This window comes from Talpa europaea (assembly GCF_964194135.1).
Source record: "Talpa europaea genome assembly, chromosome: 12".
NCBI classification, from domain to species: Eukaryota; Metazoa; Chordata; class Mammalia; order Eulipotyphla; family Talpidae; genus Talpa; species Talpa europaea.
In genome coordinates, this window is record NC_140079.1 from 70,416,988 (window position 1) to 70,538,883 (window position 121,896).

A 121,896-nucleotide genomic window follows, 5' to 3' on the forward strand; every position below is an offset into this window, starting at 1 on the left:
GCTTTGTATAGTTTGTATAGTATAGTTTGAAATCTGGGAGAGTGGTGCCTCCATTTCCTTCTTCTTTTTTTTTTTCAGGAGAGTTTTGGCTATTCAGGGTTTTTGGTGGCTCCATATGAATTTCATCAATATTTGTTCAATTTCTTCAAAGAATGACATTGAAATTTTTATTGGAATAGCATTGAATCTGTAGATTGCTTTTGGTAGGAGGGCCATTTTGATAATGTTAATTCTTCCAATCCATGAGCAGGGGATGTCTTTCCATTTCTTTGTGTCTTCTTCTATTTCTTTTAACAGTGTTTTATAGTTTTCTTTGTATAGGTCCTTTACTTCTTTTGTTAGGTTTATTCCCAGGTATTTGATTTTTTGTTTCAATAATAAAAGGGATGGTTTTCTTGATTTCTTCTTCTTCAGATTTATTTTTTGTGTATAGGAAAGCTACTGATTTTTGTGTGTTGATTTTGTATCCTGCCACTTTACTAAACTGATTGATTAGTTGAATTAGTTTTTCTGTGGGGTTTTTGGGGTTCTCTATGTATATTATCATATCATCTGCAAATAGTGATAGTTTGACTTCTTCCTTGCCTATTTGGATTCCTTGTATGTCTTTCTCTTGTCTTATTGCTCTGGCTAGGACTTCCAGTATTATATTGAAAAGCAGTGCTAAGAGTGGACATCCTTGTCTTGTTCCAGATCTTAATGGAAATGCTTTCAGCTTTTCACCATTGAGAGTAATATTGGCTATGGGCTTGTCATATATGGCCTTTATGATGTTGAAGAATATTCCTTGTATCCCAAGAATTTCAAGGGCCTTTATCATAAATGGGTGTTGTACTTTGTCAAAAGCTTTCTCGGCATCTATTGATATTATCATATGGTTTTTATATTTCTTTTTGTTGATGTGTTGGATTACATTGATTGATTTTTGGATGTTGAACCATCCTTGTGTCCCTGGGATAAATCCTGCTTCTCCATGGTAAATTATCTTATGGATACATTGTTGGATTCTGATAGCTAAAATTTTGAGGATTTTTACATCAGTGTTCATTAGAGAGATTGGCCTATAGTTTTCTTTTTTTGTGTTGTCCTTGGTCAGTTTTGGTATTAGTGTAATGTTGGCTTCCTCTGACTTCTTAAACAAACTCCTTCCATTTCTAGACAGAAGACCCCCCTGAGTTCCTTGGAATACAGTCGATGAGTCTGCTCTGTCTGTGGTCACACCAAGCTGTCCAGTATAACTCCTCTGCATCGACTGAGTCACTGACCTATCACCTCCAGCGTCTTCCTCTAAGACAAGAACCAAAACCTCAAAAAATGAGGCGGGTAGGAGGGGAGGTCTACATCTAATAAACGGGAATGAATAGGTCTACTTCACACGGGCAAGTTCATGTCTGCTTGTTTGTTTAACCCGGATGGGTTGCTTAACCCAGATGGGTTAAGCATCAGGGGCTAAGCATCTTGTCCAACATCACAGAGAAGCCTGGGTCCAGGCAATGAAGAGAGAAGGTCGGTCTCTTATTGATGACTCTGGTAGTTGTCATGACAAACACACCTACTAACATTTTCAGTTAAACCAATATTGCTAGAATGTCCTTTTTTTTTTAAAGATTTATTTATTCATGCATACAAGAACTGGGGTGCAGGCCAGATATCGGAAGGGTGAGAGGATTCACCAGAGACAGAATGGGGAACAGAACAGGCACACTGACTGAAATATACTGCTGAGGGGAATAGCGGGCAAGACAGGAGAGGTCTACTGCGCCATGTGGGTATCTCCATGGCCGCCTGGGATTGAACCCACACTGCAGCGGCAGCAGACAGCTGCACAGCGCTGTGCTCAACCAATGGTAGGAGTAAGATAGACATGAAAGAGATACTTCAGGAATTTTTCTAAATGAAATGTGATGAGCTGTGACTATTGAATGAAATCACCAACTATTCCCAGAAATTCCAGGGCTCTACCGAGGAAACAATCTTTCCTTCCTCTTTATCCTGACAAGCACCCTGGGAAAGGCTAAGTGGGTGCTCACATTCCTCCTTGGTCAATTTCCTTTTGCATTAATCTAAAGAACTTGGGGCAAAGATGAGCTCACACTGCCCCCTCCTGGCCCACCGCCTTAACAAGAAGTCCTCCCTCAGATTCCCAGATACTTTTGTTCCCACTCCTATAAAAAAAGAAAAACAACAGAATGCCCCCACAAAAGTCAAATGTCTTTATTTTATATAAAAAAAATTTGTACAGTTTTAGTTCCTATGTTTAAGAAAAAAAAATCCCTAAAATTGCCATCATGTTTAGATCCACTGCAAACTGTAAAAACAAGCTTTTTATATATTAAAAAAAAATTTACATTTTACAATTTTCTACATGCATGCACAAGGTCTCAGCTCTGTAATCAAAAAAAGGAAAGAAAAGAAAAGAAAAAAAAATCTAGATTCAACAGTGGAAAATTCTACATTTACAATCTCACTTTGAAGGAAGTCAGAGAGCCCCCTTCCTTTCCCTTTCGCACACAGAAGAACAAATTGCAACAATCACACACCAGGACCAATCCAACAGCAGATTCTGCCCTGTGAGGAAGGCAGAGGAAAGAGAAGACAGACAGACAGACAGACAGATACCATGGAGGGCCAGGGAGCTCATCCAGGCCCAGCGGAAGAGGAGAGGAACACAAACTGGAGAACAGAGGTCTCAGGTGAGAATGTCCCAGGGATCCCAACATCTTATCACAGGTATTGCATCAGTTTGCCACAGGAATACCAAGGGAGTAGTGGGAATGAAAAATTAGGGGCTGAAATGTAAGGAGATGGGAAGAAAAGATAAAAGACAGAGGAAAACATACAAGAATAAAGAGACGGCACAAGGGTAGTATAGGAGGAAGGCTGGGATTGGGGACAGGTTGGGTACAGCAGGGTAGCGAGGTAGGTGAGGGATGGTGCATGTGTGCTCAAGTGTGGGGAGAGGACGAGGTCCACGGCAATGAATGGAGGTCCGGGAGGTATGATGGGGACGAGCTAGGCCCCATTAGTCACAGGAAAAAGAGCACTGGAGAGACAGCCATGGCACCCCCATGATGATTGGGGGGGACACTCCCCAGGAACGGGAAAACCCAGCACTTGATAGGTCATTGCAGGGCAACCGCTTAGAGGGACTGAATCAGCACACCCCACGGCAGTTCACAGCATGAAGACACTTCCCCAATGGGGAAGCAACAGACAAACACAGCCACACACTTGACAACGCATCCTGACATTGTTAAAAATAATAATAATAATAATAATCAAAGAAGACAAAGATACCACAGTTCTGACGCAAAGGACCAAAATGCTACCATTCTCAGTCACAGCCCTTAGTGCTTAGAGAGTTGGGGGAAAAGTTTCTTTTTGTCTTAGGGAAAAGGAATGAAAAAATCACAGTGATTAAAAACATGGCAGGTTCTTAAAATAAACACTCCCAGCCCCCAGCCAGGGCAGCAACTAAGATCCCCCCACTTGGCCTTTCCCCACCAGAGTACAGCCATCGGACCACACTCCTGCCCACAAGGTGATGACCCCAGTCACCATCCAGGCCCTTTTCCAGGATAGTGAGGTATTTAGAAATGAGACCCAGAAGGGAGGCCTCTGAAACCAGACGAAAAGAAACTTCCCAGAACCCCCAGGACAGGACATACTGACTCAGGTCGATCCCCACACCCACAGTCTCAGGCCAAAACCAAACCCCACAACCTGCCTAAGTCAGCCCACAACCCACCCCTATGGAGGATACAGTGAGGACCATTGAAGGGCACTATTAAGTGGTGGGGGACAGATGTGTTGTTTCAGAAAGGCCAGTGGGAGTAAACTCCATCATTGGCACCATCTTTCCCAGAGCCACCACACAAAGAGAAAGCCTCCCACTGAGAAAAGATGGGGTCTTATTCTGGGGGCCTGCCTCATGGCTAGAGCCAGTAAGGCTTCCAGGGAAAGACGGGCATGTAAGTTATGTAGTGGCCTGGCCTGGGTCACACGGCATCCCCGGGGTCCCAGCTGAGGGTGCATGGGAGCTTCCGAGTTCTAGCCCCCTCTACTAACACTACATAATTTAAAGGTGTCTGATTTAAAGGCTCAGATTTACACTGAAATTATGTAGTTGAGGGTCAGCAAATTTTGCTCAAAATGAGACTGAAACGCTCAATAATTCTGATTGGGTGCAAAGACTGTGGACACTAAATGGGGTGAGGGGCTACGTACCCACAGAAGGCAACAATGCTGGTCCCTCACCCAATACAGAGGGAGCCCAGAGCCAGAGAACTGGGCAGGGAGAGAAGAGTGGGGACCCTGGCAGGCCCAGGAAAAGAGACCCCTGAGGCAATGTGGACTTAAGGCAGGGGTTGAGGGGAGCAGTGGCTCCCTCTCCACAAAAGAGACTAGGCAACAGGTCTCTGGAGCTGAAAAAGAGACAACAGGACTGGGGGTTTGTGAAGGAAAGAAATTTCTTGTCTAAGACCAGGAGGTGGTGGGGGTCTATGCCGGAGGACCCACACCATCCTCCCCTGGGAAGGGAACCTGCCCCTCCAAGGTGATAGCTGGTGTGCAAGCAGATTCAGAGGGTCAGCAACTGATGGTCACAGGGTGTCTCCTGCCCGTCCCCGAGGGGTGGCCTAGGTGCTATCTCCCAGAGCCCAGGGGAACTGTCACAGAGGGTTCCCGCCCCGGTCTGCCTGTGTTGCATGTGATCATGCAAATCAGAAATGGAAGGTGAGATTCTGGGGTGAAGGACAGGGTCTCCCTTGCTCTGAAAGTGTGGATGGGTGGGCAGAAGGTGGCAAGGGCTCTAACAGTTGGAAACAAAACAATCCTGGTGGAGCACCCTAATCCAAGGGCTGTGGGAGGTCACAGGTTGTCTTCGCCCCAAAAACTCAGGGTTTGCCAAGGGTGGGTCAGTGGGCAGGAGGGCAGATGCCCTGCCATCTGGAGGCCACAGGGAGCTAGATGGTGGCACCTGGGCTCTCAGAGTCAATTCTGCACCCACAGAAAAACAGTTTTGGGGCTGCTGGAGAGAGCTGCTATGAGAACCTAGGGTGGAGAGGGGGTCCAGGAGGGCCCTGTGCCTGTTGGAAGAGACTGTCACCAGGGAAGGAGGGAGAGGCACTGGTCCCTGCAGGGCCTGGGACGACATCAGAGAGAAAAAGAGGAAGGGGACTTCCCTGCAGACAGCAGGGGGGTGTCCAGGTTCATAGAGGGTAACAATGGGGGGAGGGGAGGGAGGGGAGGAGTAAAGGTAGGGGATCTAATTCAAGTAAAAAAAAAAAAAAAAAAAACCCCAGGAGCAAGAGGAGGAGAGTGGAAGGAGGTCCGGCCCCTCCACTCCCCTCCCCCGCTCCCAGGAGCCCACCCCACACACACCCCGCCCCAGGCCCCTGGGAACCACATGGTCACACAGAGGTCTCCGACTGCAGCCTCATGACAAACTTGTGCGACTTGGGATCCACAAATTCCTCGGAGAGTTTGAAGAATGGAACTTTCTTGGTGCTGACCACCAGGCTGAAGTCCTGGCGTTTTAAGAGGAAAACGATGCCATCCTTAAGCCCATTGGTCACCGGCTCCTCGCTCACCAGTGTCCACTGCTTGGCCAGCCAGCGCTCCTTGTGATACTGGATGGTGGGCCCCGCTGCCAGGTACCGCTCCAGGAAGGCCTGGGGAGGGAAGGGCTTCATGAGAACCCACCTACCACCAGGCTCTCTTTCTTCCCTGGGGCACAACTTCCAAAGACCACCAACTACCACAGCCCATTCCCTGCACACCCCCTCAGCAAGCCCGAGCAGGAAGGGACCTGGATCAATGGCTTCAGACCCTTATTCCTACAGGAAAAAGGCAGGACCCACAAAAGAGCTGTGGTTGGTAGAATTGGGACTGGAACTTGCCTCTCCTGACCCCTCTCTCGGCTCCTCCCTGTACCATCTTGACTGCAGCAAGCCCTCAAGGGGATCCACACCAGCAGAACACCAGTGGTGTCAAGGTCACAATGCAACACCTTTAGTCACCTGTTCACCCCGGGTGGCTCAAAGGAAGTAATTTGAGTAAGTGAGCATGAGAGCTGAGGGGTGGGTAACCACATAGAGCAAAGAACATTGGGGTGATGGGGTTGGGCATGGGGAAAAGGTAGAACTTTGGGTGTGGAAAATCCAGAGCCCTTATAGGTCTCAGCCTTTCCTAAGAGAGTCAGGAAGCTCCCCCTTCTTCCCACCACCTAGGAACTTGCCCCCATACAGAGATGAGTGGGTTGGGTGGGGGCATAAGAAAGCAGTGTGAGGAGGGGAGGTGGAGAAGGAGTAGAAATGGGAACAGAGGAAGGCGTGGGGGGAGGGCCCACCTTGGGTGTCATGTCATGCGTGATGCAGAACTCAAGGTGCTGCAGTATGCTCTCCATGGTGTGGTAAGGCTGCTGCTTGGTGGTCCGAAGGTACTTCTGCATGGCCCGGGCCATGGACGCGAAGATGGCCTGGGCTGCCTCCCGGGGGTCCATTACCTCTCTGGGGTTCTTCTGCTCCTCTTCCTGCAGCCGCTTAATGTGAGTGAAGGCCTCCTCCACAGCTACCACAAGCCTGGAAATAGCAGGGGTGTGGACCAGATGCCACCTCTCACCTACCCCCAGCTCCACCTCCCACACCTGAGCCAGATCAGGCCTTGTGCTCTCCCAAAACAATACACACTCACTGGATCCCAGGCTGAGTTACAGTGGCTGTGTGCAGTGTGTGTGTGTGAGTGTGCGTGCATGGGGACAGGGAACTGCTGGGGAGCTCAGTGAGCCCAGTCAGAGAGTATGAAGTCAGTACTGACACCAGAAGGGTAGTGAGGAACTGTGTTATGGGCAAAGCCCACTGCATCAGGCTTTTGGAAAGTGTCTTAAACATAACTTAAATATAAGTTATCAGGGGAAAAATTAATAGATGGCAGATATCTATTCACACAATGGCACAGGCAACATTCTACAACATGGGGGGTAAGGGAGAGGCAAGTAAAGAATTTGTTGCAAATCAAGAAAAAAAAAAAAGCAAGAACAATCTAGAGCAAATGGGCAAAGGAGGTGAACACACAATTCCCAAAGCCAAAAAGGCTGTGACTTACATGAAGTCATCACCTGTTGGTAATTAAAGACTTAAGATGTCAATAAGATACAACTTATCCGTCAAAATGGAAGAAATGAGGAAGATGACAATAATCCAGGCACTGGTTGGGATGCTGGGACTGTGGGGTGGAAACGCACCCTACGGACAACACTGGTGAATCCCATAGTCACAGTTTAAGGAGATGCAAGTGAAAGGAGCTGCTTTACACCGAAGACACGGACACACACAAACCAACCAAAATTGCACAAGGAAATGGAACCCACTGAAGTGAGCATAATACATGGGGTGGAATGAGGTGTCTCGGGGAGAAGGAATAGAATGAATGACTGTGAAGAGTCCTGGAATGGCCAGAGCCGAAAGCTGTGAAAACTCAATTTCTGCACTTGAAATTGAGAAGCAAAAAAAGCGCAACAGGGCTGGAGGAAGCAGGGCCTCTGCCAAGCATCCGGATCCCGAGACCCGGCAACTGCACATTGCCCTGGGTGGGATTCTGGCAGTGCGTGTGTGGGCCTGCACACAGCTACAGCTTCTCTGCTGTCCTTTTGCTTCCCTGAGTCTCTCAGTAAAGTTCCTTTTGAAAAGACAGATCCTTTTGTCTCAAGGGAACCAAGAAAGAAGTTTCCTCCGAGTTACAACCCAGGTGATAGCAAAGGACCCTGAGGTCCCCAAACAGTGGTGGCAGCATGGAGTTCCGAAGGCCCCAGTCAGGACAGAAGGTGAAGGGTGCATGGACACCTCCTTCCACAGGACCATTTCTGAAAGTACTGCAAACATGCTGGAAGGTCAGAGGGCGAGGCTGGTGACTTCAGATCTACTTTAAGGACTAAGGATGGGATAAGGTTCCTTCCTGGTGACATGGGGGAAGAAGGGCAGAGTCTCAGGGCCTCAGATCTTCCCCTGGGGGAACCTTTACAGTCTAGGTGGTCCTCAGAGAAAGACTCTTCAGGCATAACTTATCACAGAGTAACATGAACACAAGGGGCGAGGACAGCATTTGAGAATTTACCAAGATGTGGGCACTAGGACCTCAATGTTGCAGGTAAAAATGTACCCTCTGCAGATCAGGCTGCACAATCTAGCAGCAAGAAATTAGTCCACAGGAGGCTCCCATCCTTCTGCTGATCCCCACCCCACTGAGCAAGGCAGAATTCAAAGACCCCATCCTCCTCCATCACGTTCCCATCACCTGATAATTCATCAACTTCGGTGCATTTTGCAGATATAATTAAGCGCAGACACAGCTGACTTCAAAATAAGAAGACTGATTACCCTGGGGACTAATCTCGTGACATATACCCTTTAAAAAAGCTTTCTCTGGCGGCGGGTAGAAGTCAGAGAGGGACCTGCTCCTCGGGCCTCGAGGAAAAGGCAAACAGCTGTGCTGTGAATGGCCTATGGGAAAAGGTAAGGAACTGCTTCTGCCAACCACACTCAGACAAGTGTCACCCTAATTTCAGTCTGTGAGACCTGCGCAGAGGTCCAGCTGACCCTCACTGACCCAAAGAACAGAGAGAGAATCCAAGTGTGTTGCTTTACAGCCTGAGCTGTAAAGCACCCCCATCATCACGCCCTACACTTGGAGCAGCTACAGGAGCCCCGCTATTATCCTCCCCAGCTCATCCACACTGACAGCATCCACTGCCCAGGCACCCCTTGGCTCCCAGGCACCCACCTGGCCCTCCGCTTGCGCACCCGCCGCTCATGCTCAGCCTCCTCATAGTAGTACTCGTTGTGGCTGTTATCCCGCCTCCGGGCAGCAGCTGCAATCACCGCCCGGGACTGGCCTGTGGAGTTGTTGGTGCTGTTCTCTGCACGGGAGCAGGAGAGAGAGATGGTCACTCTGGAGCCTGGCATCACTAGCCATCCAGGAGATCTGAACACAGCAGGCTGGTTGTCAGAGGAGGCCACACCCACCACCCACAGTCCCACCCATTCCCCCCTCTCCTGGCCACCTCCGGAAGAGGCCCCCCTAGGAAAGCAACTAGACGGCACTGGAGGACAGGGTCCTGCATGTGTTCCTCCCAGAGCAGGAGGTTCTGGAACTCAGTGAGCTGAGGTCTTAGGATCAGGGCTGATGGGCGGAAGCAGAGAAGCCAGAGTGGGGAAGGGACACACCATAGCATAAGGGGACAGCAAGGAGAATCAGCAGCTAAGGTCAGCCACCTGGAGTCCAGAAATGACAGAACAGAGGGCTGGACATGGCCGGGGAAAGGAGAAAGCCAGGGAAGGTAAGACTCAGGGAGGAGGAACTTGGATTCCTGCTGGGGAGAAACCAGGAGGGTGCAGGAGCAGGGCCGCTCACCCTCTCCGAGGGAATACACCTTGAAGCCAGACACTTTCTTGGCCAGGACGGACTTGGGCAGGTTGAGGAGGGCAGGGTTGTAGACAGGGAAGTCATGGTAATACTTCTCCAGGATCCACACTGCCACGCGCTGGATGCTGTGGGGGAGACGCAGGAGGGGGAGGGGAAGAAGGAACGGACAAGGGGTATGGGGGAGGGACACATCAGGGCAGGTTGGCAGGGCAGGAAAGGACACAGGACAGGGACATGCTGCTTCCGAGAAGCCTGGCTCAGGGCCTGAGGTCTACTTACCAGGCTCCCAAGCCTCTCCCTGGGTTGGCCCCCAGTCCCTCCCTGCATGCCAAAGCCCAGGGGAGAAAGGGCATAGGGTCCCCCCAGGGTCTCACCCACTCTAGCACTCCCCCAAGATTCCCTACAGGGCCTGGAGGTGCCACTGACACTTGGGGTGGCCTGGGATCTCTTGCCCACAGTTTTGGGGGGAAGAGGTGCTAAAGAATCTTCATTTCCTTCTCCTCTGGAGGTCCCTCCTCTGGTTGGCCCATTTTAGGGACCCCTAAATGGGACTGTGCCTCCAAGAATGAGCTAGAAAAGCCTCTGTTCCTGCCCACATATCTCTCTTCCCTGGCCCTTCCCTCCCTAGGAGCCCTGATCTCAACTGTCTGCTCATCTGCTCACCACCAATCCTAACTTCCACCCCACAGTACTCAGGAACCCTGCCAGGCATCCCATCAAGCAGCTAACACTGCTGAACTGAGCACTCACTACTTTTACCCAGGCCCCCAAGTCCCCAGCTCCACCCCCTGCACTGCAGGCCCCTGCCCCTTCCCCTCTTCCATCCTCCCATACCCCTACCCCTAGCCTTCCTGCAGCACTCCCACCCCTTTCCTACTCCAGTTCAGCAACACCAGAACCACCCCACCATCCCGTCCCTCCCTGACCCCGCCCCCCAGCACCCCACCCAGCCCCTCCCTGACCCTGACCCTCCACCGGGCCCTCAGTGCCCACACCTGAGGTGGCCCACATTGTAGAAGCGGCTGGCACCGTCGGTGGAGCGCACGACCTTGAGCGTGAACTGAGGCTGCAGCTGGCGCAGCTCCAGCAGGACAACGGCCAGGTAGTGCACGAAGAGCAGCGCGTCCACCAGCGACACGGCAAACTGCACGACGCCCTGGTAGCTGCGCTCGCGCGCGTCCAGGATACGCACGCCATAGAAGAGCCAGTAGGACACCACGAGCAGGAAGACCAGCACCATGAGCAGCGCGCGCAGCACGAAGACGCGGGGCAACGCGGCCTTGGGCCGGCGGAAGAACAGCGCCCAGCTGCCCAGCAGCAGAATGAGGAGCTTGAAGGCCACAGAGATAAAGAGGCCCTCGCAGGCCGTGCCACAGGGCTCCAGCTCCTCTCGCCACAGCAGCGGGGGCAGCAGCAGGAAGGCCAGTGGAGTGAGGAAGGACAGCAGCGCCAGCGTGGCGCCCGCCGCCACGCCCAGGTGGCGGGAGCAGTCCAGCGGCACGCTGTCCTCCATGTCCTTGGCGATGCGCGTGAGGTCATCGTGGGAGATGCTGTGCTCAGAGGTGCCTGTTACTACCGTGGTGGTCTCCCCCCAGTTGTCATCCTGCAGCCAGGGGTCAGTGTGGGGAGGGGGAGGGGAGGGGACAGGAGGCGGGAGGAGACAGGAAAGCATGGGGAGAAGAGAGGTTTCAGCAGAGTGTTTACTGGCTTCACCCTGCCCCCAGCCTGGCCGCTGCTGGGTGGGAGCTTCACACTGGCCAGGAGAGGGGAGAATACACAGGCACTGATGATCTTCAGCACAGGAACACAAGACAGATGTCCCCCAAGCTGCCCAGGCCTTGGTTGGGACTGAGGTCAGACTTGCTGGGCAAAGCAGGCTTCCAGGGACTGTGGGACCCAAGCTGACCCCTGGATTAGACAGGGCCTCTGTGTGAAGAAATTGGACAGATAACTGGTTCTCAGCCCCAGCTACACATTTTACAACAAAACCAGTGCCCAAAATCCACCCAAGAGGTATCAACCTTTTTATAAAAAGCTCCCTGGATCACTGGACTACGTGATCACTAAGGCCAGGGTACTCAAAATGTAATCAGTATGGACATCCTCTGGGAGCCTGTTGGAAATGCAGACTCTCAGGCCCCAACCCCCACTCCCTGAACCAGAATTTGCATTAAACTCAACCCCAGGGATTGCTTAAACATGGAATGCTAAGCACTGTCCTAAGCTCCTCCCAGCTTTCTTGATGTTTCCTGATTTCAGCAGAAGCCAGAGGGGGAGTCCCTAGGGAGGAATGGCATGAACTGAGGGCCCAAAGGGGAGTCCCCCAGGTTCTGATTAAGGATGTGACCTAACAAAACAGCGTACTGGAGGACAGCAGGGGGAGCCCAGGGGAGGCTGAGTATGGGGCAGGGGACATGGTTTAGATGCAGAGCAACATCGCATCTCTGGTCTGCCAGCCACTCTGATGGGCATCTGAACGCCTGCAGCACAGGAGCTGCCTGCCCATTCCTGAAGGCAAGGAGTGGACAAGCAGTGGCCCCCAATGCCCTGCTGAGTGAGGTCCTCAAATTTTCCTTCCAGAAAGGCTGGGGGCCATCCCACAGATGGGGCCAAGACCACCAGTGGCCGTCAGAGCTATGGCCTTCCTGCCCAGGACAGCCTGGAGGGGGTTTAGGTTGCAGAACTGAGTCATGGGGTGGGGACTCAGGAGACAGCCTGGCAGGACAGTGATTAGGGGGGCTGAGGAATCTCCCCAGTCAAGGACAGGAGAACAATTCATCTGAAGACAGAACATGGACGTGCTGACCACTTTCTGCTCGAGGAACTGGGTCTTCTCTCTTCCTGGTGTCACCACAGAGACAAGAGCCATCCTGTCTAGGACCTGGGGTTCCTTCCCCACTACGGGGGAACTGACTACACCTCAGGGCCGTGTGAAGAACTCAGGGAAACCAGGACTAGGAAGAAAGGAGGAAGAACCTTCCCTCCGGCACGGCTCTGCCCCCATCACCCAGGAATGCCCGAAGTCAGCCACAGAGAGTTCTTCTGAGGTAAAAGAAGCTGGAGTCTCCAGCCCTTAAGATGCTCCCAAGAAGATAAAACAGGTGGAATGAGACATGGGCAACCGGAGTCTTCCCCACCCCAACCCTGTGTTCTGACTTCTTTCTCCTTGTCCTGAAGAACCCCTCCAGATCCCCAGCACACCCCTAGCCTCACTTCCCCTCCCTTTGTTGTCCTCTCCTCCCTCACCTTCTCTCTGTAAGATCAGGTGATGCTATTCCACAAGCAGACACCAGTGTCCATGCTGAAGGCCGGAGGGAAAGTCAGGGTGACCACACCCCAGGCCCACCCACTGCCTCCCACTCCAGATTCCCTGAGGAACCAGGAGATTCTCATCACACACCCAGGACCCTCTACCTCTCTAGAGGTAAAGAAGGAAGAGGCTGCTGCTTCCAGAAGGATCTCAATGGAAATTCCTCAAATTCAACTGCAATAAGGCCCGACCTCAGGACACCAAGCAGAGGAAGCAGGACACAAGAACCCTCCCAGACTGGTCTGTCTGAAAAGCCCACATTGCCAGGATACCCCGTCTTTAAGGAGCCCCCAACTCCCTCCCCTAGGAACAGTCTGGAAATGGGGTCTGGCCCACACACACCCCTGAGGCTCACCCGCTCATCCCCTCGCGTGGACTCGTTGTCCAGCAGGGGCTCTCCTGGAGCCTGGATTGTCACCGACTTGTCCCCGCGGCTTCCATCTCGGCTCTTAGAGCGGTGTCGGTCCCTGCGGTCCCTGGAGGAGGAGGCGAGGGAACAGGCACAGAGTGACCACCCACCCACCCACATCCACCTCACAAGCCCCAGAGCCCTCCCTTAGCCACCTGTGTCACCCCCCTACTCAGCCCACCTGTGCTTTCGGGAGCTGCGGGAGTGGCCCGACTTGTAGGAATAGCCCGAGTACTGGGACTCGGTGTCCATGGCGTCTGAACGCCGAGCCTTGTAGCGCTCCAGGGCCACAGTCTGGGGCCTTTTGGGGGGCCCCACAGCCACCTCCTTCAGCACTGGCTTCTTCAGGCCAAGGGGGACCTTCAGGAAATCCACTGTCACCCTGAGGGACTCTATTTTGCTGGAAGAGTGGGCTTGTCTCAGAGAAAATCAAGCGACGATCCTAAGGAGGAGAAACAGTGGGTTAGGGTAACTGGAACTAATGTGGGCAGAAGGGCAGAAGAAGGCCTCCCCTGAACAGGTGTACCCAGTCTCCACCTAATAATATTCCACCCAGGCTCCTGCTCTGTGCAACAGGCCCAGTTCTTCCAGTCCTGCACCCCCCAGTTATGCCAAGAGCTCACGGGTGGGAAAAGACAATTGTAAAGGCCACCCAGAATGACCCAACCCTGGAGCCCTAGAAAGAGAACCAGAGCAGCCAGGAAAACTCAAACTCAAGAAGCCAGGTCCAACCAGGCTGACCGCTCGACCAGCAGACACCCTAGAGGGCAGAAAACAGCTGGCTCTGTCCAGAGGCTGCCGGGCCTCTCCTCCCTCTACTTACTTGCCCCTTCTCACAGTTTCTGGGACACCCGCAAGGCTGCCCACACGTCTGCACCATCTCGTACATCACACACACCCCATAGTTCCTGTCAGGGCCTACTCCCCTCAATGCTCTATGTACGTGAGTGTGAGGGTGCGTGTGAGCTGTATGAGTATGTGAGCAGGTGGGACTGTGAGTGAAAATGTGTATATGGGTGTGGTATGAGTGTGTGCATTTGACTGTGTGTGCGCATGGGTTATGCATGTGAATGTGTGTGCACGGGTCTGAGTGGGTGTGTGTGAATGGATATGCGAGTATATATGGGTGGATGTGTACATGAGTGTGTGGAGTGTGTGTGCACAAGCACACCAGGGGCAGGGATGAGGAAGAGACACTGGTCAGGGGAGAACCCAGACACTTGGCGGTAACATCAAGGTGGTGAGTTTCCAGCTGGTCCGGTGGCAAGGAGCCACCTCTTTCTTCCAGTTCACCTTCGAATCCTGCAGAGGAGGATGACTCTCCTCCCCTCTTCTCCAACTCTCACCCAAATCCTGCTCAGTCCTCAGAGGTCCCCACTCTCACAGATGCCCCTACCTCTCTTGCACCCAATGTCCTCACCCCCCTCTGATCCACTCCACCGTAACCCTCCCCAGACCTGAGTGCTCTTTCCTGTCACCACTTGCTGCTCAGTCCTGTGAACCATGGGCTCTGCTCAGCTGGTACCCGGAGATGAGACAGACCACAAGTTACACGCCCAGCAGTAAACACGAAGAGATAACCGAGGGGTAGAACAGATGACTGCAACAGCCATGGGGGGAGTGGGAGATCTGTTTTCATTTGAGAAGTTCTACAAAGTCCTAGAAAACAAGCTATAGCCCCAAGGATGGAGAGTGGGAATGAAGTAGCAGAGCACAGGGGAAAACCCAGGGCACATGTCCACAGGGGAAAGCCAAGGGCAGCAGAGAGCCCAGTGTGGCTCTGGAACAACTAAGGCCAGGGACACCTGCGTTGGCCAGGAGGAGACAGGGCAGTAGGAGGCAACGCTGAGAGGCGCAGGGGGCCGGTCACTGTAAGTCCCGTGGGCCAGAGAACAAGCTGGGGTTTATTCTAAGGACAATGGGAAGGTTTTAGCTCTGTAAGAATGAGTGGGGCAGGCACGAGCGGACAGTTACCGAGGTGGGCGACACAGGCATGCTGGAGATAGACAGTGGTAGGGCCAACAGCACTCCTGAGCACTGGGCGGGAGGCAGGGCATGTCAAGAGCAAGAGAAGAGCTGGCAGAGTCCTTAGTAAGGAGGGAAGACTGGGAAGGAAGCAAGATGGGGGAGCATACGGTTCCACCTAGGTACACAGCCAGCAGGCGGCAGGTGTCAGGAGTTGGACTCGGAAGAGAATACAAGGTCATAGGAATGAACGGGGCCACCTAAGGAGAGTGTTAAATAAGGGCCCTTGAGAGCTCTCATATAGGACCATGACCTAAGGGAAAGGAGCAGACAGAGAGGAGCTGGTAGGGGTCTCGTGGCACTGAGAACTCTGTCTCCAGATGGGGTACAATCAGCCAGGTCAGGGGTGCTGAGAGGTCAATTACTTCAAGAACTAAGTTCTTGGTTTTGCTTTGTGTAGCTGTTAACTTTCCCCCAACTAATTCCCCATTAGCAACTTGAGAATAAGAACTATTTCTGACACATGTTGTGTCTACCACCCTTCCGGGCCACCAGCCAGTCACTGATAGCAGGGAAGTGAATATGGCTCTCTCACTCTCCGAAGAAGAGTAAATTAGTGCTCAATCCCTGTACTCACCCCCCACAGAGCTGCCTGAAGGCCCCACATGGCCCAGTGGCATCTGTTAGCACCTCTGTAAAAGGGCAAGTATGTGGCAGTCACCCTCAGGGGACAGACAGGATACCTTGACCCCACCCTACCTTTCTGGAAACCTTTGCCACAGCAGAACCCCTGTCATCCTGTCTGCGAAATATGCACCTCACCTGCATCTCTCAGCTGTGCTCCAGCCTGCTCTCCCCAGCTGTGCTCCAGCCTGCTCTCCCCAGCTGTGCTCCTACGACTACATGTCACCAGCAGAGAGGCTATGGACAGCCTGGGGCACAGATAAATGAAGGGTAATGTCTGACATCACTGGGCCTAGACAGACACCCCAGAACCTGGACTCTCCATCCCACAGCATCACCCTGAGTCACGTCTTCAGAGCCACAAGAAGCCCGGGATCTGCACAAAGGATCTGGGTTCAAAAAGCATGACCAACTCTCCCACTGCCTACCCGTGAGGCCATGGGCAACTGACTTGACTTCTCTGTGCTTTGCAGCCAGATAGGCTCATGGGTAAAATAGGGAAGGGGGGAATTGATACATACTCCCTGGGGTTGCTATGAGGACCATGGGAGTGAAAGAAGGGCTTTTATAAGCTGCTCAGCTAGTAATTAATTAGCAACTGATACACTCTGGCCCCAGATCACTCACACTTCAATCCCCAGACACTTCTGAGACTTGAGAAAGAGGTGGTATAAATAAATCCTGCTGCTTGTGCAACTAAATAAAGAAGCCACAGGCGTGTGCATGCACACACACACACACACACACACACACACCCCTCTGAACCACCACCTCAAATGCACCCAAAGGGGAAGCTGACGCCATCGTGTTTGCCCTGAAGAGGAATTTCAAACCAAACAAGGTGCTGGCCCTCCCAGCCCTCAGTTCCAGCTGCTCAGCCTAGAGCCCCCACCTTCCCCACAGGGAAGACGCATTTAAGCCCTGATGTCCTGGACTGCTCCTCCCACCAAGCCCACTCAGAGTGCCCAAAAGCACCACAAGGTGCTCCTCCCCTCCCAAAGAGAGGGCACAAAAAATGAACCTTATTTCCCAGGCCCTGATTGCTGTGCTTCCAAGTACCCCAGGCACTGAATCCAATCACCTGCAAGGCTGGGGGAGGGGTGAGAGGTGAGCTAAGATAAGGGCAGCCATTCCCCTTGTTCATGGGTCTTGGGGTGGGAATTTGGAGGGTTCCCGGGTGGGCAGCATTCCCAGGGAACATCGGGGGAGGGGACCTCTGGATGAGAGCAACAAGTAGAAACAGGGAGAGAAGTCAGACTCGGTGCAGGGCAGGGGTGCCCTGGTTTTGGGGGTGGGAGGCTGTAAAAGGGACTGTGTCCAGTTACTCTTCACCTTGCCCCCACCCCCAAACACAGACACACTCACTGGGTCCCTGCTTAAACCAACCGTGGATTATCTGGGGTTAAAAGAAGGCAGGAGGAGAGAGGGAGGGAGAGAGGCCAGCACAAAAAGGAGCCCTTCTCCCCTCAAAGGCCTTTCAGAAATAAAATTAATGGAATGTGTCTCAGTATCATCCCAAGGGGACTGGGGGGAGGGCTGGGGGGATGTGGGGGCTTTTGTCCCGGCTGCCCAGCTTCTCCCACATTGATCACCATGGCAACCAAAGCCCCCCGTTGCCTAGGTGATGGCAGCCAGGTCCTGGAACCCATACCCAGCATCCAAAGCGAGGAGGTTATGGAGGTTGGGGGGTTAGGGACAGAGCAGGAGAGAATGGGGCTTCTCCTCTGGCGGCCCCAGCTTTTGTCTGAGCTCTGGGATCGGGTTTCTTTAGGAAACAATCAGAGGCCTCTGGAAAAAACACACTCAGAACCTGGCAACAGGCAGAGGGGCAAGGCCTGGGGTAGGAGTGGGGAGAGGGAGCTTTGGGAGGGGGAGCTGGGAGCTGGCGAACTAAGCTGGACCCTTCCCACAGCCCCGCTAAGAGGAACTCAGGTGGACGCTAAGAGGAACTCAGGTGGACGGACCCGGAGCGAGCACAGACATGGGCAGTGAGATCACAACCATGGCAGGCAGCTCTAACCGCTGCCTCCTCCTCCTCCTGTTCCAGCTAAGCCCACCCTGCTGCCTGGTCCTTGGCCCTGCAGGGCTGGGGCAGGGAAGGGAACCAAGCAGAGATGCACTGTGGGAGCCAGGGGGACTGGTCAGAGAAGAGGTGGGAGGGGAGAGAGCATAAATGGGCACTAAAAGGGCACCTATTGTTCCTCACCTCTGAAGGACAGGACCACAGGAGGCACCAGATTCTAGAAAGAACTTACTACGGGAGAGGGGAAGGGATGGGAAGACGGGCAAGAAGATAAGCTTCCCTCTGCCAGAAGCAGATCTCAGGAAACACCGTTTTTCAACAAATGGCCTTCCTCTCCTCAGTTCGGGATAAGGGAAGGTGGTCCTGCCTGGACACAGAGGAAGAGGCACAATGGCCTCCGCAGTGCCCTCCTGAAAAGGTCTCTGATTCCCACAGAAAGACTTGGTGCAGCCACACGTGCCAAGCCCCTCTTCCTCGCCACCGCCCGGATGAGGTGGTGAGCATCACCCACCACTGCTCTGATTCCAGAACATCAGTGGATGTACCATGTGCTAGGGGCACAGGAGCCCTGCTCCCAGCCCAGTGTCCCAGAAGCACAGGTCTGCTCACCGGACTGCTGTGAGGCAGGGAGGGGCCTCTTCAAAGTCTTTGGTCCTCCTCTCTGCCACCCTGCTCCCAGTGCCCTGGATAATCCAGGCCACCCTGTCAGACACCAGGGGAAGCATCCAGTGCAGAGAGTGCAGAAGCCATTATAGCACCTATGGCTGTCAGGGGGTGCCAGGGTCCCTGACTGTATCCACACCCACCTCTCCCCTGCCAGGAGGAAACGGCACTGCTCCACTCAGTTCTCAGCAGGCTCCAGACAGCGGGAAGGAGCCTTCAAGTGTGACCCCAATGTTATAGGTAAAAGGTGGGGCCCAGAGAAAGTCTGTGGCTCACCACTACAACTTACTGACACCATGACCTGGAGCCAGATCCCCCTGGAATGGCCTAAAGAAACAATAGCGAGATGGCAGAGAATTCACTGACTCCTGCTCTCTCCCTCCTCTTACCAGTGACAAGGGCAGAGACTAGATAGCCCTGAGCCTTGACAGTCAAGACCCACAATCCCTTTTGCTTAGGAGGCTGGTCTCTCTCCCTGCCATCCACAGATCTAACGAGGGATTTTTGAGGTCACCCATTTATTCTCAGTGGGCCTCCGGCATGGATAAGACACCCATCCCAAGGCTCCACGCCTGCTGTTTCCAACCACAAAAAGGCACAAAGATTGATGACACAGAATGGGCCAGGACCAGCCCCAGGCCCCAGACCAAAACTGAGGGCATTCCTATGCCCTGAAAAAGGCCTTGAGGCCCATGGGTGACCATGCCATTCAGGGGGCTGGAGAGCAGCTTGGTCTCAACGAGTGGAGGGATAGGAAGGAGCCCGCCAGGGAGCCCAGGAGCTGGCGCCAAGCACCCCACCCGCACCCGGTTAACCAGGCCTCTCCCAGGACAGCCCAGACGTGAGCTCACCATCCTCAGCCCCAGGGCAGGGGCAAAGTCCTTCTCCTCCATGGGCCAATGCAGGGGAGAGATGCAGGCTCCCGCTCCCAGTGCAGCGGCTCCTCACCAGACCCCCGGGCAAGGGGCACCTCGGGGGCGGCCAAGTCCTGGGCTCCCCGCCAGGATACCTGAGCTCACATTCTAGCCGAAAAGGAGGTGGGGAGCCACAGCCAAGTCCCTCTCCACCTACTTCCTTCATTTCCCTCCATCTGAGGCAGGCGTGAGACTGGGTACCCTCTAAATCCACACACAGGGACACCCACATGCATACCCCCTTTGAAACCTGGAAAGGCTCCTGCCGCCCCACCCAGCTCCACCCACCCTGGCCTGGCAGGTTCTGTAAAGACCTGCTCTGCTTCCCCTCTGGCACCCTCACCTCTACCCTGCTCTCAGAAAGCCCCTGCCCAGGCCCCTACCACACACGCACACAGAGACACACACAAAGAGACACACACACACTACACACACCTCAGCACCTAATTCCATAGCCTCTACCAAAGCCATTCCCAGTTAGTCTGGGAGGAACGCTGGGAGGGGGCAGCAGAAGGGTGAGTAATCCCCTTGGCATGAGTCCCGGGTGGGGGCCAGGGGGGAGGCAGGATGCTAGGCTGATGAGAGGCAACTGAAGCCTCTAGAAGCCTGGATGCCCTGTTTCATTTCCACCAACAGAAGGACCCAAATTCCCACCCACCAGGTTCTTCCTCCCTCCTCTGCGGTGTGGGACTGGCCCCTACCTGCCCACCAGGTAAGCTGTGGAAGTGCCAAGAAAGAAACAGGCCCCTGGAGTTGCCCTCAGAGAAAACAGCAGAAAGTGGACATGGGAGATGCGGAAGCTGCTCTGTCCACAGCAAACCCTCCCGCCCCCACCCGGGCCTGCACACTCCAGCCCTTCACAGCCTGAATCTGAGGTAGCCCCAACTGTGCCTGATATCACAGCCCACCAGCAGCCCTCCGCCTCTGCTGGAAGGAGGCAGGAACAGCTACAGAAGGGGGTGCACACCTCAGGTGTACAGGGGATGTGGGGTCCCAGCACAGAGGCTGTTTTATGGGAAAACAGGGTGTGGGGGCTATGGATGGGAGGCACAGGGTGATTGGGGTATGGTGGCAAGCCAGGGCTCCCCATTCTGCAAACCTCTTCCACTTCAACCCCAGGCTCAGTCTGGCAAATTAGCCTGGTCTTATCAAAGGAAACCAAACCAGCGGAAGCCCAAGGATCACCCAAGACCCACCGTCTGGACAAACCCACCACTGAAGTGTCCATTCTTTTCTAGGAGGCTCCAAGCCTACCACCCCACCCCCGCAACTCCCACCTCCATTCCTGGAATAAAGGGACAAAATAAGTGTTCTGTTCACACTCTATTGTTTTGAAGTTACTGCCTTCACACCTCAGGCGCAGCACCTGCTCCTGCACACCCCCACCAGTACTTGCCCTAAAAAGCTAGAGCCCCTGCCCCAGATCACATGCAAACATGCACTCCATTCCCTGGCAGGAGGTTGGGGGCCAGGAGGTCTGGTGAAAGTGGGAGTCTGCAGGATATTGTCAGGAGGATGCTAGAAAATTCAAGACGAGGGCCAGGCATCTCCTGATCTCAAAGACCCCATGGGCTACAGTGCCCCATGTGTGCAGAGGCCCAGCAGAAGGTAGAGGCCAGCCCAGAACAGATTCTGCCAGGTGGCCCTGCCCCGAGATTGTGACTTCTCTACCCCTCAGATTGACATCTGGACGCAAGTCTATTTTTGGGGATCTAGGGGAATAAGCTAAAGGTTAAAGGCAAAAATGAGTAAAATTAGAACTCATTGAAAAGAGAGAGAGGTGGAGAGGGAGCACTCCGAGAAGCAGAAGAGCACAGTCCCGCACCGCCTTAGAAGCTACCTTATCTTGGATGGGACGCCCATCCTCCCTAACCTCAGTTAACGTAGTGGGAATGATAGTGACTACTTGGGATGCTTAAGTTTTCAACAAAATAATGTAAACACAGTCTCACAGTAGGCCACTAGTTCAATAGGCCAGATAGTCTATAAAACAGTAGCTTCCAACCTCTTTTACCTTTAGAGGGTGTACAGCCCTCCCCTGCACTGCCCGTTCCCTCCACTTCCTATTCCCCTAGCCTCACTATGGGAAGATCCCATCCAGAATAAGCTGAAATCACCTTGGGGCACACTGTCGACTCCAGCCCCCAGGTGGCGAAGGCCCCTCCTTAACTTAGATCACACCCCAAAAGGGAACCCCACCACCACCCCCACCCACTCTTTCCTCGGTCCTCAGGGCTCCCAGAGCCCCCAGCTTCTCTCCTCCCTGCCAACACACACACTGACGGTGAGGAAGGGTGGGGCCCCATCACCGCCACCTCTCCTGGAGGCACTAAGCCCAGCCAGTTGTTTTGGAGGTGGTAGGGCCCCCAAGCCCCACCCCAGCCCCTAGCTTCTTCCTACTCTCCCCTCTCTCGGCCCCACCCTGATTCCCGGGATATCCTCAACTCTGCTGATTCCAGGTCTGCTTCTCTCAAGTCTGTTCCCAGCTGTCACATCTGTAATTACCAGTCTTGCCAGGGGCATCAGACCAGCTCACAACACCTCATTTCCAAGGGGCCCCCCACCCCATACAAAGGCCTTTGCCTCCTATTCTGTGCTGGTCAGGGTGGATGAAAAGGAGATCCCCTGGCCACCTCGTTTCTCCCCAGATCACAACAGATGAGGTGACAGGGTGCCCAAGTGAGATCACCAGGAGAAAAGGTGGGAGGAGAGAAGGCAAGGTCAAGGGTACTGGGTGTGAGTAGGATTTACTCCCAGGCCTTCCCTTCACCTCTGCTACCAACATGTCTTCATGAAGAAGCTCACGAACCAGCATAGGGTGTGAGGTCAATTCGGAGAGGGGAACTGGTGCCAAGTAAGATAGGAAAATGGGCCCCCATAGGGAGAGGGCAGTTCATACCCAGGAAGGAGGAGAAAAGAGCAAGTTATAAACTGCCCCATCCCTACCACCCTCACCAGACTTCCTTTTATAGGGAAGGAAGTAGAAGGCGAATCCCACTTCACTCTTCGAGAGCCAATAGTACCCACTGGCGTGTGGCTCACACACACCCAACCCTACCCGCTCACAGCAACCTCTTCTGTTCCCTCCCTGTCCCCTAACTCATCCTTTAACTCCAACCAAGCCCAAGCCAACACTGGAATATGATGTAGCCAAGAAAAGGAATTAAGTTCTGATGCATGCTACAACATGGATGAGATCATGCTGAGTGAGGGAAGCCAGACACGAAAGGTTTAATTCCATTGTTATGAAATATCCAGGTAAATCCATAGAGACAGAACACAAAAGAGAGGGTGTCGGTAGATGGGGGTAAGTTGGGGAAGTGAAGAGCAACTGCTTAATGGATGAAGGTTTGTTTCCTTTTGGGATGGTAACAATGTTTTTAGCTAGAGATAGTGGTTGCACAACACTTTGAATATACTAATGTCATAGTTCACTTTCCAATAGCTGATTTTCTGTTATATGAATTTCATCTCAATTTTTTTAATTCAGCTTTTTTCCCTGACATCTATCAGGGTCAAGTACTCCACCCCGCGCTCCAGTACCTCCGGAACACATCACCACAGAGCACCCACGGATTCATGGACTGACGCGTCCATACACGTCTCCCCATGAGTCGACTGATTCCCCCTCCATCCCGGTGCATCCCCCAGAGCAGGGCATGTGGGAGGCAGCACCCGATGTGGTCTGTCAGAAAAAGGGTGGAACCAAAGCCCACCTCTCCTCCCGGCCCCAACCCTCCCCCACAAGCCATCAATCAGAACCAGAACCACACCAGCCAGCACTTACCGAGGGCCGCCCGTGCCAGGCACCGTGTGAAGTGCCCTGTGTATTACTTCATTTAATTCTCATAAATCCAAGAGCAGGGCCTATCATTAACTCCAATTTACAGGTGAGGCTTCAAAAAGTTATCTATTTTGTCTGAGGTCAAAGAACTAGGAAGTGGCAGAACCAGAATTAAGAGCAAGCTGAAATCCCAGGAAGGCGTCATGGGGGCAGCTGGGGTTCCTTGGGAAGAACCCAGTCCCGAGCTGGAGGACAGCTGAGGAAAAGGATGGAAGAACTTGCCCGACACCACACCACTAAAAAGTATTGATTCCAACCACCTCTGTCTGACTCTTTCCTCCGGTCTCCCAGTGCGAGGAGCCGCTAAAGAGGCAATGAGCAAAGGATAAGACTAGAGTCCCTAAAACCCAGAGAGGAGGAGGGAAGCCCCAGATGTTGTCCTGTTACCCCCTCCAAAGCTTCCATCAGTCAACTTTACACCCCCCTAACCAGAAGGATCTCTTGGAAACCAGACAAGCAGATAGAAATCTGTTCTGCTCTCAGTCTAGGAACAGGCCTTCCCAAGAGCTAGAAGGAGCACATCAGTGAGCCTGGCCTGGAAGAATTCGAGAAGGCAGAAGGTAGGGCTTGGGCAATGGCGGGAGAGGGGGGAACAACCATGAGGCCAGGGGTTCCAGTCTGGAAGTACTTTCAAGATGGCACACTCTCATTGTCCGACCACATCCCTCCTTCCTGGAAGAGCACCCCGCAAGTACAATGCAGTGAGAACACACAGAGCCAACAGGCACCCCAGAAGGCTAAGAACAGCATCCTAGATGCTATGCCTCCCTACCCTAGCCTCCACCCTCAGGCAGGTGCCAAGTTTGGGGGAATTGTGCATTTTTTAAAAATATTTATTTATTTATACAAGAGCTGGGGTATAGGCCAGAGGCGCGAAAGGGTGAGAGGATTCACCAGAGACAGAGCGGGGAGCAGAAGTAGCAGACAGATCAAAGGCACTGCTGAGGGGAGCAGCGGGCAAGACAGGAGAGGTCCACCACGCCATGTGGGAATCTCCCTGGCTGGCCGGGAATCGAGCCCATGCTGCAGAGGCTGCAGACAGCTTCTTAGCTCTGCACTCAACCTGCTGCACCACTGGGGAGGCCCCCCCTTTTTTTTTTAAGAAAAAGGTTTTTTCTATGCTGCCCCTACTTCTAGGGGCCACTTTTTCTAAATCTCACTTCCTTTATCCCAGGACTTTAGGAAAGGTGGGGAACCTTGTGGGCTAAAGAGGGAACATTCCAACTGAACAGCGCATGCATGAAGGTCTCTAACATTCCAATTCCAATGAAGCCCCAAGAGGGCAAGGGGAGGTCACAGCCTCAGCTCCTCAAACTTGGTGTCTGGACCCAACCTCGCAGCAAGAGGGAAATGGCTGAGAGAACGATGAGGAGCATGCACTTGAAGGAGCTCACCCCAGAAGAGAAAGCAAGGGAGAGGCGAGGGGAGAAGGTAGATGCTTCCTCCGGGGAGAGTCATCTACCTCCTGGATGGCTTCCTGTGTCTCCATGGTGGTGAGGAGTATAGCTTCAAAGGTGCCCACGCTTCCCTAGCTAGGGTGTCCGCCCTCTTTGGAGCACAGTCCTTGTTCCTCACACTCTGGCCAGGCCCAGGCCCCCATCCCAATCCAACACACTTGCAGAAACTCCTAAGGCAACACGCTCCTGTCATCCCGAGTTCCCATACCACCTTCTCTACCCAGGTCGTTCTGTCCCAGGCACGGTCCTTCCTCGGGCCTCCATCCCAGACTCCAGACACCTCAGAACTGTAGGATCCTGCACAGGGTTGGTGGACTCCGAAGCAGTCAGACCCAAGAGAACTCTGCCTGTGGGACTGAACTTGGGCCTAACCAAGCACTGGAATCCAACTAGATGTTGTGTTGGAGTGGGAGTAAGAGGCTCTTACTGTTCCCTGACTCCTCTATGACCGCCAACAGAACCCCTCTCCCAGGCCCCACCACACACCCCCTTTTCTAGAAAAACCCATCTCCCAAACAGACACTTCATAAGATGGCCCACTCACCCCCCCATAGGTCTTAAGGCTCCAACCTAGAGGCCCCAGGCAGGGACACCCAAGGAACCTCAGAATCCTCCAGACAGCTCTCTCTCTCTTGGACTTGCAGCCAGGAAAACCTGCCTGCAGAGGCAAGAAGTAGCACCCCCAACACATACTCAGAAATACACACACCCTAGGGCAGGCACACACACTGGCACCCACTCACCAACTTGGTTATACTCAAGAGAACAGAGATTCACCCACACCCTTCCCAGTCTGTAGGTGCACTCACCTATGCAGGTAGGCTCCATTCTGCTGGTATATGCAGCCCTGCTCAGAACCTGTATATCCCTTTCCTAGAAACCCTCCCCCATACACAGACACACACCCCTTCCCTCGTGTACATATAAACACACAGCAAACACACCGCAGATACATAGTCAGTGGCTCCTACACCCTCAGGCTGAGAAAAACACCGACACCACCAAGCCCAGGGCCCACCTGCAGGAACACAGCACATCAAGGTGCACACGCACAAAAACAAAGACTCATACACACTGGCCCCCCGCCACCCTTTCCAAACTCACCGGTGCATGGCCACGGCCTCCTCCTCCCCCCACTCAGGTAAACACGAGTGGAGGTGGGGTTGGTCCCCTGACCGTGCCCTGCCTGCCGGTCCAGGCCTTGGGCTCACACCCCCTGCTCTCCAGGCCTGCACCCCAGATCCACATCACACCCCAACGCATACCTGCCTGTCCCTCCCCACGTCTCAAGGGGCGCACCCCTGAACCTTCGTCTCCAATTCCTCCAGACCCTGGCCCTCCCGCTGCCCTCCCACCCACACCCGGGCCTCAGCTCCCTGGCTCCCCCGGGATCAGCAGGGCCCCCGCCGGCCGGGGCCCAGGAAAGTCCCCGGCTCTCCAGGCCCGGCTCCGCCCCCTCCCCAAAGTCGGGAGGGCGCCCCGCTGTGCCCGGGACGCACCGGAAGGGGGCTGCCCAGACCCCCCAGCCCCAGCCGCCTCCCAGCTCACCCGGCCCAGCGCCCCCAGCTCTGCATGACCTCCCCCCTTGCGGATTTCTCTTTCCGAAAACTTGGCCCGCGCCCCCGACCCATACTCACCGCCGCTGCGGGTGCGGGTCGGCCGCGCCTTTGTATCCCACCCGCCGCTCGGAACTCGCGCCCGGCCCGCAGCGCGCCCGGACAGGGGGTTGGGGTGCGCGCCCCTCTCCGTCCCACACGCTACCTTTCCCCCTTGAGGCCCCGGGGGCGGGGGGCCGGGCGGGGGCGCTCAGGCTCCCATGGCGGGACCGAGGACCGGGAATCAGGCACCGGGAACCAGACCCGGGCCGGCGGGGGAGGGGCGGAGGAGGGGCGCGCGGGGCGGGGCAACCTCGCGGGCGCCGCCCCCGGCTGTGCCTGCAGCCCCGCCCCCGCCGCGGCCATTGTCTGCTCCGCTCCCCCTCGAGACGCCCCCTGCCTGCCCCCCCAGAGGCCGGCAGCCCTGGCCGCTCCCCGCCTCGAAGCCTGCCTGCGACCCCCCAGCTTCTCGCTCCGGCCCCGACATCCCCCACCCTCCGCCTCGCCCCGCCGCCCCCAGCCCCCACTCTTTCCTTACCCTCCACCCCGACCCCTGGCCTCTCGGGGCGACGCCTGCTGCACCCCAGCGGCCCACCGCCCCAGTCTCTCCACCCGCCGGCCCCCAGCCTCTCCCCGCCGCGCCCGCGGCGCCCCAACCTTCCCACACGCCTCCCTCCCTCCCCCATGCCGGTTACTCCCAGGCCCTGGGAATCTACGGGCTGCGACCCCAGTCCCGCCCTCAGCCCCCCGGGAGCTGCTTCCCCCGACCCCCCCCCCCCCCGCCCCGAGGGAGTCCGAGGCCCCAGACCCGGGACGGCCGAGCTCAGTTCTTGGAGGCCACAGACCCGGCTACACAAAATCCTATGGAATCCGGGACGGGGGAAGATTGATTTCCCCCCTAGGGCTGCGAGAAGAGAGTCAGCCCTGATTTTAATTAGTGGCATGAGACGCCCCCCCCCCCCCCCGGCTTTCCCTGCATACGGGGACTTCCCTGACACCCTCGCCCCACGTCCCCCTCCCTCCCAAATAATTTAATTACTCGGTGCTGGAGCTGCTACGGCGGCAGCCGCGTCAGCCTGGGGCGCTCCTCATTAGCACCTTTTCCTCCCCCCTGGTTTGGGCGTTGGGATTAATTACAAAGGGAGCTGCCCTGGGGAGGGGGAGGGGAGGGCAGGCGGGAGTCTGAATGGCTGGAAGAGGGGCGCTTCTCCCGGGAAACCTCCCACAGGAAAAATTTATTGACCTGTCGGGTCCCTACCCCAGCAGTCCCCAGGGAGTTAGGATCCCTTGGGTTTGTGTGCACTGTAAGGGATTGTAGGGTATCACAGAGTATCTTCTGTAGTTAGGGATGTCTCCCGTAGAGCAGCTGGGGTTCATGAAGGACCACAGACTGAACCCACAGGGAGCGACCCCACCAGCCATCTTCCCGAAGTCGGCGTTTCCTTGAAGTCGTGTTACAGCTGTGCGCCCCGCTTTTACCTGGAGAATAATACTTGAAAGGCGCCTCCTCACACTTCCCAGGCAGGGCCAGGTCTTCCACGGGCTCCAGCTTACACCTCTGGCTCCTCTCACCCAGCACTGCCTTTCAGAAGTCCCAGGGAAGGAGACACCCCTCTCTCTGCTCCTCACCTGTTTAGGGGTGTTTGTGCCTCCCTGATGAGGGTTTTTTCCCCCCTAAACCCTAATGTCATTCCTTTTGGTTGTCAATTCTAACCTGTGCAAAAAGGAGAACAGAGTCATCTTTATCAACAGTGTGATCATTACAAGTTGGAGAACCTTAAGAAAGTTTTCCCCTCTCCTTTACTGGACCTCTACCTCTCCTCATCCTCCTTCCCCCTTATGTGTCAGGAGTGAGTCTGTGGGGAGGGGGAAGGGTTGTTTGCAGGAAACGTGCAGAATCAGGGCCTCCCTGGTGGCGCAAAGAGTTAAGCACAGCACTGTGAAGCTATCCGCAGCCTCTGCAGCACAAGTTCAATCCCCAGCTGGCCAGGGAGATACCCACATGGCGCAGCAGACCTCTCCTGTCTTGCCTACTGCTCCCCTCAGTAGAGAATTTCAGTAGATTTGCCTGTTCTGCTCCCCACTTCTCTGGTGAATCCTCTCACCCCTTGCACCTCTGGCCTGTACCCCTGTTCTTGTATGCATGACTAAATCTTTTTTAAAAATGCAGCATCATCCAGGTCGCCAAATTCCTGAGCATCTGGCCCTCATATTTGTGGTGCCTCTTGTATGCCAGACACAGGGCCACACTGGGGTCCTGGCAGTGACTACAACCAGGGGTATGAAGGACAACTGGCAGGGGAATGGGGAGGAAGGGTGGGTTTAGGGTACTCACCCCAATGCTTGGCAGCAAGTGTATGATTGGACACAGTGTTCAATCTGCTGTGGCCCCAGCTGGTCTTCCATCAGGCCTAGTGTGAACTGTCCACAGGATACGCTCCTGTTTCATGGGCTTCAAAGGGCCCAAAGAATAGGCAACACAACTTCTGATGCCAGAATTACAAATAATTCTGTAGACTGACCGTGCATGAAGTTCAAAACCTAAGTCAGGCCATCCACAAATGAGGCTTCAAGTTTAATAGATATCAGGCATTTGCTGGAACAAGCTTGGCCCCTCTTCTCTGAGAATTATATTGGAGATGGGCCTCCCTGGTGGCACAAGGGGTTAGGCACCGTACTAAGAAGCAATCCACAACCTCTGCAGCATGAGTTCGATCTCTGGCAGGCCGGGGAGAAACCCACATGGCGAGGCAGACCTCTCCTGTCTTGCCCACTGCTCCCCTCAGCAGTGTATTTTGGTTGTCTATCTGTTCTTCCCCCCACTCTGTTTCCGGTGGGTCCTCTCACCCCCCACATCTCTGGCCTGTACCCCAGATCTTGTATACATAAATAAATAAATCTTTTAAAAAAATTAGATTGGAGGCTTTCAATGGTATATGTGTAAGGAAAACACTGGATTAGAGGTGAGGTCCAACATTAAATGACCCATGCAGTAATTCTCTGGGCTGCCTTCCACCCTTTCCCCTAGAACAGAAGCCCACCCAGACCTCACACATCCTTTACACACAGAGTGAGGAAATGGAGACCTGAAGGACCCAAGGGCCTAACCTGACTCTTTCAGAGATAGGAGGGCAGTGGGGTGACCTCCATGTTGAATTTTCTCAAGGGAGCCAAGCTACAGAGACAGAGAGCTCTCAGGAGCCTGGTGGACAGTAACGTGGGACAGACTGAACTTCAATCGCGTGGCACCTAGCTTTGAAGATGTGGGTATGTTTCTTAATTTCTTTAAGCCTCAATTCTTGTTCTATAAAACAGGGTTTATAAAGTACAGAAGGAGGGGCCTCCCTGGTGGCACAGTGGTTAAGAACACAGCGCTATCAAGCTATTGCAGCCACTGCAGCATGAATCCAATCCCCGACTGCTGGCCAGGGAGCAACCCACATGGTGCAGCAGACCTCTTTTGTCTCGCCCTCTGCTCCTCTCAGCAGTGTATTTAAGTAGTTCTGCCTGTTTTGCGCCCCACTCTCTCTAGTGAATCCTCTTGCCCCCCACACCTCTGGTCAGCACCCCAGTTCTTGTGTGCATAAATAAATGAAATTTTTTTTAAATGAGTAAAAATTTGAAAAAATAAAGTACAGAAGGAACACCCACCGCATACCCATAGTGGCTCCTGCCATTTGCCAGTCAAATGCTCCTTCTCTGTCATGTGCCTCGGGGATTCCTGATACTTCCAGAAAACTTGCTTAAGGATTGGGGCTCCTAGCCAAAAGCCAGGCTCTCCATAAAAGCCCTTTCAACTCAGGAACAGACAGACCAGAGGCCTTTCAGGAGCCTTGGAAGGCTGAATCTTTGGGCAAGATGCAGAGTTCAAGAAGCAGCAGTGAATGCTCCAAAGGGAGTAGGGAAGCACCTGTTTCCCACATACATAACTCTTCCCTAGGATGGCCATCTATAGTTTCCCATGTGAGTGACAAGCAATTTCAGCCACCTCTCAGTATAGGTGACCCCAGGCCCCACATTCTGGGCCTGAAGTGCTATCTTCATGCAGCTCTGCTGTAAAACTGGGCCAGTTGCATCTCCCAGAATAACTCCCCACCCACACTTTCCTATTATCAAGAGCTACTCTCAAGGTTTACAAAAGTATTTCCAGACCTGGTCTATACTTTAAGACAACTGGATTTTTTCTCCCACTTTTAGTGATAAGGAAATAGAATAGAAAATAAAAACCATAACTAGTTAAAAACTCTACCAAATCATAGGGTCATGCAAGGTGTCTCTTGCCCATAGGCTCCCAACGTCTTTGAGATCAAGGACTGAGCCTCATTCATTTCTACATTAATGGTACATAAAAGTTACCAAGTTCATATTCCCTCCCCCCCCCATACATCTGACTTCCTTGTCTGTCTTTCATTCCTCACCTATCCCCAGCCTTTACCACTCCCTACGTGTCTAACCTTTATCAAATGTGAGCTTCCTCGGGTCCCATCCCATTATCACCCATCTAAAAAGCTACCTACAATTAAACCCATGATTCTCAACCTTGACTGCAGATTTTAATCACCTGGGAAGCTTTGAAAACATACCAATGTCCCAGACCCATCCCAGACTAATTAAACCAGAAACTTCTGAGGTGTGGCCCAGATATTGGCCTTTTTATTTTAGTGTAGAATCAGTGATTCCAACGTGAAAGTCACTGGATGAACGCCTCACCTCCTGTGCCCAGGACCACTCCCTCCTTCCACTCTCCCCATAGTCTCCTGGATCTAGCTCCACCTCTTCTCTCACCTTTGCCTGAGCAGACTTAAGATAAAATATCTCCTCTCAGGCCTGCCTTCACTCCAGCCCTGTTTTTCCTTTCCTCTCCCTTCAGCCTTCTCAAAAGAATGGATTCCTCATTCCTGTCCTCCTTTTGTCCTTTCAGCTCTCTACTCCCCAGAACTAGCCCGATGTCTTCCCTCCTTCTGGTTTCAAATATTGGTATTCCAGAAATCAGCCTTTGGCCCTTTACTCTTCACCAGGTGCTCTCCCACAGCAGAAAGTCACTGTCATTCTCTCCTGTGGCTTCAGTCATGTTCACCTACATAATGCTCCAAATCCTAATGCTCCAAATCCAGATCTCTCCCTGGGTATCAAACTCACATTCCCAGCTTCCTCCTGGACTTGCTACTTAGCTTTTCTCTGGGTTCTCTAAATGTGATAGATTTCTTTATTTTTTTTCTTTTTAAAGATTTTTTTTTTAAGATTTATTTATTTATACAAGCACTGGGTACAGTCAGAAGTGCAGGAGGGTGAGAGAATTCACCAAAGCCAGAGCGGGGAGCAGAGCAGGCAGAAGGACCGAAGTACACTGCTGAGGGGAGCAGCGGGCAGCAGGAGAGGTCTGCACGCCATGTGGGACCCTCCTCCCGGTGGCTGGGGAGCAGCCGGGGATCGAACCTGCGCTGCAGAGGCTGCGGGCAGCTTCGCAACCCAGCGCTCAACTGCTGCGCCATCGGGGAGGCCCAAGATTTATTTATTTTTGTGTAGAAGAGCTGGTGTGTAGCCCAGAGGTGTGGGAGGTGAGAGGATTCACCAGAGACAGAGTGGGGAGCAGAACAGGCAGACTCACTGAAATACACTGCTGAGGGGAGGAGTCACCAGGGATGGAACTCAGTCCACAGCAGTGATAGCTGATAGCGATATAGAGCTGAGACTTAACCCCTAGGCCACCAGAGAGGTCCCTAAATGGAATAGATTTCAAGGGAACGTGCTATCTTCGCTCCAACCCCCTCTCATTGGTTTATTCAGACCTTTTTCATTTCCAAACTTGTATCATTCCCTTCCAATCTCATTTCTTGTAGCCAATGTAATTTTTCTGATAGGGGAGTCAGACTGTCCCACCCTTTCCAAAAACAGCCCAATGGCTCCCCACTGTCTGTAAGAGGAAGTCAAAACTTGTCAGTGCTCTGTGTAAGGACCCGGGGCCCCTGACTCACTCCTGCTCCAGCCTCCTACCCGGTTGTTCCCTGTGTCTTCAAAGTCCAAACATTCAACACACCTATTGAAGCCACACCTATCTCATTGCCTGCTTGGCACTCCATTGCTGCCTCCATCTTCATTTGGTGTTTCCCTGCCTGAAATGCCATCCCCAGCTGCTCTGCTTGGAAAGTTCTACTCATCCTTAAAAACTCAGGGCCTCCCTAGTGGTGTAGTGGTTAAGTCCTTTTGCTATCCCTGCTGAGACCTGAGTTTGATCCTGGGCCAGGGAGCTATCCACATCAGCAAACCTCTCCTGCCTTGCCCTCTGCTCCCCTCAGCCTTGTATTTCAGTGAGTCTGCCTGTTCTGCTCCCCACTCTGTCTCTGGTGAATCCTCTCACCTCCCACACCTCTGGCCTAAACCCCAGTTCTTCTATAAATAAATAAACAAACAAATAAATATTTAAAGAAAAAAAAAAAACAAACTCAGATGCGATCTCCTCTCTGACTCCTCCCCAAACTTTCCCAGCAAAATCAGATGTGCTCCCAGAATGCTGCATTTTTAACATTATGTGGTAATTTCTTATTTTTTTTAAAGATTTATTTATTTATTCATACAAGCACTGGGTACAGTCGGAAGCGCGGGAGGGTGAGAGAACCCACCAGAGCCAGAGTGGAGAACAGAACAGGCAGATCGACGAAATACACTGCCGAGAGGAGCAGCGGGTGCAGCAGGAGAGGTCTGCAGGCCATGTGGGACCCCCACCTGCCGCCAGAGATTGAACCCGCGCTGCAGCCGAGCGCTCAACCACTGTGCCACCAGGGGAGGCCTGGTAATTTCTTATTTTATGTATCTGTCTGCCCAGCTCACCTGTGGGCTTCTGAAGCAGAAGAAACTATGTTTTATATATATTTCCACACCCAGAATAAAAGCCTTCAGTCATAGAGTGTTTGGGGGTATGTTTTCTTCAATGTATTTAATGGTTTCAGGTATTACACTAAGTCTTTCATCCATTTTGAGTTCATTTTTGTGCATGGTGTGAGTTAGTGGTCTAGTTTCATTCTTTTGCATGTGGCAGTCTAATATTCCCAACACCATTTATTAAAGAGAATTTCCTTGTTCCTCTATATATTCTTCTTTCCTTTGCCATAAATTAGCTTCCATATGTGTATGGGTTTATTTCTGGATTCTCAATTCTATTCCATTGGTCTACCTGTCTGTTTTTGTCCCAGCACATGCTATTTTAATTATTATGGCTTTATAGAATAATTTGGAGTCTGAAAGTGTAATGCCACCATTTTCCCCCTTTTTTGTCTGTATAGCTTTGGCTATTTGTGGTCTTTTGTGGTTCCATATGACTTTCAGTAATGTTTGTTCCATTTCATTCTTGAAGAATGCTGTTGAATTTTTTATTGGGATTTTATAAAATCTGTAAATTGCTTTGGGTAGGATGGCCATTTTGTTTAAAGATTTATTTTTATTTATTTATGCTGACAAGAACTGAGGTGTAGGCTAGAGGTGTATGGAGGGGTGAGAGGATTCACCAGAGACAGAGTAGGGAGCAGAACAGTTGGATCTACTGAAATACACATCTGAGGGGAGCAGTGAGTGGAGACAGGAGAGGTCTGCTGTGCCATGTGGGTTAGCTCCCTGGCTGGGTTTTGACTGGCCAGGCATTAAACTCATGCTGCAGTGGCTGCGGATAGCTTGATAGTGCTGAGACTTTAACCCCTGCGCTACTAAGGAGGCCCTCATTTCCTTTTTTTGGTGTGATTGTAAATAGGATGATTTTCTTAATTCTTCCTCTTCCAATTCATTGTTTGCATATAGGAAGGCAATTGATTTTTGTGTATTGACTTTGTAACCTTCCACTTTGCTGATCTGGTTTATTGTTTTAATTAGCTTTTCTGTGGTGTTTTTAAGGTTCTCTATGTATATTATTATGTCATCAGCAAATAATGATAGCTTTACTTCTTTCCTAATTTGGATTCCTTTTATGTCTTTCTCTTGCCTTATTGCTCTAACTACGACTTCCAATACTATGTTGAATAGTAGTGGTGAGACTGGACATCCTTACTTTGTACCAGATCTTAGTGGAAAGTTTTTCCACTAGGGAAAAACTTAAAAGAGGCACAGTGGAGCCGGCAGTTTTTCTCCATTGAGAATGATGCTAGGTTGTGTTTGTCATACATGGCTTTTATTATGTTAAGATATGATCCATTTATCACAAGTTTTCCAAGGTTTTCATTATAAATGGATGTTGAATCTTATTAAATGCTTTCTTGGCATCTATTGCTGTGATCATATGATTTTTATCTTTTTTTTTTATTGATGTGGTGGTAATTCACCACACTGATTGATTTTTGGATGTTGAACCATCCTTGTGTCCCTAGTATAAATCCCTCTTGGTCGTGATATATAATCCTTTTACTGCATCATTGGATTCGATTTGCTAAGATTTTGTTGAAGATTTTTTTCATCTGTATTCATTAAAGAGATCAGTCTTAGTTTTCTTTTTTGGTATTATCTTTGTTTGGTTTTGGTGTTAGCATGATGTTGGCCTCCTAAAATGTGTATCGAAGTATATATATATATTTTTTTTTAAAGATTTATTTATTTATTTACACAAGCATTGGGTACAGTCAGAAGCATGGGAGGGTGAGAGAATTCACCAGAGCCAGAGTGGGGAACAGAACAGGCAGACTGATGAAGTACACTGCTGAGGGGAGCAGCGGGTGGCATGAGAGGTCTGCGAACCATGTGGGACCCTCGCCCGGCGGCCGGGGATCGAACCGGCGCTGCAGAGGCTGCGGGCAGCTTCGCAACCCAGTGCTCAACCGCTGCACCACCGGGGAGGCCCAATTAGAAGTATATTTTAATTTTTTCATGTAATGTTGTAAAACACCAATGCTGATTCACATGTAAACTCTTCTCTGACATTGACAATTCAACAGATTGGAGATTCCAGAGGAACTGTTTTCATCAGTCTATGGAGCATACTGTGTTAGTATTTCAAAAGTTTATTCCAGCCCATTCCTTCTTTTATACTCTAAAATATCTTCATTATGTTATTTGATGAGCTCGAGCCACAGGAAGGTGGTGGCACCCAAGGTCATATTGTGTGGTTGGGGCCTGCACATAGCACTATGACCGTGCCTGGGTAGCAGAAGAGCTTTGGAGCCTGGGTGGGGCCTTGAGCCAGGAGCAGCAGTGAAATCACACTGATGGTGCCATCTTGCCCTGCCGGTTCCACTGTGCCTCTTTTAGCATTTCATGTTTTCTGGCAATCTGTGTGTTCTTTGGCTATACATAACGCACTCCAGTACCTACCTCCATTGCCACATAGCATATTGTTCCCTGCTGTGGATTCTTACGTGATCTTCCTTCGCTGAACGTCTGTGTCCAAATTTTCCTCTTCTCCTAGGGACAGCAACATTGGTTTAAGGACCCACTCTACTCCAACGTGGACTTTCTCCTCTAGCCTACTACATTTCTTTCTTAATTTTCAAGGTTTATTTTTTTTCTGTAACTTTTTGTTTGAGGTAACTTTGGTTTGCAATACTGTATATGGTTTAGAGAAATAGGTTCACACCTCTGTAGATGTATGTTACCAAAACACCCATAATCTCTACCATGTCCTTTGTCCCCAACCCTATTCCCCCCTCTGGCAGCCTCATTTGTGCAGTCATTTCTAGGGTTTGTTTTGGATTAGTTTTGTCTGTTCCTTTGATTTGTTTATATTCCATATATAAGTGAAACCAGGGGCCTCCCCGGTGGCGCAGCGGTTGAGCGCTGGGTTGCGAAGCTGCCCGCTGCCTCTGCAGTACCAGTTCGATCCCCAGCTGCAACCCGGCCACCAGAGGAAGGTCCCACATGGTGCGCAGACCTCTCCTGCCGCCCACTGCTCCCCTCAGCAGTGTACTTCAGTCCTTCTGCCTGCTCTGCTCCCTACTCTGGCTCTGGTGAATTCTCTCACCCTCCCACGCTTCTGACTGTACCCAGTGCTTGTATAAATAGATAAATAAATAAATCTTTTAAAATAAATAAATAAATATAAGTGAAACCATCCATTATGTCTTTCTCCTCTGATTCATTTCACTTAGCCTCATCCCCTCCAGTTCCATCCATGTTGTTGCAAATGACAATATTTCATCTTTTTTATTACTGAATAGTATTCCATTGTGTATATATACCACATCTTCTTTATCCACTCATCTGTCATTGGGTACAGAGCTTATTTTCATATGTTGGCTATTGTTAGCCTACCACATTTAATAAATCATCAGTTCCTGTGGAATCTATCATTTGTAGTTTCTCTAAATCTGTCCTCTCTTCTCCAAGTCACTGCCACTGCTTAAATACAGGCTCTTATCTTTTCTCAGCTGACCCTGAAACACGGTTCCTGGAAAAGACCCTACCTTTTCTTAAAAAAAGATTTATTTATGCATACAAGAACTGGGGTACAGGCCAGGGGTGAGGGGGGGTGAGAGGATTCACCAGAGACAGGGTGGAGAACAGAACAGGCAGACTGACTGAAATACACTGCTGAGGGGAGCAGTGGGCGAGACAGAAGAGGTCTGCTGAGCCATATGGGTTGCTCCCTGGCCGGCTGAGGATCGAATGTGCTGCAGAGCTGCACCACCAGGGAGGCCCAAGATGCTATCTTGCTGTCGATCTGTGGGACTGTCCTTAAAGTGATATTTTCAAACTGTAAATTGGACAGCATTTATCTTCTGGTTTCCTGTCAGTAAGTGGCAAAGTACAAGCTTCCCTGTATATGACATCTGAAGCCTGTCCAGGCCTGGCCCTGCCGACCTCTCCAGGACCTTCTCCAGCAATCCCCCACACTCCAGCCCCTTGCCAGCCTGCTTCTTATGCACTCTCCTCACAAGTTCTTGCAGGTCCCCAGGCTCTCAAATCTACAGTGCCTTCTATGATATCTGGAATAACACCCTTTTACCTAGCACACCCTGAGGCTGTGGCAAGAGGGTGCTCTCAGGAGTCCTGGGAGTAGCTACAAGGTATTAAGAAGCTGGATTAAAAAAAAGAGATGTTGGAATGTATGTCATTGCAGCAGAGGCCTCCAGCAATCCTAAGGGGATTACAAGCTGTGACAGCCCTGCAGGCTTCTCCCTGGACAGGCTGTGACCCCACACCAACTCCAGCATGCAGGCTGCCCTGAGGTGGAACACAAGAGTAGCAAAGAGTTTTTCTGTAAAGGCAATTCCTGGAAAGACTCAGCTGAGTCAGCACTACTGCAGTGGGAGGCAAGTGCTCTGGTCCCATGAAAGGGGACATTAGTGGAGCGGGGCCTCACGGAATTCTCTGCAAGCACCTTTGCAGAAGCAGAACCCCTTTTGGTCTTCAAGGGCCAACTCGGTTTTGTCTGCCTCCTCTCACAACACTCCTTGAGTTCCTCCTTTCTCCCTTCTATTCTTGCTTCTATTCCTTACATCTGCTTTCACTGTCAGGAAATTGCTTTGTTTATGTGTCTGTTTCCCCACACTCCCTCCCCAGCAGATGGTGAGGCTGGGTCTGTATTTCAGAACCTAGAACAGCGCCTGACACCCATCAGCTATTTGATCCACATGCAGCACAGTGAATAAAATGGGGTTGGGGCATGGCTGCAAGGTAATAAAAGGAGAAGAGCAAGTATAAATGTCCATAAAGACACCGGGAGATATGTGTGGAGAGGCTCTGCTCTCAGTACCATCCTGCTCCCTTAACTTACTGGGAACCAAACTAGGGGTCCCACTTAGGATACCCACAGTTCCCAGGTTGGAGCAGAACAAGACTCTGAGCTCAGAATGTCCAAAGTGGAGCATAAGTCACAAAATACTTCACAAAATGCCATGTGCCTAGTGGAGCCAGAAGCAGAGGTGAAGCCTAGCAGGAGGAGAGGGCTCTGAGGGGAGAGGAAAGAAAGACCTTCTGACCTCTGACCCACAGCTGTCACTCAGAGTCCCGCATTAAAAATAGGACACAAAGCAAGCACACTGAGGCAGACTCATGCAAAACCACCAGTACAGGCAAGCAGCCTCAGAAACCGATCACACATGTTCATACATACCACAAGACACACACAGATACACTCACACATAGACATGAACATGCATGTACACTCAAACACAGACACATGCCACACAGACCCACATATAGACACACACTCCACAGTGACACAGACACAGACACTGCACACACACAGGCACACACAATACTAATGAAATCAACAGAGATGGGGAAAAATGGATCTAAAAATTATAAACTATTAACATATGTAGTTGAAACCTCTGTGAATTCCAGTTTCCATTTGCCCCTGGTCAGCAGTCAGCCCTCATTGACCTTCCAGAAACCTCTGGAAAGAACAGAATTTTGGACGACACGTGCCCTTCCCCTGACCCCAGCCTGGTCTCTGCAGTCTCCCAGCAGATCTGCAGAGGATAGGGTGAGTCTGTGTCTGATCCTGGCCAGCAGGGGGCAGCATCCAACCAACGGTGATCAGACTGCAGCTGGAGACCAGCAAGAGGGAGAAGAGGGACGGGCAGGTATCCCTTCTGTTCTGTCTCTTCAGTCTCCTCTTTGCAGCGGCAGCATCTCCAACTTCAGGTTAGCAGATTTCAGAATTTGACTCGGTCCAACTTTCAGAGATGTCTCCTCTGCTGTCCTCACAGCCCCTGTCCTTCCCGACTCTATCAGATGGTCGGGGCTCCTGACTGATGCTCAAGTATCCACCTGAGGGGCCAGATTCCAGGCCTCTTGGAGGTTCCTGCATCTTTGTTGGTTCAGGGACAATCAAGGTTGGAGGGTACTCAGATCTGGATGTTAGGCCCCTCTCTGGTCCTGGCCTGGCACCTTGCACAGTGCAGAAGCTGTGCAACAGCACAGGTCGGCCCTGCTGCTTACTGCCCCTAAGGTGCCACTTAGTGAGCCCTCACTGTGGTGAGCCCCACCAGCACACCATCTAATCATGACACCCCTGTGAGGCAGGTCTCCCGTTTTACAGATGACAACCTTGAGGCCCAAAGAGGTCACGTGGTCTGCTCATGAATGAAGGTGACTTGGGCTAGGACACAGGGCTTCTGGCTGCCTGCCAAGAAAGGCTTTCTCTCTTCTCTAGCACAATCTGTCACACCAGCCCCCCCTCTCCCATACCACCATTCCCTCCCCCCTTCACTTCATGAAGAGACATTTGAGGGCTGTGGCTCTGCCCTCAGCTTCTCTCTCCTGCCCTCCATTCTCACCCAGAGAGATTTCAGGAGTTCAGGAAAAGACATAAAACAAGCAGAAAGATGTGGCAGTGGGGGTGGGGTTGGGGGTGGGGGGGAAGGTATAAAGAGAAGGCTGAGAAGGAAGGCACCCACTGGGGTGGAGAAGGGAAGAGGTGGGTGGGATGGGGGAGAGGAACCCCAGTGCTCAGACAGGAGAGGAGCACAGGCAGGGCCTCCATTGTACGGGTACAAAGGGCCAGATGCCTGGCAGCATCCACTGTGTGTGTGTGTGTGTGTGTGTGTGTGTGTGTGTGTGTAGGGCACAAGTGGCTGAGAGCTCCCCCTCCCACACTCAAGCTGTGGGACCCTGCTGTCACAGGGGTGGGGTTGCTGAGACACAGGCAGAGTGAGCAGTTATGACAGACAGGACGTGTGGTCAGGGCCCCATGATGGGATGGATGAAGGCACAGACAGCTGGAAGGGGCCCTAAGGGAAGGGACTAGAGGTGGAAGGGGTGAGGTACCAGAATCCCACTCACCTGGTACTCCCCAAACACCCCTCCCCCAACTACCCTGCTGATGTGGAGGATGGGAGATGAGGTCTTAGTTGGCCTCCCCATTCTAACACTGCCTCCCTCCTTCGCCTGCTAGCCTCAGCTTTCACCCTCCCTTCCGCCCCCACTGGGGACGTCCATCTCCCTGACAGCCTCCTCTCCGGTGCTGGTCCCCTCTCCTCCCTCCCCAGCACTTCCTTCTCCGGTCCTGTGGAGCGGAGGCAGCGAGGCCAATTGATTATCTGAAGAAATTCGGAGCTAGCAGCAGAACAGCTGCCCCTCTCACCACTCCCTGGCCCTGAGGGACCCCTGAGGGGAGGGCCCAGTAACCCCTTCTGCTTTCTGCAGGGCAAAGTGACAGAGAGGAAGGCTGGGAGCTCAGAGGACCATGGTGCTGTGCAGGGACAGAAGTCCAGGGTCTACCCCCAGCCCACCTTCCTGAGCACCTCTGTGGACAGCAGTTCACCTGTCTTAAAGCTAAGGCGCTGGAGTTAATGTGATTCCTAGCTCCCTTCCAGTGTTGCCCCTGTGGTCCTCAGGTCCTCACAGTGTCAGGTCAATCATCCCTCTTACGAGGCTCTGGGCAGAGGAAAGTAGGTCTAACTCCTGTGGGAAAAGGAGGTCGGCCTCCCTATGGGAATGCCTCCCCCCAAGTCTGAGGAAACTGACACTTTCAGAGACTGCTGGAAGGCTCAGCTGGCCCCTCCCCCATTGACCTTCAGTCTTCTCTGACAACCTTACATTTAGGAGGGCTCTTGAGTTTACCTGGCTAGTACCCCATCCAGGTGGGAATGAGCCCCCCAGTGTCCAGGGGCTGCTTCTCCAGCCTCTCTTTCTGGCCTCCTCTTGAGGCAAGTGCTTCCATCCACAGACAGCCCCAAGTTTGCCAAGTTTCCTTGGAGTTAAAATCTATTCTATAACATCTATCTACTGGTGCTGGTGTTGCCTGGTGGGCCCCACAGGGGGTCTATTTTGGTTTCTTTTGTCAGTGTTTGAAGATGGGCATCAAGTGCCCTCAGATCCACTCCTGGAAAGACACATATCCTCAGCTTCTCCATGATTCCTTCTTTCTCCAGACCTTGCACCTTTGCAGCCAAGTAACTCTGAATACTCTAGTTTATCAATGTTCCTATTTAAAAATGGGTTCTATAAGAGTGCCACCTGTCAGACCAGCTCACCTCAGGGAGGCAGAGGGCACTGGAAGAACAGGACCAAAAGAACATGGGTTTGAACTTCATCCAGATCTGCTCCCAATCAGCTGTGTGACCTTGGGCAAGACTTCTTCAGTTTCCTCCTTTATAAATTGGCTGGGGCTCCTCTGGGCTCCCTGTGATATTCCTTTTTATCCTTTTTCCTACTCCTCTGTTAGCTCCAAGCCCTCCATTGTGTTCTCCCTAGCACCCTAAGGTTGGGGAACAAAAATGGGCCAAGAACTGAAATTGCAAGGAATTCTGACCCAGCTTAGGGACAATAACAGGGAAGGCAATGTTGCATGCCACAACTGCCCCCAGCAGTGTGGGCCCGCGGATGTGTATTTAACCCGGGTTCCACTGGGACATCCAGCTCTTTCTCAGGCCCATTAAGAGCAGGGGCAGAAGCACAACACCAGAGGAGTCATTGAGTGCAAGCTAAGGAGGGGTACATGGGCTTCAGATGGGGAGATCTGAGCCCTGTGTATCACTGCTTTACTCTGTAACTGCCTTCTCTTTGTCTTCATTTCCCTGTCTACTAAACCCCAGGATTTCACATATGCACCTTCCAAGCCTAGGACTCTGGATGCAAGCCTCCCTACTGCAGGTCTACTTCCCAATCCTCTGGAGTGAACCACAGCCATGCCTGGTGCTGGAAAGAGGTCACTTTAATTTCTCTTTTTATATGAAATCAGAAATGCAACAGGAGGGGATCACATACAGGACATGGGGCACAGACCCCTGGGGCCCACTCTTGAGGGTCATGGGGAGGACTGGAGAGAGAAAACACACAGGACTGGGATGGGATTGTCCAAGGGTGGAGGGAGCTGAGGAAGGACATCTGGGCACCCTGGTGCTGGGGGGCAGGAGGCATCATCCCCAAGACTAGGGTGTCAGAACAGAAAGATCTGAGGAGGGGATGCAGGTGTGAGGACCCCCCACACACCTGGAGTTGCAGAAGGAGCAAGAAAGGGAAAGGAATAGCCAGGAAAGAAGCAAGAGAGGCCTGGCTGAAGCTGCCAGGAGCCCCCACTCAACCCCAAAGTGCACAGCTTGGCAATAAATAGTCATATTTATAAATAAATAAGTAAATAAATAGTGAATAAATAAATAAATACGTAAATAAATAATATCCTTGTAGAACTAGGAGTTTGGTGTGAGGGGGAGGGGCATGGGACGTGCAGTGGACCCAGTTCTTCCACACAGGTCCTGGGTTCCTCACCCAACCCCTGAGCACCCGCCACGTGCAGAGGTGGGCTCAGGAACATGGGGCTAGGGTGGCACAGAGAGCTTTGAACTGAGGTGGGGGGTCTCTTCCCTTGCGGAAGGCAGCTTAAGGAGGGGAAAAAATGTCAGCCCTAGGGACAGGAGGGCTGAGCATCCCCAGAGGGCAATAGCAGGGCATCTCCTGCACCTGAAGGAGGAACTGCGTGGGGCGTGCACACGTTCTCCTGGGTTGGGGTGGAGAAGGAGATGTGAAAACTGGACCCCTGTTGCCTGGGTCTCCTGCTGATTCCCTGGACTGGGTTTGGGGGATCACCCCTACCCCAGGACCTAGGTATCCCTTTCTCTAGCTGCACACAAGGAGGAAGGAAATTAGGAAGGTAAGGGTGGAGGGTGCAGGAAGGGCCAGAGAGTTCCCAGTAAATTCCAAAGCCTGCATGTTCTCTGCTTCAGAACAAGAAGGACAACAAGGAGGTTCTCATGATTCCCAGCTACTGAGATCCCCCGACAGGAGCTGTGTCACCGTGCCCCTGCCCCCAGGGGACCCCTCCAGCTGGCTAGTCTGAAATCTCCAGGAAGAAACCCACCCCACACTTAGCTCCCCCTCCTATTCTGACACCCACTCTCTACCCTAGTAGGAGAAGCTGGAACAGCTAGAAAGAAGATGGGAGAGAGTGAGTTTGGGGACTCTGAGAATTTGAAGGCTAGGTGGAAGAGGGAGCAGCCCATGGCAGCACTGGGGGTACACGAGGTGTGGCCAGCTTAGTAAATTCAGCAAGAGCTGCACACTGCCCCCCAGAAAATGTTTCTGACCAGCTGGGCCGCGCCACCTAGTAGGAGTGCTGATGAGAACTGTGGGTGGGCTCGGGTGGGAGCTCCGCACTGGGCACCCTATGGCTGGTCTGCTGGGTTCCGGCTCCGCAGGGAGGAGACGCCTCCAGGTGAGGGGCAATGGAAGAGGCCCTGGTGAGGCAGAGGGGGTCGGGAGGTAGGGCACTCAGACGTCCAGCACGTGGTTCAGGTAAGAGATGTAGCAGATGGCCAGGCGCAGGATCTCGATCTTGGAGAGCTTCTTGTCTGGGGGCAGTGTGGGCAGCAGCTTGCGCAGCTCTGCGAAGGCCAGGTTGAAGGCCTCCACGCGGATGCGCTCGCGCGTGGCGTGCGCTGTGCGGTACTTGGCCGTGGCCCTGCGCCTGCGCCTCCGCTCCTCCCGGCTCAGGTGGGCCAGATCTCTTCGGCCTGGCTCTCCTGGCTCCAGGACCCGCGCTGGGCCCCCTCCAGCACCTCCGGGCCCAGCCCCATCAGGGCCCGCCCCGCCCCCACAGTCGCTGAAGCCTGATTCGGTCTCCGAGTGGGTGGGGGGCAGGTCCAGCTCCATGGTGTCCGAGTTGAGCATCATGATGGAAGCCCCTTGGCCCGTGAGGTCAGGACCCCCTCCCCACCCCTCCCTCTGGGAGCCAGAAAGCTGGTTGTGGGAGGGGCAGGAAGGGACTGGGGTGGTGAGGTCTGCCACCGAGCTCAGGGGGTCAGAGCCTCTTCAGGGTTCCATGGTCAGGGTTCCCTCTGGAGCCTGGAAGAAAGAAGGAGACAGTGAGAGGAAGGAAGGAGTGGACATCCCAGAGTTGGGGAGGGCAGGGGAAGGTTTGAGATAGGCTGGGAGGGGGAAGGTGCTGTAAGTGTGGGGCAGAAGGGCAGAAGGTGGGGAGGGTGAGAGGTGGGCAGAGAGGCAGGGAGGTGGAGGGCATTAAGGAGGAGGAAAGATGGCAAGTGGGAAGCGAGCTACAGGAAAGGAGAGGAATCAATGAGCAGGACTGCCAGCAGCACACAAGGAAGCAAGAGGCTTCCAGGCCTAAATGAAAGGCCCACAATCATGGGGGTGGAGCATTATTACATCAGACTTGCCATGATTTCTTGGTTATAGCACCGAAAGCTCAGGCAGCAAATAAAAAAATAGATGAAAGACACCAAACGTAAGCACTCTGGAGCATCAAAGAACATAATCAACCTAGTAGAATGGCAGCGGAAATCATATATCTGCTAAGGGGTTCATATACAGAATATTTATTATAAAGAATACAACTTCACAACAAAAAATCAAGTAACTTAAAAAAAAAGGGGGGCAAAGGATTTGAATGGACATTTCTCCAAAGATGATATCAAAAAGCCAACAAACATGAAAAGATGTTCAGCCTCACGCATCACCAGAGGAAATGGAAACCAAAAGACAGGAGCTAGCATCACACCATTAGAATAGCTACACTAAAAGAAAAACAAAACAGAAAATAGTACTAGTAAGGATGTGGAAAAAAAGAAACACTTGCACACTGCAGGTGGCAATGTAAATTGGTGCAACCACTATGGAAAACAGTATGGCAGGTCCTCAAAAAATTAAAAATAGAACCATTATATGATCCCACCATTTCATTTCTGGGTATTTATCCCAAAGAGTTGAAAGCAGGATCTCAAAGAGATATCTGCACGCCCATGTTCATTGCAGCACTATTTATAACAGCCAAGGTAGGGAGACAACCCAAATGCTTGAATGGATAAGGAAAATATGACATAGACCTACAATGGAATATTATTCAGCCTTTAAAAAGCAGGACATCCTGATACCTGCTACAGCATGAATTCACTTGAGGACATAATGCTAAGTCAAATAAGCCAGTCACAAAAAGACGATACCAAATGATTCCACTCAGACGCCACACAGAAGGAGTCACTATCATAAAGACAGAGAGTAGAATGGTGGTTGCCAGGGACTGGGGGAGAGGAAAGCAGGAGGTGTCATTGCCAATTTGCAAAATGAAAAAGTTCTGGAGATCTGTTTCACAACAATGAAGGCGTACATAACAATACCGAACATTTAAAATGGTAAATTTTATTTTGCCACAATACATTTTTTTAAATAATTAAAAAGAAGGAGGAGGAAATGAGCAAAACTAGAGCCATAGTGCCAAGAGAGATTGGCTGTGACTCTAGACCTTTCCCAGTTGTAAGGGAGAACCGCAAGCCTTGCCCTGGAGCCCCTCCCTCCAGGGTCCCTGGCCACCCCGCTGCTTCTGTGTGCATGGGGGGAGGGGGGGCGGTGGATAAACACGCAGATTGCCCATTGTGGCCTGGACTGGGACATATGGAGCTCAGCACAGCCGCCCTGGCTCAGTCCCTCCCAGCCCCCAACACCCTCTCCACCAGCACGGACACCAGTTTCTCCATCCTGTCCCCAAGTAGAGGTGGGAAGGTATCCCCTTGGGCCACGATGCCAGCCCAGGACTAGCCCCTTTGGGCTAGCTCTGACTTAAATACCCTTGGGCCTTGCCCCGCTGCTTTCTTCCACCCTCCTGGAGATTGCAGGGAAGATTGCGGAGAGGCGACTTGGTTCTCCACGCGCAGCTAATACAGAGCAGGCCATGGGCAGTTTCTTAGGGCCACCTTTACAGGGCTTGGCTTAAACGTGCTTGTCCCTGTGAGCAGAGGAAGTCAGGGTGAGGTAGTAGGACCATGGCCTGGGAAAGGCTGGGAAGCAGGCTTTACTCCAGGGGTTGCTAAGTCTGACTTGGCCAGAAACAGCAGTGGTGAGGCTCCTTCAGGGTCACTGGCACTGGCTCCCATTCCCTTTAAACCCTGGTCCTGCCCTCTGCAGAAGATAGGCTCGATTCAAGTAGTCTACAGCTACTAAGCTGGGTGGGAGAGCAAGGTTATCAGCACATATGCACTCAACCAAACATAAGCACAGGTGGTTAGTCCTGAAATTTAGAACACAATCCATATCCTGGGTTCCAAAGGAATAAGCGGGCATACAATCATGCACAAGGCCCCAAAGTCAGGGCTCTCCAAGCATGTTTCTTGCCACCTCTCCACCCTCAAGCTTCAGGGGTTATACTGCGGGGTCCCCACACACCATCACAGCCGGTTCCCTCTGGTCCTGGGCTTCTGTTCCTTCATCCCTGGTCACTTTGTGTGTCCTCCATCCCCTTTCTGTCTTCATCTGAACTCCACCCGCTCTCTACCCAGACCCACTAACCTCCCCAGCTCCCCCACTGCAGCAGCTTCTATTTACCCACCAAGTCCTCACCCCAAATCCACTTCTGGCTCAAAGTTCCAGGCTCCAAGGCTCAGGGAGGGCAGCAATTCCAAGCATCCAGGACAGGACTTCCTGTCCGATTTCTGCTATCCCCACCCTCATAGAGAATACCCAGGCACACAGAGTGGAAGGGAAGCAGGGGAGGAGGCAGTTCGGGGACTAAGAGACAGCACCAGTGAGAGAAGTGATGCAGGTTGGGGAAAAGGGGCTGAACCAGAGGGTGGGAGGGACACGCCCACCCCTCCCAACCCACCGTTCCCCCTTTACCTAGGAGGACCCTTGAGGGGTCCAAGCTGGCGGGACAGGAGCAGCCAGCAGCCCAGTCTCCTCTGGCTGTACACAGCTCATCCGTCTGCAAAGTTAGTGACCAGCCCTCTAGAGCTCTTGAGGGTAGCGTGGCGTGGCTGCATAGGCTCCTGGGCAGATAAGCTCCAGGGCTGTATCCATGGCTGGGATGTAATGCCCTGGCAGGAGGGGTGGGCTTAGCCAGGTACTGGGACCACACACTCACACACAGGCACACTCAGACACATCACACCTGATCTGGCCCAGCCCTATGTATATATATGGGGATCCACACACACCCCCAGCTCCCCATTGGCTGGCCCAGCACCCCCTCATCAATATTAAACAGCCAGGCCAGGCAGCCATTGGCAGAGGGATCTGGGAACCCTCCCGGGAATACGGGGCGGGGGCTGGCCCTGGGGGGCGGGGAGTGGGGGAGCAGGACATCTGTTCCCCATGCATATTTCATAAGCCAGAAATGGAGAGCTGGGGAAGGGGTGGGGTTGGGGCGAGAGCCAGGGCAGATCACAGATGAACCCCCCTGCCTCCCACACAAGAGCCCCCAGCAAGCCAGGCTAAAGTGCCCATGTCCCATTCTGAGTCCCAGCGTGACTTTGACAGCCCCTTCCCAGGTCTCCTTTCCCTGGGAAGAAGGTTCCCCGATAACTACAAGAGACATGCAGAAAAGAGCAAGCGGACAGCACTAAGCTCTCATCCTTCATAAAGCTAGTCCCCTTGCCAGGCTGCCTGGGCTGCTGCTCAGGTCCCTGCCCTGGTCCCAAGACTCAGTCACCTCATACCCTCAGATCCTGGCCCCCACTCTCGCACCCACCCCATCACCAGGGCAGAAGTGGGCTGAACTCCGGACACAAGAGCTCATAGGAGTTTTTCTAGGCTGGTCTTCCCAACCAGACCACTGGTATTAGAGGCTTTAGGAGAAAGGAGGTAGGGGCTCAGGGGAGAGGCATGGAGCAGTAGGAAGAACGAGGGTTGGGGGAACCATGGGGGAGGAGGCCGGGAAGCCCAGGCTGCCCAGAATGGGGTGGGAGGGAGCATCAAATGAGCAGTGAGAAAAGTAGATACAAAATTATAGGCAAACTGGCGGTGATTAAGTTCACAACAGCTCAACTGCCTCCAGCCTATGCACACGTGTGTAGGCGTGTCTGAGTGTGTATGCGCATGTCGGAGGATGGCAGGGACCATGGGAAATGCAGAGATAGTGGCCAGGTCTCAATCTGAGGTTCTCTCTGACTCTCAGGTGTTGAGCGTCTTCCTTGAAACACCGAGTTTCCCTCCAGAAGGAACCACGTCTGCAGGACCCGGAGCCTGAGACGCTGGGTGGCAGTAGAGAAGCCCCGTTGGCTGTGTGACCTCGGAGGAGTGACCACCTCTTGAGCCTCAACCATCCCTTTCTGTAAAATGGGGTCACTTGTAGCTGTTTCTTTGGTTGTCATGGAGATTAAGTGACCTGACTTAGGGGCCCACCCACCTTCTGGCAATTGGAGGCATCTGCCAGCTCTGTGTCGCTGATCAACCTTTTCTGGGCTTTCCCCAGGGTGAGGCATTCCCTAGGGGAATCCTATAGTTCCTCCCCAAGCTCCCCACCCTCCTCACTCCAGGTCTGGGCGGTGCCAACTCCCACCTGGGCAGGTCCAGACAGGTGCCCAGGCGCCAGCAGATGGGCTGAGCTGGAGGGGAAAGGAGGCTTGAGGAGGGGGGTTGTGGGGGCAGGGGATCAGGTGGCATCTCCGTTCTTGCATCATCATTGCCATGGTGCTGATTAAAAACCAATCTCCACCTAATGAGCCCCCAGCAACAACAATTCTACCTCCCCCACCCTCCTGCCCTCTACCCATCTAAGACTGGGAGACCAAGAGCCTCAGGAGAGTGGGGTGAGGAAAGTGGGATGAGGAAAAGGAGTGGGAGGTGGAGAAGAGGCAGAGGAAGCGGAGGGGGACATGGGGTGATGCTGAGACCCAGAAAGGGAAAGCAGCTCCAGGCACTGGTAGCAGACATGGGGACGAGAGAGAGAAGGGAAGACAGGCACAGGAGATGGAGACATAGGGGAGACGGGGAACAGAGAACGAGAGCAGAACTGCCAGGTTGCCAAGGCTTTTTGGAAAGATTCAGAGGCGAGTTATGGGGAAGAGAGGTGTCGGGAGAGACCCGAGGAAATGGATAGGGAGACACCCATCTTCAGGGATGGACAGATCTGACAATGGGAAGGGGTTCTGAGAGGCCTCCGGGACAGGGCACAGACATACGAGCAGTGGTGAAAAACAAAACCCTGGAGACGGGACAAGTGGGGAGATGCAATAAACAGAGCTACAGAGATAAGGCTGTTTCCGACCCCAAAGTTGGATCTGAGGTCAACAGAGGGGAACCCAGAGGCCTCTAAGTAGAAGGGAATCATGGGCACAGAGTGTGGGTGGGAGGATCCAAGTCTGCCCACTCCCTCCGTCTTGGCTGCTATGCTCAGTCCCTTCAGCACTGGGACCTCTGTATGCAGACACCCTGCCAAGCTGTCCCCCAGGGCAAGCCAAGGTTTGATGGTGAGAAGGAGTGCTCTGGGGTCCACTGCCATCTCTGCATCTGTCCTCCAGGACCCTGGACTCTGGCTCCGCCATCTTCATTCAGGGTTTTGGTTTCACTCCTAAAGGGAGTAGCTAAAGAACATGAGCCACGTGATAAGAAGAGCCGTAGAATGGAGCAGTAGAGAGTACTGCAGATTCAGTGAATGTGGGGCCAGCAGGCAGATCTGAGTCCTGGTGACTTTGGAGAGGTTACTTATCCTTGGCTGAGTTCATTTTGTCATCTGTGAAATGGAGATAACACTGCCTTCTTCCTAGGACTTTTGTCACATAAAGCATGGAATATGCTAGGTGCACTGTGTGCTAGCCTTTGTGCACCCCGATATAAAAGAGGCAGGGGCTCTGCACAGACATTTACGGGGTTGTGTAAGTATATGGGGCTCCATACATATGTGGGGATCTGTGCACATATATAGAGAGAGTCCGTATATACATGGGGCTCTGCATGCATGTTTATGGGGTTTTATGGCTGAGGGAGGCTGGGAACAGTGCTGGGGTCAGTCAGGTTGCCAGCAGCCCCAGGCTGGAGGGAGGGAGAACCAGAAGTTGGGGGTGGTGGTGTCTGCTGTAAGAAGGCAGAAGGGGCCAGGTCCAGGGTGGGAGTGTGGACAGCTCTATGGTTTATTGCCATTTTGATTTTGCAGCATTTACTGTCAGACCCTTCCTCACCACTTCACCTCCATACAGCCTTCGAGGGAGTGCTGGGGAAGACACAGGCTGGTGTGTGGGGAAGATGTGGCTGGGCCCAGTCCTTAAGGGGGTTGGGGGGAGGGCCTGGAGGAGCTGGGAAGCAGTGGGTTTGGCAGGAGAGGGGGTGACATATGTGGGGAGCCCTGGGGACCCAACCAGGCAAGCGGCTGGCAGGGAGAACAGACAGTGTTAACCCTCGCTGTGCCATGCTGCCTGACCCTCCCCGGGTGTTATGTGGTGAAAGATTGGCTGGGCATGGGTGGCAGGAGCAAGGCAGCTAAGGGGCCTGGGTGGGAGCAGCTGTACGCCTGGGAATCAGTGCACATCTGGGATCTTCTTCCATCTTCAAAGTTCTCTCCTTGTCTGCTTCCACAGGATTCACAGGTCTGTCTGTCTCCACCTCTCTGCCTCTAGGTGACAGCGGGTCTCCACCCTGGCTAACGACACAATCTGTCACTTTCTCTGCTGCCAGCCGGCTGGAAACCCCCTTTCAGAAAAGCCCTGAGCCCTCTCTCGCCCCTGGCCCCCCAGGCCTCATTGCCTTTGTCTCCTAAGGCCGCTCTCCTTTCTTCTTCCTCCCCACTCACCTCTCAGCTCTGAGCCCATCTCCAATCTCATTACTGCCTCCGACCACTGCTCCCCCAGCCTCTCCTCTTCCCTCCCCCCTCCATCTGTCCTCCAGCAGCTCTCCTCTTTGTGTCCACCCATCTGTCACCAGCTCAGCCTCTCCCTCCAGCCACACCCGCCTGACCATGCTCCCCTTGGGCCCAGCCCCCTGCATTCGGCCTCCAGGCTTCACTACTTCCCTTCCTTCTTTCATCTCAGTTTTCTTTCTTCCCTCCAATTTCTCTGACTCCTCCGCAGTGGGGCGGTGGGGCAGCGGCTAGCCGAGGCACAAACATTTGCACACAATTGCATCACCTCAGGTCTCCAGGGATACACATCCACTCTGCTCCCAGGTTTCCTGGGTTGGGGATGAGGCTGCAGGTGCCCCTCTCTACAGCTGGAGCATGGGGGGGAACCTCAGGAAGCCTGAGGCCTAACTAGATCGGGGACTTTCAAAGGTCTCTGCCTCCCAAGTTCAACTCCAGCAGCTCCTGCCATATTTCTGCTGAGTGATAGGCCTCTTTTTACCACATTATACCAGTTTCCCCAAATTCCTACTGTCCCTGGGTTAGAGGACAATGAGCACCCCTAGGATCTCTGTAGAACTGACCCAGCACCATAGGAAATGGATGTCTTATCCCCCTTCATATCACCCCTGCACTGTGCGGCTGAAGAGGATGAGGAGTGGCTACTTAGGACTTGACTAGGATCAGAAGTAGGATCAGAGAGAAGCACCCCCCACCACCCCCACTACTCTCGGTACCTGGGAACCGGCCAAGAGCAGGGTACTCATCCGAAGTCGCACAGCATTCGTGGCACACCAAGAAATCTGGTCCCAAGTGCTCCAGTATTAGGAATCTCCTCCTTGCCAGCCCACTCCAGGCAGACCCTCCCTCTGCTTAGCGGACTTGACAGTGCAATTCCATGGAGCAGTGCTGTTGCTCAGTTGTTCTCTCACACCATGTCCCACCCTGCTATCCAGACTCTATATTTTGAGTCTCCAGGGAAGGCCCCGTATCTCAGCTCTTTACATGATGCTGGGTGCCTTGCTTAGAGTTGTGCTCAATAAATGTTTATTACACTGTGGCTGCAGACAGAAGAAACACCCTAGTCTCAGCTCTAACGTGCTGTGTGATCTTGGGCAAGCCACCTCACTCCTCTGGGCTGTTTCCCACACCTATCAAGTGAGTTAGGAGGTACACATTCATTCTAAGGTCTTATGATTTGGCCCCTCAAAAAAACCACAATCCTCATGAATAGGGTGGGTTCTTGGTACAGACACCAGACTGGCTGAAAATGCCTCCTCCTAGGGTGCACCTTTGGGAGCAGCAACCTAGCTGTAGGAACATAAAAGAGCAAATCCTTAACTCACAGAAGCTGGAAAAAGGACAGCAGCTGGGGAAAGCCTTGGTCTGGAGGGCCAAGGTGTCACAGGGGTGAGAGGACCAGCTGGCCCCTGGGGTTAGTGGTGATTTTCTGGTTTCCGGTGGATGGGGTGGAAGAGGCATGACAGACACCAGCAATGGGCAAGGCGCAGAGAGGGAGGAAAGCCCGTTGGGGAGGGGGCTGGGAAATGACATATTTCAGATGGCCTGCAGCAAGTGGGAGAGGGAGGCTGAGGAACTGAGAAGCTTGTGGCCCCAAAATGCTGCCTGCCAAGGTCCTGTAGTCTCTAGGGAACAGGATTCACCTGGTGAAGAGCCAGACCTCAGGCTCAGAAAGGGGGCCTGAGGGTCAGGCCACCCACAGAGCATGACCTCTCCAAAGTTATACGAAGAGCCCAGTTTGGGGGACAGGTATCTGAAGGGTCTGCATCTGCACCTCCTTTCCAACCACCCATCCCTGGCGCTGCACAGCCCCCTACCTCCCCTTAGTCCCCTCTCTGGTGGCAGCCACCTCCCTGCCTCTGGAGCTGCCAGCAGGATGCGGGAGCTCACTGTTCATCCGTTGGGAGACCCCTTGGCCGAGGGAGGCATGGAGGCAGCCCAGACGTGGCAGCTGTGCTCGGCTCCCTTCCGCCAGCAGAGCACACAGCCGCTCCAGCTCAGAGGCAGGGGAACAGCAGGGTGCCTATCCACACCTCAGAACCCCAAACCTGCCCGAGGGAACTTGGAGAGAAACCTCCAGAAAAACCACCATCTCTCAGCAGGGTATAGAAAGGTAAATAGCCCAAGTAGGGGCCTAAGGGGAGCACCCAAGGGCTAGTCCCGCATCCCCTACTGCCCTCAGGACTGGGAGAAAACTGGCTTCAGCTGTGCTCCTATGACTTTCTTTCCCTTCAGTGACTCCAACATTTAGCAATTCTGCTCTATTTTGGAATTTTGTCTCCACAAAGGCCCAAGGAGTTAGACACTCTCCAAAGACCAGAGGCTCTCTTTCTAGAAGTATCCAAAACAGTTCTTGTCTGGTCTGTGCAATACCCACCACAATCAATAGAGAGCCCAAAGGTCTTAGTGAGCCATACTCCCAGCCCATCCTGCCGAACCTAAGGTTCAAGCACACAAGAAACTCCAAATCCCTAACACGGCTGGGCCTCTGCTCAGCTCTGTGCTTCCACCCAGGGACTCTGAGGTGCAACCCCAATGCTTCTAGGTGGCTGAGCCCCCTAACTTACTACTGTAAGTGTCCCACTTATCATACTGCTCACACCTGGTGGTGTCTATCTGTCTCTCCCCTCAAGGGTCAGAGTGGACTCCCTCACCAATGTACTCTGGCCAGTCTGAGCAAATAAACACTCATCTAATACGAAGGAGGACAAACTATGCTAACACTGTTCTTACAAGAAAAACTGGGTGGACATACTACCTTTGACAGAGCTTTCTATGGGCCTCTGGAGACCCAGGAGTGAGTGTGTGAGGTGACAATTTCATGACTTCCAGTCCAGAAAGAACAGGTAACGGTACACGTTGTGTGGGACCTATTTTAACGAAACTTGCTATTTATATATTTACACCCAAAACAAGGTGGGGGGACCCAACAAAAATAGATATTACAGCGTAGTAAAAATGATGACCAAGCACTGTGGGCTGGAGGTTGCACACCCACCCAGCAGCGTGCCCACACTGCTGTGCCATCGAAGGGCCTGGAGGAGGACAGTGAGAAGGGATGTAGGCTGGGCCTGTGGTTCCTCATCCTCCTGGGGCTTGTTCCTGGCTTCAGCCCAAGTTCTTCTCCCTGATCAGGAGGGTGGCAGGGTAGGGCAGGCGTGGGGGTTGGGGGCTTGGACAGGACAGATGTAGGATAGAAGAGTGCCGAGAAAAAGAGGACGTTAAGGTGGGAATTAAGGGAGTCAAATAGGAGCATGTGCTTCTATTTGTGATCCCGGAATGCAGTGGGGGAGAAAGAGGAGAGTGAATGGCAGCCAGGAGGGGAGCTGGGGAGGGCGACTTGTTTATCTCTCACAGTCTCTTGCTGGCAGTCCCACCTCTCTCTGTTAGACCCAGGCTGAGCCAGGCCTAGAGATTCCAGTGACAAGCTAGTGGCTTCTGTCCCAGCGGGACAGTGACCAGGAAGTGAAGTGCAGAGCTGGCAGGACAACCTGGAGTCCACCTCAGTAAGACACGGCTCCCGGCTCCCGGGGAGCAATGAAGAGGACGTCAGCTTTGGCATTGATGCAGTAGGTGACAACGAGCGAGAAGACAAGGATGCCGAAGCCCACCATCAGGGTGATGAACTGTGGGGGCAGGGAGAGGGTGCTCTCAGAACTCAGTGCAGTTGGGGTAAGGCTCCGGGACTGGGGGCCAGGGCACTGGAACTCTGATGGGGGCGAAAGCACCATGGATTGGGCCATCGCAGGCAGTGCTTCCCCATTTGAAAAGTGAATTCTAGAGCCTCTGGTCAGCTTCCGTTTTGTATGATTTAGACGTAAGCATCCGACTGTAGGGCTCGAGACTAATGCCTCTGGCAATGCCCTCTCACTTACCTGTGACAGGAATCTAGTATTAGAGGGACCCATCCCTAGGGTGCCGGGAGAGCCCGGGGGCAGCCTATGGAGGGCGAATGGGTCCCTGGAGTGAAGAGCAACCCCCTGGGCCCAGAATGAAGTTTCTAACTACCAGGGAAAGCAAGCCTCCTCATGGGCCGCCCTGGTTCTCAAGGGATGGATGGGGCAAATGAGAGAAGGGACAAGAGCAGGAGGAGGTGACGTGGCCTCTGCTATCTTCTCTCCTCCCTCACCTCAAGCTCCTTGCTGGCTATCAGAAATATCCGGGCACTGATGTCCTTCCAGCGGCTCTCTGTCCATGTAGAGTATTCTGTGGAGCCCCACTGCCTCAGTTCAAAGGCAGGGGACAAGGCCCTGGCCAGCCGTGCCGTGGAACGCACACAGTGGGGCAGCCGCTCTGTCCCATTGGAGTCCAAAGGACCCTGCACCCACGAGTATTCATACAGCTGCAAAAGAAGACAGACCACAGCACGGGCTGTTGCCTTCCCTCACATCTTTCCCCAGATGGCCCGCTCCCACCCAGGCTTCTGTCTCTTCAACACTTAGTCGAAGGGCTGCATCCCCCCCGCCCACCTCTCCATCCCAATCTCCTGGGTCCAAGTGGGCCAGGAGACTATCCCACATTCCCCAGAAAGGGCCCCACAGGCACCACCAACACCCACTGCCACTCACATCCTTGTTCTCAGTGGGGACTTTACTTGGGTCCTGACACTGCTCTCGAGTAAGGTCGACCACCATGCCAGTCAGGTTCGCCAGGGCGTACTGCACAACGTACGTAGTGTTGGTGGGGCTGGAGACAGCGATGTAGTGCTGCAGAGGCCCGTCCCCTGTAGAAGAGCAGAGGGCAGGAAGGTGGGTGGGTAGAAGGACGGATGCAGGTAGGAATGATCCAAGATTGGCAGGAGTCCGAGAAAAGGGTAAGAGGAAAGGATCCAACAAATATCAGGGAAAGGAAAGGAAAAGGGTAGAAAAGAAAATAGAGAGGAAAAGGGAAAAAAAGTAAAGATTTAAACAAAAAGACTTTTCTTCTACTTCTTTTCTGGGCTAAGGGTCCCACCCCCACACCAGCTGCTTACCCAAGTAGGCGCGTAGGTCTTGCCTGAGGATGGACTGGAACCAGGAGTTATTGGCTCTAACCAGGAACCCATAGAGCAGGCGGGTGACCTATGATTGGGATAGAGACAAGAGTACTTGGAATTGAGTCCAGAGAGAGTTATCAGTGATGATCCATCGAGGGTGGGACCCAGACCTGCTGGGCTTGGGAGGCAGTGGCTGGCTCACTGGGTGCTCATAGGCCCACCCAGAGCTCTCTGCCTCAGAAGTCCCCACTGGCTGTACAGGCATGCCAAACTCCATGCTGGGGGACTTATGGGATAGGGCAGCTGCTGTGTAGTTGGGGACAGCAGAAGTCAGCGTCTGCTCACTCTTACCGTGTGGGGATCAGCCTGGATGGAGTCTGTGAAGTTGGTGCCTCCTGCAAGCTGGTACAGGGCGCGTCCCAGCAGCGTGGCCACATCTGCCAGGGCCTGTGGCAGTGATAGGAGCTGAGTGGTCATCCCTCTACCCAAGATCTGATACTCTAACTCTCTTCCCTGCTCCCACCAGGCCCCAGCCAGGCCTCCCCTGCCTGGTGAGCTACCTTGGCAGTGTCTGTGACCACATTCAGGTCCTCTTCTGGGCTCTTCCCTTTGGGATAGCTGATGTTGATGTTCTCAGCAGTGTCATAAATGCTCTGGTAATAACTGCCAGGAAAGCAAGCATCAACCTAGCCACACTCTGTGCCCCTGCCCCCTCCCTTCTCAAGTGCCCCCCATGTGCCCTCAAGCACTATTCATCCAGGGGCATAGAGCCAGGAGGTGGGGAACAGGGTGGAGAATGGGGATTGGGGGTTATCAGACAGAAACTTCTCTGACAGAAAGGTAGAAAAGACCAGGGAGAGGGAAATCTCTTCCTCTCAAAGACTGTTTAAACACAGGAAACACCTGTGTCTTTGGGCTGGTGATGGAGGACAGCTAAGATGACACTGAGAGTCTGCCACACAGTGTCAGAACACCTGACTGTTCCAAAGAATGGCTTGAGTAGCCACGACAGGATTAATAGGTACCAGGACCAGGTCTGCTCACAGATCTATACTACCACCAGGTCAACCACCTTGGTGCTCCTGGGGGAGCTACAGGAGCTGGAACTTAGGAAAGGGATGAGGACAGCCCCCCAGCCTTTACCATCAAAAAATGCTGCCCACAGAATCAATCCAAAAATGTTCAGGGCCTCCCTGGTGGCGCAGCGGTTGAGCATTGGGTTGCGAAGCTGCCCACAGCCTCTGCAGCGCCGGTTCCATCCCCGGCCACTGGGGGGAGGTGTGGGGAGAAGGAACACAGACGACAAAACAGACTCTTCAAGGAAAGGAAGAGGCTGGTGCTCCTTACCGGTTATGGAAGGCAGCAGAGTGGTCCGTAAGGACAACGCCAGAGATATTGCGAGCCCGGAGAAACCGCTGCAGGGAAGATGGTGGGAGGGGTTGGGACTGGTTGGGTCTCTTGAGGACCACGGTAGGGACACCAGTGGCACTGTTGTTCAGCGTGTTCAGAAGTGCCTCCACCTGGGGAGACAGGGAGAGATGGCAGCCAGGATGAGAAGCAGAAGGTCTCGATTAGGAATGAAATGCTCAAATCCCCTGCTTAGGGGACTGGCCTGTTACCTGAGACCTAACCCTCAAGTCTTTGGGAATCAGGATTCTAAAATTCCTGTAGCTCTCACCATCCTTTCTAGGGTAGGAAACTGCACAAAGAAGGCTAAAACCTGTGTTTTCATCTCTGTAGGTAAACCCGCTGTTCCCAGGTCTATCCTAGCTTCATGGACACATCACTTGTCTCTTGTGCAGAACTAGATACAAACAGTGGACAACACTGTGCTGATGCTGCACAGGAGTCCAGATAGGGTGGTGCCCATGGAGGGAAACAGGCTTTTCTGAAGCTAGATGTGAGGGCAGGAAGGGTCTCGAACAGCAGTGAGAATGGTGGGGCTGGCATGGCCAGGCAATGGGTAGGGATTTCCAGTCAGCAGGGAGGAAAGGGACCATGACAGTCCTTAATGGGCACAGGCCCATCAGACAGCTGCCCATCCCAAGAAATGATGCTGCTGAGCTCACAGTCTGTCGAGGAGTTGGAGCAGCCATACTGTCCATCCTTTACCCAACACCCAACCTAGAGTGCTGTCTCACAGGCCCTGGTGGGCATGGTGCTCCCATTCCCAAATGTTGAATAGACAGTGAGGAGAGATGCTCAGTTTACCTGCTTCTGCACAGAATCATTTTTCTGAGACATGGGGTCTGTGTGCATCCAAAGCTCTAGTGAATTTCTTAGGGCCACCTGGGTGGAGGATAAAGAAGCCACATTTATATTCAGTCCCCCGTATTAGCCCATCCTGGGAGAAAGGAGTGGGCTCAGAAGAGGAGTCAAGGAAGAGGAGGTGATACCTGCAGAACCGACAACAGAACAACAAAGGAGGACCTCTATGTGGAAGGAGGACAGAGGACCTGGGCTGCCCACCTGTCCCAGCTCCACAAAGGAGTCGATGTTCTCCAGCTGCACAGGAAACTTGCCCTTCTCCATGTCGTAGACCATCCTTGAGCTACCGATATAGTCAAATGTTTCCTGAGGGTAGAGATTGGGGGAGGGACAGATTCCAGAGGGTCAGGGCAGCTGTGGTTCCTCAAGGTCAGACCATCAAAGCTTTGAAGGCTGCATCTCATGGCATTTCACTGCTGGCCGGCTCTCAGTCATGTGACCAGCTTTCTTCCCCTCTCACTGTCCAGCTGGGACTGTCCCTCACACATGCATCACAGAGCTTCCCGAGCCCAGAATGATGAGGGCGGCCTCCGTCAAAGCCTGAGGCAGATATCAGCTGTTCCACGCCCCTTGATTCTCCCCTACCCGCCAATGCAGCCAGGACTGCTTTTCCTTATTCTGGGCCAGGCTGGAGGGGTCCAGTGGAGGGATAAGAGCCTTGGGGATCTTGGGTGAAGGTGCCAGTAAAGGGGTCCAGAAAATAAAAAAAGATACTGAAAATAGATTCTACTAAGGGGGAGGGAGAGCTGGCAGTCCACCAACTCCAGGTCAGGGCACAAGTGTTTGAAATGGGGGACTTGAAGGGAAACATATGAAGATGGGTATAGAAGCTCTCAGCTGAGTAACAACTTGGGTCAGTGATGAGAAGTCACAGCCACTCCCACTTTATCCAGCCCCTACCCCCACCCCAGCACCCTTACCCCTTGAAAGAAGACAAACATGACATTGCGGGGCAGGGTGGTCACATCAGAGGCCTTCTGCAAAGCTTCCGCTGCAGCCAGCTGGGTGACAAAGGAGGCAACTGTGCTTTCAGCCCCAGGGGCCACATTCCAAAAGAAGGATCGGCTGTCCAACTGGTGTAGAAAAGCAGGGGGCAATGTGGAAATGGAAATTAGGACCAAGCCCTACTCACCATCCTGGCTAGCCAAGAGAATACACACTTCCTGGGGTGACTAGCTAGGATGACTGCCAGGACTAGAGGCCAACAGCCCACCCCACTGCACCAAGGCTCCCAGGCAGCAACTCTGAAACCTGATAGGCCTGAGGAAGGCCTGCCAGCCCTTCTGCGCAGCCTAGCCACGCAGTCAGGGCCAACACTCACCCGGGTGGCAGCGACCACAACCCTGTTCTCTGGCTCCAGGGTCCCTGATGTATTTATAGGCCGGAGCATGCTCCATACGTTGTAGTCAGACAGAGGGTCACACACAATCTCTAAACAGGACAAACAGTGAGTCAATGGGAGATGGGGACAGGGAGAGGGTGGGTAAGAGACAGAGAAAGCAGGAAGGCCCCTGTGACCCACTGACCAGCACCCCAGGAGCCATCTTCTCTCCCTCTGCTGTTCCAGGTTGGCTCTGCCACAGCCTCCACCAACCATACAACAAACTGTCTCAATGCCCAGAACTGTTTCTTCTACTCTTTTACCCAGTGTGCCCTGCTGGTGCCCAGCCCCCTCTTCTCCCTGGGTGGTCCCTGGCGTCCCACCTGGGTTGATGCTGAAAGTGCTCTGGATGGAGCTGCGCCGCATGCAGGTGACAGTGCTGATGACGGCGTGCATGTGTGAGAAGAGCTGCATGGCACACAGGGGGAAGGTGGGCGCAGAGCCGTTCTGACCCAGGTTGTGGTCTCGATAGCACTGCAAGGGAGACAGTCCACTGAGCAGCAGCCTGGAGCCCCACTCCATCCTTAAACCAGGCCCACATCTGTCCCTGATCTACATTTGTCCACACACAACACAAATGCTGTAAGGTCAAAGATACAGCTTGTCAGGAGGTGTGAAGGGGCAGACTTGGTGACTAAGTGGGGGTGGGTGGAATTCCCTCATCCCAAACAGCCCAGCCCAGTCTGGACCTTAGTCACTGCTCCGAGTGTGATAGGCTATAAAGTGCACAGAGCTGGAGACCAAAGCCAAATTTGAGCTGGTTTGAAATCAACTCACCATGTAACTTTAGATAAATCTCTTGACTGCTATGTGTCAAAACAAAGCAGTGTGACCAGAATTAGAGAATATTACAGCTAAAAGAACTTCAGAACTTACTGAACCAACTCTCTCAATTCCAAGTCCAATGCTGCTCTTTTTTACCTAATTGGGTTTTTTTTTTTAATTTATTTTATTCATGTACACATATAAGAACTGGGGCTCGGCGGGTGAGAGGATTCACCAGCGACAGTCGGGAGCAGAACATGCAGATCTAGTGAAATTCACTGCTGAGGGGAGCAGCAGGAGAGTCAGGAGAGGTCCGCTGCACCATGTGGGTCACCTCCCTGGCTGGGGATCGAACTCATGTTGCAGTGGCTGGTGATAGCTTGGTAGCACTACTTTAACCCCTGCGCCACCAGGGAGGCCGTGACTGGGGTTCTTAACAAGGGGTTATATATATACCTTGTCTCACATTAAATATCCTTTACATTTTTTTCAGTCTAAATCCTGTAATGCCATGATACCAGACTGGAGAGAAATGGCAAAGCGGGGGGGGGGTGAGGGAAAAGAAGCGTCTTTGCTCTTCGTAGAGCTTCTGTCTTTCAGAGGGTACACTGGTAGATTGGACCCCCAGACAGGAGAACCTGGATAATAATACTGGGGCTGCTTGGGGCCAACGCAGTCATTACCTGCTTGATGACTTTGGTTTCATTTTCATCTTCTAGAAGAAAGATGGGGAAACTAAAATCTTCATAGGCCAAGCCATCACCCAGAGTATTCCACACCACTTCTTTGCAGTGAGCAAACTCTGGTCCATAGGAGCTTGAGTAAATGCCTGAAGGGGGGAAGGAGATACCAAGTACTTAGAGACCTCATAGCTTTTAAGGCAATGGCAGCATTGGGACTAAGCGGTCCAGAGGAACTGACTCAAAGAAGCAAGCATCTCACCTATGGTCAAACAGGCACTAGTAATAGGGAGCCCCTGACTGTGCAATTAGGGGTCTGCACATGTGCCACAAAGGAAGGAGGGAAGGTCAGCGGAGGAGTGGGAAGCAGAAGGAAGGCATGAGTGGCAGAGACTAAGAAACACCATCTTCTGTTTGGGAGTCAGCTGCTCACACACATAAAGACATACACACACACACACACACACACACACACACACACACAAAGCAACAATGAGCTTCGAGTGACACCAGTTCCCCTGATCCTCTAAGGCTCTTACCAAACCCATCATTGGGGCACTGCACACTGGGCGAGAAGCCAGCGGCCGGGCTGGGCTTGGCCAAGGATACTGCGAGTCCGGCAATTCGGGTGTTTTTCCCCTTCAGCTTATCCATCAGATCCCTACATTAAGGAGGGAGTACCATGAAGAAAAACAGGAAGGTATCTGGTAACCTGCTATGCTGCCCTAAGAGTGGAAACCAATGTCACACTGGTTTGATTTGTTTCTTACCTTTCCAATCTCTAACTTCTGGGTGACCCAATCTGAGCTCAGGACTCAAACTCATTCATTCTGTGTGAGGGATGTGTGCATCCCTACAGGTACTCCTGTCTCACCTGGTGAAGAGTGTGCCCTCCAGCAGCACCACATATGGGGGGTTGGGGCCATCTTTCAGCACCCACTGCAGGTCTTCCGCCTTCTCCACCACGTGGATAACTCCTGTGTCCCCACTGATGGAAGCTGCCAGGACAGACAGTGAGGGTAAAACTCTCACAGGTGACAGTTCTGATTTTGCCTCCCTGATTCTGCAGGCCTTTTATCCCCCAGGGATGTCACAATCCACTGGGGCTAGTGCAGTTGCCTCTGCCCTTGAAGGCTGAACTGCCCCCACAGAATGGGGGACAAAGGAAAGGAGCTCAAGAGGACTGCTCAGCAGAGGTCTGTTCACTCAATGTCAGAAAGGCTCTCTAATCTTCACTGTCTTGCCAAAGTGTTTACCTAATTTTCACACCTTGATTTTCTTCAGGAAATGGCAGGTTCTAGGCCTCTAGCTTGGAGTTCTAGACTGAATTTTCCACTGTAAAACTGCACATTTCCTCGGGCCTAGCAGCCTTCCTGCCTCTCCTTCCTTTTGTCCTATTTGGAAATGACTTTACTTGCTTTGGGCCAGTTTTAGGTAAAGTTAATCAAAAATTCTGAGATCTTGAAAACAGTGCTTCCTAACTCATAGGCCTGGCATGAGTTAAGAGATGTGTGACTACTGACTCCCATCCTTTTTGGGTAAGTCTGGTTACCCCTAGCCAGGAGCAGCCTTGTTCGTTATCCCAGGATGTCCTTTCTGTATGTGCTAGGAGGCTCCTAGCAGGCTAGCAGGCTATACAAATAACATCTGTGTGTCTCTGATGTGAAAAGACTGGGAAGCACTGCACTAGAGGATGGATGTCCCTGGTTCAGAATGTCTTGACTCCTATGTAACAACATCCCTCAACTTCCTTGAGATAGATCTGTGTTCATCCCTCTTCTCCTCACTCAAAAAAGGAGGTGCCATTCATGAATTGTTTTGGGCAGCAGTTCTCACCCTGGCTGTGTATCAGAATCATTTTGGTGTTTCAAAAAATACAGATGCTTGGGCTTTACCTTCCATCTACTAAATTAACATCTCAAAAGGTGAGGCCAGCTATGTGTATTTTCAAAGCACACCACCAGTGGTTCTTTATTATACACAGCATGAGAATTATGGCTCTAGAACAAGGCACTGAAAAAATCATAATACGCATGAAACAAAACCCATAAGTACTTTTCAACTGCCAGCAAAGTTAGAATTTTTCTCCCTTGGCATCTGGTAAAATCTAGACATGGAAACAGGTCTCCAACTTTCAACTAAATCTTATATGTAGTCAAAACTTAATAAGCTCATGTTGGCAGTGATAATCAGCTACAGGGGAGTATCAGAAACTGGAATAACTTCAGTAAAAATCTAGTTACAAATGGCAGTTGTAAATAAAACAACAGCATTTAAAACATGGGAAAAGGAAAAGCTAGCCTGGCAAATAAAATATATATAACTTCAGTTCCAAGGAGGAAAGCAAGCTCTGACAATAGACTGAAAAATCCTGGAGTCTAACCTCGGTTCCAGTCACTGCCAGTGTCATCTCAAGCACCATACTTACTTTCTCTGGCAACTTTTCCACCTCTATTTATCTCATACCATGGGAACAGATTACAAAAGGAAATAAAATGAATGAAGGAAAGGAAAATTACTCATTGTTCCTTTTGCATACTTTCAAAGGGTCCACTGAAACAAGGTATAATAAAAAATTAAGCCATTATAATCAGAAAATCTTTCTCCTCAATTTATCACGTTAGCAACTCTAATTAAAGAGGGCACGGCTTGCTCAGGACAAACAGATATGATAAAGTCAGACCTACAATAAACAGGTTAAAAAGGAAACAAGATCTTAATGAAGAAGCAGAGTCCAGCCCCACCCCTGTTTCTCTGCGTTTGGCTTCATTTTCTAGAGGCTGCTTTGCACACTTTCATGGTTGTTCTAAGAACATTATAGTCCATGACTCATCCCCAAAGGGGGAATCTTAGAGCCTGGCTCCAGGAGGATGGGGGCCTACCCTTTAGCACCAGAGTGGTGCTCCAACGAAATTAGCAGTCTGCTCTCAGCCCACACAGATCTCTTCTACCCACAAATGCAGTGCAAGAATCAAGTCTAACAAATCTTTCACTTGGAGCTGTTTAGAACCAGATATCCTACTCCCAAGCACATCCTGTAGCAGGCATGGACATGAGATAATCAACAGAGTACAAAGTTCCGGGGAGGAAAGCAGAAAAGCAGTAACCACCACCATGAGCAAGCCCTTCACTTCCAGAGTATTAGTTTTCTTCTTCTAAGTGCAGAGGTTCAGCCAACCATACAGTACTGGTGAGTCCACATTAAGCACTCAGCATCCTCACCAAACAGCTAATAAAAGGCAACTTGATTTTGAGTGTGGTACAGGTATAGTCTAACCATTTCTACAAGAGTAAACTGAAATTCAGAGACCAATTTGATGATGAAAAAACCACGATCAGACCTTAAGTTCCTGCCTCCCTACAAAGCTACATTCTGACAAAGCTTCTATCCCCAGAAGAACTGAGTCTGAAGACAGCAGATTAGCAGCAGAGGGAATGGGATTCAGCCTTCAGATCTCAATTTTCCCTCCTTTTATAGTTTTATAGCCATGTTGTGATGGTACCCTGATTTGGAGCACATTACAAAGCATAAAAACAAGTCCCCACACACTTCACTAATTCCTCTTGCAACTATATGATTTTCTCAATGCCTTCTCTTCAAACAGTTCAATTAATGGCCTTACAAAAGCCCATTTCGTCCCAAAAAGATGAGTGGGGGCACTGGGATATGAAATGTCTTTCTGCATTAAAAACAGGATAGTTTTTTACTTGACCTACTGGGTGGTTAAGAATCCTACCTTAGGGGCCTCCCCAGTGGTGCAGTGGGTTGAGCGCAGCACTGTGAAGCTGTCCGCAGCCTCTGGAGCATGGGTTCGATTCCCAGCTGGCTGGCCAGGGAGATACCCACATGGCACAGCAGACCTCTCTTGTCGTGCCCACTGCTCCCCTCAGCAGTGTATTTCGGCCCGAGTGCCTGTTCTGCTCCCCGCTCTGTCTCTGGTGAATCCTCTCACCCTCCTACGCCTCTGGCCTGTACCCCAGTTCTTGCATAAAAATGAATAAATCTTAAAAAAAAAAATCCTGTCGGGCCTCCCCGGTGGCGCAGCGGTAGAGCGCTGGGTTGCGAAGCTGCCCGCGGCCTCCGCGGCACCGGTTCGATCCCCGGCTGCTCCCCAGCCACCAGAGGAGGGTCCCACATGGCACGCAGGCCTCTCCTGCCACCCGCTGCTCCCCTCAGCAGTGTATTTCGGTCCTTCTGCCTGCTCTGCTCCCTGCTCTGGCTCTGGTGAATTCTCTCACCCTCCTGCGCTTCTGACTGTACCCAGTGCATGTATAAACAAAACAAATAAACAAATAAATAAATAAATAAAAACATGCCTCTATTTAAAAAAAAAAATCCTGTCTTAGAACTTGGATCACTGGGGCGCTAATCCTAGCTTCATCACTTATTACCAAAATGACCCGGGAAAAGACACCCTCCTTCTCTGTTTCCTTGTTTATAAAGTGGATAGCAAGAGCAGCTACTTCATGGGCTGCCAGGTTAAACAAGATGCATGTGTAAGGTGCTGAGTGGGCAGTTTAATGATCTTGCCTGGTTTGACAGAAGGTTCTTTATCACTTCAAACCTGTAGAGTCTAATTTGTGGCTGAGATTTCCAAGGCACAACTTGGATCTTAATGTATAGGGCACAGACAGAAATATCAATGGGCACAACACAAATCCCAACTTCAACTCACACTGGCAGCCAATCTGATGAGTAGCATTGAGCAGACGAACACAGGGAGCTGTTTTATTTAAGGGGATGTAGATCTTCCTCTCCACTGAGTTTCCCCAGCACAAACCTGATCAGAAGAGGAAAAAATGTTAGAAGAAACTGAACCATCAGTAGAAGTTACTAGCTCACCTCAACGATGATATCATTCAATATCATAATTTCTAAAATGGGGCTAATGCCCATTCTTCCCACTTCTGGGCACACAATTAAGAACAGATACATTCATCCATTTATGTGCCTCACAGAGTTACTAAGAATTGCACACAGTAGCTGACAAAGAAGATAAAAGAGAGAAAACTTGATTTGCCAAAAGAAAGGCATTTAACTTGCAGCTTCTCGTCGCATGGACAACTGCAATGTTCCAGTAGTATGTAAATTGGTATGCTAGTAATATGTATATTACTAATAAGCTGATACAGATGCCACTCTAAGAATAGAAATCATGACAAAAATCTTCCTGGGGCATTCTTCCATGAGTGTGAACACACCTGTCATAATCTAACATCAGCATGTCACTTCGTGAGGCCACTGTGGGGCACCTACAGCGTCTCCTTTGGGGATTTTTAAAGAAGATGTGAATTTGGGGAGACTCAGTCACAGTTATCTATAGCTACGTTTGCACTTTAGGGTCTCAACAACGAGAAAGGCAAAACGATGTGTGCAACAAGCAAACAGCACACAGAGATAACCTCCTCCCTTATTTCACTTCTGAACAGCTATAAGTGGCCATACCCCACCTCAGGTTCACTTTACCCATGGAGGCAGAGGCCAGTATGCCAGTTTAGGTGGAATGAAGAGAGAAGGAACAAGGACCCAACCCCTTGATGCGGCTGTAGCCCCCAAACTAGGGACTCCCCTTAAAACCTCACTGCTGGGAAAACGCTGGACCCAGACACCTGTCTTTGTGATTGCGGGTGGGATGCTAGGACTAAGGGGATAAGGAGGCGCTGGACTCACGGGGAGTTGTGCTGAGGGCGAGAAGGGGCCTGAACACAATGGGGCAGTTGGCTGGAGGCGGCAAGAGGGCTGGAGGAAGAGAGGACAAGTCGCGCTCCGTAGGAGAAGAAGGGGACAGGCCACTGGGGAACTTCAGTTGCGGGAACGAAAGAGACAGGGAAGTTAAGGGCGGGGAACTGGGGGGGCCAAGGGACCAGCCGGGATGGCGCTGGGGCGAGACAGTAGGAGCTTTTCACAGAGTGAGTTCTCAGCGGGGAGCCTCACCTGCCAGCAGGACGCAGAATGACAGAAGGCGAAGGCCACAACTGCCCCAGCTGGCCGTGGAGCCGCCCCCAGCTGCGGCCATCTTGCTCTCGGAGCGGAAGCGGCGGTCCCCGGCCTGCAGGCCTCTCTAGGACACACCCGACGTCTCTGTGGCCGGGACTCAGGACCCGGAAGTCTGTGTCTGGAACTTCCGGCACGGAGGGCGCTGACGTGGAGGGTAGCGGAGTCCAGCGGGCGGCGGCGCCTCGGCTTAGCCCCTCGGAGCCAAGGCCGGCGAGATGCTAACCAAGTTCGAGACCAAGAGCGCGCGAGTCAAAGGTAGCGGCGAGGACGAAGGGGAAGCCAGAGGCTGGGTGCCCGGGACGTGCTGTCAGGGGAAAGGGCGCGGGAGGAAGGCCTTTTTCCCGGCGTTTCCGTGGGACCCCCGGCAAGACCCCCTAATTCGGGTAGTATCCGCCCAGTGTGGACCCCGCGGTCCGCCTCCGGTTCTTCCCCTCCTCCCCGGGCCTATTTTCCAACCTTGTTTTTTCCCATGACCGGTGACCGCGAAGTGGGGAGTCGCCTTAGGGGGTTCTGAGGGGTGGCTGTGAGGGGTGACGTCTGCCTTTCGATCCAAGTCAGTAACAGTTTTGGAGTCCAGCACTTGCCGTCTCTCTCTATGGGGCCCTGGCTGCACCGCATCAGGATACGTTGTTTCCACTGTTAATAGGACGTTGAAGCCTGTAACTCCGAGGTCTGAGATTGATAAAGTTGCCAGATAAAATATAGGACACCTAATTAAATCTGTTTCAGATAAACAGCACATAGATTTTGGCATGTTTCATTGTTTATCAGAAATTAAAATTTACCTGGGCATCTTTGTTTTTACTTAAATATGACACCTCTAGAATTTGAGTATCAGTGAATGGGAGTGGAGGGCAAATGGGGTTAATCTCTTGGAATATTAGAATGGAAAAGGCAGAGAAATAAGATCTCCTTAAACTTGGGAAAAATACATGCCTTGAATATTTAGTGATAGTCTATAGTCAATACTAGTAATATCAATAATTGCTAATATTAAATATTCAAATATTTAGTATGTGGCATAGCAAAGTGCTTAGGAACGTGGTCTTTGAAGTCAGATGGACTTGCTTTGGAATCCTGAAATGTTTACTAACAAACTAAATGTTCACTCACCTTGAGTGACTTTCCTAACCTTTCTAAATCTGTCTCCTCATTTGTAATATGTGAATAAGCAACATTCTCTTACAGAGGGAATCAAGATGAGGGGGTATATGAGAAAAACTTATTATAGTGCCTGGTGTAGAATGAGTAACCCAAAAACTGGAAGCCATTTTTAAAGATTTATTTATGTATGCAAGAGCTGCGGTGTAGGCCAGAGGTGCAGGGAGGTGAGAAGATTCATTGGAGACAGAGTGGGGAGCAGAACAGGCAAATCTACTGAAATACACTACTGATGGAGGAAGTGGGCGAGACTGGAGAGGCCTGCTGCGCCATGTGGGTAGCTCCCTGGCCGGGGATGGAACTCGTGCTGCAGTGGCTGCGGATAGCTTCATAATCCTGAGACTTAATCCCTTGCAACACCAGGGAGGCCCCTGGAAGCCATCACTTTTTTTAAAAAGATTTATTTATATATGCATACAAGTACTAGGGTATAGGCCAGAGGTGTGTGTGTGGGGATGTGTGTGTGAGGATTCACCAGAGACAGAGTAGGGAACAGAACAGGAGGATTGACCGAAGTGCACTGCTGAGGGTAGCAGCAGGCGAGACACGAGAGCTCTGCTGCCCCATGTGGGTAGCTCCCCTGCCAGGGAGCAAACTCATGCTGCAGTGGCTGCAGGTAGCTTCATAAGTTGCATCTTAACCCCTTGCGCCACCAGGGAGGCCCCTGGAAGCCATTATTAATGTGAGAATAGATTCTGAGTTCTGTGGGAACCTTGATTGTAAGACGAGTGTCACTAAAGATTTCTGGATGGTTGCAAATGACTCTTCATGAACCTTGAGTTTTCTGTTCCTAATGTCTTGTCGGCAGTGTGTGTGGGGGGGGACGTCGTAGTATTTGAGTCAGTGTCCACTAATAAGTGTTCTTATATATTATAATGGAAAAAATGAACAACTTAATGGAAAAGTGGACAGTTTAGAAGAAGAATTATGCTGGGCCTCCCTGGTGGCCTAGGTGTTAGTCTTAGCACTATCAGGTCACTAGCTGCGACCTGAGTTTGATCCCTGGCCAGGGAGCTTTCCCACATATGGTGCAGCAGACCTGTCCTGTCACATCACTGTTCCCCTTAGCAGTGTATTTCAGTAAATCCACCTGCCCTGCTCACCACTCTGTCTCTGGGGAATCCTTTTACCACCTGTAGCTCTAGCCTATACCCCAGTTCTTCTACAGAATCATCATTCTAAAAAAAAAAAAAAGAACAATTGTGTTTAATGTAAAGTGTTTAATGAAAAAACCTTTGAGTAGTGATCTCCTTGTTCATGTGAGGAAACCACCCAAAGCCTGGGAAAGAACCACTGAAGAAGAGGAAGCAGAACAATTCCTGGAGCTCACAGAGGACTGGTAATAGTTTGAGTTCTACTACCAAAATGAAAAGATCTCCTGATACTATGGGTCATCATGTAGAGATTTCAGATGAGCATTGTCAAATTAAACCTAAGTACTGCTGTGGACCCACCCTATCAAACCTTAGAGCAAGTCTTTAAAGGATCAACTGATTCCAAATAACTTAATTCCTAAAACAAAGCCCAACAGTGTTTATAGGAATATAATAAAAACCCAGCCTCAGATGACATGAAATTCACAATGTCTGGTAGCCAGTGAATACATGAACCTAGGGTTAACCTCGTTGTTACTTTTTCTTACTAGAATTAACAGGTGATATTGTGGGGCTTAGTACACTCATTGTATCATTCTCCTGTTTGTTGCAGGGCTCAGTTTTCACCCCAAAAGGCCCTGGATCCTGACAAGTTTACACAATGGGGTCATCCAGTTATGGGACTATCGGATGTGCACCCTCATTGACAAGTTTGATGAACATGATGGTAAGATAACAGTTTCTAGTAAGAAATTTGAAGAGATATAAATAGTGTCTCTGGAGTAGCTTGATCCTGTTTGGTATTAGTTACATTGGGGTTAACAAATATGGAGGGGTAGAACTGAAAAATCCTCCATCAGGATCACCTTACAGAGTAGGGAGTAGGGCTCTCTTTAACATCCACTGCCTTTCTTCTTTCCAGGTCCAGTGCGAGGCATTGACTTCCATAAGCAGCAACCATTGTTTGTTTCTGGAGGAGATGACTATAAGATTAAGGTATGACTGGGGGCCACCCTGGTGGCACAAGCTATCTGCAGCCACTGCAGCATGAGTTCAATCCCCCGCCAGGGAGCTAACCCACATGGCATAGCAGACCTCTCCTGACTCGCCCAATGCTCGCTTCAGTGGTGTATTTCAGTCAGTCTGCCTGTTCCCCCACTCTGTCTCTGGTGAATCCTCTCACCCTCCCTTCCCCACACCTCTGGCCTTTATTACATCTCCATAAAGTTGTTTTTACATAAAGAAATTGTCTTAGCTAGCTACTGGATATGTAATGTTACTACACTGTGGTTTTAATTTATTTCTCTGATGAAAGGAAGATTATCTAGAAAAGTTATGTTTGTACATCATAATATTGTTTGCTGTATCCAGATTAATGTAGAATTAGAATAATCAGTCTTAATTTACAAAGAGTAAGATGGCAAGATCAGCAAATGGCCAGAGTCTAAAACCCTATAGGTTTTTTAGGATTCACTGTTCTGGAGTTTGTTAGAGGACCATATAGGAGAAAAGACAGCTTGAAGTGAGAAATATGAAATTTCAAAGCACTGAACTCTACAGAGAAGGAAAAAGCTATTTGTGGTATGATTTAATTTTTGTGTGAAACTCAAACTCCACAGTGTATATACATATTTATAGATGATTCAGCAGGTGATGGTGAAGGTGTTGACTGCTTCACTTTTCATGTTACCAATATTCACCTTTACTTATTTCTACACACACCTATTGAGCACCTAGTATGTGTTAATCACTATGCTAGGTGCTCAGTATATATTTGAACATGGTGGACAAATGACCTTGCCTTTAGGGAGATTACATTCTTCTTTGGATAATCATACTTCTGGGTGGTTCACATTTGTTGCAGGAAATGATAGCATTTTTTCTAATATATAAAAGAAAATTAAAATTTTTTAAGTATAAAAAATGAATGTAACAGTTGGCTTGGATAGATTACAAACAAGTGTTAATGTTAATGAAGAAAAAAAAGTGTCTTGATTTTGCACCTTTGGAGATGTTTTCTGGATAGGGAGCATAAGCTGTTTTATCTAGATGGTCCTGGTTTTATCCTCTTCAGTTGTATCCAGTGATGCCTGGTACTTTGGTAGATGGCTCAGCTTGTCTAAATATGATTTTTTTTTTTTTGGCTTAGCTCAACCTGAGTAACATAGTACTTCCCATAGGAATAAGTTAAAACCTGTGTGATAGATGAGAACAGACCATGAATGTATGAGCATCATTTACCATCAAATTAGGAGTATAAGAGAAGATGATGCCATCGTGTATTATAGTATTCCTTCCTTTGGAGTCATGGTATCTGTTTCTTTTTTTTTTGCTCTTCAGCTAAGGTGATAAGCAAAGCGCTTAGGGGTCTGTATTCAAATTCAGTATGCAGTCAAAAGAAGTTATAAGTTAAACCCTGGATATAGAGCATCTTATCTCATGTTAAGTGGAGATACTTTCTCCCCAAAGAAAGGAAAAATATTTCCACAATTTTAATCTTTAGGCTTTCTACTAGCCTTGCATTTTTTAACTCCCCATATATTGTTTAGCTGATACATATCTTCATTCTTGGTCTTTTTGCCTCTAACCTTAAACAAGACTCTGTATCAAGATTCCTACCTATTTAGAAATGCCAAATGTAAGTCTAAATTTGTTTATTGAGAGACCTGAGCCTTTTAGAGGTTCATGACCTATATGTCCTATTCCTTAGTTGGATTTCTCTTTGCAGGTTTGGAATTACAAGCTTCGACGCTGCCTTTTCACATTGCTTGGGCACTTAGATTATATCCGCACTACATTTTTTCATCATGTAAGTAGCCATGACTTTACTTTCAGAGCATTCTTCAGTTCCCCTGAAGAATTTTCTACTTGATCCTCAAGAATCCATGCTGTGATAACAACTGTGTTATGGAGTAGCTCTTGTAGAATCTATGGTATTGACCTTTTTGTTTTGTTTCTTTCTGCAAAAGGAAGAACTCAAGGTTATATTTAATTTAATTTGATTTAGTGGACTCTGTGAGGAAACCATTGTTTCTCTGTAGAAGAAAGTAGATATTTGATTTTAAGTGTGCTGAACTAGCAAACACAAGTTTGCAGGCTAGACCCAGATGGGGTTTTATTTAGCAGTATCTGGAGAAGTCAAGGCAAGATTGTGTTTTGATAAAATGTTTTGAAGCATTCCAATCATGTGATTCTATCCTAGGGTTTGAAAATCTGGTAAGAACTGTTCCCTTAACCAGGCTTACTATCTTTGATTTTCCAGGTAACAGTTATTCTGAGTTATAGGTAGACTCCCTACCTCTTGAATCAGTCCTAACTTGATGAGATCTCTCTATAATTGTTTGCTGTTGGAATTAACTTGTATAGTTCCTTGATTTTCAGTAAACTAAGACTCTTGAATTGAATTAGAAGGAATAAAATGAAGTAAGAATTTCATGGCTAATATACTTTGTTGCTTTGGAGAAATTAAAAAAGTTCTAGGATAGAATGATTGTGAAAATTATACCTAAGACATTTGAATGATAACCACTTAAAAGATAATCTATTTAATAGGAACTATTTCTTAGTGTATTAAAGGACTTGCTAAAGATGCTTGCCCATAACAAATGACCATCTAGACATTAGGCAATGGCATTCTGCCTCCAAAGAGAGAAGTTGTTACAGAAGTCTGAAAGAACATATTTGTTTACTGTTCAAACCTTTTGTCTGGACTATCTTTCAGGAATATCCTTGGATTCTGAGTGCCTCTGATGATCAGACCATCCGTGTGTGGAACTGGCAGTCTAGGACCTGTGTCTGGTAAAGCAGTGACAGAGGGTTCACAGAGTCTTCATTCTTCATCAGTCAGCTTCTCAGGACAGACATCGCCTTTCCCCTAAAGGCGATGCCTCCTGGTTAATTACTCATTGTATTAGTAAGGTCCTTTTAAGTATAAAGGTAAATACAAAGGCAGTCTCATGAGTAAAGTGTGAATCTGGATTTTCTAGTCATTTCTTCTAGGGAAAGAAGATCATGTAGGTAGGCTTTTGTAAAAAAAAAACTTTTAGCTGGTTTTCAGTTCTGTTCCCTAAAATCTGAGTCAAGGTCTAGACTTGTGTTCTGCTTTGTGTTTGGGTCTAGAGCGTCCCATGAAAAAGTGATGTCCTTTAAAAGGTGCCCACTGTACTGTAACAGTTTCCAGTGTGAATTACTAAAATTCCATTTATTTTAATATTTTAGTGTCTTTAATCTGAGAGGAGAGCTGTATAATCTCAGTTCTTCTGAAATTAGTAATATTTAAATATTAAAGCTTTAGCGGCAAGATGAGAGCCATAATTAAAATAGCTGGTCGTGCTAATTATTATTAGTTGAGAATTGTTAAGATGACCAACCTTTACCTCCCAAAAAAATATATACAGTAAACCCTCAATTACTGTCATCTATAGGTACTTAATAATAGGTTTTTTTGGAAATTGCAACCTCAAGTGAAACAGTGTGTAAGGAAACCAGTTTTAACAAGAGTTAAGTTCCTATGGCTTATTTATGGTCACAAAAACATCATCAAACTTCTAAATAAAGACCCAGAACACTTCTAATATTAAACAATGATTTGTATTCATTCATTTCCAACCAGAATTGTTGTGTTCTAGCAGACCAGGCACAAGATGGGACTGAATCCTGGGTAGTTACCCTTCCATTGCAGGGTAACCTCATCCAAACTCTGCTCACTCCAACTGGGACAATATAGACCATGTCAGTGAACCTTACATGTACATCTCTGAGATATAGGAAGAAATGGAAGTCCCCAGAGAAATCATGCAGACATGGGCAGAATGGGCCAACTTCACATAGACAGTAACTCTGGCTAGGAATGTTTTTTTCCTCATCAGTGTTTCAACTAAATGAATGAATGAAACAATGTTATTTGAGAGCCTGCTGTAATTGAATCTACATCTATTGAATGTGGAGAACTGCATTTATTGTGTAGGAGTGTATTTTTACCTACCTCTAACTTGGTATTTTCTCTCTTCTTGCAGTGTGTTAACAGGACACAACCATTATGTAATGTGCGCTCAGTTCCACCCATCAGAAGATCTGGTTGTATCAGCCAGTCTGGACCAGACTGTGCGCGTTTGGGATATTTCTGGTGAGCTGCTTAAGTTCAGGGGACAACTTCGTCATGTCTGGCACAAAACTGCAATTGCTTAAAATCTTAAGGATATTTGGCTTCGAACTAGAAAATTTAGAATATTCTGTTTTCATAGCATCTTTGTGTTTGGGATATTAAATCTGCTTTCAAAGTTCTCAATGTTAGAGATACTTCCTAAGAGAAACAATCACTCTAGAAAATTCATTTAATTTGAAGAAAATTTCACTTCTTAGATTGCTCAGGTTTTAATTGAAATCTATATACCTTAGGGAGTATTTGATAAGAATCAAGCTTCCCACTAAAATTTTTAAAACTGCATTTTTGAGGAATTTGGGGGATGGATTAATGCAGAGAAATAGGCCTCTTGGCTCTTGACTCATTTAGCAATAGGAGAATTCCTCTATTGTATTTCTTCTAAGGTGAGGAGCTTTGGGAGGAAGGGGATTTTGTGTCCAAAACACCTTTTAATGGTCAGACTTCTTGGACTAGAAATTAAAATAACTTGTGCATTTGGTTAGTTGAAATAAATCCCCCTTTCACAGTTTATACATCTTGATTTTGGGATAGGGACTGAAATGTTTAGTACTGTGGAGGAGATCTAGGAAGTTGCTAAGAAAAGGATTTAAATGTAGAGACAGGACTATCCCTATGAGATGGGGATGCTGGACAGACAACTGTGCACTCTTTAGTATAAGGAAATGAAGCTCTTAATGCAGCCATTCTCTGCCTATAGTCTATGGTCTACTACTTGCTCAATTCTTTTTATATTTGTTTCTTTAGAAATTCTTGGTCAGTGTCTTTATCACAAGGCAGTGTTTTCATTCTGTGAAAGGAAGGCACCATATCGGTCTTTGCTTTGTGGTGATAAGGAGACACCTCTGTTCTATGGCTGAGGGGAATACGTCCCAGCTCCCTTGTGGCATGGTGGACTGGGCAGTATGTACTTGATGTTTTAGAAGCCATTAATGAGCAGCAAGTTGAACATTTGGATTCCTGGGTGCAGCATTTGGAACATTGGGAGTAACACATGTTTAGGATACATGTAGCATAGAGACAAACCAAAGGGAGATGAGGAAATTAGACAGTAGAACTAGACTGGGCTCTCTTGTAGTTTTCACGGTTTTGATTTGGAAAGGAGTGTATTGACAAGCTGGTATTAAGGATCAGGCAGTTATATGCGCTTACTCTAGGGCTTTTGCCATTGCAGTTTTTCATCAGACTGGCTAGATTTTTTGAGGTGCACCCAGATGTGACCAGCCATGCCAACAAGAGGAGTTAGGGAAGGCAGCTTGAGCCTGTGCCCTCTCCACTCTGCTATTACGAGGGAGCTAATTCACTTTCAGTAACTGAGCTATGGCTTCTCACTCTACACACATTCAAAGCATCTTCTCTGTCTCAGGATATAAGAGTCTGATGGGGTTGGACCCCAGCTCCTGCTGTTCTAGCTGATCTGGGGCAATTATTTTAAAATAAGCTTTCTAGAGCATAGGGAAATTAATTTGTTACATGCATAAACTGATGCTTTGGCCATTGGACCTTAATTCTTTTGTAGAGCTCTGGGTTGAGAAACACCTATACTGCTCTACTGTGGGTGTACTGTGGATGCCACCTGACGCCAGCATATTAAATTCCCTGTGGCATACAGAGCTAAAACAGTTTAGGGCAGTTAGGTGTATGAGTTCTTATTGGTGATCATGAAATGTCCAAGGCAAGAAATCCTTTTCTTCATTTCTGTAGAGTGAAAAACATTTTTGCATTGAAATTAAAAAGGCTCTGAATCAGAGAAGAGAAGGAGAATGTGTCACCCCATTTGGGGATTATATGTGCCTTGAATGTATGAAGTGCATGAATTACTATAATACATTGCAATTGTTAGAGTTGGTATATGCGATACAGGTGCTCCACCATCACCCTCATCTGGAAGTAGTATCATGTGGTAGGTTGTTTTTTTTGGGTCTAGGCACACTAGGTTACCATTAATTTATATGAAAAAATTTTTAAGTGGTCCCAAACCCAAAAAATAAACTACCACAGCATACTGAATAGGAATGGTCTGCTTTCGGATAGCATGAAAAATCTGTGCAAATTAACATGCTAAAATTGAAAATCGTGTACTAACTTGCTGTACTAGTGTTAATGCTCTTTTTATCATTTCTAAGTGTTTTTCTCTACTCATGATTCTCTTGACTTTCAGTAACCCCTTAACCAGAGTGGAAAAATATGCTTTGGTATTTAATCAAATAAAAGAACTTTTGGGTTAGACTTTTGCAGTCTTTGCTTTTCTAGAAATCATTATATTCCTGTAAGCAGTTATTTTTACCTGGGTTCAAATAAATCTGAACACAGGATAAGGAATTAGCTTTCAGATCTGTTAGTAGCAGGAGTTAATATTTCTAAGAAGGGAAAAGTTCACTATGAGTCAAAGATCACCCTCCAGTTTAGAAAATTGGTAAAAATTCTACTTTCCTGAGTGTCTCTCTCAGGAAAGAGGGGATATTCACTGAGCTGGATGAACAATAAGGAAACATCTTTAGAGGAATACCTGTTTTCTTGATACCTCTCCCATGAGGATTAAGCCCCACCAGGGCCTAGCTTAACCTGAATCTTTTGTGTTCACCTAGCAGAAAGTACTTATTCAAAAGGGAATATATTTACAACTTTGATGCAGGTTACTTTTTTAGATTGAGTTTCCAAATAAACTGATAGTTAAATTGTCTTAATAAGTTTATACCTTTGCACGTCAAGCTCATGTGATTTAGGATCTTTGAAACAACTACTAAAAAATTACTAATTTTCTGCCAGATTCTCCTTTATCTCTATCTTTTTAATAGTCCCTCTGGTCCTCATTGGGAGGCATGCATCAAATTGGTCTTTTCTGAGTGTCATCCCTCCCTCTGGATTTGGGTAGCTGCTCTAGAAATTTTCCATCTGTCATTCAGTCTTAGTGAGTGGCTTTTCGAAGGCTCAAATATTTCTTCTCCAAGTTATCTTTTCACTGCCTGTCACTATTCATCTGTCTGTTTTTGTCCTATTCCTTTTCCTGGATTATTATAATCAAGTACAACAAAGCTTTCTATCCTGTCATATAGCTTTCCTTTTAATGTGTTTGTTGAAGCTTATTGGAAGTGAAGTTCCTCACAGCTGTCTTGTCTTTGTATCATCCTTGTAATCTGTTTCATTCACCAGGCTCATTAGAAAAAGTTGACAGATCTTATTAAAGGTACAAGTGAAATAAGTGAAAGGAGGCATCCTGTGATAATGTATTTAGGAACCCTTAGGAGAGTGCATTATTTTTTTAAGAATCAGCTTTATTTCTCTCTACCTATTGTCTAAATGCTTGTATTGGATAGGGGACAAGATAATTTAAACTGAAGTCCTTTTAAGCACTTGTTTCTCCAACACTACTGTTTAGGGTAGTTTTATTACAATTTGAAAACCGTGAAGGTAAATATAATCATTAAACTTAGATTTCTCTGTTTTCCTACAGATCCCAAAATTTAGGCTTAAGTCTACATAGGCTTTCTTTTTAATGACAGGTTTTATTTTCCCCCATTTTGTTTTTTATTTTATAATTGCCAGAAAGTTCATTTTCCTCTTTCCCCTCGAAACACTTAAAAAAAAATAGACTTTTAGTTCCATTCTATTTTCTAGGCTATAAACTGACCTTTTAAAGGGTTGTTTCAGGGCCTCCCCGGTGGCGCAGCGGTTGAGTGCTGGGTTGCGAAGCTGCCCACAGCCTCTGCGGTGCCGGTTCGATCCCCGGCTGCTCCCCGGCCACCAGAGGAGGGTCCCACATGGCGCGCAGACCTCTCCTGCCGCCCGCTGCTCCCCTCAGCAGTGTACTTCGGTCCTTCTGCCTGCTCTGCTCTCCACTCTGGCTCTGGTGAATTCTCTCACCCTCCCGTGCTTCTGACTGTACCCAGTGCATGTATAAACAAAAACAAAGAAAGAAAGAAAGAAAGAAAGAAAACATGCCTCTATATAAATAAATAAATAAATAAAGGGTTGTTTCAGGGTCACATCACCTAACCTGGTTTAACCATGAAATGCTTTTCAAATGGAAGGTAGCAGTATTTTTATCATAATATTTTTTCTCACTAGACAACAAATAGCTTTTAAAGATAGGTGTAGTTGAGCTATAAACGTGGGTCTGATACAAATAAGACTCTTCCTACCTTCTCTTTTCCATGGTTTTCAGTCTTGGGCTAATCTCTCCTTGTGAAACTAGCCTGCCAAAGTTCTAATGACAAAACATGTATTCAAATCTGTGATCAGTGTTATAAACAAGAACTTAAAAGGACATGGCAATTTTAATTATTTTGTCTTCTGCAATGAGTAAAGAAAGAATGAGAATACTTTTTGCATAGGGTCATAGTTTTATACTTAATAAGTGTGAAATAGCTGTTTTTTTTTTTTAGATTTTTTTTTTTTAATAGAGGCATGTTTTTCTTTATTTATTTGTTTGCTTGTTTGTTTTGTTTATACATGCACTGGGTACAGTCAGAAGTGCGGGAGGGTGAGAGAATTCACCAGAGCCAGAGCGAGGGGCAGAGCAGGCAGAAGGACCGAAGTACACTGCTGAGGGGAGCAGCGGGCGGCAGGAGAGGTCTGCGCACCATGTGGGACCCTCCTCCCGTGGCCGGGGAGCAGCCAGGGATTGAACCGGCACCGCAGAGGCCGCAGGCAGCTTCGCAACCCAGCGCTCTACCGCTGTGCCACCGGGGAGGCCCTGAAATAGCTGTTTTATTCTAGTTTCCTTAACTCCTTTGTAACTTTCCCATGAGTTGCCTACAGGGTTCCAGTTTAATAAACACTAAATTATGGCCCCTCTCAGTTGCTTTTCTTTTAAAATTTTTTGAGATAATAGAAGAAAATTTGTTACAGATTTAATTAAATTGAAAGTAGAAATTGAATGTTTACCACTGAGACCACACTTTAAGAACATTGAAGAATGGGCATTGCTCAGGCAGACAGCTCTCAGGGTGAATTTTGAGAAGTTTGGATTGGCCTCCTCTGGGCAGAAATCCTTCTAGAGGGTCTATTGGGCATATGAGAAGGCGCTTTAGTATTCTGAATGTTTTGAGAAAGAAATAGGGGCTCTTGAGTCTCCTGTCTTTCAGAGTTTCTTTTCTCCTTTTTCTTTAATGTTAGTCTGTGCTTTTGTTGCTGTGTTTTTTGATAACATTGTTTGTATCTCTCATCTTCACTCCTTATCCCTTCAAAGGTCTAAGGAAAAAAAATCTGTCCCCGGGTGCAGTGGAGTCGGATGTGAGAGGAATAACTGGGGTGGACCTCTTTGGCACTACGGATGCTGTGGTGAAGCACGTGCTGGAGGTACTGTCTGCACAGCCAGGGTGGACTCTGGCTCTTCTCCAGGGAGCAGGAGCCACATGCCCTTCATATTTACTCCTTCAGTATGGATTTTTGCAGTACTGATTAAGTGCCAGACACTGTTTGAGGCACTGGAAATAGAAGAGTGGGTGAGCCAACACAAGTGAAGCATATGTGCTACTTAAGGGGTTCTGAAGAGACAGAACGCTGGCATTGGCTCCAGCACCATCCCAAAACAACCTATTCTCAAGCCTCTCGTAAGGGTTTAATCAAGTTATTGAGTACCAACCATCTGCAAGTAACATGCTTGCACGTGGAAAATAGGAAAGCATAAGGGAAAGAAATTAGATTAAAAAATATTTACACCTAATTTAATTCCCACAGCTACCCACTGAAATAGATATTATTAATCTCATTATACGGATTAAAAAAAGATTGAAAGTAAAGTAGTTTACCAAAGTCCACATGTATGTAGTAAATGGAAGGACTAGGATTTGAACTTTGATTTGTCTGACTTCAAAACACAGGTGCTTCATGATATCTCTCAAAAATACTGCTAATTCAAAACTGTCTTATCTATGCCTCTGTCTTAGCACAGAGAACCGCTACCTAAATAAGCATAAGATATCTTAAGCAGTTGGTAAACTTCTTAGGCTGAGGACCTCTTTACACATTTAAAACTTATTGCAGGGGGCCTCCCCGGTGGCGCAGCGGTTGAGCACTGGGTTGCGAAACTGCGCGCGGCCTCTGCGGCGCCGGTTCGATCCCCGGCTGCTCCCTGGCCACCAGAGGAGGGTCCCACATGGCGTGCAGACCTCTCCTGCCGCCCGCTGCTCCCCTCAGCAGTGTACTTCGGTCCTTCTGCCTGCTCTGCTCCCCGCTCTGGCTCTGGTGAATTCTCTCACCCTCCCGCGCTTCTGACTGTACCCAGTGCATGTATAAACAAAACAAACAAACAAACCAGCAAACAAATAAATAAATAAAGCATGCCTCTATAAAAAAAAAAATAAATAAAAAAATAAAACTTATTGCAGGGCCTCCCTGGTGGCGCAGCGGTTGAGTGCTGGGTTGCGAAGCTGCCCGTGGCCTCTGCCGTGCCGGTTCGATCCCCGGCTGCTCCCGGGCCACCAGAGGAGGGTCCCACATGGCGCGCAGACCTCTCCTGCCACCCGCTGCTCCCCTCAGCAGTGTACTTCGGTCCTTCTGCCTGCTCTGCTCCCCGCTCTGGCTCTGGTGAATTCTCTCACCCTCCCGCACTTCTGACTGTACCCAGTGCTTGTATAAATAAATAAATACATGTTAAAAAAAAAATATATATAAAAAAAAAAATAAAATAAAACTTATTGCAGACCCCAGAGAATTTTTGTTTATATGGGCTATCTCTGTCAATTTTTACTATATTTGAATTTAAAATCAAGAACTTTTTAAAACATGAAATATAAAAACAAATTCCAGTAGCCACAAAGCAGTATCATCACATGTCATGTAACTTCTGGAGAACTCTACATTCGTGAAAAAATAAGATTGAAAAAGGTAAGTAGGGCCTCCCTGGTGGTGCAGGGGTTAAAGTCTCAGCGACATCAAACTACTGCCAGCCACTGCTGCATGAGTTCAATCCCCAGCCTGGAAGCTAGCCACATGGCATAGAAGACCTTTCCTGTCTCACCTGCTGCTCCCCTCAGCAGTGTATTTCAGCAGATCCACCTGTTCTGTTCCCCCACTCTGTCTCTGGTGAACCCCCTCGCCCCCCTGCACCTCTGACCTACACCCCAGTTCTTGTATGCATAAATAAATAAAAATAAATCTTTTAAAAAAAGAAAAAAGTAAATAACATTTTATTGCTATATATAATAGTATTATGAAAATCCTTTTTCACCTTGCAGATTTCTTCAAATGATCTTAGGAATATTCAAGCGTTTCTTGACCACACTTTGAAAATTTCCTCATTAAGTTATGAAATGAATCTTTGAGATGTTAATAATTAGTTGTAGAAAATTACAAAAACGCACTGTACCCCCAATGCAAATGAAATTGAATCCGGTGATAATAACATTTGTGTTCAAATCTTAGAGAGTATAGTGTCCTAAATCTTTGTACAGGAACAGTGAGAAATATTTCATATAACCACAAGCATATACCATTGGTTTACTATGAGTAACAGGAGCATATTTAGAAGAACTGCTTTTTCCTCACAGGGTCATGATCGCGGAGTAAACTGGGCAGCCTTCCATCCCACTATGCCCCTAATTGTATCTGGGGCAGATGACCGTCAAGTGAAGATCTGGCGCATGAATGGTGAGTGAACCAATGTTATCACTTTGTCTAATAAATTAACTGTTGATCAGTAAAGTGGCCAGGTCTTCTAGAAAGTGACCCATTTTCCTACCACATAAGTAGTTATTTTATGATAGTCGTGGGAGCATACAAATTGTCTTATTCCCACTTTACCTATCCTGATTTTGAGAAGTATTAAGAATACTTTCATTTAGTAGCTATTTATTATCTGAGGTTCTAGAGGGGCAGCTGACTAAAATTGAAAAGTGATTAGTGCTGTCGGGACATATAAAGCAGGGTAAGGGGATAAAGGATGATGGAGAGAGGCACTATAATTGACAAGAGAGTCAAAATGAAAGAATAGGAATTTTAAGCATCACAGGCTCACATGAGGATAACTAATCTGCTAGAAAGTAGATGCTGACTTACCACTTGTGGTAGTACCCTACACTGATTAGAGCATATCATCATCCCAGACTCCATATTTAGAGTTGTAGGGAGTTGTGTGATAACCTGGTTCTTTTTTGTCCTTCAGAGTCAAAGGCCTGGGAAGTTGATACCTGCCGGGGCCATTACAACAACGTGTCCTGCGCCGTCTTTCATCCTCGCCAGGAACTAATTCTCAGCAATTCTGAGGACAAGAGCATCCGAGTTTGGGATATGTCTAAGCGGTAAGGGAGGGCCTCCCTGGTGGCGCAAGGGGTTAAGACGCAATCTACGAAGCTGTTCGCAGCCACTGCATCATGAGTTTGATCCCTGGCCAGGGAGCTACCCACATGGTGTAGCAGACCTCTCCTGACTCATCCGCTGCTCCCCTCAGCAGCGTATTTCCATCGATCTGCCTGTTCTGTTCCCCACTCTGTCTCTGTTGAATCTTCTCACCACCACCCCCACACCTCTGGCCTGTACCCCAGTTCTTGTATGCATAAATAAATAAATCTTCAAAAAAAAAGGCAGTAAGGGAATTATGTGACCAAATTCAGGAGAAAGCCCCCTTTCTCCTCTTCAAAAATTGGATTAGAATATTTCTATTTGTGTCTTATCATCTGCATATAGAAAAATTGTATATTATGAAAACTTGAAGGAACCTAGAGATCAGCCAACACTTATAAATTTTCTGTCAAGTAGAAATATTCACATGTATTCTTTTTCTCCTCTAAATTAAGTATGTACCTCTGCAGCTAGAGAAATAAAGAATAGTGAAAACAATGAAGTAGAAAAATATTGGGAAAAAAAAAAGAAAAAAAAATATTGACATGTAGAGAAAATTGAAATATCAAAGTAACGGCTCAGTTTGAAGTTTCCTGTTCTTTGATAGAATTTATCATAACTGTATCTAGGATATGCAGTTTACTGTCACTGGTTGAATTTTTTAGTCAGCTTTCTAGCTTACTACTAAATATTCTTGTGTATGATAGGCTAGGGATTCCTCAGAAATTAATATTATTTGTGTACCTTTTGCTTTTCTAGGACTGGGGTTCAGACCTTCCGCAGGGACCATGATCGTTTCTGGGTCCTTGCTGCCCATCCTAACCTTAACCTCTTTGCAGCAGGTAAGTACTGTTTCTTCTTTTTTTTTCATTGTTTTAGTTCAAAATCCATAAGATTCGAGAGTGATTCTCCATTAGTTTTATTTCTAGGAAACTCATAGTAAGGTAACAAAGAGAAATAAAATTCTCATATAGTCATATAGTTGATTCTTTGTCTTTCCCCACCCTATTACCTTCCTAGAGTTGTAATGGTATTTTAGTGTTTTCTCTCCACCAAGATATATTTGCCAGTAAAGCCCACTCTCTTCAATTTTCCTAGGAGACTTAGAAAACTCATCTTGGACACTTACAGTTCTCAGACAGAGGAGTTACAGGCACAATTTTACTCATTTACTTAGCAATATATCCTTAGCATCAGGCTCTAGTCTGGGTGCTGGGATCATAGCAGTGTATAAAACAGTATACCTAATGTTATAGAACCTTTCCTTATAGTGAAGGAAGGTAAACCATAAAATACATGTAATAATGCATGGTGAAAAATGCTCTGAAGAAAAATTAAGTTAAAAAAGGGAGAATAGAGAGGGGTAAATGGGGGGATTATACTTCAAGTCAATTTTCATGAAGGTGAAGGAGAATGACAACTCCATCAACAGTGGGAGCAGCAGAGGCTACACATAAGAGGCTTGGGATGGCTGAGGGACATCCAGGCCCACTGGGCTACAGGAATGGGCAAAGTAATAGGAGGTGAGACAGGCCTCGTTGTCCAGACCTCAGATTTTATTCTGAATAACTGGAAAGCCATTGGAAAGTCTTGGGCAAGGAAGGACATGATCTGGCCTATGTGTGGAGATTGGATGAGAAGGATGAAGGTAGAACTTTTCTCCATGGGGTGGATGATGCTAGTAAAGAAAAAGCAAAACATTTTAATAGCAACCTGAAAGCCTTTTAAATCTAACATCTATTTGTTCTGTAAATATTTTCTTGTTGTTATATGCTGGGTCCTGGGGGAGGATGGAGATTCCTGTTATTTTTGCCTTCAGGGAATGAGCTAATGGTATAGTGGGGTGATAAACTTAAACAGTTCAAGTGCAGGATGGTAAGTTCAGCAGTGGAGGTCTCTACAGAGAATATAGGAGGGTTTATCTAAATGTAACACTGGAGGCCTGCATGGTGGCGCAAGGGGTTAAGACGCAACCTATGAAGCTGTGTGCAGCCACTGTAGCACGAGTTCCATCCCCGGCCAGGGAGCAACCCACATGGCACAGCAGACTTCTCCTGACTTGCCCGCTGCTCCCCTCAGCAGTGTACTTCAGTCGATCTGCCTGTTCTGTTCCCCACTCTTTCTCTGGTGAATCCTCTCACCCCCTGACACATCTGGCCTGTACCCCAGTTCTTGTATGCATAAATAAATAAATTTTTTAAATAAATAAATAAATGTGACTGTGATGGGCACTCAAGTGAAGATTCCGAAAACATTAATAAAGAGTCCAAGAGGGCCTCCCTAGTGGCTCAAGGGGTTAAGACATAACTGTGAAGCTATCCTTAGCCTCTGCAGCATGAGTTCGATTTCCAGCCAGGGAGCTACCCACATGGCACAGCAGACCTCTCCTGACTCGCCTGCTGCTCCACTCAGCAGTATATTTCAGTCAATCTACCTGTTCTGTTCCCCACTTTGTCTCTGATGAATCATCTCACCCCCCACATCTCTGCCCTGTACCCCAGATCTTGTATGCGTAAATAAATAAATCTTTAAAAAAAATAGAGTCCAAGAATTGTGAGAATTTAGGCAAGTAAAGGATGCTTTTAGGTATCTTAATTTTGTTCTTTGCATATATATGTAAACACTTACATACATACATCCCTCATCCTTGTGTAGCTCCTGTTTCCACCTCTCTCTCCAGCCTACTGCTAATTCTGTCCTCTTTTTGTGTCCCAGGCCATGATGGTGGCATGATTGTATTCAAACTAGAGCGGGAGCGGCCAGCCTATGCTGTCCATGGGAACATGCTACATTATGTCAAAGACCGATTCTTAAGGCAGTTGGACTTCAACAGCTCTAAAGATGTCGCTGTGATGCAGTTGCGGAGGTGAGTCAGATTAGTTGTTTCCCTTTCTCTGTTACCGTGAGGTACCCACAAACTAGACTCTGTGCTCTGACAGTTTTTATCTCAACCCCACTCACAGATTAAATCCCCATTTTGAAAAATGCTCAGTTTAAACCTCAGCATGTGATAGCAGTGCTGGAATTGCTAGTGACCTTGAGGAGAGGCACTAGTCCTGCCATTTGTCTTTTGCAAAACAGAAAGAGACCTTTTTGCCTTTGATTTGCATATCTGTAATTTCCTTTGCTTTCCAGTAAAATGCCCACAACTCTAAATATATGTCTGGAAATGCTTAAGTCTGAAGATGCTATAAGCTCTGGGAGGCCTGGCAAAGGAGCTGTCCTCTTGGAAAGCCAGCTGCATCAGCGTGCTGAAACATTCATGGTGGCAGACTTTGGCATGAGGGTTTGATAACTACCCTCCAGCATCCCTGCAATAAAAATAGGGGTTAATGTGAACACTCTAAGGAGAACTAGCCAGAGATGGATCACATCATATGCATGGTATCCACTGTGGTCATGTACAGGAATTTGTATCCAAGAATACATCCCACTCACTACAGTGAGATAGCTAATCCTATCTTCTGTTGGATAATTTGATTTGTACCACGTTTGCTATTTATATTGTTTGGTCAGACTAAGATACGGAAGTCCCCAAGCTTTAAAGGGAAAAAGAGAATAGTTGTAACATTTATTTTCTTTTTTATTCCTGATAGATAAAAGTGATGAGTTTTATGTGTAAAGGCTGGATAAGTAGGAGGTATAGAAGTAATTCTTTTCTTCCTTCTATCCTAATGCCTCTTCCTGATTTTGTCTTTATATATGTCTAGTGGTTCCAAGTTTCCAGTGTTCAACATGTCATACAATCCAGCAGAAAATGCTGTCCTACTGTGTACAGTAAGTAACCTGTGGTGGAGTCCTCCTGGGATCTCCTGTTTCCCATAGGGTTCTTTCTGGTGTTCTTAGGGAATCTGTCATGGCTACTTAGAAGCTATTATATGATTATTTTGAGAGACCTAACAGTAAACACAGGCTCAAAATAAGGTAGACTTCAGTTGTCATAAACATGTAAATTTATACCTTTCAAAGGCTAATGACTTCTAAACTTAGTGACTGGAGCATTAATGTGAATGATCGAATCTCAACACAATTTGAGAGCATGTTTAGGACTATGTCCTCTGTAAAGGACGTGCTTGCCTTGTTGCCTCTGTCTGGCTAAAACTAGAAACGCTGTATTTGAGAGGAGTTCCTTTCAGTGGCCCTCCTCAACTCATTCCATGCAGTTTGAAGGAAAAAAAAAAGAGAAATGAGATCCTAATTTTAGTGCCCTGGTTGCAGGTTTGAAAAGAATAAAAGTCTTTCTTTCCCTTTGCTTCCAGTGTCTGATCCCAGTCCTTCTAGAGTCTGTATCCAACAGTCCCATTCTTCCTTCTGCAGTTGTGTTTAATACCTTTTCTCTGATGTCTTTTTTCTCTTCCAACAGACTTTTAGGTTAACGAATATACTCAGGTGGGGCACCAGAGTATTAGGTCATAGTCTGCTAACTTGTGGATTAGGGAGTAATCCTGACTTTCTTTCAAATATCTGCAATCTCTGGGGGACTAAAAAAAGAAAGTAACATGAATGCTAAGTTCTTTGGCAAAGAGCTCTATAATTTTAGCTGTAGAAACATTTAAATGCCCTTTGGGTGAAAGGTGAGAAAGGAATACCCTCAAATTGTTGTCTATATAATGGTACCGTACTCTCTGTCAGAATGGACTGGTATCAGGGGTACCTCCCACTAACAGTTTCATCCTTTTCTCTCCAGAGAGCCAGCAATTTAGAGAACAGCACCTATGACCTTTACACCATCCCCAAGGATGCTGACTCCCAGAATCCTGATGGTAGGTGTCCTTTTTTTTGCCAACCCTGCTTCTAGCTCTCCTCACCCACATTGTCCCTCCTCTTGAAGTTGTATCACATTCCATCCCCTGCCTCGACCACATCATTCATGTCTGTTGGCAGTTGCTGCTGACAACAGCATCAGAGGCGACTGTGGTGTGAAATATTCATGTCCCTCCTCCATTTTATGACTCCAGCTAGATATATATATTTTATAATTTGGTTATTAGAATCTCTCCATTTTCTCTCTCGGCACAGCATGGCATCCTAGTTTATCGTCAGCTGATAGGACTGTCACTCTGGTACTTTCATTTATTTAGAAATGTGGTTCCAATCTTGTAGTGTCTCATCCTGGGACTAGGGATTTATGCTCTCCTATCCACATCCAGACCCGATTTGCTTCCTTTTCATGTCAAAAGATAGGACTGCTAACAGCCCATACCCCACGAGGGACCCAGATCCAGCTGAGACCTGCCCCCCCCCCCCCATCACCATTCCTATTGCTGTCCTTTCCCTGAGAACTTGCTGACTGCACACTCAGCACAGATCTGGGTCCTGCTGCTGCTGCTCCTTTCAGTCTCTTCCTCTTGAGGGCATACAGGTCAGGGTGTGTTCCTCAGTTCCCTTCTCTCTCGGTGCACTTTTATGGCTCCACCAGCAGATTCCTCAGAAGCGTCTTTGCTAGCTCTGTCCCTTTTGTAGATGCCACTGTGTCATTATTGCTGCTAATCCAATTCACTCTTTTAAATGTCATGGGCAGCTCTTGTCCTCTAAGACTGCCTGCCTATATCTGTGCAGGTGACTCGTTATCTTTCCTTTTTTCCTTAATAAACTTGCCATGTGCTGGTGGAAAAATAACTAAGTGTGGTCATGGCAAGAGAGACAGAGAGACACACAAAAAGAGAGAAAGGGAACTGGTATGTCTTTGGTATTCATAAATCATAGTCTCCCTTATACATTAATTAAACCATTTATGACTAAATGTTATGATTTGAGCCCTCCCTATCCACTCCCTAGGGTGTTTTTTTGTTTTGTTTTGTTTTGTTTTGTTTTTTTTGTGATTATAATTAATTGAATTTAAGAATACCTTTATTTTGTTTTATTATCACTTTTATTTTCTCCTCTCCATCTTTTGAGGGAGATAATAATTTATAAAAGAGTATAGGTATAGCCCTATGATAGACTGCAGAGAAAGAGAATAGGCAAAAGAGTAGAAACTTGAATTATGTGGTTCTGCAGCCCCTGGAAAATGAGAGTATTGGTTGTGGTAATTAGTTTTGCAAGTAACCCCTGTCACTCCCATGTGCCAGAGAAGTTCAAAGCAAAGCTGGCCACCATGTTCTGATGGACTGTCAGTTTTTGCTAATCCAATAGATTAAAGAGTATGTCTATTCATCCTCGGTGTATCCCTCTTCTCAAGTTTCCTAGAGAGTGGGTGCCCATTCAAAAGCCTAATCAGCTGGTAAAGTGTTTGGGAACTGACGAGCATTTTATAACTTTCTTTAGAGTAAAAAGAATGGTTGATTGACATTTATGGAGCAACACTCTGTATAAATGCTGCCCAGCATGGAACTGGCCTGTCCAGATTGAAGTGGGAGCCTTGGCCCCACCCTGCTCTCCTAGGAGATCTGCATTTGCATGTTAAAAGCAACACAGCAGCTGCGTCCTGGGGTGGGGGCTCCATCTACTCTGGAATTGTGGAGCTAGGAGGCCCATGGCACTGAAGGGTTGCTTTGGTGTGCCACAGCTTGGCTAGGGAGGCCCTGCTCGTTAGCTTGATGGAGTGTGCTGTCTCCCAGGATGGGCGGCCCTTCTGCCAGTACATGGTGTTGGCTGAAATGCAGTCACTTGGCCTAGAGAAAAGAGGTTTGGCAGGGGTGGAGGTTGGAGTTTGGAGGGGACTGGTGGGGAAAAGTCACTGACAATAGCCTCAGGTTACAGCTGAATTAGTTAGGAAGCAGCTGAACTGGAGAAAATAGCATGGCAGCCAGCAGGACTGACAGCTCTGTGGCACCTGACTCTGTCACCTGCCGGTGCCTCACCACATGCTCCCACCTTTGGTTTTGTCCTTCTCAGCCCCTGAAGGGAAACGATCTTCAGGCCTGACAGCTGTTTGGGTTGCTCGAAATCGGTTTGCTGTCCTGGATCGGATGCATTCGGTGAGTTAAGGCTAAAAGAGTAAAACACTTTGAGGAGTGTGGTACCAATGGCCTATGCTTTGTGAAATAAAGAACATTCTCTACTGCCTCTTCTCTAAGCAACTAGGATCCTCAAGCGTTTGCTTGACTCCAATTCCCCTGGGAAAAAAGACATTAAAACTGATTATTGTGTGGATGATCACTGTGGCTTAAGAAACAAACACAAGTCACTCTAGACAACACAGGAGCCAAACTCATCCATTTGAAATAGGTAGACTGCATGAAGAGTAACTGTTCCTCTTTATTTCACTGTCAGTGGTCCTTAAAATATAAATAATCCTGGACAAGATAAGTGAAGCTATCTCAAGAAAGTATTTAACCAAGATTTAAGCCCCAGAAGTGCTGTTCTCTGGTTAATTGAGAAAATTACGCTCCAGCTAGACTTCAGGATGAAAGTACTCTTAAGGCAGATCTTGGTTGGATTGGCCTGGACAAGAGAAAAAAACATTTACTGTAACTGGAGAGCAGTTGCTGAGGGACACTGTCCACTATTGTCATCTCATATGTACGTGCTTCTCTTAACTCCACTTTGATGCTCATTTTAGCTTCTGATAAAGAATCTGAAGAATGAGATCACCAAGAAGGTACAGGTGCCCAACTGTGATGAGATCTTCTATGCCGGCACAGGCAACCTCCTGCTTCGGGATGCAGAATCTGTCACCCTCTTTGATGTGCAGCAGAAGCGGTAAAATGTCTGGGGCCCCCTCATCAGATGGGCATATAGTAGGAGAAAGATGTTTTTACTGGCACCCTTTTCCCTAGTGAGCATGCCTCAGGGCTTGACTACTTCCTGGGCTATACCCTTTGAGGTCCCCCTCCAGCCTGTATGCACACTAGCCTTACGTTGGGGGGCATATTTATTCATCTGTTAGAGTCTGAACAAAGAATGTTCTTAGGACTTAGGCTGATAGGGACACAGAGGTGATTAACACTTCTTATAGTCAGGCAGTGCAAACATATCGACAAATCCTTGATAATACATAGGAATGAAGGAAAAGGTGTTGTGGAAGAAGGAGGTGTACAGTGTGAGCCTGTGATACAGAAGATGCTTATTTGGTATTATTTCAAGAAATTTGGCTTACATTAGTACGACAATGAAAAGGAGTCAGGTCATAGCCTGGGACAACGGAAGTAGGCCCACTCCTGTTTGCTCTTCTCTCCCCACCCCAGGACGCTGGCATCTGTGAAGATTTCCAAGGTGAAATATGTGATCTGGTCAGCAGATATGTCTCATGTAGCACTCCTGGCCAAACATGGTAAGTCTTTCTTATCTCTGCCTTGCTATGGATACCAGCCTCCTACCCCACCTGCCACCTGCCTCACTCACCTGTCCAGCAGAGCACTCATGCCCTTTGCCTCTTACAGCCATTGTGATCTGTAACCGCAAACTGGAGGCTCTGTGTAACATTCATGAGAACATCCGTGTCAAGAGTGGGGCCTGGGATGAGAGTGGGGTCTTTATCTATACCACAAGCAACCACATCAAATATGCCGTCACTACTGGGTAAGTCAGCCACCTGAGACACAGTGGGAGGAGGTGGCTCTTGCAATCACTGTCCTGTCTCCAGAGATGTTACTGCAGCGCTTCCTCAACTTCCTTCCTGGAAAATCTCTGTCTGGCATATATGTGCTGGGGCATACCAGCATTCTTTTTTCAACTCTTTTAAAATTGTGAAATATAACACAAATACAAAAAAGTACATAGATTACAAACTAGTAAATAGAGTCATTCAAACCAAGATAGTAAATAGCTCTGACACCCCAGAAGCCCTTTGGTCCTTGTTAATCCTGACTTCCTCCATTCTCCACCAAAAGTTAGTCATCTTTCTTCCTTGCTTTTCTTTGCAATTTTACCACCTATTGTGTATCTTAAAATATTATTTAATTTTGCCTGCTTGCCTTCATACAAATTAAATCACCGTATTTCATGTTTTGCTTATTTTGCTCAATATTTTGTTTGTAAGATTCATCCATGTTGAAACTGTTTATTTTCACTGTTGTATATAATTCTTATATGTGAATATAAAAGATTATCGGCACCCCTGAAAGGACAGTTGAGTGATTTCTAGGTTTGGACTATTGTGTTCTCTCAGACCTTCCTTCCCAGGTGTTCTGGTGCACATGCATAGACTTTTCTCCAGATTGTGGTGCCCGGAGTGGAGTTGGTGGGCCATAGAGTGATATATCTTGACATTGACAATATAATGCCCACCAGCAGTCTGTAAGAATTTCCTTGCTTATCATGCAGACCAACACTTAACCTTTGCCAAACTTATCTTTGTCTGTCTGGTAATAGTATCTTATTGTAATTTTACTTTACTGTTCTCTGATTCTTAATGAAACTGAGCAATTTCATTTGGATATCCATCAGGATGTCTTCTAGGAATTCTGGTTAAATCTTAACCATTCTTGTAATTAGTTATTCGTGTTAATTTGCAGTGGTTCTTTATATATTTGAATATCAAAGCTAGGTGCTACAAGTATTAATATTCCCTCCCATTCTGTAGCTTGTCTTTTCATTCTCCTTATCATACCCTTTAATGAACAGAAGTTCTTAATTTTAATACTGTTGGCTTTTTGAATCTTTAATATCTTTTATGGGTATTTAATTTTTTGTTCTACTTAAGAAGTCTCTGTTGACTCCCAGAAACATGCAGGCATTCTTATATGTTCTCATTTATAGACTTAATAGTTTTGTTTTTCATAGCTAGGCCTATAATCTACCTGAAGTTGATTTTTATGTATGGTGTGAAGTATAGGGGCTTAGTTTCACGTTTTTCTATAAGGACACTCAGTTGTCCAAGTCTTTTCCCGTAGTTCATTGTCGTCTTTGTCATAAATAAATCACATTTACAGAAACTTAAGGATCTGTTTTCTGTGGTCTATCGCTGGTCTAATTCTATACTCACTTTTTTCACATCTTTCTTTTCGTTTTTTTTTAAAGATTTTTTTTTTATTTATACAAGAACTGGGGTACAGGCAGAGGCGTGGGAGGGTGAGAAGATTCACCAGAGACAGAGTGAGGAGCAGAACAGGCAGACGGACCAATGACACTGCTGAGGGTAGCAGCGGGCGAGGCAGGAGAGGTCTGCCACACCATATGGATATATCCCTGGCCGGCCGGGAATTGAACTGCGCTGCAGAGGCTGAGGATAGCTTCACAGCGCTGCGCTCAACCCGCTGCACCACCAGGGAGGCCCTAATTCTATACTCTAAGTTAACATCTGATAAACTAGGTTCTCAGCAATTTCCCACTTTATTTTTTTTTAAGTTATATGACTATTTTCAAATAAATATGCCTTGAAGAAGTATAAGTTTTAGAATCAGTTTATGAAATTCCATGCAAAATAAAACAAAAATATTTTGTTCGATACCTTTTCTGCATTTCTGAGGTAGTAATACAATTTATCTGTCATTAATCGTTGTGGTGAACTAAGTGGGATTTTTTTTTTTGTAGTCTTAAACATTATATTCTGATACAGATTAACCCTTTTCAAATACTGCTAGTTTTAATTTGCTAATATTTTATTTAGGTTTTTTGTATGCATACGTGTATGTGTGTGAGAGAGAGTGTGACTGTGCATGCACATGTGTGCAAGAGCACACACATGCATATGCGAGCACTTGCCCCTGTGTGTACATGAGAGAGAGGTGGAGGTGGGAGAGAGAATGAAATGGGCCTGTGATTTCCTTTTTTTCCTTTTGGTAAGGTTTTGGTATTTTATGAAATAAGCAGAGTAGTGTATCTTCCTTTTCTCTTGATGAGTTTCTGTAAGATTGGGATTAATTGTCCCATGAATGTTGGGTGAATTTGTCAGTGAAGTCATTGAGGCTCAGGGCTTTCTTTATAGGAGAATTTTTTTATCTGATTTATTTTCTGTAACAGTAATAGGACTATAGGGTTTTTCTGTTTCTTTTTAGTCAACTTTATTAAATTTTATTTTTCTGTAATTTGAACATTTAAGAAAAGTTCATACATACCCTCATTCTGCACAGTCTATAGTGATACCTCCTTTTTCATTCCTATTATTGCCATTTTCTCTTTTTACCTTAATTGGACTTCTAAGAGGATTATCAGTCTTATCCAACTTTTGCCATTATTGAACTTCTCTACTATATTTTTCTGTTTCTTAAACTTTATTATTAGCTTTAGTATTTCCTTCTAAATATATTCTTTAGTTGAACTTTAAAAGGAACAATATATTTTTGAGATGGGTGATTATTAATTTTTAACCTTTCCCTTAACATATGTACGTAGATCTCATTAACTTTGGTGTCCCTTCTAATATATTCATTTAATGTTACAAATTATCCATCAAGTATAACACATTAGCTATACCCATAAATTTTAATTTGTAATCTTTATTTTTATTCAGCTTAAGATATTTTTTGCTTCTCATCTTTTATGTGTCACAACTCTTCACATCTTCTCTTTTACTTTGACCTACAGCTTATAAGGAAACCTGTTGATTGTATATCACAACTTAAGATATACCTTTTAGGTCTGATTCCTATTGTCATGTCTACGAGTAGCAATGTAGGAGGAAAGAACATGGCAGCTGCCCCATCTTTTCCTACCTCACATAAAAGAATAAAATGAGTGAATTTGGCATTTAGTTCTGCTCTTTTTGAGTCACATTCCATCTGTGCCATTGTCCAGATGGCTGTTGACAAAGGATAATAAAAAGGCAAAAGCCTGTGTCCCAGGCTCTTTTCCATTTCTTTGTAGACTGGATCCTCCTCACTTACTGAAAGTTGTTCTCTCTTACTCCACTCAGGGACTACGGAATCATCCGGACTCTGGATTTACCCATCTATGTCACACGGGTGAAGGGCAACAATGTCTATTGCCTAGACAGGGAGTGTCGCCCTCGGGTGCTCACCATTGATCCCACTGAGTTCAAGTTCAAGCTCGCCCTGATCAACAGAAAATATGATGAGGTATAAAATAAGAAATCTCTCCAGGATTATTGAGAGACAATACTCTTTTTCCTGTAAGTAATCTCCATTTTCTGCCCTGCCCCACCGCAAATGTCTAGGTTCTTCATATGGTGAGGAATGCCAAACTTGTAGGCCAATCTATCATTGCTTACCTCCAGAAGAAGGGCTACCCTGAAGTGGCACTGCATTTTGTCAAGGATGAGAAAACTCGCTTTAGTCTGGCCCTGGAGTGTGGAAACATTGAGGTGAGAAGGATATTGTAAATCTATGTCACCACAGGCTGGTGAGAGGGTTAGGGAGAATGTGGGAACACATGATTCTGGGCTTACTTTTGCCATATAATGGAATTTGGGTTTTTGTAGTTGTTAGATTGAATCATCTTCCAGTTTCTATATGCTGTTCTCTACTTAGTCCCATCTCTGCTACTGCCAGAGCATTTCTACTATTGTCATTACCACTAGGTCTGAATTCAGTAACTTCTAGAAAAGGAGAATAGCATGAAATTTGAAAAATCTCATTCTTTCCTTGACATTTGACTGACAGGCTGCTCAGATGAACAGGTACTTTTGAAACATTAGGACTCAGAGTGTATAGGCATTATTTTTAAATGAGGAAAGGGCTTAGGAAAATTGGTTTTCTACTTCTGACTGACTTCTTTTGTTATTTCCTCCATCTTCCCTAAAGATCCCTTAGATCTTTAAACCTGACAACTAGAAAATAGGATCTATAAATAAGAATTGGCCCTATGAAATTGGCAACAGCTAGGAGATAACTTCGTTATAAAAGTAGGTTTCTCAAGTGTAGGACAATGTGATTCTTCTATCCATGGGCCCAAAGTAGCTCTATTTATCAATAGAATTTTCAGTAGAATCAGACTAATAGCTTTGTGTGAATGGTAGCATAGAGAGTTCCTTGGGAGGCTGATATAGAGGCAAATACTTTGCCTGTAACCCTTGGTATTAAGTTGCAGTATCCTCAACCTTTAACTGTGACCTTGGGACTCTTCAGATCGCTCTGGAAGCAGCCAAAGCCCTGGACGACAAGAATTGCTGGGAGAAACTGGGAGAAGTAGCCTTACTGCAGGGGAATCACCAGATTGTGGAAATGTGTTACCAACGCACAAAAAATTTTGACAAACTTTCCTTCTTGTACCTCATCACTGGCAACCTAGAGAAACTACGCAAGATGATGAAAATTGGTGAGACCCCAGACAACATCAAAGCTGGGAAGAAGGGTGCTGGGGCCGGGGGTTTGGGGGTGCTAGTTACAGAGAAGGAAGGCAAATAGAAGAACAGAGCTAACGAGTCTCTTACTGCCTCGCACAGCCGAGATCCGCAAGGACATGAGTGGCCATTATCAGAATGCCCTGTACCTGGGTGATGTGTCAGAGCGCGTTCGGATCCTGAGGAATTGTGGGCAAAGTGAGTATCAACCCAGGAGTCACCAGCTCCCCTGGGCTCTTTGTGGTAAGTTATTCATGTTCACTGGGGAGGGATTTCCCTTCATTGTGCATCTTCTCGAAAGAGTCAGCATGTTCCTGCTCAGAAGACTTTCTTCATAGCTCAACTGAAGCAGAGGCAGAATATTTCTCTGGCCAAGCACTCTTCAGAAAAGAGTTCACAGGGGAGATAGGAGGTTTTTAAAGGTCCAGAAGTAGACGGTTAGAGGTTAGCTGAATGCATTAGAATTTACTTTGAAAGTTGCATTCATTTGTTTACTCATTTGTATATTCAAGGGACTTTTTTTGAGACCCTCATTTATAGATCAAGCATTATATTAGTATTTGGGGTACATCAGGAACAAAGAAGGTAGAAGATGTGGTTTGGGCCAAGGCGCTAGCAGGGACGGGGTGAGCAGTGGTCAGATTAAGCGGATGTTTTCAAAATAGAAACAACAGATTTCTTGAAGGAATGAATGTGTAATAATGAAAGAAGAGTCAGGGATGACTCCAGAGTTCTCCTCAATACTGATGATAGAATGAAGGATAAGCAGCTGTATACATTATATATTGCTGTATAATAAATTGCTTCTAACTCTACCATAGAAAACCAGCTGGTACTGGTGACCCCATATCTTATGAGACCGCAGCCAACTCAAGGCCTTCGTCAGAGAGAGTCCTCCCACCTCACTTCTGTGACTCTGGGCATCCTTAGTCCTCACTGTCTGTGGGCTGGGAGATGACAGTTCTCTGCTGTGTGGGCTTTTCTGTGAGGCAGCTTGCAGCATGACAGTTACTCCCTCAGCAAGTGCTCAGGAGAGGGTGCCCAGAGAGAGGCCACGGTCTTTGTGTCCTAGTGTCAAAAGTCATATCACTTCCTGACATGTTTTGCTCATTAGAAGCAAATCAGCAAGTTCAGCCACACTCAGGGAGGGGATTTTGCAAGAATCTCAGTACCAGGAGTAGGTTCCATGGGGCATGTTGGAGACCACCCAACATAGCTTGCTCACTGGGAACCCCGTACCATGCAATCTCTTCCACAGAGTCACTGGCCTACCTTACAGCCGCTACCCACGGCTTAGATGAAGAAGCTGAGAGCCTGAAGGAGACCTTTGACCCTGAGAAGGAGACAGTGAGTATATTCATTTGAGAATTAGTTCTGGGAATTTGGGACATTTTAAAACCACAGATGTCACTTTCTCACCTGGAGAGGAAGAGAGACTGGTTACCTCCCTACATGATCCATAAGATTGATTTGCTTTTAACCTTTCTCCTTCCACCTCTCAGATCCCAGATATTGACCCTAATGCCAAACTGCTTCAGCCACCTGCACCTATCATGCCACTGGATACAAACTGGCCCTTGCTGACTGTGTCTAAAGGGTTCTTTGAGGGCTCCATCGCCAGCAAGGGTGAGTGCCCCTTCTCCATACCATGTCGTTTTGTGAAGAATATGATCAGTTCCTCTGTCCTTCCTTCTGTATGAAGCTTCAGGGAGCAATGAGATGCCATTTAGAGTCATGAAACCATCTTTTAAAAACTGAAAGCATTGTGAGGTCATTAAACAACATTTGGAAAATAGGAAGGAAAAATAAGAGTTGTCTCTTATTGCACACCTCTATAGCCACTGTTAATGTTTTGGCCTAGTTAGATTTTTACTGTGTATATAGTCCTCACTGGTCAGTATTTTGTCATCATGGCATACAATCTTAAGGTATAAATTCAGCCACCTCAGTTGTGTCCTGTGGGAATGTGCAGGTGCTTATTGCACTCTTCTTTTCTGCACACCAGCCTTTACCCTCCCCCATCTTCTTGATATGTCTACTAATTCATTTCTCATGACAAAGAGCCTAAATGACCGTTGGCCATTTTCTGCCCAGCTCTGCTCTTTCCTCTGTCTCCTTCCTCCACCCTGGTGTCTTCCTGCCTTGTACACACTGCAGTGGTGGTAACTTAGCAGAGTTCCTAGGAAGAAATTCCAAGAGCTGGTATTGTTAGGGGGAAAAGGCGGTCCCAAAGCAAATTCCATACAGGCTTTGTGGACTCCACCCCCACCCCAGGTCAAAGCCAAAGACACTGGGAACTCCAAATCCCATCACCACCAAAGGGAAGGTGGCTGGGACCTGAGGGTGGGGTTAAGCAGCCAGGTGGATACAAAAGGCAGACACGTGGGCTTTGGGGGGCTCTCCATTTTTGGGCTCTCGGCCAGCTCGGAGCGTCCGGCCAGCTCTGGGAGTGACTTTGGGTTTCCAGGTCGTCGGATCGGGTAGGACGCATTAAAGACTTTATTTCCCTATTTTCTCCCTGAGTTGTACATTTTCCTTATTTCCTTTCCTCTTGTAAATAAACCTTTTATTAACCCTTTTGTGTGTGTCTGTAGTAGAGTATTCATAAGTCCCTTTAAAGCGCGCGGGTGAGGACCCACAGCCAGAAACCCGTTTAATATCGGGGTTGCTCTATAACAGTATCTAAAGGCTGGTGAGTGGGAAATGGTTTCAGAGCCAGTGTTTGGTAGTAAAGGCCACTTATTTCCATCTTCAGTTCCCTCTGTGAAACTCATTACAGGTTGTTACACCACAAAAATAAACAAAACACAGTAAGTGGGCAGATCCTCGGTGCCTGACTTTGTATGGATATGGTTTGCTTGCACAGGTGGTCACGTCTTAGACATACCTGGCTATAACCAGCTCCTTTCTGCTCCTCCCTGGTAGGGAAAGGAGGTGCGCTGGCGGCTGACATTGACATTGACACTGTCGGCACTGAAGGCTGGGGAGAGGATGCAGAGCTGCAGCTGGATGAAGGTGAGGATGCCATCTAAGGACTGCTCAGATAACAGCTTCCTGGATTATACCTGGGCATGGGGAAGTTCTGCAGACTTCCAGACCTTGAGACCAAAAGGAAGCCAGCCATTGGCTTTGATTGTGTCACCACCCAAATCTATTTATGTCTGAATTTTCCTTACAGATGGGTTTGTGGAGGCCCCCGAAGGTTTAGGGGATGATGCTCTTGGCAAAGGTCAAGAAGAAGGAGGTGGTTGGGATGTAGAGGAAGATCTGGAGCTTCCTCCAGAACTGGTATGTGGAATTCTTACCTTTGTCAGGTTCTCTCCATTTCCCCAGGGGGAAGCCAGTGGCATTACGGCCCCTGCCCTGAGGTCTCCAAAGGGAGGGGGTTTCAATCTGATGCTTATCTCCCATTTGAAAGAAAGGAAGAGATAATCAGGGTCTCAACACAGCTAATGAAATGGCAGCAGGCTTTTTTGCCTGAATAAGATCTTTTGGTATATTATTTTGTTACTGGGGAGGCTCCTCCTATTTTGAGGATCTTCTCCCACAGCCACTATCCCTTCTCAACTAGAGGCTGGGAACAAGGTAAAGGACTTTGTGTTGATTGGCAGAATGGGTGAAGGCTTTCAGAGTGGCTCACTTTTTATTTCTCTCCCAGGATATACCCCCTGGGTCAGCTGGAGGGGCTGAAGATGGTTTCTTTGTACCCCCCACCAAGGGAACCAGCCCAACTCAGGTAAGCAGGGAAATACTCCCTGGGCTGAGTGGTTCGATGCCACTCGATTATATGTCAAGGCATTTAAGACTTTTCTACTGTAGATACAGAGTAGAGTGGTTTAAGAAGAGAAAAAATAAAATTCACTTTCATTTTCTGTTTCTTGTTAGATCTGGTGCAATAACTCTCAGCTTCCAGTTGATCACATCCTGGCAGGCTCTTTTGAAACAGCCATGAGGGTAAGTCTTAGCTTAACCTTGGCGCCTGATAAGTGTATCTCACCCAGAGTCCCAGAGATGTGGCTGACTCAGCTTAACCAAATGGAAATTATTTGCCCATGAGGGCAGTGTGTGTGCATCATTGAAGCCTTAGGTTTTGCCTAAGAATACTCACCTTCGGAGGCTTCCACTTGAACCAGTAATCACTTATGTGGCTTCTTCCAGCATCTGCCATCTTTAACCTGCATACTGGCTCTCCTTGTCGACATCCACACCCCTGCAAGAACAGGTGTATGTTTTGAACACAGAGCCTTGTGTTGCTGTAACATTTATTTAGTATTGATTTTGTGCCAGTATTGCCTTAAGTGCTTTACAGGCATTATTAAGTGAGGTTGGTCCCATGGTCTAGCACACTTTACTGATGAGGAACCAAATATAGAGAAGTACCTCACCTAAGGTCAACTAGTTTTTAAAGGGTAGGGCCAAAATCTTTGTTTCTTTCTTCCTGTCTTCCAGCTACTTCATGATCAGGTGGGTGTAACCCAGTTTGGTCCCTACAAGCAGCTGTTCCTACAGACTTATGCCCGAGGCCGTACCACCTACCAGGCTTTGCCATGCTTGCCCTCCATGTATGGCTACCCCAATCGCAACTGGTAAGACCCTTGCTCCTTGCTCTTCTCTGTTCCCAGTTGCCAGCCTCCTTGACAATCCGATTGACTGAGCTGGGCTTTGCTAAAAGGACAAGATGCTCCTTCCCATTCTATGAGGTTTGATTTGTGTCTGCTGCACCCTGTTCCCTACATACTTTCACGAGAGGTAGTTCTGATCCTGTTGCCAGAAAAGGAAGTTGAGACATATGGACTCCTAACTGTGTCTTCTTGCACTTCCCTTTCCAGGAAGGATGCAGGGCTGAAGAGCGGTGTGCCAGCTGTGGGCCTGAAGCTGAATGACCTCATCCAGCGCCTGCAGCTGTGTTACCAGTTCACCACAGTTGGCAAGTTTGAGGAAGCTGTGGAGAAATTCCGTTCCATTTTACTCAGTGTGCCGCTGCTTGTTGTGGATAATAAACAGGAGATCGCAGAGGTAGGGAAGGTCTAGCTGCTTGTCCTGGTCCTGGGACCCTCCCCATACCCCATATGCATATCTCTGTACCATGTCTTACCTTTGTCCTTGGCTCCAGGCCCAGCAGCTCATCACCATTTGCCGTGAGTACATTGTGGGTTTGTCCATGGAAATTGAAAGAAAAAAGCTGCCCAAAGAGACTCTGGAACAGCAGAAGCGCATCTGTGAGGTAAGAATCTTGCCCTTCACCTTCCATTGGGTCTGAATTCTTCAATTCTAAACCCAGATCTCAGTCTGGTTAGATAGAGAAGTTTGGGCCCGTCTCTGTAAGGAAAGGATGTATTATTCCTCAACCCTCATCCTCATCCCATTGGTCCTCCTTATCCCAGAGGCAGTCAGCCCTTGTTTTGTTTGTTTTCATTTGATTGACTGTGAGTCAGCTTATTCCAACTCCTCTGATTGTGGTCAGCTGATTTCTGTTCCTCTTCTGTCCACCAGATGGCAGCCTACTTCACACACTCCAACTTGCAGCCTGTGCACATGATTCTGGTGCTGCGCACAGCCCTCAACCTCTTCTTCAAGCTCAAAAACTTTAAGACAGCTGCCACCTTTGCCCGACGCCTGCTAGAACTTGGGCCCAAGCCAGAGGTGGCTCAACAGGTAACTAGGAATCCCTTTAGTGAGCAAAAGCAGACTAGATCTGCTCTCATGGAGAGAGTAAGAGACCAAGGTGCTTCTCTGAAAAAGAGCACTGACAGCAGCATTCACAGTGAGCGCCCTGGATGCCCTCTTCCTCCACTTAGGGTCATGGTGTCTCCCTCGTTCCTGGAAGCTGAACAGATAACTTACATAGACATGCCAGGTATTAGAGCAACCTGCAGCCTAGATTAACCCCACCATGGCTGAAAATAGCCCCATTCCTAGAACCACTATTGCCACCACACTTTTCCACACATGTCCCATTACTTATTATCTCTAAAAGCATTTTGGGGGGCAGTAGAAACATTCTTAACGCTTTCAGACCTGCTCCTGACCTTGATCAGGTAGGGAAGCAAGGGTCTAGACCCATGGTGCCACTTCAATATTGAGCGGAGGGGAAACCAGATACAGCAGATGGCAGCTGTACCCTTTTACTTATACCCTGGACAGAGCGTTCTCTACTCACTCCGTGCAGTTGCAGCTTGCATCAAAGAAACCGTGCAACCCTGGTAAGATCATTTGAGTTATGGTGCGTGGCTTTTTGTTGTCTTAAATAAAAGATTACTTCCTTTTTTAGACCCGGAAAATCCTTTCTGCCTGTGAAAAGAACCCCACAGATGCCTGCCAGCTCAATTATGACATGCACAACCCTTTTGACATTTGTGCTGCATCCTATCGGCCCATCTATCGTGGAAAGCCAGTGGAGAAGTGTCCACTCAGTGGGGCCTGTTATTCACCTGAGTTCAAGGGTCAGATCTGCAGGGTCACCACCGTGAGTGCTTTCCTGGAGTCTGAGGGCATGTGGTAGGGGTGGTAATAATGTATCTTCTTGTGCCCCTTCTCCAGGCAGTGGCTCTGGAAAAGGCTAGAGCCAGTGGGCTCTGCTGAGTATTGGGGTAGCAAGCTTTCGCTCACAAGTCCCTGACCTTTACTCTCTCCTTTCCACAGGTGACAGAGATTGGCAGAGATGTCATTGGTCTGAGGATCAGCCCTCTGCAGTTTCGCTAAATTCCGCTTTTTGGTGTGTGGGTATCAGTCATCTTGTTTCCCCTAGAGAATTAGTCTCTAATCCTCCAGTTCCCCTTCCTAAACAGCCTTTCAGATTGTTGACATTTAGCTGTCCCTGCCCCAAATCTTCATGTCCTTTTCTCTTTAATGGTGATCAAAATGTCGAAACTTGACTCTTTTTGCCTCTGACGTTCTCTATCTTCTCAAGATAACTCCAGTGGTCACAGTTGCCTGACCTTCCCAGCACAGGTCTTTCAAGGACAAATAAAAACTCAGTGATGAGCATTTGTGTAGTACATTCCTTTACTATTCACCCTCTCCCTCCCTTTTTGCTAGAAATGAGCAGGTGTAATAAGTAAGAACATCTTTTGCTCAGTCACAGCAAACTCAGCCACCCCTGTTTTCCTTGGCATTTCAGCTTTTAGGCAACTGCATTCTGTGTGCTGAAAACTTAAAATTTGAGAAGAAACTATTTGGTTTCCCAGAAATGCACATCACTTTGTATGGGTTTGTTCTTTATAACCATTGTTCTTGTATTTTGTGTCTCACACTGAATAAAGTAAATTTCTACAAGAATTTCATGGCTGGATACACTTATATTCCTACCTGTACCATGAAGTTACCCAAAGCATCTCTCTTTCCTTCCATAATAAATTTTGAATTACAAAAGTAGTAAGTACCCATTATAGAAGAAAAATCACATACTTTTCATAGAATGTTAAACTGCTATAAAGATGGTAGAAAGCAAATAGCTCCCCTGTCCCATATTGTCTGCAACCTTCCTCCTATTGCTAATTATAGCAATATAGTTTTATGAGAACTGGCTATGGATTTGTCGCTGTTGTAGGAGTATCACAGGTAACATATATATAAGATTTAATAGCAATACATTGTGTATATTTATAATGAGTACATTAGCAGTAATTATTTTTTTTAAAGATAATATTATTTATTTATTCATACATGCAAGAACTGGAGTAAAGGCCAGAGGTGCAGGGGGTGAGAGGATTTACCACAGACAGAATGGAGAACAGAAAAGGCAGATTGACTGAAATACACCGCTGAGGGGAGCAGCAGGCGAGACAGCAAGGTCTGCCGTGCCAGGTGGGTAGCTCCCAGGCCAGGGATTGAGCTTGTGCTGCACTGGCTGTGGATTGCTCCATCTCAACCCTTTATACCACCAGGGAGGCCCCAGCAGTAATTATTTCACTTGTCTTGTACCTACACTAATTGGGTAGTACTGTTTCTTGATTTAAATATGCATGTTTTTCATTTTATTTTTATATTTTTAAGATTTATTGATTTATGCATACAAGAACTGGGATACAGGCCAGAGGTGCGGGGGTAGGGGGTAACAAGATTCACCGGAGACAGAGTGGGGAACAAAGCAGGTGGATTGACTGAAATAAACTGCTGAAGGGAACAGCGGGTGAGATAGGAGAAGTCTGCTGTGTCATGTGGGTTAGCTCCCTGGCCTGCTGGGAATCAAGCTGGTGCTATGCTGCAGTGGCTGCAGATAGTTTCATAGTGCTGCGACTTAACCCCTTGCACCACCAGGGAGGCCCTGTTTTTCCATTTTAAACTCACGTTAAACAATGTATTCATATAGTTCAGAATCAGTAAGTGTGAAAAACTATTCATGATAAGTCTTCCTCCCATCTTCTTTGCTCAGCCAACCAGTTCTTATCACCTTCCCCCAAAAAGGTAACCACTGTTAAAGTCTCAGCTCTATCAAGCTATCACCAGCCTCTGCAGCATGCGTTCGCTCCCCGGCCAAGGAGCTGACCCACATGGTGCAGCAGACCACTCCTATCTCCCCCGCTGCTTGCCTCAGCAGTGTATTTCAGTAGATCCACCTGTTCTGCTCCCCACTCTGTTTCTGGTGAATCCTCACACACCCCCACCCCCACCTCTGGCTTACACCCCAGTTCTTGTATGCATAAATGAATAAAAATAAATATGTTATAAAAATAGCTTATCTCCTTCAGAGATTTTTATAAATCTATAAGCAGATATAAATATATTTTTTCCAGGGCCTCCCCGGTGGCGTGAGGTGTTAAGTTTCAGCACTATAAAGCTATCTGCAGCCACTGCAGCAGAAGTTCTATCCCTGGCAGGCCAGGGAGCTAACCCACATGGCGCAACAGACCTTTCCTGTCTTGTCCACTGCTCCCCTCAGCAGTGTATTTCAGTCAATCTCCCTGTTCTGCTCCCCACTCTTATCTCTGGTGAATCCTCTCACTCCCCGCACCTCTGACGTACACCCCAGCTCTTATATGCATGAATAAATAAATCTTTAAAAAATGGGTTTTTTCTATGTGTCTTTTATATATAACTGCACACAAACTAATGATTATGCACCTTATTAGTTTTTTTCTTTTTAGATATTTTGGAGATTTTCCCATATGAATATATTAGAGCGCTTCACTTTTTGTTTTTACTTGTCCATATAGTGTGCTATTACATGATTTACTATAACTTATCTATGTTGTCTGTTATTGATGGATATCTGGGTGTCCCAATTAAAAACAGTGCTGCAGTGAGTAACTTGAATACACACGCTACAGGTAGGGAGTGTGTCTGGAGAAGAAATTCCTAGAGGTTGAATTCCTGCAGCAAAGAGCATGGGTCTTCATATTTTCTTAGCTTTAAGAGTTGCTTCCTTAAACATTATTTCCCAAATTAACCCTTTTTTCTCAAAAATTTGCTTGCTACTTTGATAACACTTTCTCAAGCTGTAAACATTCTTCTGTATACAGGAACATTGAATTGCAAAATCAATTTTGCATGCATACAAACACTCTGAACTGAGGGATATGCAAAAAAGTAGACAATCAGTGCCTATTGAAGCTTAGGATATATTGTGAAATTATACCAGACTAGACTTTGAAGTTTACCATTAAACAGTTGAGAGCCATTAAATCCTAAGCAAAGAGTGATGTAAACAAAATGATACAAAATACTATTTTTGACAGCGTTCCCTATATGTCAGAAAGGCAGGAGGTGAGGTGTTAAGGAGTATCAGTAGTAAAAATAATAATGCAGGAGCAAGTTTAGGAAACAATGCACGGGCCTCCTTGATAGCCTATGGGTTAAGTCTCAGTGCTATCACACTATCCCCCTATCACTGATATCATCCTATCACTGAGGATAGGGTGCTAACCTACACATGGCACAGCTGGCCTCTCCTGTCTCACCCGCTGCTCCCCTCAGCAGTGTATTTCAGTAGGTCCGACTGTTCTGCTCCCCACTTTGCCTCTGGTGAATCCTCTCATCCCCCGCACCTCTGGCCTACACACCAGTTCTATATATAAATAAATAAATCTTTTTTAAAAAATGCAGATGAAGAGTCATGCTTGTTTTTAACTTTAATTCAATTACCATTGAGTATTTTCCTTATTAACATACTGATTTTACATTAATGTAAAGTCAATAAAAATACTACATTTTTTTTAAAGATTTATTTATTTGTTTATACAAGCACTGGGTACAGTCAGAAGCGCGGGAGGGTGAGAGAATTCACCAGAGCCAGAGCGGGGAGCAGAGCAGGCAGAAGGACCAAGGTACACTGCTGAGGGGAGCAGCGGGCGGCTCGAGAGGTCTGCACGCCATGTGGGACCCTCCTCCAGTGGCCAGGTAGCAGCCGGGGATCAAACCACTGCTGCAGAGGCTGCAGGCAGCTTCGCAACCCAGCGCTCAACCGCTGCGCCACGGGGGGGGGGGGGGGGGGGGCTACTTACTACATTTTTAAACGTTCTTACTGTAACTGCTGTCATGTTAGAGCTACACATGTAAGCAGTTTGGAGTTGGATGAAAAAGTTAGCCTGCAATAAATTGGTACAAGTGAAAGAGGTTATTCAAGAAAGATTTAGATTGTAGAACTTTGGAATTGAAGATCTGGAAGTCCCAACTTTAATGTTACATATTTGTAATTAGAGGCCTAGGGTGTTGAACAAAGTGATTAAGCAACAGACTTGGGATTGGAATTTATGTGTTCTGACTCCCAGTTTGGATTGTTTTCTCCAAATCACACAACTTGTGTTGTTCAAAGAACACAATAGGGCTTGCACAGGTATGATAGTACACTCTGTGCCCTATCTGTGAAAGTAGTACCTAATCTGATGTTTCACACAGTACAGAAGCCCTTGAGTAATGTCCTCTCATTGTTAAGGTTGATGAGGAAAAAAGCCTATTCCAGCCAAAGTTATTAGAGGACCTGCTTTCCTTTTAAGTTGATTTGTTTAAAGTCTCAGTTTCCAGACCTCCCTGGTGGCTCAGGGGTTAAAGATACAGTGCTATCAAGCTACTGCCAGCTACTACAGCACGAGCTCAATCCCTGGCAAGCCCTGGCCATCCTGAGAGCTGACCCACATGGCTCAGCAGACCTCTCCTGTCTCACCCACTGCTCCCCTCAGCAGTGTATTTCAGTACATCTGTCTGTTCTCCCCTCTGTCTCTGATGAATCCTCTCACCCTCCTGCACCTCTGGCCTACACCCCAGTTCTTGTATGCATAAATAAAAGTAAATAAATAAAAAATAAAGTCTGAATTTCCAAGAACCTATCAATTATGTTAAGTGAGGAGTTTCAGTACTCAAGTGTGTCAGGGATGAAAGCCATGAAGTGACAGTATTTTCATGTAGATGTGATTTCTCCCTCTTGAACTTTATTTTTTTTTTAAAGCCTTTTTTTTTTTTTAATAGAGGCATGTTTTATTTATTTATTTATTTGTTTGTTTGTTTTGTTTATACATGCACCGGGTACAGTCAGAAGCGCGGGAGGGTGAGAGAATTCACCAGAGCCAGAGTGGGTTGCAGAACAGGCAGAAGGACCGAAGCACACTGCTGAGGGGAGCAGCGGGCGGCAGGAGAGGTCTGCGCGCCATGCGGGACCCTCCTCCGGTGGCCGGGGAGCAGCCGGGGATCGAACCGGCGCCGCAGAGGCCGCGAACAGCTTCGCAACCCAGCGCTCAACCGCTGCGCCACCGGGGAGGCCCTCCCTCTTGAACGTTATAGCACTTTGTCCTTATCTCTTTTCAGATCTCTACTTTGTGCCATACTGTGTGTGTGTGTCTAATTGTATCTCAGCCTGATCCCCAGGGATCTACCTTACAACAGGGGTTGGTCCTGATTTGTCTTTCCTCTCTGGTGCCAACACAAGATTTGAAACTACAGCCCAAATCCTTTAGGTGCCAGCATTGACCTGTGTATAAGGATGCATTTGGTCTATTCGGACAGATGAATAGAACAATGCCTCAAGAGAAAAGGGATGAGAATGTCGCTGTTTTAGTCTCCCCCAACCTGCACTTATTTGGAGATTGGGTTCTCTATGGAGCACAGGAGATAGGGAAGGCAGGGCCATTCCTACTACATTCTAGCTACCACTTGGTCAGTCCAAGATCCCAGAGCTGCTTTTTCTGTTTGCTTTGCTTCAACTGATAATGAATTATAACTAAATTCCCGGCACTGTCCTTTAGGCTGAAAGTTCTAATGGAGTCTAGGAAATGAGAAAGACCCACAAATTCCTCAGAGAAATGTGTAGCTAGCGTTTGGAAAAGCAGAGAGTGGCTGCTGAGCGACTACATTTAAGATCCAGTCTAGGAGATGGGGTTTCGTTGGCGAAGACAAAGTCCTGCCTTCCTCGTACTTCCTCGAGGGGGAGGGAGGAAATCAACGAGACAAGCACACAGTATGCCAACGAGTGTCAGGTGCTAGGAGAGAAAGGGGAGCGGGGTGCATGTGTAGGGGTTGAGGGGAGATTTAATCAGTGGGTGTAAAGAACGCATTTTTTTCAAGTCAATTTGTAACAGGGTGGTCCCCAGGAAAGGGGGAGGTTCCCTGCCCCACCCAAAGGAGGGTGGAGCTGAGCAGAGAGAGACTGCAGAAGAGACTGAGGAAGGAAGCAGGATGGAGACAGGAGACCTGGAGGAGGCGCATGGAGCCTAGAGACACGTGAAGAAACTGCGCTTGTCTTTTGGTCATGGACTGGGTGACACAGATGTGGGTGAGACCCGTGGGGAGGTGACAATGGCAGCTTTTATCTTGATGCTGATTTTGCTCTTTTCTTTCCGGGCTTGTCTGGTTGTTTCTGACCCTTTTCTGTGGGTCCCCACTGGAAGATGCTTGACTTGTGGCAGGCTTTGGGGCCTTGTTCTGGGCCAATCCCATATGGATGGACTTTTACCCACGAGGGGACGGGTAACTTTGGGTGCTTCATTTAAAAACTAGACTGTTTGCCTTACCTGTATTGTTTCCTAATTGTATTAAAGTTCCTTCCCATTAAAGTCTCATATATTTTATGTTGATGCGGCGAATGGCAAAACCCATTTAAAATAGGCAGGTTTGCGGGGTTTGGACTGCCCCTCTCCCTGTCCTATAACAAATTGAAGAAGACACTGGAGTCAAAGTAGAAGGGCGTGAGAGAACCACGGATCATCGGCCTCAAGGGCATGGCTCCCGGTTATCTGTAGGTGGTTTGTTCAGTCGGCCTGCCCACGACTCGGGAAAAGGTGACGAGAGCGTAGTTTCGACACGCCAGGCAGGCCGGGACTCGACGCAGAACAATGAATTCGGGGTCTGGAGCCCAACCTGAGAGAAAGCAGCAGTTCCGGTCCCTTTAAAAATGGCGGCTCCGCGGCCGGCCACGCCATTGGCTGCACGAGGCGGAAGAAGCGGCGACGCCTCAAGCTCCGCCCCCTACGGCGCGCCGCAGGAGCAACATGGCGGCGGCGGAGGGCAGTAGCGGTGGCGCCGACGCGGACCGGGAGTTAGAAGAGCTTCTGGAAAGTAAGAACCCGAGGCGCGAGGAGGGTGGTGGGGCCCGCCAGGTGGCAGGTGGTCCGGGGGTGCGGCGGAGTGGGGACGGGTCCAGCCGCGGCCTCACAGTAAAGCCGGTGTCGCTCCTCAGTCTTTGGCAAGAGTGGGGGCCCGGTCGTCGGTTCTCCGCCCGAGGAGAGGGGGACCGAGGGTCCTGGGGACGGCGAGCCCCAGCCCTTAGCCCCCACATGGGCGTCCTTCCGTGCTCTGCGCTGCTTCATGAGACGCGCTTCTCTCCCCTCTCGGTCCTTCCACCTGTCTCACCCGCCCCTGTTCTGTCCTCTTGGTGTCGGCTCGAGCTGACTCCTTCCCCATCTCACTAACCCCCTCGCCTCTATTTTGAAACACCAAGTATGAGACGGCCTCAGGGAAGGCACTTTGCCCTCCTGAAAGGGAGAGTATGTTCTTTTCTTAGCTCTGTCCTCCACTTTTTTGGCTTCTTTCCCAGAATGGGGTCAGTGCCCTCCCCCAGGCCTGGCAAGCAGAATAGTGGTGTTCACACAGACTTTTCAGGGCAGAGGTGACTATTTCTTGTCGCTTGCCCAGTCGCAGAGATGTGGGCAGGCTGAAAAATGAACAGAAACAGTGAGGAGTGCCCAGGGACTGTGTGAACTGGTGGCAGTTATCAGCAGAGAGGAGGCAGAGGGAGCTCTAGGACTGCCCAGAGAGCACCAAGTGGGAGGAGAAGTGAGGCGCTTCAGTGCCCTCCAGTGCAGTATAGAATGCCAACTCTGTACTAGTTCCAAGGCTCTATGGAAAGCTGGTGGTACTTATTGTGGTCTGCTTTCTTGCCAAGGATTATTCCATTGAGGGCGTCAGTGTGCGGTTAGGGGGCTGAGGACATCTGTGCTCTCTTCTCCTCCTGAATATGAGTATGGGATTTCTAGGAATCAGTAGAATGTGGTAAGGAAGGCACTGTGTAGATGGAGATGTCGTTGCAAAACTTCGTTGTTTTTTTTTTTTAATTTTTTTATAGAGGCATGTTTATTTTTATTTATTTATTTGTTTGTTTGTTTGTTTGTTTTGTTTATACATGCACTGGGTACAGTCAGAAGCGCGGGAGGGTGAGAGAATTCACCAGAGCCAGAGCGGGGAGCAGAGCAGGCAGAAGGACCGAAGTACACTGCTGAGGGGAGCAGCTGGCGGCAGGAGAGGTCTGCGCGCCATGTGGGACCCTCCTCCAGTGGCCGGGGAGCAGCCGGGGATCGAACCGGCGCTGCAGAGGCCGCAGGCAGCTTCGCAACCCAGCGCTCAACCGCTGCGCCACCGGGGAGGCCCTGCAAAACTTCTTTTAACTCTCTCCTCGCAGCTCTGAGAAAGATGCTTGTTTCACCTTAAGGGATTTCTTCCTCTTTGATCTCAAAAAGTTAGGTAATGGCGAGGGAGGGGGAGGTTTATTGGGACCGAGAAAGAGAGACAAAAAGGGAGAAACCTTTAGGAAAGTTGATATTTGAAAGATCAGTCTATTAATGCTTTGCTGAGAAACCCCTGCCTTGCATTCTCATCCATCTCTGACACACACCCCATATCTCTTGTCTCTGAAGGTGCTCTCGATGACTTCGATAAGGCCAAACCCTCCCCAGCACCCCCTCCTACCACTACAGCTCCTGATGCTCCAGGATCCCAGAAGAGATCACCAGGAGACACTGCCAAAGTATAAATTTCTCCCACTTCAGGAGGGGGCAGGGATGGGCATGCATCTCTGAGCAGAGATGGAGCAGGCCCTGTGTGTAGAGAGGAGAGTGGGGAAGGAAGGGTGCCTCGCATTGCTGAGTATTCTTACAGGCCTCAGTCCTTACAGGGACTTGAGGTTGAGTGGAGCGATCTCAAGGAAGTTCTTTGAGAAAAGAACATATTTAAATCGTTGGGTTGGGAATATCACCCCCTTTCTCTGAGTGGCCAGATCCATTTCTTGCTGTCCTCATTAAGTGAGGGCATTAGACTGTCCGGTAGGAGTAGGTAGGAGGGAAGTGCTGCATTTCCTAGAGTCACTGCCTGTGGCTTCTTTCAGAGGTCAGATGCAGTGGGATGCCAGGTAAGATGGATTTTCGCCACTCCTCCCTTGCAGGATGCCCTCTTCGCTTCGCAGGAGAAGTTTTTCCAGGAACTGTTTGACAGCGAGCTGGCCTCACAGGCCACAGCGGAGTTTGAAAAGGCCATGAAGGAGCTGGCGGAGGAAGAGCCCCACCTGGTGGAGCAGTTCCAGAAGCTCTCGGAGGCCGCAGGGAGAGTGGGTGAGGGGCGGACACTGAGACTGAGCTAAACTACCTCTTCATTGCCTGAGAACAACAAAATTCTTAATGAAGTTGATAGCAGTCATGATGTCACTGCCATGGGGAGAGCAAGGGGGCATCAAGGAGATGGCTGGAGAGGTGGCGACCATGGAGGATTCCAAAGATTTGGAGTGATAGGGATTCACTAGTAAATGTTCAATGTCCAAGCTGGACCCAGGTCAATATACGTTAAGCAAACAGTGCAAATCCTAAATGACCTTGACTCTTTTGATTTCTCATAGGCAGTGACACAACCTCCCAACAAGAATTCACTTCTTGCCTAAAGGAGACACTAAGTGGACTAGCCAAAAATGCTACCGATCTTCAGGTGAGGGGAGGAGGGAGTGGGGAGCCACAAGGAACCACCCCCAGATGCTGCAGCACAGTCTCAAGTGACAGACTCTTTTAAGTATCATCTCAGTCTGTCACTGCCTATTTTGCTGCCTGCAAGTTTAAGTGGTTCGTTCCCACCAGAAAGGGTGATCAGCATCCCAAGAAGGTACTAGCTTACCTCCTTCTCATCCTTTCTAGAACTCAGGCATGTCAGAAGAGGAGCTGACAAAGGCCATGGAAGGGCTGGGCATGGATGACGGAGACGGGGAAGGGGCCATCCTGCCTATCATGCAGAGCATCATGCAGAACCTGCTGTCCAAGGACGTGCTGTACCCCTCGCTGAAAGAGATCACAGAGAAGGTCTGTGGATTCCAGTTCCATGTGCCCTGGGCTCTTCATTGTGCCATGGGCTCCTTTGTCTGTTTAGAGCCTGTAGAGGTTGTAATGTGAGTGTACATTCCTTCTATTTTTTTTTCTCATTTGCTTATTTATTTGGTGTGGGAAGAGTTTGGAGGAATTGTGTCTCTAAAGAATAAAACTACCACTCTCGGGATAGTTAGAGTAGAAGGTGAAATCCTTCAGATCTAGTTTTTCGTAAACTACTTTGAGACCGTCGTCTTCGTCTGATCAGTCTCTTCCCTCATTTCTAGCTTCTCATTTCTTCAACAAGGTCTTATTAGGTATATGTTGGCTTTGTGCTCTGACAGTTTAAGAGGAGTTTAAATGATGGTCCCAGCTGTCACAGAGCTTATCGTTTTACTGGAAAGTGAGTGTACAGGAGTAGAAGCTTTTCAGTGATGCAGGGTAACGTGATTGGGTGTGAAATGAGTAGTATACATCAAGGGTCAGTAGACCAGGGTCCAGGTGGACCAAATCCAACTCTCAAACTAAGAATGGTATTTGTATTTTTTAAAGGTTATAAAATCAAAACAGAGAAAGGAGAAAGAATATGTGGTAGAAAACATGTAGCTCTGAAAGTCAAAATGTTTACTACCAGGTCCTTACAGAAGTCTATGGCCTCTGGTGCCATAAATGCCAGCTTAGCAAGTGATGCAGTTGGAGTCAGTGCTGCTGCTTACGCTGAACTCATTCTCAGCTTGCCTTTTCCTGCGTCCCCCTTCCCTTCTTATTTCATTGCCCTTCCTTATCCCTGCACATTCAAGTTTTCCCCACCCGTTCTCTTTCCTTAGTACCCTGAATGGTTGCAGAGTCACCGGGAATCTCTACCTCCAGAGCAGTTCGAAAAATATCAGGAACAGCACATTATCATGGGCAAGATATGTGCGCAGTTTGAAGCAGAGACCCCCACAGACAGTGAGGCTACCCAAAAGGCTCATTTTGAAACTGTGCTGGATCTCATGCAACAGGTCAGGACTCCCCTGCCATCTGCCCATGTGTGCTGTCTGCTTAGGTATTCAGTGGGAAGTATCTGGGCGGGATGTTATCATATATGGGGGTAGGGGAGCCACAAGAAAGGCCACATAGCATGGGCCCTAGGAGAAGGCAGGGACCTGGCTCAGACTCTTCTCTGGAACTGCTACATTGTTGTCTGGGATCTTCTCTATCTCATGTTCTTTTCTCATTTTCCAGCTACAGGATTTGGGCCATCCCCCAAAAGAGCTGGCTGGGGAGATGGTGAGTATGTTTCCTAAATTTTAATCTGAGCCCTTTTTCAGAATTGTGGTATCTTTAGTGATTCCACCTTGTTGTGATAATTGTGCCTACTAAGGATAGAGCTTTGGAAGCTCTAAACCTGAAATTGGAACAGTTATCTGAATCCCTTCATCTCTTCTCCAGCCTCCTGGCCTCAACTTTGACCTGGATGCCCTCAATCTGTCAGGCCCACCAGGTGCCAATGGCGAACAGTGTCTGATCATGTGAAACACAAAGTCTTTTTCTCCCTAATTCCCAGCCCTGGGGAACATCTGGAGTCAGCAGAACCACTGGGAGCTGAGACAGGAGCGTCGAATACAAGAGTGGCCTGCCCACTGCTCTCTGTCATCCCACCCAAGGTTGTGCCATACCAGCTGAGGGTTTTCCTCTGTCTTTCTAGGAATAAGGCCATTTCAGTGAGCCCTATCCATTGTGGTTTCTGCTGCAGGCAGAGGCCCACAGCCTACAAGGTGATGGAAGGCGGCATCTCTTTTGGGTCTTCCACCTTCTTCCCACTCCCGAGATAATGTTATATTCAACCACAGTGATATTCACCTTTGCACCCAGGGTCTTCGTGCCTTGTCTCTACTCCCTCTCTTGGACCTAGGGAGCAAGGACAGAGTCCCGGCACTCTGTATTTCTGTAGTACTCTTGGTGGGAATGAATGGGGGTGGAACTTGGCCTGGATTGGGACTGGAAGTCGGTCACTATGCCTTCTTGCCTTTAGACAGACCATTCTGAATCTTCTGAAGGAAAGAAAGTGGGACTTTGGCATCTAATTACAGTGGGGTTAAAAAAGAAGCTCTCCAGGTGCTGAGCCTGCAGCTCCCTGTTCCAGCCTCAGAACCCAAGTTGCTGCCTGGCTCTCCTATAATGCCGTGATCTGGGTGAACCCAACCTTGCCCTTCTTTTGCCCTCTGCCTCTTCTCTTATTTCTTCTCTTTTTAAGTATCTTTATTTTAACCCTCCTCTGAGCCCAACCTGTGACATAGAAGGGGCCATCCTATTTTCCCTCATGTAGTCCATCTACCACCCCTCAGTTGTAAAGAGAATCAGTGTCAGGTCTAGGAAATGAATGACTGTTCTTCCCCAGATATTTGGGGATTTTGGGAAACATCTGAGTCCTTTGAACCCTGTCCCTTGATTCAAGGAGATGGCTTGGGAAGGGGCCTGGGGTGCAGCCTGGGTCCTTTTTCCTGACTAATAAATATTTTGAGTGAGGAGTGTGGCCTGTTTTTCATCCAGGTCTTTTCTGATCTTCCTCAGCTTCTATGAGCTGCAGTGTGAGTGCTGGGTTCACCCCCTCCCCTTGTGGGCAAGGGGAAGACTGACTTTCCTCATTTCCTCTGAGTGCTTCAATCTGGGAAGCCTTCAATTGGTATTGTATTTTAATATTTCACATTATCATTAATGTTAGTAATATGTTGTTTAACTTTCTAGGGTTGTTTTTAAATTTTTCTTTGAGCTCAACTTTTCCTTCTCTAGGAGCCATTGTACCTTGGCTGCCATAGTAGATACTCTGGTCAGACCAGCTGGCTGTCCTGGTTCAGCATTTAGAAAGCAGCTACCCAAGCAAATTCACACTCATCATCAAGTCATCGAGTCATACTAAGCTTCTGACATGGCACTTTCCCCTGGATTAAGACTTCACCCCACATGTTCTGTGGTTTTGGCAAGGAAGATGTTCTTGAGGCCTCAGTCATTTGATCTAGCTATTGTATCGCATCAAAGTATGGAAGAGCCCAGGTCTGAACTGGGACTACTCTACTCTGCAAGAGGGGGGAAAACACAGGCAGATATGTGATGCCATAAACTGGATGATGACAGAGAAGGGGCAAGCAAAAGGGCCCTGTCCTATGAGCAAGTGCCTACTGATCTGCCAGTTTTCTTGGACAAGTTCTCACTTCTGCTGGCCTGGCCAGGGCTTATGCTGACTCTGAGTAGATGCCCTAGTCCATACTTTAGTTTCGTTACCAAGCTCCTCCTCTTTATTTTGATTGAACATAAACAAATTGACTTCAGATTACTCTCTCTTCCAAAAACACTGAATTGTTTTAGGACTTGTAGGAGGATGGAACAGGCATTCTCAAATTGTCTGTGTTAAAGGACCAAGTTTTTTGTTTTACAGTTATCCAATCTTTTGTAGACCGATGTATGTTCCTGTTGCCCATGACAAGTGTGCAGTTCATACTGTACACTACCCACCAAACAAGCCAGATCACCCAAACTGACTGGACTCCATTCAGCAGGCTAAGTCCACTGATCATGTGCTTTGCTATCACAATGTCAAAATGCTCAACACTCAGTTCTAACTCACAGTGTTGCAAACGTGGTAAAAAAATTGTGCACAGACCAGTACAAGTCTTCAAACCATGTTTGAGTAGCACTGCTCTCCTGCCTCTTCAGTGTCTCTGTAGCTCCATCAGCCCAGTGAATATACTTCTGTATTTAGAGTTCTCCCCTGTGGAGAGTTCTCCCCGTTGAACCTTTCTTCAGCAAAAATATGTACCTGTAAGGACAGTTTTAGTATTTTTTTTACACTTCTGCTTGAAAATAACCATTACAAAGCTTAGGGTTAAGTTGTGCATGAAATACTTATTTTAAAATTTGAAGGAAGTCCCCTCCCAAAAATCTGTGTTAGAAAATGTGAGGGTTTTTTTTTTTTTATATTTGATTGTTTCATTAAATAAATTCATACAGAATTTGTGATAATAGGGACATTTTCTCATGATTCTAGGACATCCTGACAGGGACCCCATGAGATGGCTATAATATGCTGCTTAGATGCTTTTGGGAGCTTGGGAAAAACGGTTCCCATAGTAAATGAAGTAAATGAGAAATGGTCAAAGGCTTTGAGAATGTGGACATGTGAGAATGGATCATACATTACACTGGAGATCCCACCACCAGGAATTGTGTTCCTTTGGAAGACCTGAGGAATTTTTTTTTTTAAAGATTTATTTATTTATGCATACAAGAACTGGAGTACAGGTCAGAGGGGTGGGGGTGAGAGGATTCACCAGAGACAGAGTGGGAAACAGAACAGGCTGATTGACTGAAATACACTGCTGAGGGGAGCAGCGGGCGATTCAGGAGAGGTCTGCTGTGCCATGTGGGTATTTCCCTGGCCTGGGATCGAACTTGTGCTGCAGTGGCTACGGATAGCTTCATAGGTTGCTTTTTTTTTTAAGATTTATTTATTTATTTATACGAGCACTGGGTACAGTCAGAAGCGCGGGAGGGCTAGAGAACTCACCAGAGCCAGAGCGGGGAGCAGAACAGGCAGAAGGACTGAAGTACACTGCTGAGGGGAGCAGCGGGCGGCAGGAGGTCTGCACGCCATGTGGGACCCTCGCCCGGTGGCCAGGGATCGAACCAGTGCTGCAGAGGCTGTGGGCAGCTTCACAACCCAGCACTCAACTGCTGCGCCACCTGGGAGGCCCCATAGGTTGCTTCTTAACCCCTTGTGCCACCAGGGAGTCCCTGAGGAATTTTTTTTAATAAAGGAAAGGCACTAATGAAAGTGTCACCCACATCTTTGAGAAGATGAGAAGTGGCTCTTTGTAGGTGGAGGCTGATATAAGGAAATGTCTAAGAGCTGGTTTCCCTGGCAGCAGAGTTGATAGGTCCATAGCATAGTAGAGTGCAAATGGCAACACTTAAGTCTCAGAAGTAAAATACATGAATTTCCACAAAGGCATCAGAGTCAGAATGGAGATGGCTAATAGAACATAGATGGTCCTAGGGACCCAATATGGACATTCAAGGATGATATTAATTTATATATAATTAAAAGAGACCAAGAATGTTTGAACAGAAGGCTAAGGTCAGTAACTTCAATGAAAAGTTGCCCAGTTTCTAAGCCTGGGACAGTTCTCAGACACTATTGAGTCTGTTAACCACATACTATAGAAATGTCATTGACATTAACATCATTTCTATGGTGATATTCCCTAAACAATCCCCAGATTCAATGAAATACCCGTCAGAATCCCAGTTCACTTGTGAAATTGACAAGCTAATTCTAAATTTCATTGAAATCACAATGGACTCAGAAAATCCTGAAAAAGAAGAATAAAGAAGGATGATTCATACTTCCCAATTTCAAAACTTAGTATAAAACAACTGAAATAAAAAAACTGTTATGGGCACAATAATAGAAGCCAACACAGTAGATTTAACACTAGAAATAAACTCATACATTATTGGTTTACTGCTTTTTGGTAAGTAGTTCCAAGACCATCCAACAGTGAAAAAGTCTTTTCAACAAATGGTGCTGAGACAACTGGATAGCCACATGCAGAAGGATGATTTCAATCTATCTCACTACATATAAAAGTGAAATCAACATAGATAAAGACATAAAAGTAATAACTATAATTAGAACAGGGATAAAACCTCCATACCTTTGAATTTGGCTAAAGATTCTTAGATATGATGCCAAAAACATGAGAAACAAGGAAAAGATAAACTGGACCTCATCAAAATTAAAATGTGTTGGCTTCAAAGAAGTCCATCAAAAAAAAAAAAAAAAACAAAGAAGTCCATCAAAAACAACAAATGCACAGACAGAATGGGAGAAAATATTTGTAATTAATACATCTCGAGAACATGTACTCTTATAACTCAGTAATAAAAAGACAATCCAATTTAAAAGTGAGCAAAGGCTCTGAGCTATATCTCCAAAGAGCACATTAAGATGTTTAAATACAGGGTGGCACAAGAGGTTAAGCACCACACTATGAAGAAATCCGCAGCCTCTGCAGCATGAGTTCAATCTCCAGCTGGCCAGGGAGCAACCACATGGCGCAGCAGACCAATCCTGCCTCGCCCGCTGCTCCCCTCAACAGTGTATTTCAGTCATTCTGCCTGTTCTGTTCCCCACTCTGTCTCTGGTGAATCCTCTCACCCCGCTGCATCTATGCCTGTACCCCAGCTCTTGTATGCATAAATAAATAAATCTTTTTTAAAAAGATGTTTAAATACACACCTGAAAATTTGCTTGAGATAGTCATCAGGAGAGTGCAAATCAAAACCACAGTAAAATTCCATGTCAAACTCAGAATATCTAGAATCAGGTCAATTGGAAGGGTGGGGAGAAACTGGAACCTTTGGGCACTGTTGGTGTGAAAGTAAAATGTTGCAACTACCTTGAAAAACAATCTGGTAGTTTCTCAGACTAAACAGTTAAATCATATAACCCAGCAATTCCACTTAGACATATATAAGTGAAACATGTCCACACAGAAACTTGTAGATGAATGTTTATATAACGGCATTGTTTATAATAACCAACCCCAAAGTCCACCAACATGAATGAACAAACAATGGAACATTTGACTATAAAAAGGAATGAGGAATTGATCCATGATACAACTTGGATGAACCTTGAAAACATGCTAAGTGAAAGAAGCCAGTCACACTGGCTTTTTCATAGGAAAGTGCAGAAGAGGGACATCTGTATAGACAAGTAGATTGATAGCTTCTTAGGACCAGAGAGGACAGAAAGGTGACAGCTAAAGAGCAGTTTCTTTTGAGGTGACAGTAATGTTTGAAAATTGTAGTGATGCTTGCACATATCTGTGAATACACTAAAAGTCATAGAACTATATACCGTAAATGGGTCAATTCTATGCTATGTAAATTACATCTCAATAAAGCTGTTTTTTACAAAGTGCCATGACTATCTGGTATGTAAGTCTAAATCTTGAAGAAGACTGGGTTGGAAATAAAGACTTGGAAGTCCTCCATAGATGGTGGTTTAAAACATGAGGATGTGAGGATGAGGGCCTCCCTGGTGGTGCAGGAGGTTGAACGCTGCCCTGTGAAGCTGTCCGCAGCCTCTGCAGCGTGGGTTTGATCCCGACTGGCGGGCAAGAATCCCACATGGCGAAGCAGACCTCTCCTGTCTTGCCCGCTGCTCCCCTCAGCAGTGTATTTCATCAGTCTGCCTGTTCTGTTGCCTGCTCTGTCTCTGGTGAATCCTCTCCCCTTCCCGCACATCTGGCCTGTACCCCAGCTCTTGCATGCATAAATAAATAAAAAAATAATAAAATGTGAGGATGGCTGGATAAGATCATTTTGGTCTTATGAATGAAAAGGATGAGAAGCTCATAACACTAAGAGAGACATAAATAGAACTATGGAGTATAGTGTTAGAAAAATAAGTGGGATTGAATATCCAGAAGGGTAATGACCATCATAACCTCAAATGTAATAAAGTCCAAAATGGGACCTCCCTGGTTGTTAGGGGGAAATGATGTCCTGAGTTAATCCCATACAGGCTTTGTGGACCCCACCCCCACTCCAGACTAAAGCCATCAAGGTGATTGGGAAAGACAAATCCCATCACCACCAAGGGAGGGTGGCTGGGACCTGAGGGTGGAGTTGGGTAGCCAGGTTGGATATAAAAACCAAACACGTGGGCCTTGGGCTCTCTCGCTGGCTCGCAATCGCTCGCCTCCTGGCTTCACCGCTCCTGGCTGGCGGCCAACTCTGAGAGTGCCATTTTGGGATTCCTGATCGGCGGATCGGGTAGGACTCATTTAAAACTTTGTCTCCCGCTTTTCTCCCAGAGCTGTACTTTTCCTCATTTCCCCTTCCCTTGTAAATAAACCTTTTATTAACCCTTCACGTGTGCCTGCAGTAGAGCATTGATAAGTCCTTTTAAGCGCGGGTGAGGACCCACAGTCAGGCACCCCGTTTTGTATCGGGGTTGCTCTACAACAGTTTGGCACCCAACGTGGTTTCCAAGTTACACCCGCGGTTGACCAGCCCAAAGTAACATTCCTTGCGTTGGTACATTTCCTCATTTCCCCTTCCCTTGTAAATCTTTTATTAACCCTTCACGTGTGCCTGCAGTAGAACATTGATAAGTCCTTTTAAGCGCGCGGGTGAGGACCCACAGTCAGGCACCCCGTTTTGTATCGGGGTTGCTCTACAACAGTTTGGCACCCAACGTGGTTTCCAAGTTACACCCGCGGTTGGCCAGCCCAAAGTAACATTCCTTGCGTTGGTACATTTCCTCATTTCCCCTTCCCTTGTAAATCTTTTATTAACCCTTCACGTGTGCCTGCAGTAGAACATTGATAAGTCCTTTTAAGCGCGCGGGTGAGGACCCACAGTCAGGCACCCTGTTTTGTATCAGGGTTGCTCTACAACATGGTGGCATAGGGGTTGTCAGTGCTATCACTTCAATGGCCTGAGTTAGATGCCTGGCTAGAGAACTAACCCACACATGGCACAGCAGACCTCTCCTGTCTCGCTGCTGCTCCCCTTGAAATGTATTGCAGTAGATCTGCCTGTTGTCCCCAATCTGGCTCTGGTGAATCCTTTCACTCACTCCCCTGCATGTCTGGCCTACACCCCAGTTCTTCCACGCAAAAAACAAACAAACAAAAAAAAACCCAAAAAAATGACAAAAAAAAAGTCCAAAACAAAGAGTTGGTAGTAATAGCAATGGTGTCCACAAAGCAATGAGCACCATAACCAAACTATAGCTCCACTCAAATCACTCTTGTGAAGGCCATTAATAACCTCCATGCTTTCAAATCCAGTGGTCAATTTTCACTCATCTTTTTTAAGATTTATTTATGCATACAAGAGCTGGGGTGTAGGCCAGACATGGGGGTTGGGGGTGAAAGGATTCACCAGAGACAGAGTGAGGAGCAGAGCACGCAGTTCCACTGAAATACATTGCAGAGGAGAGCAGTGGGCAAGTCAGGAGAGGTCTGCTGTACCATGAGGGTCAGCTCCCTGGCTGGGGATAGAAGTCATGCTGCAGTAGCTGCTGATACCTTCGTAGTGCTGAAAATTTTAAAATGAAAAATGCATCATAACTAGGTCAAATTACACAACTTCTAAAAATGAAAACAAAAAAGGTTGGTTGTTACTTTTTTTTTTTTTTAAAGCTTTATTTATTTATACAATGCCGCGGGCCAGCACAGCAGTAGACGATGAGGCCGTCTCAGGGTTGAGAGAAACGCGCAGGGTGGTCAGGGAGTCGGCGAAAGAAATGACAAACAGACACACTTCAAGAGAGAGTGTAAATCTGAGTGTAATTCTCTTTGAGTTTGTGACCAGTATATATATGTTTTCTAAAAGCATAGGAACAATGAATATCAACGAAATCAGCTTGCTCATGGGTTTAGCTTATCACTGACAGGGCAGTGATTTACATCTGGACCTAGCCTCATTCCTAAGTAGATAGACCATTAGTTTTGTTTTTAAACTATATAATCACATTTTTTGTTTTACTAACTACTTTTTTACCTAAACTATATTTTAATTATTACAGGGTTTAGTAATGTTTCATTTGAGTCAGCCTTATGTTAAGGATTTCATATGATTTTTTAATTAACAACCAATGACCTTTATAGAAGAAAGAAGGAAGTTTAGAAAGACAATAAGGGAATAAAGTTTGTAGTTCTAGAAAGACGAGATAAGGTTTTTTGAAGTAGCATTCTTGTAGTGGTTCCTGGTGGTCGTTATCTTTTGATAAGCATCTGCCTTAT

General features: G+C 48.2%; 5 protein-coding genes across 10 annotated transcripts; 2 read left to right on the forward strand and 3 right to left on the reverse strand.

Moving 5' to 3' along the window:
- Nucleotides 1-5,167: 5,167 nt before the first annotated feature.
- VANGL2 (VANGL planar cell polarity protein 2) lies at nt 5,168-13,391 on the reverse strand (the record flags this gene model as incomplete). The annotated part of the gene is made up of 7 exons (XM_084249729.1): nt 5,168-5,672; nt 6,350-6,581; nt 8,779-8,914; nt 9,409-9,545; nt 10,416-11,023; nt 13,086-13,206; nt 13,321-13,391. The coding sequence occupies 7 exons, from the start codon at nt 13,389-13,391 to the stop codon at nt 5,412-5,414; spliced, it is 1,566 nt and encodes a 521-aa protein (XP_084105855.1). The 3' UTR covers nt 5,168-5,411.
- A 30,023-nt stretch (nt 13,392-43,414) lies between these two features.
- On the reverse strand, nt 43,415-43,816 carry NHLH1 (nescient helix-loop-helix 1; the record flags this gene model as incomplete). The annotated part of the gene is made up of 1 exon (XM_084250361.1): nt 43,415-43,816. The coding sequence occupies one exon, from the start codon at nt 43,814-43,816 to the stop codon at nt 43,415-43,417; it is 402 nt and encodes a 133-aa protein (XP_084106487.1).
- Nucleotides 43,817-54,223: 10,407 nt separating this feature from the next.
- On the reverse strand, nt 54,224-66,806 carry NCSTN (nicastrin; the record flags this gene model as incomplete). Of its 3 annotated transcripts, XM_084248762.1 has the most annotated exons (17): nt 54,224-54,346; nt 54,850-55,062; nt 55,289-55,443; nt 55,693-55,780; nt 56,047-56,142; nt 56,256-56,358; nt 57,043-57,215; nt 57,907-57,984; nt 58,165-58,269; nt 58,884-59,036; nt 59,285-59,394; nt 59,668-59,818; nt 60,793-60,938; nt 61,329-61,450; nt 61,664-61,787; nt 65,466-65,570; nt 66,725-66,806. In XM_084248762.1, the coding sequence occupies 17 exons, from the start codon at nt 66,804-66,806 to the stop codon at nt 54,224-54,226; spliced, it is 2,127 nt and encodes a 708-aa protein (XP_084104888.1). The 3 variants fall into 3 exon arrangements, with proteins under 3 accessions (XP_084104888.1, XP_084104889.1, XP_084104890.1); XM_084248763.1 differs by lacking the exon at nt 54,850-55,062; XM_084248764.1 differs by lacking the exons at nt 58,884-59,036; nt 59,285-59,394; nt 59,668-59,818.
- A 196-nt stretch (nt 66,807-67,002) lies between these two features.
- On the forward strand, nt 67,003-102,329 carry COPA (COPI coat complex subunit alpha; the record flags this gene model as incomplete). Of its 2 annotated transcripts, none has more annotated exons than XM_084251144.1 (33): nt 67,003-67,042; nt 69,656-69,769; nt 69,965-70,038; nt 71,771-71,851; nt 72,764-72,840; nt 74,058-74,167; nt 79,395-79,504; nt 81,697-81,796; nt 82,311-82,446; nt 83,246-83,328; nt 85,202-85,352; nt 86,197-86,263; nt 87,174-87,249; nt 89,324-89,406; nt 89,991-90,130; nt 90,616-90,701; nt 90,784-90,949; nt 94,224-94,386; nt 94,485-94,631; nt 95,395-95,584; nt 95,712-95,807; nt 96,868-96,956; nt 97,112-97,235; nt 98,535-98,624; nt 98,788-98,897; nt 99,268-99,345; nt 99,495-99,563; nt 100,059-100,195; nt 100,439-100,625; nt 100,723-100,833; nt 101,103-101,264; nt 101,881-102,075; nt 102,252-102,329. In XM_084251144.1, 33 exons carry the CDS (start codon nt 67,003-67,005, stop codon nt 102,309-102,311), a joined length of 3,702 nt encoding a protein of 1,233 aa, XP_084107270.1. In that variant the 3' UTR covers nt 102,312-102,329. The 2 variants fall into 2 exon arrangements, with proteins under 2 accessions (XP_084107270.1, XP_084107271.1); XM_084251145.1 differs by having other exon boundaries at nt 90,811-90,949.
- Nucleotides 102,330-109,027: 6,698 nt separating this feature from the next.
- Nucleotides 109,028-113,611, forward strand: PEX19 (peroxisomal biogenesis factor 19; the record flags this gene model as incomplete). Of its 3 annotated transcripts, XM_084249604.1 has the most annotated exons (8): nt 109,028-109,094; nt 110,669-110,778; nt 111,193-111,358; nt 111,640-111,725; nt 111,929-112,090; nt 112,921-113,097; nt 113,321-113,365; nt 113,528-113,611. In XM_084249604.1, 8 exons carry the CDS (start codon nt 109,028-109,030, stop codon nt 113,609-113,611), a joined length of 897 nt encoding a protein of 298 aa, XP_084105730.1. The 3 variants fall into 3 exon arrangements, with proteins under 3 accessions (XP_084105730.1, XP_084105731.1, XP_084105732.1); XM_084249605.1 differs by lacking the exon at nt 113,321-113,365; XM_084249606.1 differs by lacking the exons at nt 110,669-110,778; nt 111,193-111,358.
- Nucleotides 113,612-121,896: the final 8,285 nt, after the last annotated feature.